The sequence below is a fragment of the Saccostrea cucullata genome, unplaced genomic scaffold (genome assembly GCF_032062105.1).
Source record: "Saccostrea cucullata isolate Sc308-1 unplaced genomic scaffold, CSIRO_AGI_Scuc_v1 ctg553, whole genome shotgun sequence".
In the NCBI taxonomy this organism is placed as follows: Eukaryota; Metazoa; Mollusca; class Bivalvia; order Ostreida; family Ostreidae; genus Saccostrea; species Saccostrea cuccullata.
In genome coordinates, this window is record NW_026927384.1 from 79,486 (window position 1) to 223,664 (window position 144,179).

General features: G+C 34.7%; 12 protein-coding genes across 19 annotated transcripts in view; 7 read left to right on the top strand and 5 right to left on the bottom strand.

Moving 5' to 3' along the window:
- Window positions 1-15,538: 15,538 nt before the first annotated feature.
- LOC134274302 (uncharacterized) lies at window positions 15,539-17,484 on the bottom strand. Its single transcript, XM_062756567.1, has 2 exons — window positions 17,430-17,484; window positions 15,539-17,273 (listed from the first exon to the last, which is right to left on the bottom strand). Exon 2 carries the CDS (start codon window positions 17,264-17,266, stop codon window positions 15,587-15,589), a length of 1,680 nt encoding a protein of 559 aa, XP_062612551.1. The 5' UTR covers window positions 17,267-17,273; window positions 17,430-17,484; the 3' UTR covers window positions 15,539-15,586.
- LOC134274300 (uncharacterized) lies at window positions 15,587-19,576 on the bottom strand. Its single transcript, XM_062756565.1, has 3 exons — window positions 19,402-19,576; window positions 17,726-17,777; window positions 15,587-17,273 (listed from the first exon to the last, which is right to left on the bottom strand). The coding sequence occupies exons 1-3, from the start codon at window positions 19,574-19,576 to the stop codon at window positions 15,587-15,589; spliced, it is 1,914 nt and encodes a 637-aa protein (XP_062612549.1).
- A 5,969-nt stretch (window positions 19,577-25,545) lies between these two features.
- Window positions 25,546-45,993, top strand: LOC134274303 (regulating synaptic membrane exocytosis protein 2-like). The gene is made up of 21 exons (XM_062756569.1): window positions 25,546-25,614; window positions 26,240-26,400; window positions 28,028-28,244; window positions 30,883-31,044; window positions 33,700-34,546; window positions 37,650-37,718; window positions 39,255-39,371; window positions 39,836-39,956; window positions 40,030-40,082; window positions 40,260-40,360; window positions 40,822-40,991; window positions 41,292-41,385; window positions 41,716-42,037; window positions 42,535-42,633; window positions 42,862-42,963; window positions 43,170-43,298; window positions 43,721-43,823; window positions 44,060-44,151; window positions 44,277-44,390; window positions 44,528-44,670; window positions 44,773-45,993. Exons 1-21 carry the CDS (start codon window positions 25,594-25,596, stop codon window positions 44,938-44,940), a joined length of 3,405 nt encoding a protein of 1,134 aa, XP_062612553.1. The 5' UTR covers window positions 25,546-25,593; the 3' UTR covers window positions 44,941-45,993.
- On the top strand, window positions 39,269-44,940 carry LOC134274301 (regulating synaptic membrane exocytosis protein 1-like). Its single transcript, XM_062756566.1, has 14 exons — window positions 39,269-39,371; window positions 39,836-39,956; window positions 40,260-40,380; window positions 40,822-40,991; window positions 41,292-41,385; window positions 41,716-42,037; window positions 42,535-42,633; window positions 42,862-42,963; window positions 43,170-43,298; window positions 43,721-43,823; window positions 44,060-44,151; window positions 44,277-44,390; window positions 44,528-44,670; window positions 44,773-44,940. Exons 1-14 carry the CDS (start codon window positions 39,269-39,271, stop codon window positions 44,938-44,940), a joined length of 1,881 nt encoding a protein of 626 aa, XP_062612550.1.
- A 1,512-nt stretch (window positions 45,994-47,505) lies between the features above and the next one.
- LOC134274297 (serine/threonine-protein kinase mos-like) lies at window positions 47,506-48,941 on the bottom strand. The gene has a single exon (XM_062756561.1). It carries the CDS (start codon window positions 48,862-48,864, stop codon window positions 47,857-47,859), a length of 1,008 nt encoding a protein of 335 aa, XP_062612545.1. The 5' UTR covers window positions 48,865-48,941; the 3' UTR covers window positions 47,506-47,856.
- Window positions 48,942-51,173: 2,232 nt separating this feature from the next.
- On the bottom strand, window positions 51,174-55,339 carry LOC134274304 (uncharacterized). The gene is made up of 2 exons (XM_062756570.1): window positions 55,206-55,339; window positions 51,174-53,505 (listed from the first exon to the last, which is right to left on the bottom strand). Exon 2 carries the CDS (start codon window positions 53,486-53,488, stop codon window positions 52,655-52,657), a length of 834 nt encoding a protein of 277 aa, XP_062612554.1. The 5' UTR covers window positions 53,489-53,505; window positions 55,206-55,339; the 3' UTR covers window positions 51,174-52,654.
- A 3,971-nt stretch (window positions 55,340-59,310) lies between these two features.
- Window positions 59,311-61,428, top strand: LOC134274298 (GTP-binding protein Di-Ras2-like). 2 transcript variants are annotated; one of them, XM_062756562.1, is made up of 2 exons: window positions 59,311-59,765; window positions 60,340-61,428. In XM_062756562.1, the coding sequence occupies exons 1-2, from the start codon at window positions 59,670-59,672 to the stop codon at window positions 60,970-60,972; spliced, it is 729 nt and encodes a 242-aa protein (XP_062612546.1). In that variant the 5' UTR covers window positions 59,311-59,669; the 3' UTR covers window positions 60,973-61,428. The 2 variants fall into 2 exon arrangements, with proteins under 2 accessions (XP_062612546.1, XP_062612547.1); XM_062756563.1 differs by having other exon boundaries at window positions 59,742-59,815.
- Window positions 61,429-68,678: 7,250 nt separating this feature from the next.
- On the bottom strand, window positions 68,679-72,441 carry LOC134274306 (ATP-dependent Clp protease proteolytic subunit, mitochondrial-like). Of its 2 annotated transcripts, none has more exons than XM_062756572.1 (5): window positions 72,345-72,441; window positions 71,809-71,952; window positions 70,965-71,249; window positions 69,674-69,779; window positions 68,679-68,869 (listed from the first exon to the last, which is right to left on the bottom strand). In XM_062756572.1, the coding sequence occupies exons 1-5, from the start codon at window positions 72,372-72,374 to the stop codon at window positions 68,760-68,762; spliced, it is 675 nt and encodes a 224-aa protein (XP_062612556.1). In that variant the 5' UTR covers window positions 72,375-72,441; the 3' UTR covers window positions 68,679-68,759. The 2 variants fall into 2 exon arrangements, with proteins under 2 accessions (XP_062612556.1, XP_062612557.1); XM_062756573.1 differs by having other exon boundaries at window positions 71,809-71,937; window positions 72,345-72,427.
- A 5-nt stretch (window positions 72,442-72,446) lies between these two features.
- LOC134274305 (amyloid protein-binding protein 2-like) lies at window positions 72,447-79,322 on the top strand. The gene is made up of 9 exons (XM_062756571.1): window positions 72,447-72,547; window positions 72,915-73,563; window positions 73,761-74,453; window positions 75,014-75,138; window positions 75,282-75,387; window positions 77,133-77,340; window positions 77,669-77,849; window positions 78,446-78,618; window positions 78,990-79,322. Coding segments are annotated over exons 1-9 (2,403 nt in total). The 5' UTR covers window positions 72,447-72,545; the 3' UTR covers window positions 79,256-79,322.
- Window positions 79,323-84,220: 4,898 nt separating this feature from the next.
- On the top strand, window positions 84,221-86,252 carry LOC134274307 (tripartite motif-containing protein 3-like). The gene is made up of 2 exons (XM_062756574.1): window positions 84,221-84,251; window positions 84,405-86,252. Exon 2 carries the CDS (start codon window positions 84,412-84,414, stop codon window positions 86,068-86,070), a length of 1,659 nt encoding a protein of 552 aa, XP_062612558.1. The 5' UTR covers window positions 84,221-84,251; window positions 84,405-84,411; the 3' UTR covers window positions 86,071-86,252.
- Window positions 86,253-97,260: 11,008 nt separating this feature from the next.
- On the top strand, window positions 97,261-100,376 carry LOC134274310 (RWD domain-containing protein 3-like). The gene is made up of 5 exons (XM_062756583.1): window positions 97,261-97,377; window positions 97,511-97,771; window positions 99,489-99,751; window positions 99,949-100,058; window positions 100,160-100,376. The coding sequence occupies exons 1-5, from the start codon at window positions 97,302-97,304 to the stop codon at window positions 100,296-100,298; spliced, it is 849 nt and encodes a 282-aa protein (XP_062612567.1). The 5' UTR covers window positions 97,261-97,301; the 3' UTR covers window positions 100,299-100,376.
- Window positions 100,377-101,193: 817 nt separating this feature from the next.
- The window catches only part of LOC134274308 (cAMP-specific 3',5'-cyclic phosphodiesterase 4C-like), a 78,952-nt gene continuing 35,966 nt past the window's right edge, over window positions 101,194-144,179 (top strand). The window contains exons 1-3 of one of the 6 annotated variants that reach the window (XM_062756578.1): window positions 101,194-101,267; window positions 109,586-110,696; window positions 143,741-143,917. In XM_062756578.1, the coding sequence (XP_062612562.1) occupies window positions 110,623-110,696; window positions 143,741-143,917 (251 nt within the window). In that variant the 5' untranslated portion in view covers window positions 101,194-101,267; window positions 109,586-110,622. Of the gene's footprint in view, window positions 101,268-109,585; window positions 110,697-122,187; window positions 123,710-125,354; window positions 125,411-136,238; window positions 136,549-139,179; window positions 139,585-143,740; window positions 143,918-144,179 lie in introns of those variants that run through there. The other 5 variants (XM_062756579.1, XM_062756580.1, XM_062756577.1 and 2 more) reach the window with 5 other exon arrangements.

Sequence of the window (144,179 nt, forward strand, 5' to 3'; positions counted from 1 at the left end):
ATACATGGTATAACGAAAGGGATATCAACAAGTGTATCTAACCTCAATCAGCATTTTTTTCGGGGGGGGGGGTTCCTCTATTAAATCATAGCGTTCTTTTGTCCTCTAACCTGTCCCTTTAAAATACCCCCGGAAGTTAAACTTTTGGTCTAGCATTGGACATATTATTGGCGGTTGATTAAAATATTCAGAGTTGAACACGAGAAAATTTTAAGCGCCAGTTTGAATGTTTAGACTACAATAGCTAAGATAGATATACCGGTACTATATTTTACAGATGACTTGAAAAAATGTTTATTAATTTTTCAATATTTTACTATGCCTACCGACCAATAATCGAATCAAGATACATGTGGGGTTTTTTTTTTTGATATACACGAACTTGAACAGTTTACAGATTTTAAGGATACCTGCTCTTTATTCATCAAAGATAACTCTGAAAGCTATATGGCGTACACATGAGCTTAAAGTTGAAAAGATAAACATGTTATTTAAAGCCAAATAATTATTTTTAGTAATTTTAAACTTGAATAATCCCACATTTTCAAATTAAATACTTTGACGTTTAATTTGTCTTTTATTTTAGTTATCTGATATTATCAAAAACACACCATATATTTGGCTTTGACATTTCTATTTAACTAGAAATGTCACAAAATGAAACTTGAAAATAAAAATTTTTCATGGAATTATTTAAATAATTATATATTAAGATGTGTCAAGGATTTTTAGTCATAGAAAGGATCTAATAGACAGTTTGTTTTGTACCTTTAATAAAAAAAAATACTAAGAAATAAAAATACACAGAAATAGGATTTTGTATAATAAAGCCTTAGATGCCAATGTTGATTAGAGTGTTATGAAATATTGTGGTGTCTTATAATGATAGCACAATATATTTTCACTATTCATTATAATTACATAATAATTGAATAATAGAAAATCTTCTATACAAGATAATATAAACATGCAAATTTCTCTAAATTAATGTTTGGATACCTCTTGATTTTTAAAAAAAAAGATTTGTTGATTAACTTTCAATTTTGAAATGCAAAGGTGATGCTTGCCTTTCGTGGATATACAATGGCGATTTGAAATGTTCATGCACTTAGCAACAGGAGGGTCGGGGGGACTGCCCCTCTTTTTTCCACACTATTGAAAATGTCCATTGAAAGGTTGGTCCCCCCCCCCTCTTACCCACAGTATAGTGATATCAATTAAATGTAGTATTTTACGCAAAAGATTGGAAGTGAAAGGACCTTGGGCTTGAAAAACGTGGACCACTACCACCCACCACCCACCCCCACCGCCCATCCCTTCCCCCACGAAATAAGATTTTCAAGTTTGGGCATTTTCCCTTTTTTTTTTTTTGCTTGTCAACTTTTACAAGTCAGGAAAAAAATTCTCTGGTTGCCCCCCCCCCCCACTTTCAAAAACGATGCTACTTGCCTGATGTCTACCTGTATATGTGAAAATTGATTAACTACAATATACAAATACGGACTTAAAAGAGTATATAATTCTTTTATACCAGTAATATAGTCTTTGTTCTATTGTCGATACAATGACCTTGTCAGCAAATACAATTTATCATTGAGTCAAATGGTGACTGACGTTTTCATACTAATTGTAAGTCCATTATTTATACAATAAATTGACGACGGTTTTCCCCTTATTTCCTGATCATGATAATAAGCACACGGCGGGTGTAACCGGTCAACCGAAGAAGCTCACTTCTCCATGGCACCTTATCCCACCTCTGATGTTTCGGGGGTCGGTGTTTGCTCTGCTCTTATTTGTATTGTTTAATATGGACTTTGAGGTTGAATACTGTTCGTTATCTCTATGTATCCTTCTTATATTGAATATGCAATGAATATAGGTGCTGATAATGAAAAGTTCTACTAGTATCTAATATGAGCTTGAATAAAATAAAAACATAAAACTATAGCAAATCACTAATCAAAATGATTCGGCATAAAAAAAAGGTAAGTAAAGTGCCTTCTAACGGAAGTCTCAACATAAAATTATATTGCTATTTTTCATGACGAATTTAATTCGTCAAAACAAATTAATGAATTTGTTATAATGAATTCAACAAATTTATTATAACAGATTAAAATCGTTATAACAAATTCAAAGAAAGTGTTATAACGAATTATATTCATTTATATTTTCCTTCTTTTTATTATTTATGAGCTTAATTTACGTTTAACCTAACTTATGGATATCTTAGTTGGTGCAAACCTCTTAATTTGAATTTCCTACATATTTAAAATAGTCTTTTCCATAATACAGTCTCAAGTAGCTGCAAATCTGTAGCTCGTTGTTCTGTCAAAATGGGTTGTTATCAAATGGGTAAAGCGTATAAATTATTGAACACAATCATTTCCCTGCTTACACAATACAATATAAACCAAAACAGTTGATATTAGCAATGTATGGCCTGAAAATAAAACCGTCAAAAGTTATCTGCAATTTTGAATAGGAGATCCGCCCATTGCACTTTGTTCACATGTTAAATAAATGTTCGACAATAGCAGATAAGGGACTACAAATTCTCTTAAATCAAATTTTAAGCGAGCTCAATAGACTAACGAGGAAGAACAGAGGAAATTCGAAATGAAATCTGTACATACGTTAGGTCTATAGTTTCAATCAGACGCTCGGCTGTTATGTAAGCTCCGACAAGATCTGTGACGTCGTGTGACGTCACAGCTAGTCAAGATGTATCATGTGCATTGATATTTGAAGTGGCTGATCAACTTTTAAAGTGTTTTTGATGATACAAATATGCTCGAGTTAAACTTATTGTGTTGTTTGGGTACAAATTTGGAGAAAGAAAGCATTCATAACAAGCATCATTTTGTGGGGAATCATTGTTTTGTGGAAGAAACTTGCACTGTCTGTCTTTCCAGTTTATATTATAATACCTCTGTAACTGTTGCATTCTATGTGGTATACACTTCAAGATAGATGAATTGGGGGGGGGGTCGCATTTACTCTACCTAATGTCAAAAAAGAAGTTAATTTGACGGGGGAAAACCAAACAACTAATCCCATTGCCTAACTTTGGAATAAAATAATACCTCCAACCCTGTCTTGTAAATGTCTTCCCTTTAGACGTTTAAAAATGATACCTTTTCCCCACTATTCAGACAATTCCTCCTCTATGCCTTGATCTTGTCCAAGAGAAGTGAAGAACACTTACACTTATGTCCTCACTCCTTAAGGTAAGTCACAGTATATAAGAATACAATTTAAAACAATCTCACAAATATTAAATATCTATTTGTCTATAAAATAACATCCATAAGCAAAAGAGGTCAAAAATGACTTTTTAATTCAGTAACCATTTCATTTTTAAATGAATGGTCTTTTAATGTATATATTCAAAATCTGCATAAAAAAATATACATCTTGTGGTAAACAAGGACCCACTTTACGTAAATATACACATTTATAAACCAACTGTTATGATTAACTTTTCGAGAATTTTTGAAGTTCAGTAACCCAAGCATCATAGCACATAAAACTATTTGTTACATATGCATGTTGTTTGGGGTCTTGGTTAATGTGTAAGCCTCTAAGAATTTCATGGCTTTTGCTCATTTGTTAAGAAATCTGCAAGGTTTGTAAACTTCGCTCTAAATACACAGTTCGGTAATTAAATTCAGTTCTTATAAATTTAAACATGTAGACAGTTCGCCCGTCATACCTTTTTGAAAGGGTTCACTGGTATAAGCACTTATCGCAGTGGATAATTTATTTTCTCCAGGTACTGGATCACTTTTATATCACCTGAATAACTACACCCTACCCGTAACCTCCCCTCCCTGTCCATACTCAGTCCAACAGGTCTCAGAAGTCCACAATTATCAACACATCTTAGGAACTGTCCATTCTGATCTAAGATATGAAGACAGTCATTATTAAAATCAGTTATAATAATCAAGCTTAGAGTGTCTGTAACTACGTTCACAGGTAGGAATGGTTTATTTCTCTTGGCTGGTGCACCACCAGAACGGAATCGGACTCTTCCTATGTTGTTCATCAGTATCACTATATTGGCATCTAAATCAGCAGCGCAAATGTCCCCATTGCTATTCTCATCCACATTTACTCCATATCTCCCACCTTTAAATATATATTGTCCATGGTCATCCCTCTCTATTTCTTGTGGTGCTTTTTGTTAATGATAGCGGACTATTTTCCGATGACTTCCATCAAGGGTACACATACTAACTAGTAAGTATCCTGATCTGGTACAAAACAATCCTACTGGATACCATCCCTGAGGTAGAGTGATCAGTTTCTCTATCCTCCCCTGTCTGATGATGTTCACTGTTCTGCTGTAAAATTCACTGTATATCAGTTCTCCCTTTCAGGTCACTGAAATGTCATTTGGATAAAGTTCACACTTGGTGTTGATCTTTTCCTTTATAAATCCATGTATATCAATACGTTTTATGAAGTTTGCTTTACTACGAGCCCAAGCTTCACTGTTTCCGGTACAGATTATATGGCCTAACGCCTTCATTCCAGTAGGAATGCTAGCAATGATGTTAGCTTTGTCCAATAATTTTCCCACAGATAAAACGGACATTTCATCTGTTAGACTGGATAATGATGTCTGTGTCAGTGTAGCCTTGAATTCTCCTAATTCTATGCTGAGTTATCTCCCCTGGACAGTGTTGCTATTTAAGGAAGGAATCTTTACATCAACATCTGTAGGAATGTCTCTGAATTCCTTTAGTTCTGATTTGTGGCTTGTAACATCAGAGACTTTGTTGGACTTCAGGATTTTCTTGTTTTCTTTTGTTATACTTTCTAATTTTAACCCTGAGTCTTGAAGCCTGGACTGATGTGATTTAAGAGCTCTGAGTCTTCTATCCTTTATTTTCCTAATGGTTGATTGCAGTGTGTCAAAAATACCGTCTACTTCTTCGTGCCAGGTTTTTCTCAGATTTTCTCCCTCTCTCTCCATTGTGTTAAATTTTTCAATCATGTAAAATGTCTTCTGATCGATGTTTTCTCCATTTTGGGCGATTCTTAAAATCAACGACTCAATTTCTTCAGTTTCTTTCTTGATGTCTTCTTTCATTTGTTGTACCACCTCTGACATATCTTTGACACATCTGAAGCAGACGGGAACATCACACTGTTGGCAATGTCCCTCACATTTCTGATTTGGATGAGAAGCGCAAGGGGAGAATACGAGCCGTCTTAAAAAGAACAATGTCATGTGTTTCAGACTTCAGACTTTCTACATGTTTATTTGTACAGCCCCCACACAAACTGACCTGGCAGCTGTTACAGAATTGCTGGGTAGGTTGTCACAAAGATCACAAGTGATTACGTCCTGTGCCCAAGTGGAGGAAGTTGCCATCTTTTGCCTGTAAAATAAAGTTTAACTTTAAAAATGTAATGAAATTATGCTCATCTCTTTCAAAGATCAAATTATTCAATTTTAATATCATCTCTACGACAGATATTATACCGGCGTATATTATCAATATAGTCTATGTAATTAAACCCAATAAGCAATTTTTCTGGATTATTTCCCACAAGCACATGTTTGGGAAATGCATTTTCACCCATAGTATAATAATAACATTGTTATACTAAGTACTTTGGGTGCAATTTATTTCCGAAACAAGTGCCTTTGTTATTGTGTTCTTTCCGCTTAAAGTAACTGCGTTCTTCTCTCCTTTAATTTTCCCCTTTGAAATACACTAGGAAGTTTAAATTTCGGTCTGATATTGAACATGGTAAGAGAAGTGGATTTAAGATTTTAATAGGGGAATTCATAGTTGAACGCAAAGGCATTCTAAGCTCCAGTGTTAGCAGTTTTGTCGACAATTGCTAAGATGAATAGACCAATACAATATTTTACTGATGTCAGCTGGAAAAAATGTTTGTTACCAATTTTTTCCTACGCTTACCGAATAATAATGAATCAATATACATGTTTTAGATATATAATTACAAACTTGTACTTACAATGTTCGTCTTACATTTACGATAACTCTCAGAGCTATATGAGCTTAAAATAATAAAACTATATAGATTGAGTGTAGATGATATATAATATTAACAATGAAATAATTATTTTCAGTAATTTTGAACTTGACTGACCTCACATTTTTAAAGTTAAATAGACTAAATACTTGTCTATTGTTTTGTTTATCTAAAATTATATATAAAAAAAACAACAACAAATCACACACCATTAACATTCACATTACTATCCTATCTAACTATAAATGTGACAACATGAAAACTTTGAATGCAATAATTTTAATTCATTATATACAGCTTAAAATGTGTCAAGTTTTTTGAAGTCATAGAAATGTTTTTATTTGTTTCTATTATTCAACAAATTCTTTTAGTAAAAAAAATGAAAGAAAACATATACTAGTACACAGAAATGGGATGTACTATAATCTTAAATGCCAATGCTTATCAGCGTGATATGAAATTAAGTGATCTATGATGATATCAAACTTTTTTCAGTTTGTATTATATAATAAAACACGTGAATTCATACCTGAATACCTATAATTTTTCAAAACAATAACATATATATTTTTATTAATTCTTAATTAGAAAATGCAAAAATGATGTTTTATTTGCCTTTCGTTGATATATAATGGGAATTTCAAATTTTTACCTATACGAGAAGATGAGAATATACGTGTAGTATAATTTTCTATAATATACAATTATGGATTCAAAAGAGTCGTAAATTTTTATTATATGGTCTGTATTTTAATAAATCAGACATTGAAGACTGCTGAATATGTACTGAATAAATAAACTTGTTGATAACGATCAGTTCTATGTAATATGAACTTGAATAAAAAAACATTAAAAAAAACTGTAGCAAACCACAAATCAAAATTTGGTTAGCTCATGTAACACACGTCAAATAAAATGCAAGTAAAATTCCCTCTCAAGGAAGTATAAACATAAAATCGCTTTGCTATTTTTAATTTTGTTAATTTTATTTAAATTTTATTTTTTCTAATATTTAAAAATATATTTCTTCTTAAATAATTTGAATTAATAAATTATATTAATAAATTATATATTATTATATATAAAGGGTTTTTGTTTTCGTGTGCCTTCACATTTGATATCTCTTTGTGTATGTGTAAATGCTTTGAGAGGTTACTTTAACATCAAGAAGATGCTTGATTTTCTGATTGACAATATCGATGTGGTTTTTAAAGACCAGTTATTTCAACAATCGATTAGAATTTCCATGGGTACAAATTGCAATCCGTTATTAGCAGACTTATTTTCATATTCATATGAAGCAGAATTTATGAAAAATGTGAAAAGAAGAAAACACTTGCTGTGGCATTCAACTCGACAATTAGATATTTCGACGACGTATTGTCAATTAATAATGGTAATTTCCATTCCTACGTCGATACGATATATCCTGGTGAGCTTGAGATAAAAGATGCCACAGAGTCCGACACTTCTGTCTCATTATTGGATATTTTACTTGAAAAAGACACTAATGGTAATCTAATAACCAAGCTATATGATAACCGCGATGACTTTAACTTTTCTATCGTCAACTTCCCTTACTTACATGTATGCAGCAATATACCTTCATCACCTGCAGAGTATATATATATATATATATATATCTCAGTTGATTCGATACGCAAGAGCATGCTCTATGTATGAACAATTTCTAAAACGAGGTAAATTATTGACAAGCAAATTGATGAAACAAGAATATCAGCAGTCTCGTTTAAAGTCATCATTTCGTAAGTTCTATGGTCGATACAGTGACCTTGTCAGCAAATACAATTTATCTTTGAGTCAAATGCTGACTGACGTTTTTCATACAAATTATTAGTCCATTATTTATACACTAAATTGACGACAGACTTTTTACCGTTATTTCCTGATCATGACAAGGAGCACACGGCAGATGTGACCGGTCGGCAGGGGATGCTCACTCCTCCATGGCACCTGATCCCACCTCTGATGTTTCGGGGTCCGTGTTGCTCTGCTCTTATTTTGTTTGTTTTATGGACTTTTAGATTGAATACTGTTCGTTATCTCCATAGCCTTCATATAATGACAAGTCTTAACTCAATGCATTCCGGATCACTGCGAGAAAGTCTGCCAATAGCTATTATAGTAGGTACCACAGTACATATGTCAGTAGATAGCAGTTCCTTTGATCGTGGGTCAACATTTGTAATTAGTACATTATTTAATTTTAAAAATATAAAAACTTAAAACACTCACTACGCGGGGGGGGGGGGATATCAAAAATTTCACGGACTGAGGCTATAAACTTGGAACTATGTAGCCTGTGCTTTTAAATTTTATAGGAACATAAAACAACTAAAAATAAAGAAATGTTGAAAATTTTACCTTGATACGTACATTAATTTCCAAATTATTATAAAATTAAAACGACACTATATGATCATCCAGCGCTGTTGTTTTACAATGTCATGAACAGCGGCTATCATTGAATATAATATTCCAAATAGATATAAACATTGGAAGAGATTCTCGCTTGATTGTGCATATTTTGCTTTTGGGAGTTCAATATCAACCACTCATGATTAACGTCATTTTTTGACGTGATTGACTTTTTCATACCTTGACTACGAGGGGTGTCAAAAAGTTCGCAAACTAATTTCATAACTTCCATACAAGATTCAATATTTGATTTTAATGTTGATTATATTTTAAATTAATCCTCCCCGATTTTAATGCACACCAACAACCGTTCTGCGCATGCGCGAATCATGTGATATTGGCGGTCACGTGACCCCCTCCGTAGCGTTCTGTCACAAAAGTTAAAAGATTTTTCCGAGTTTTATATTTCTTTTCATGTGAGTTAATTTTTATGACAAGAACAGTTAATTTGTCAGAAATGGTCATATCTCGGCAACAGAATGGGTGGATAATAACATCCTTTCCAAAAATAAGCATGGCGACCATTAAAACACAAATCTTCTGTCTCAGGAGAGACCTTTATTCAAAGTGGATAGAGAATGGGTGCATCCATATTATCATATCTAATATGTTTAAAATCTAAAGTAAACGATATCTTAGGTATTTAATACTTATATCATTGTTCAAATATTCAACTATTTTTCAAAGTGCTTATTGGGGGTCTTTGATAGAAAATTGCTTAATAAAATTACATATCTTTTCAAACTTGCTTTCACTGGGCAAGATGACAAGTGTCATTTTTAACAATCAGCCTTCCTTCACTAAAACGATTAATCCAATCATTAATTGAATTTATAGGAACTCATTTATCTCTATAAACTGTGTACAAAATATTATATGATACTGTAGAAGGATTTCTAATATATTACAATAAATTGTACAGACGTTTGTTGAACGAGTTCGACTGAGACAACCATTTTTCGTCACAAGTGACCTAAATAGTGACGTCATTTTCACATTGTGACGTCACAAACAAGGAGAGAAACTTTATTCAGCACATGCTATTTATTGATCTTGTGTATGGCTTTGTGTGTACCGAATTTCATTCTAATCTGAATTTTGGTTTTGTAAATATAGAGATAGTTTGCAAACTTTTTGATCACCCCTTGTACAAATCGACATTATCTGTACATCCCTTTTCATTCCGAATCTATTTTGACGTTAAAACACAAGTGCTCTGAATGCTGAAATTTATTTCTTTGTAGCCAGTTTGAACATTTCTTAGGTCTATACCAGTTTTTCAAGGGCAAATTCTTATAGAATGTTGGAAAAGGAAACCCCTCCCCCTCTTAAAGTCATTTTCAAGGCCTTATTTGTTTGGGCATTTCATGTAAAAGGACTTTATTCGGTGATAACCAATCCCCCCAAGCAAACTTTGACGGAGAAATGTTGAGTTATCTTCCAAACCAGGGGGATATATGCTGACTTCAAAGCACTGAATATTTTCATCAGCAATGACGTCATATGCTTGAAATGACGTCACGAAAATAACGTAAGTTTAAAATTGTCATGATTTCTACAGAAAAAATGTATATATTACTCAATATTTTGAGAAAAAATCACAGAGCGCAGGTCTGATCTGGCTCAATACTTTGATATAATGTGTAGTATGATAACATCAGTGACATATGTTATAATATCGTTCCTGAGCAAACTTGCGCTCTATAAATTCTATAGCTAAAATTGTCCATTTTTGCCCTTTCTCTAAAAAATTGATATAAAATCGGACGAGTTTGTGATCACATAAAAACATAAATAATCAATAAACTACTTTGGAACTATAATATGTTCTGTTATTTCATATTTTTTATACAATTTCTGGAATTCAGCTCATTTCAAGAATTTTTCAAAATTTGACTTTTGTGGGGGCAAATATATGCAATATACCGCATATAGTTCTTCACGATAAATTTCATAGAACTTCAAGAATAAAGTAAAAATGTCATATCTTATGGAACAAGTGTGTCCCAAAACACACCTGAATTAATAGGATTTTTGGATGTCAAATAATCATATCAAAAATGTTTTTTTTTCAGTCGCAAAAACGTCGTGTTGGAGGTTTCGCCCGACCGGAAAGCCATAACTTACAAAATAATAACTAATTTATTGAAAATTAAATTTTTTTATTCATGGTTTATTCTTTAGATGAATAGATATTTTAAAATTCACCGATGTAACTAAAGCGGTTTTAATTTTATGGCGCTAGTCCACGAACTTTTTGATAACCACTCGTGCGTGTATGAGCAAGAAAGAATTGCCCCCTTTATGGAATTTCATTTACCTGCACCTCACGTAAGAAGATAAACACAGTGGTCAGTGTACATATATTTTTTATTTTTATTCACACATTTGATTTCTTTTACACAACCCTACCCATAACCTCTCCACCCTGTCGAAATCCGAAATATCTCAGCTTTTCACACACTTTATTTTAATATGTACCAGTCTAACGGGTGGAAGGCATCTTCTGCAATTGTCCTTAACTTTGCTTTATCGACTATAGACCTTAATTTTATATTACATTGAAATGATTGCATTTAAACTTTAATAACAGAATATTTAACATTTACTCGAACACATAATCGCATGTCAGAATGCTTTACGCTTTTACTATTAACAGTGTGCAAATACTTGTACAACTTAAGATGGATGTGGTCCTCTGCGGTCTAAAATATACTTGACATGCATTTCGCTGTGAAATGGTTTTGACATGCTAAAGTACTCAGGCTAGTTTTAATGAAAGCAAATTATTCAGTAATGGGTTTATCCTAAATTTGTAAACAATCTTAAACTAAGACATTATTAAATTAACTTTAGACAGTTCAAACACATATATAGATAGAATTTTGCAAAGTTTTGCAAAACTTATACTCAGTTATTTACGAATCATTTAAAGAGGATTTTTCTAAAAAATAAAAAAAAACCAAAATACGTATTTAAAATCAAATACGTCTACCAAGCTCTTTCTTTTAGACATTTGGCCCCGGAAGGAATTCGTGCGGGTTGCGTACTACTGTATTGCATTTAAACGCACCCCCCCCCCCTAAGAAAAAATCCTTTTTATTTATTACAAATTTTTTGGAATAACTTTTTCCTATCCCATGAGGTGAAAATGCATAGTTATACATGCACATAAATTATATGATAGTACTTAACAAAGGAGACGGTATACAGTAAAATCACGGCCAGGTCACTAATTATCTGTTGGTGATTAGAGCTACAAATTCATGAAGTATTTTGATAGCAAATTTAAACTCCCAAATGCTGTAAAAAGTCCTTTTGAACAACACAAATAATAGTCTGGTAAAGATCACCCCATCCATAATTATTTTAACTGATTGATAGTATGTTGATTAACGTCACATTCGAGAATTTTCACTCACATGGAAATGTCTTCATATATTTCCATTTCTAATCTTTTTCTCTGTGATAACTCTTTGAAAGTTGTCGGAGTTTATTTCTTGATAATTCTGCCGGAATGTAAATTAGGCAGGTCGATAGGTCAGGTGCCAAGGAAGCCTGATACGCATGCAAATCTCGTGCGCATCTGTCTCTGTGTCTGTCTGTCTGAAGCTAAGGAGCCCAAATATACATGTAAATCTCGTGCGGCTGCTTTTGTGTTTGACGTCAGTGGGCCAGGACTATTGAAATTGTCATGGAAGTCCTCGTGTGATTTAAGTCTATGTCTACATTTTTAAAGTCTAAATCTACAATTTTATTTCATAATGAAATGGAAATATAAGGAATCACTGTCTAGTTTTGAGAGTATGCCAGGGACATCAACAATAGTGGGAAACATGGGATAATTTTAGCATAACGGGCTTCGCCCGTTATGCAAATTATCCCATGTTTCCCACTATTGTTGATGCCCTGGCATACTCTCAAAACTAGACAGTGATCCCTTAAATATACCGGTGAATTGCTTCAATTATTAACTATGCTTGGCATTGAGGATTATCGAGCTGTGAAGATCTTGATTGTGCCAACGCCTGTCGTGACAGAGGGCCGTTTTTAAGGTCTCATCCGAAGGACACACACCTTCTATTTCAAAGTGCCGAGCGCACGGAGAAGGGAGTCGATACCTATATTTTTTTTATCGACTTTGGTCAGGCGCAGCCGAGATACGAACACAGAGCGAGCGCTCTACCGACAGAGTTATCGTGACAGTTTTTTTCTTAGTTTTTTTTCCTTTGAGACTTATTTCCTTTTCATAAAATACCCCCCCCCCCATTGATTATATCATTCCTGGCCTGAAATTGAGTCCAGCGAAAATTATTCAGCCACTTTGGGTGAAGGCGAGTCGAACGCATTTCCTGCAAATACCAACAATATGTACGAGAGCAATTGACAGAAGTCTATTTTTTAAAACTTTTGAGCTGTTTGGGTAAAAATTAGGAGAAATAATGAATCCAACATTTTTTAATGATGTCACTGTATATAGTTCCAGTACTTTATGGAGCTTTTACTGACGTCATATAGTTATGAAATTTCACAGAAATATGTATCTGAAAGATTCCAATAAATTTTGGACAAAATTTCTGTATTTAAAAAAAAATCTCCTATAATTACCGCTCTGTAGATATCGCTAACGGAGAGGTACGGAGCACGACAAAAAATTGAAACGAAAGCATGCGGTATCCAAACTTTAATTAATTTGCTATTTTTCGCGATATTTCTCGGCAATTTCCTCAAATATATTTTTATATTGTTCTATTACTATGTATTGAGATTTATAACGTGATATTTGAAGTACTTGAATTCCACCCTCACAATTCAAATGGTTCAAAGTAAAAGAAATACATTTTTTTCATTTAATATACTTTAAATTTTCCAATTATTACAAAAAAATGTATCAGTCAGCATATCAATAAAGATGGTAGACATAAAAAAGCAGCTGTATCTGCCAACAACAAAAATCGCACATTTTTGAAAACAGTAGAATGAGAAATGTAAAAACTGGTTAAATGCATGATGCTGATTATTTCTTTATATTTCCTACTTATAAGATACTTTTGAATTGTGAATATCAAGGAAACTATTTTATAATAGAATTGCAAATGCCTGAATGAAGTGACCTGAAAAGGCATTATTGCCTTGTCAACATTTTATAAAGAGTGAATTATTGAATAAATAAAGAAAATGCATTTTTTAATACTTTAGTAGTAACAGTATTTATCATTACCCCACCTCTGTAGATTTTTCCGTGAAATCTTGATTTTTTTCAATGTTTAATATAATGAAGAAATTACCTAAATGTTTAAATAGTTGCCTTTCCCAAACAAACAGGAATAAGTTATTTTCAACTGATTCTTTTTCTCGACCTTTTTGCACTTACCCAGGATTCAATTATGAAATGACAGTTTGGGTTCGCATTCAGATTTACAATGTGAATATTTATCAAAAATTTTATATTTCTGTTTAAAAGGATCATATTTGATTGAAAATTTGTAACCAAACACCAACCATTAAAAATATACATAAATAATTATCAAATAATTCAATTGAAACGGAATGTACATAATTTCATGAAAGATATGACAAAAGTAACACATAATCTTCAGCACATCTTTGACTCAGACACATTTATCAAGATATTATACTATTATGTTAGCAACTGAAAATTTCTTAGAACTTTTGCATTCTTCAAAATGGTTCACATTATTTCAAAAAGTTGTGTAATTTCATTACATGAGATAGTCATGGATTTGTCCACTTAAGGTCAAGATCTAGTAAATGAAAGGTAATTACATGTACAAGTTTCTCTAATTTAAGAAATGTAATAAGTCATAAAACGTAATACATCTATCCAAAAATATATTAATTGAATGTAAATTGAATTCCATTAATTTCAAAATGTTTAATTTTCTACAATTGTTATCAAAAGTGTAAAGTACAAGAAAAATTAATATTAAATTAATTATGACGCCATAACGGATCTAGCACATGTTTGACACGTTCACTAGATATGATTTCATAAGACGTAGATTCTACATTAAGTTCATACAATGTCTTGCCGATTATGATTGGCATCTTTACATAATTATAGATAAAGCTATTCTTCTTTATCTCCTTAAGCACGTAAAGGCACATATATCTGATTTTATTGGAAGAAATGACTGATTTCGGAATCACACACACAAAAAATGTTTATCAACATTGCATTGTCAAATTCATGTTGTAAGAGCACCAGATCCCAATAAATTGAAATCTTTTAAACGATTTACAATTTGAATTCAATTTAAGTTTGTTTCATATAATTGTGGAGCAACATCTAAAAAGATATTGATTAATATCACGAGATCCGAGCGCAACATTTTGTGTGCAATCAATGTAAGTTTTTCTATGCATGACACTGTAGCTCTATTTATCATTCTAGATAATAGTACGATACCTTCTCTAGATATTGCATTGTGTGGGGTGTACATTTCAGGATTGAGGACATTCTCCAAAGGGGGGGGGGCGCTTTAACAATGGCTAATATAAGTAAAGAAATTAATTCGTTGAGAAAAAAACATTTTGCCCAAATAGACATTTACTCCCCTATGCCTAGATTTTTTAAAAAGAGGTGTGAAAAACTAACACTTATATCCCCTCTTTCTCATGGTAAGTCTGAGGAGTTACAGATACAATTTAAAAGAATCTCACTTATATTGAATTTTGTTGTCTATGAAATAGTATGCAAACACAAAAGTGGGCAAATACTCATTAATAAATTTGTTTTTAAATGAATAGTTATTTCAATGAATATATTAAAATTCTGCATAAAATTTGCATTTTTCAGTAAGCAAGGACTACATTTCGGAATGATACCCATTTGTGAACCAACTTTCCTAGCTTTTCGAAGAATGTTCGAAGTCCAGGTATTCAAGAGTCACAGCATATAACAATTGCTGTTACATATTGTTTGGTGCAGTGGTTAATCTGTCAGCCTCTAAAGAAACTTTGACTTTAAGAATGTCATATATGAAGAGGAAAGTATCCTTCTCAAGTGCGTATTAAAGTTCATTTTTTTAAATAGAATTAAGAACTTTACTGTAATCTGCATGCCCAGCTTCGTAACAAAGTAGCACTAGTATCTTTCCATGCATCACAGTGGATGTTTCTTTACCTCCAGGTACTGGATCACTTTTATCTCACCCGATTCTTGACTCCCAACCCATAACCTCCCCTTCCTGTCCACACTCAGTCGAACAGGTCTCAGAAGTCCACAATTGTCAACACATCTGATAAACTGTCCATTCTGATATAAAATATGAAGACAGTCATTATTAACATCAGTTATAATAATCAGACTATGAGAGTCTGTACCAATGTACATAGGTTGGAATGGTTTATTTCTCCTGGCTTCTGTACCATCATATTTGAATCTGACTCTTCCTGTCTTGTCCATCACTATCACTGTCTTGGCATCATAATCAGAGGCACAAATATCCCCATTGTAATTTTCCTCAACACAAAGTCCCATTTCTCCACATTTAAATATATTGTGTCCGAGGCCATCTTTATCAATTTCTGTACTTGCTGTTTGTCCCTGAAACCGGACTATTTTTTTATGAAATTCATCAGGAGTATACATACTTATTAGTATGTCGCCTGATCTAGTACAGCAGAATCCCAGTGGATGCCATCTCTGAGGTAGAGTGATCAATGTCTCTATCCTCCCCTGTCTGACGATGTTCACTGTTCTGTTTCCGTAATCACTGTATATCAGTTCTCCCTGTCTGGTCACTGAAATATCATTTGGACAAGGTTTACATTCGGTGTTAATCATGTCTTTCATAAATCCACGTATGTTAATACGTCTTATAAATTTGTCTTCACCACACGCCCAAACTTCATTCGATCCAATGCAGATAATGGTACCTAAAGGGATAATACCAGAAGGAATGTTAGCAATAACTTGAGCTTTGTCCAATAATTTTCTCACATATAAAACGGAGATATCTTCTGTCCCACTGGATATGGATGTCTGTGTCAGTGTAGCCTTGTATTCTCCTAATTCTATGCTGAGTTCTCCCCCCTGAACTGTGTTGATTTTTAAGGAAGGAATCTTCATATCAACATCTATAGGAATGTCCCTGAAATCCTTAAGATCTGATTTGTAGTTTTGAACATCAGATACTTTATTGGACTTTAGGATTTTCTTGTTCTCTTTTGTTTTCAGACCTAAGTTTGACGCTGAATTCTGCAGCATGGACTGGTATGTTTTGAAAGCTGAGAGTCTTCTATTCTTCATTTTCCTAATGGTTAATTGTAGTGTGTCGAAAATGTTGTCTACTTCTTTGTGCCAGGTTTTTCTAAGATTTTCTCCCTCTCTCTCCATTGTTTTGAATTTTTCAGTCATGTTAGATATCTTCTGATCAATGCTTGCTCCACTTATCGTTAATCTTGAAATAAGAAACTCAATTTCCTCAGTTTCTGTTTTGATTTCTTCTTTCATCTGTTGTACCACCTCTGACATATCTTTGACAGTATGGCCGCTGTGGGGACCTGTGAGACATCTGAAGCAGACGGGGACACCACATTGTTGGCAATGTCCCTCACATTTCTGGTTTGGATGAGAAGCACATGATGTGAATACGAGACGTTCACTTCTGTCTTTAAAGGGAACAATGTCATGTGTTTCAGACTTCAGACTTTCTACATGTTTATTTATACAGTCCCCACACAAACTGACCTGGCAGCTGTTACAGAATTGCTGGGTGGGGTTGTCACAGTTAAGGTCACACGTGAACACGTCCTGTGCCCAAGTGGGCGAAGACCACATCTTTTTCCTGTAAAATAATGTATACCTGTTATATTGTAATCATGCTTATCTTTGAATCATTTTCTCTTTCAAAGTATTTATTGATGGTGCCCTAGCAATCCCCCTACTGAGCAAATATAATAACAGCGCATATTACTAGTATTAGGCTTTCTACATAACTAACCTCAATAAGCAATTTTTTCCTGCATTATTTCCTGTATAGATTATTGCGTTCCATTTTGAAATACCCCGGAAGTTTAACTTTCGATTTAGAATTGGTCATATATTAGGGATGATTTTTTTAGCAACATATTTAACAGTTGTTAACATAAATATATCATCTTTAACATATGACAAATAGAAAAACCAATGTTTGTTACCAAAATTTGTCCATGCTTACTGACGAATGACAAGTATTTTAGTCAAATGAATGTATCATGCTTTACAGAAAGAGTTTTCGTCTAACTACAGAAAATTTACCTTTTCGAAGTGGAAAATAGCAGAGTACAGACAGGAGTGAGCATTGGGGAGCCTCCGAGAAAAATTTCAATTTATCAGAAAAAAAACATTAAAAGCAGAAATGCGGAGGGGGGAGAAGGGGGGGCAGTGGCGGATCCAGAAATCTTAAAAAAGGGGACCGCACTGATTAAGGTCAGGATAGGGTCCACAGACACACAGAAAACACTGATTTATCAAATTTTGTGATTTTTTAAACACAAAAGCCCCACTCTAAATCTGCCAGTAGGGATTGGGGAATTGCCTGGAATCGAAATTCCTACTTTGAGGGTGAGGGGTTGGGTATCAACTTTTTTCAGTGCCAATTTTCATTCATACAGATTACATTTCCCTTTTTTGACTATACTACAATATAAAAGAGTGTGGAGGGAGGGGGCAGCTTTTCAATGATTATTTTCTAACTTCCCTGTTACGACATGCCTGACAGCTATATAAATCCCCTATTCCTATAGTAAGTACAAGTTCTTCAAAGTTTGATGGAATTCACATTAATTTTGTAATGTATACATCATATACCCATTCTCAACGAATCTTCATAAGGTTAAAAGCAAAAGCATCTTACGTTTGAATAACTCTGTATAAGAAAAAGTTTTATCTCACGTTACAGAACAAGAGGCCCACGGGCTACAATCTTTAATACATGAGGATGAGTACATGTCAATATGACTTAACATAGCTTTTCTGGTATTGAGATTTTTCCCTTTATTTTCCTATACAAAAATTTGATCCACCATTGAGACCCTTCCCTACCCTTGGAGGTTATGATCTGAACAAATTTAATTCTACACTACCTTACGATGCTTCCTTATAGATATCACTAATCATGGCTTTGCTATTCTGTAGAAAAAATGTATACCTATGTAAAACTTTGATTGACCATTGTGGCCCCACCCTACCCCCGGGGATCATGATTTCGACAAACTTAAATTTACACTACCTGAGGATGATTCAACATGAGTTTCAGCTCTCCTGTCCCTATGGATCTTAAAAAGAAGATTTTTCCTATATATTCCGATGTAAAACTTTGATCGCCCATTGTGGCCCCACCCTTCCCCGGAGGTCATGATTTAGACAAACTTGAATGTACACTACCTGAGGATGATTCAACATGAGTTTCATCTTTCCTGTCCCTATGGATCTTGAAAAGAAGATTCTGAAAGATTTTACTATATATTCCTATGTAAAACTTTGATCGGCCATTGTGGCACCACCCTTGCCCCGGGAACATGATTTGAACCTGAATCTACATTACCTGAGGATGATTCAACATGAGTTTCATCTTTCCTGCCCCCGTGGATCTTCTTCAGATTTTTTTTTAAATGCCATTTATTTTTCACTAATTCATAATTATCTCCCCTTGGAAGAGGGCTAGGCCCTTCATTTGAACAAACTTGAATCACATTAACCCAAGGATACTTTACAGTATCAAGTTTGGTTGAAATTGGCCCAGTGGTTCTTGAGAAGAAGATGAAAATGTGAAAAGTTTACAACAACGCCAACAACACCAACGACGCCAAAGACAACGACGCTAACGACAGACAACGGACAAATTTTGATCAGAAAAGCTCACTTGAGCCTTCGGCTCAGGTGAGCTAAAAATCTTAGAAAAGATATGAAGACAGTCATTGTTTATACATCACTTGTAATGATCTGGCTCAGTGGGCCAGTGGCAATGTCTATAGGTTTGAATGGTTTATTTCTACTGGCTGGTGTACCATCATAACGGAATCGGACTCTTCCTGTCTTGTTCATCACTGTCACTGTATCGACATTCATATCACAGGCACAAACGTCTCCATTGTTATTCTCTCTCATATTAATTCCATATCCCCACCTTTAGATATATTTTGTATACACGGCCATCTTTATCTATTATACAGAATTGCTGGGTGGGGTTGTAACAGAGATCATACGTGATCACGTCCTGTGTCCAAGTAGACGAAGTCGCCATCTTCCTCCTGGAAGATAAAGTTTTCCTGTTGAGTATATGTAACATAATTATGCTTGTAACTTTTATTTGATTTCTCTCTCAAAGAATTTATATATGCCCAGATCCCGTCCGTAATCCCCTCTATAGTGAATATTTTTACAGCAGCTAGACATAACTCAGCCCAATCAGCAATTTCTTTCTTGATTATTTTCTGTTTGAATTATTGCGTTCTTTTCTCCTCTAACCCGCTCCTTTGAAATACCCCCCCCCGGAAGTTTCACTTTCGATTTAGTATTATACTGGCTTGCCTGTCTGCTGTCTGTGATATACGTTTCGTACGAATGAGACAGAAAATGCCAGTCTAGTACAAAGTAAGAGGTGTGAACTTAAGTATTTAGGAGGGGATTTAGGGTTGTACTAAATATTTAGTCAATTTCTTTTTCAAAGAATGTATTAATACACCCATCACGAACCCCAATCAGCATTTTCTCTTGTTTTCCTGTTTTCTCTTTTTACTCGCCCCTTTGAAATATCTCCGGAACTTTAAGTTTCGGTCTAGTAAAAGAAGTGGGTTTAAGAATTTTGGAGGGGGATTCAGATTTGAACGCAAATATTATTCTTTTGTACTACTTTTAGTACTTTGACGTTAGTTTACAATAGCAAAGATAAATTATATAGGGTTATTGAACTTATATTGGTGAATATTGGCAGAAATTCGCTGTTCAAATGCTCGAGCTTGCGAGAGCATTTGAACAGCCAACGAGTGCCAATACTCACCAATATAAGTTCAATAACTCCGTTATAGCTAAAACATCTCCATATAATTTATAAGAATTAATCCAACTAAAAAAAGGCAAATTAATGATTTTTTAATATCGGTATCCAAATTAACGTCTGTCCTGTAAGCGTTCAATATCGCATCATTCCGATGACCCTACCGAGCGTTATGATTTGCTTATTTAGATTTTAATGGGTCTAATACGTACTAATTTTTTAATAAATAATTTAATTTTGTGTGAAAAATAAACACATCTTACCTAGATGTCACTTCATTTCGTTAATTTAGCTCTGAGAATTTGATCAGACGACTTTTTTGTTTACAACGGGGCGTACGATATTGAAAGGTCGTATTCGGAATTTTTTGGGCATACTCGTTTACGTAATACAAAGACAGCGTTCAATAAAACGTCAAGATATTGAACGCTTAAATTCTCTAGATTTTGGTAGTATTTTATTAGAGGCTATTTATTAGCTATATAATAAGTTACATTATTAGGATGAATGATTTAGAAAAATGATTGCTATCAATATTTATTTACCACACTTTCTGAAGATTTTTTTAATGCGTGTAATGACAATTCTGAAGGATATACACAACGTACAATATACGTACACAAACTGTACAATATATCTTCCCCAGGGCCACTGACTATTTTCTAAGATATTCTCGATTTTAAACAATAGCTAGTATCATGAGATTTTCGTAGACAGAAAATTATCATTATTATAATATATATTATTATATTATATATAATGTATTATTATACATTACCAAGAGTTTTGACCAGAAATAAGATAATGAAAATCCCAGTATATTTCTTTAAGAAAAATTAACATGAATATAGTTTTTATGAGTTTTAGCTTGTATTGCCAAAAAAATTGATTTAGAGGAGGTGTACATTATCACCATGCAGGCATCATTAAATCGTAAATAATAATTCAATGATTTGAACTTTAATTAGAAATTAAAGTTTAAACAGGTAAAGATACTACGTAGTGTACATCGTATTACGCTTTAGAGAAAGAGAGAGACTTTCCATGGCTTTTATTAAACCCCTGTACCCAAAGATTCTGGGATATCTGTTTCTGTCTTGTCCGTCTGTGTGTATCTCTGTTTGACTGCAAAAACTATAACTTTGGCGATAACTTTTGAGTGGGTGGGGCTATGACTACTGAGCTAAACCCATACGTTCTGCCTTTGTAGTGTTTCTTTATGTTACAGTATAGAATTGTGTTTACTGCAGCACAGTTTTAAAACGAAAGTAACAGGCATGTAGCAACAGGGGAGGGGGGTTGTCTTTTTTTTAATTAAAAATCTTTAACGAAAGGTCTTTGACTTCTTTATTTCATCACAGTGAAATAAAGATGATGTAGTAGTGTATGAATGAAATTATTTTGGTACCGAAAGAGTTGGAATTAACCCCAACACAACAAAATAGGATAAATATCGAGACGGAAATTTTTGCCAGCTGTCCTTTTTTTTCTGCTTGTTGTGAGTTTCTTATTTTCAGGTAAGTTGGTTTACCTGGAGTGAAGCGGACCAAAAACCCTTCAACATACGAAATGGATACTGAAGCTGAGACAAACACCATAATAGCCTTGTTGTGACAGTATCTTATTATCTCCTGTTGAGAATAAAGACGATTATATTATTATCAAAATTACCTATTCTATTTTCTGTTTTTCTGATAATTCTATATTCAACACAGTATATTTAATATCATGTTTGTTTTTCGTGAGTAGAAATTTCAGCTTCTTGGTCCGTGTTTGACCTCTTTTGTAACAGCCAATCAAATGTTACAGGTATAGCCACCTATCACCATAAAGAAACATGGAATATATATCTATATGACAAAGCTTCCATATGTGTGAAAAACTAGCTGTTATGTTAGCGTTTGCGGCAGTGCGCGCGTGGGCACCTGGCTTGCCTCGCGACGACTGCAAGTGACACACGCGGCTTCACAAGCGGGGATACCAGCAGAGGGAACTCGAGGAAGGCTGACCCCTCGGGAATTAGTGGGTTACAAAGGTAAGTAAAAGGGGGTGGGGGTAGGGAAGGGCAAGGTGTGAGGTACACCTTAGTGACGTAATCAGTACTATTTCACATTAAATCAGACTCATGTCGTTTGTCGCGGTGTCGTATTAGAGAGAGATATTGATCGAAATTACATATATGCTTTGTTTTACTTCTGCAAGTAGAAATGTTGATTTTCTTGAAAAAATAGTAGAAACAATATATACATGCCTCTAAATTCTTTAAAATAAGACTTGACATTTTTTTATTTATATTGAGCGGTATTTAATTAATGCTAAATATCACACTTCATGTAATATAACATGGAGATATTTTTATTATGTTTAAGTAGTTTTTGCCTTTGTGTCTCAGGAAGTGGGAAGCTTGGAGTATTTTTAATGTCATAAATTAGCTTTATTTAAATAAAAAATTAAAGGAGGCAAATTGTTGCAGTGTACATATATTTTGTGCGATTGAGCCGAGAGTGAGTACATTTTTACTTACAATATTCACATGCCTGTTCAGAGGGTCAGCCATGTTCCTTCATCGTTATAGAATCCAAATTCAGGTTTCAGCATTTTTTCAGTCCTGCAATCCTTTATTTTCGGAGTGGGAGGCTACTATTCACCTGTATCGTTTGTGGAATTTACTTTATTCATTTAGCTCTAATTATTATATTTTCACTTAAAACGATACGGGTACAAATGATTGTTCTTAATTGTTTGTAAAACACAATACTATATAAAAATTAGGTGGGGGGTAGACTTCTTTGTCATGTACGTTTTTGTAAATTGATAAATAAATCTTAAACATTTTCTAGTATTTGCAAAGACTCAGCCACAGATTTTTGTAAAATCCTATCAGGATTATTAGGAAGATTGGATTTGACAAGGTCAAGTTTGACAAGATCAAAAGCAGGAATTGAGTCTTACATAACAATACTATCGAACACTCTCCAATAACGATATGAAAATGTCGACAATTCCAATCGCAAAGTATAAAATAGCTACGAGAAGAAGATAAGGATATTTATGATTAATGTTACACTGACATAAATGTCACTGACGAGAGAAAAAAACAATATCTGATTCCCCCAAGCTTTTGAAACGCCATGTATAGGGCGACATTAGACTTCGCGTAGTTAGATCCACGCCACTAAATAACGCATTAAAACAGCATCAAATTCCGAGACTCAAATTAGTCTCCTTCCCTTGGCTACAGAGAACGTGATAGCGCGGGGGAGGTCACTATCATCTTTAGGAATAAAAAGGTTACCAACGACATTAAGATCCAATCTTTTGCCTTAAGGCTTTGTGTGAGTAGAATTTTTCCGTACTTGATCTTGTTGTTTTAAATCCACCTCGCAAAATAGATTTTTTATTTGATTGCTTACTTTAAAGGTCGCCTTGCAGTCGGTTGTAGAGCAATTTTACACCTGTTTTAATTCCTACGTTTAAGCTCGTTTCGCTGAATATGTTTTACTTGACTGTTTAATGATAGGTCACCTATCTGGTAGTTTCGTAAAAGTTTGTAATTTTTTAGGTCGCCTATACATGCTATATAAATAGTTGCGTACTTGATTGAGCTTTATGTACATGTAAGGGGGACGGGTGATCGTTTATCAGTAATAAACCGACAGCCAGCATCATATAGATAATTTAAATTAAAAGCGCCAAATTAAAGGTTTTAACGACTCAAAGGATATTGTCATCCAGTCAATAACCTTCATATTTTGCGTGCTAGAATTTACATTGTCAAATTAGAGATAAAACACGAACAGTGATGAATTCAACGTTTTCTTGAAAAACAAATAAAGTATATGAAATCATGGAACAAAAAGCAGGGAACTGATATATATGACATTTTTTGGAAATTATATGAAAAAGTTTCAATATTTCCAAGTATGTATATCTTTGGGCATGAATATAAACTCCAAAAACTTTTTTATTTTCGATTCGAAACAAATACATGTAGCCTGATAATGAGTTCTGAGCACAAGAAAACCTCTAACTGCATTCAAGAAGCCTCCACGTAAAGGTCCAGTGAAAGCTACAATTTAGACAAAATGAACATCATTAGAACAACATTATACCGTGAACTTAGGAGTATTTTACCCTATCTTTGGACTTTCAGTAGGCGTGACTTTCTCGGCGCTACGTAATGGAGAATACTAGTAGATTCTCATTGGTTACGAAATTAATAACATAGGAACTTAAAATTGTTGTTGATAACGATCAAGCGACTTATGCCCCACCTCTTTGCCGTGAGAGAAATTACTACACCAGTTGACATTCGGCCGCATTTCTACCATATGTATATTTCAACAGTGAAGGGAAGCTGTGTAAATTTCAGGAGCTAATTGCCACCCTTTACTGAAAGTCCAAACTAAGCGTGTAATTCTTCTATTTGTGAAATATCTAATATTGTAACTTTTGGAGATATTGGATTTATACTGTAGGGGGATTCGATTTATTTAACTATTGGTCACATGACTGTATATTGTTACACATTGCTTCTGACTAATAAATCAAAACTTCTCTCTTTAACCTGGGGACATAAGTTCATTGCATTATACACATTGTTTCATTTAAAGAATTCGTGACAGATTGATTTACATGCAACTTATGTGTTGCCTTAAATAGCAAACTGATATAAACACATATATTTCTGTCATCTGCCAGGTGTGTAACAGTGTATTACAGGTATCTATCAAACACAATCTGTACCGTGTATAATCAATAAATCAAGCAGACGCCAATTGGGTTAATTAAAATCGTCTTATCAAACATTTTCTCTTTTTTGTCGGCTTCTGAACAGTATTTAAAAAGTGATTGTGTGAATTCTGAACAAAAATATTACCCGATTTTTTAGGGTCCTTAAAATTCCAGCCGCTAGGTACTTTTTCATGCGATGCTTTCTGTAAGTTATATGAAAAACCTCCGATTGATGTGAGGTAATCCTTAATTCTTTAGACTTTTAATATGCTTTTTATATTCAGATATGAAATGTCTTTTGTTTTAGACCATCAGATCATGATGTGTTGCTACCTAGTACTGATGTGAAATAATTCTTTTTTTTCAGGGCATCAGATGTTCTTTGTGATGTGTTATGGCGCACGTGTTCAGAAAGGTAAACGAGTAAATCTCTTATAATATTACAATTTTCCTTGAATGTTTCATTTTTTAAATTCTTTGCTTGATCATATGTTGCTATAGCATTTTATACTAAAATATAACTAAAAAAAACTTCTAATATCTGATAGACACATCCTTGCACTTTCACAAATTTTAATTTACATATTCTTAATATTTAAGAAAAATGGCCATCTTTTATTGTATTAATGAAAAATATTCAAACTATAATCCAGAAAATTCAGAGAAGAAATACGAAAAATTTAAACTCATTCACAATATTAAGTCAGTTCGTGCTCAGCGGTTTGTACAGAGTTTAGCAAATGAACACACCCGGTGAATCGTAAACATTAAGAATAATAAAGCCGTGCCTGGTTTACAAAAACAGTTTACGTTTCGAACATTTCAACTCTGAATTTTCTGGATGTTATATTTTTCATTAATACACAAAAATATCTCTTCTTTTCTTTAAAAAAATATCATAGATAAAGTTAAAATTTGTGATAGTGCAAGAATGTGTTAATCAAACGCGTCCCAGAATTCGTAGTTTCAATAATTTCCAAATAAATAAGTTTATTATTTTATTTTCATGTGAAATGCTTTTGAATCTTCTCTCTCTCCAGACGAAGTTGGCTCGTCCAGGGGACAAACATGCAAGGTGTGAGAGTCCGGAAGAACCTCCGACCCCTGATATTTCTCACTTGACCCCGGAAGAGATTGATATTCTTCAGAAAGTCATTCAACGACAGGAAGAGTTCGAGAATGAAGAGGCGTCATGTATCTGGTAAGTTTCTGGTAAATTATACGTTATGTATCATGTACGTTCAACATGGATCTGGAAAGCAAAGCTTGTATCAGGTAAATATGTCATGTATCTAGTAAGTACGTTATGTACAGTTTATCCTCTGATAAGTATGTTGCGTATATGGTAAACAGGTAAATGTATCTCGAAAGTACGTAATATATCCGGTAAGTACGTTAATTATCTGATGGATTTTAAGTAAACTTTAACGTCATGTGTCTGGTAAACTTGAAAGTCGTGTGTCTTGTAAACTTGAATGCCATGTATCTGGTAAACCTAAACGTCATGTGTCTGGTAAACTTAAATGTCATGTGTCTGCTAAACTTGAACATCGTGTGTCTGGTCATGTGTCTGGTAAACTTGAACGTCATGAATCTGGTAAACTTGAACATCATGTGTCTGGCAAACTTGAACATCATGTATCTGGTCAACCTAAACGTCATTTATCTGGTAAACTTGAACGTCATGTATATTGTAAACTTGAACTTCATGTGTCTTGTAAACTTGAACGTCATGTGTCTGGTAAACGTGAACGTCATGTGTCTTGTTAACTTGAACATCATGACTATCTGGTAAACTTGAACGTCATGTGTCTGGTAAACTTGAACGTCATGTATATTGTAAACTTGAATGTCATGTGTCTGGTCAACTTGAACATCATGACTATCTGGTAAACTTGAACGTCATGTGTCTGGTCATCTTGAACTTCAGGTGTATTGTAAACTTGAATGTAATGTGTCTTGTAAATTTGAACGTTATATATATGGTAAACTAGAACGTCATGTGTCTTGTAAACTTGAACGTCATGACTATCTGGTAAACTTAAACGTCATGTATCTGGTCAACTTGAACGGCATGTGTCTGGTAAATTTGAACTTCATGTGTCTTGTAAACTTGAACGTCATGTATCTGGTAAACTTGAACGTCATGTATCTGGTAAACTTGAACGTCGTGTGTCTTGTAAACTTGAACATCATGACTATCTGGTAAGCTTGAACGTTATGTATCTGGTAAACTTGAACGTCATGTGTCTTGTAAACTTGAACATCATGTGTCTGGTAAACCTAAACGTCATGTATCTGGTAAACTTGAACGTCATGTATCTGGTAAACTTGAACGTCATGTGTCTTTTAAACTTGAACATCATGACTATCTGGTAAACTTGAACGTCATGTATCTGGTAAACTTGAACGTCATGTGTCTTGTAAACTTGAACATCATGACTATCTGGTAAACTTGAACGTCATGTATCTGGTAAACTTGAACATCATGTGTCTGGTAAACCTAAACGTCATTTGTCTGGTAAACTTGAACGTCATGTGTCTGGTAAACGTGAACGTCATGTGTCTGGTCAACTTGAACGTCATGTGTCTTGTAAACTTGAACATCATGACTATCTGGTAAACTTGAACGTCATGTATCTGGTAAACTTGAACGTCATGTGTCTGGTAAACTTGAACGTCATGTGTCTGGTCAACTTGAACGTCATATGTCTGGTAAACGTGAACGTCATGTGTCTAATAAACTTGAACATCATGTGTATTGTTAACTTGAACGTCAGGTATCTGGTAAACTTGAACGTCACGTGTCTTGTATACTTGAATTTTAGGGCCATCCGGCAGCAGTTGGAACAGTATGAAGATGCTGTACGGGCTCAAGGCAGCGGTAAAGGTCGCCTCAAGCACATCGATCTACGTCTCTGTCGATTATGCTTCAAAACAAAATTCGCGGATGGCATCGGACGCTTGTGTCATGACTGCCGGAAGAGAGTTTGTCAGCGCTGCGGGGGTTTTACTAAAGGCCGCTGGGATCCCAAGAAAAAGAAGGTAAAGTTCGCTTCTACATGATTAATTATTGGAACTTATTCATTGATATTTAAAACTGTATCTTGATTTAGTATTTTTTTCCATTAATTTTGGCAATATACAGCAATTAATAATACATGTAGTGTTAAAATGAAAACAAATGTGATAAACATTTTGATGTTCGATGATAAGTATATTATATATCTTAAAGTTTTCAAAGATTACTGTTAAAGCACATAAGAGCCGTTAAAATCAAATCAGTGGTTCGAAGGGGAACTACTTTTTCTGAGAATAGTCTATTTCCACTCGGATCTCCTCGGGTGGCTCATACCTCGAACACTAACCTCGGACGTCAAAGGTGTTCTACCATCTTGCTTTTTCAGTCATGTGATCTTGTTTGAATTTCATTCAAATGTTATACTTTTATAATCCGAGTTACTTTGTGGTACAACCAACGCTATGTTCTTGCCTTCAAAGACAACTAGCACATGACTGTAGTTAACAGCAATATACAGTGAAGAATTAGATAAATTAACAAACCCTTTCGACGAACGTTATGCAGAGCGAAATTTGAAATGAGTGACAAGGCAGTTTCCGGCGGAGAAATGCATCGATCTTGCTCCACTTATCACATCCGATTTTTTAATGGAGCGTAGCGGAATCAGCCGAGGATTGCCGATTGGTCTATTGATGTCGATTTTATTTGTGCATTTTAATTTGGATACTGTCCCTTTTTGTTGCTGAGCTATCACACATAAGCAAATTCCACCATTCGGAAAGAAAAATGTAGCAAAAATTAAAACGAAGGGTACTCAGCTCCCTAAATGCCATGATTGGATTTTACATTTTAAAAATACCTACAAAACTTTGCGTTCTTATCATGTAAACTTGAAGTGAATGGGGTTAAAGTGCATTAATATACGGTAAGCAACTTTATGAACGAATGTGCTATGAGATTTGAAAGTGGGAAGGTATTAGCAAAAAAGTTTTGTGTTCAAAACATGAATTGGTAGGGGTTAAAGCTATAACAAACATACAAATTGTTAACTAATAAACAGACATTGAATAAGTCACGGGTATCTGAAAGAGTTAAAAGTATTGAACATAACAGTGTATATACACTATGCAGCAAGACAACACAGAGAAAATGGGTTTGTTGGTTTGATTGTTTTTCTTTGTTGGTTTGTTGGTTGGTTGGTTTGTTTGTTTGTTGGTTGGTTGGTTTAACCTCCCTTCAAAATTTTCCCATCATATTCAGACCTAACCACGTGCATGTGCCAGCAGATAAAAAAGAGGAAACAACCTAAACAGAAATTCATGTGGACTAATCATCGCAAAATAAGATGAGAGAAATATGATAAATGTAAAATAATTTTTCAAAAATTTGTATCTACATTAAATACACTCTAAAAATTGCTTTAATAAAGATTCTGACATGATCAGGCGAGAAAAATAATGTTTTAAAAAAAGTACTACACCTATATACATAAACAGCAAGAAAATCTAAGGCATTAATTTATTTTGTGTGATGATTTTGTAAATGTTGATGTGGTTGTCATTTGGACCCGCGTTTAATCAACAGAAAACGGTTACAATTTCTTCGACTTGGAGCTCATTTTGAATCGACCTCAAAAGAACGGAAGTTGACAAGGTTGCATGGTAACGACGCAAGGGCAATAATCGTGGTATAGCCTTTAGCGTGCTTTTAGAGCAAGTGTCCTGTAAATTATGTAACAAATCACTTATATATTAAATGATTCTTGACAATTTAGCCTGTGGAACCAAACTTTAGTCGGTATTTACCAGTTTTTACTGTCCTTTTCTTGTCGGTTAACATTTTTTCCGCGAAGCTGGGAGTCCTTTGGTGTTACCATTTGCTTTCGATTACCCTCTGAGTTTTCCGTATACAAAAGTCAACTTCCGTTCTTTTGAGGCTGATTCAGCGAGATGAGCTCCAAGTCGAAGAAATTGTAACCGTTTTCTGTTGATTAAACGCGTGTCCACGAATGACAACCGCATCAACATTTAGGAAAATCATCACTGTAGGGAAGAGAACTGTGGCAACTAAATAAATTAAACAGAAATAGGTGCTGAAGTGGGAATTTTTTCCAAGATGTCAGCTTGCGTCCCTTTGAGAGTTTATGTATATAGGTGTAGTACTTTTTTTAAAACATTATTTTTCTGCCTGATCATGTCAGAATCTTTATTAAAGCAATTTTTAGAGTGTATTTAATGTAGATACAAATTTTTGAAAAATTATTTTACATTTATCAATCCGGAAGACAAGCCCCTATGATACAAATCAATGATTGGGGGTAAACAGTGATCGTGATTCTGACAGAACATTGGGTCATTGACCATGTACGGTAATTACAATCTGACGCCTTCAAACTTAACAAAGTTATAAGGGATTAATATCTCTATCGATGTTCTCTTTATCCATAAGCACTTCTCCATGCCATTGATTTTCCTGGCGTCGCTTCCTTCACCTCTGAGACCGAAACCGAGACAGTCCGCATACAGAAAAGCACCAATTCTCTCTCAGCTGGTCGTTGTGAAATACATGTTTGATATTCAAGGAACATAAGATGATTTTTTTAAAGAAATCCAGAGAGATGGATGCTATAATGCATATATATAAAAAAAATCCTTGTTGTAGATGGTGCGAGGTAGATGGCGCTGCAATATGTGTGACATGAAGCGGAGGTTCTTTTGTAAAACGGGTGTTTGGTATCACGGACAACGAGCCCGACCTACGCTCAATCGAGCACTCTTCAGTCAAAAAACGAGAAGTCTAGAGGCTGATCTTACTGAGGATGAGGTGAGAAGTTTATTTTTTTTAATTAAATTTAACTGGGATTCTGTGGCTTGCAAAACAGAGAATGGATCTCCGCGATCACTTTTGGACATTTCATACAAGAACTTTGGTATTTTACTTTATGGTTAACGTTTAAATAATTGAATGACTATCAGTTATAATTCGCATTTTGAAAAAGTAAAGCGTATATTAACATATGCTGATAGATGCAATGTTAAGCATGTGTATTTGCCTGACTGTCCGAGGATCCGTGTCTAATGCACTGCTCATGTAGAAGCTTGTTCGTTATCTTTGTATTTTTCATTGTTTTAAGATTTTTTCTGACCCACTAGTCCGACTTCCTTGACCTTTGAACTTAAAAGGAAATTTCCAAATATCATTTGATTCGTTGGAGGTTAGATTTTGATGCTTTAATTAACAGAGTGGATCATTTATAAAAGAATATTCTGAGTACAACAGTTAAGTAATGACGTCATACATTCCTTGTTAACGGTGTTTGATGCTAAATAAACAAGACTATTGTTTGTTTTAAATTTTTATATAGACGTCTAACACAATTAATTTAATGTCTGTTAATTTTAACTCGTTGGCCTATTTTTAAGTGGAAATCAACGTCATCTTTAGATGTATTTTGAACAGCCAGCTGTCGGGATTCGTTATTTAGCATGTTGTTTGCAAGAGGTTGTTTTTGAAAACAATGTTTTTGATATGGTATCATTGACTTTTGATTTCATAATACACTGAATTATTTTGTTTTGCTATTCATTGTAGTTGATGTATTAACAGCCAGCTTTACCTATGGTTAGAACTACTCTGTTTATATTTCACCTGTTGATTTTATTTCACGTTTTCTTTATTCTTGGAATTATATTGAATCTGTTTTATTCTTATATTAAATCATATAATAACGGCACCAAAACGAAGAAACAAGATGCATCAGTGGTCCTTTAAAAGAAGATTCTATCCTTTTAAAACAAGGGGGGGGGGGACGACTAAAAAACCCTGATCTAGATGTTTTAAAAAGACTGATTTATAATGTTATCTTGTACAGTCACCCAGGTATGGATACCCTGAGTCTTCGTTGTCTTCTTTTATACAATTTCTGAGTAGGCTTAATAAAAAATGTTGACTATACAGTGTTTGCTATTTGATTGTCTGAGTTATATGCATTTGGTCATTATTCAAAGTCCGCACGAGTGATTTTTTTTTTTGAAACTAAAAAAACTTAGATGTACACTTCCTTTTTTAAAGATGTAGTCTATTAAACCACACATTACTCTGCTATTGATTTTCAGGGGGTTTTTTTAACCCCAGGACTGCTTAAAATTCAGTGTCGTGTAGTGAAGAACAAACTATAATACTAGTCCAGCAGGCTTGTATAATGAGAACAAATTTTAATTATACGATACCGTGTTTACACAGCATTTATAATATCTTCTTCTCAAGAATTATTGCATGTATAGAAATAATATCTGGATAGTGTCGACTCAAATCTAAATCATGATCCTCTAGGGTATGGCTGGGTAAACAGTTCAAATTTTTACGAAGGCATATAAAAGAAATATCCTAAAAACGTTTTTCTCAAGAACAGCAAAACCATTATACATGTAAGTTAAAATGTGTTAAGTTTTGATTAAACCATGACCCATTGAGTTGGGGATGGGGGGGGGGGGTCAAAGAGGATCAAGTTATTACAAAGTTATTTGTTGGAAATTTCTTGAAAAAGTTTAATGGTTTGCTTGTATTTCCTCGCGTCCTTGATTTCAAATATAAAGTTACGGCAAAAAGTTTTCCTTACTTTAATCACGACTTCAAAGATTTAATTCCAAGTTTTATAACATGCCTTGCAAAGTACAAATTATTATAAATCCAAATTTTTTATCATTGTTTTATTATCGGGATGATCAGAACTTTGTACCTCGGTAAATATCATCTATTTGACTGAATGATTACCTGGGGCAATCTAACAGCCACATTACGATCAATCGCCGTTAATTCCATAACTTCTTATCAAAGCGGAAAGCAGAAAATATCACAAAATGCGTAGAACGGGTATAATGGACCCAACATCAGTTAATAATTACATTGCGTTTATTTAACATTTAATTCCATTATACTTGGTTTCCCGACGACGGAAGCTAACACAATAAATCAGTTCGATATCACGGTAAAATCCCGGATTGATATGTCCAGACTGACTCTTTGGTATTTAAACATAGATAAAATAGATATATACCCGCCTTGTATAGAATTGATTCTACAAAACCGACTTTTGCATACAGACAATAATGTAGTCGTTGCTATTTCAGGAAATTTTCTGAAATAGCGTGGTTTTGTTCACTAATTAAAAAGAACCGTATAGTAATGTCCAGCAAAGACATGCAAACACCTAGATCAGGTAAATCTAGTATCGATCCCGCAATCTGAACTAATCACCGAACGATGACAAAAGAGCATCGCTTCACCATGGTGACTTACTAATGGCCAGTCATCATTAAGCTTTAGCAACTTCCTGTCTCAGACCTTAGATTGAAATGAAGCGCATCTGTTGACTCGCTCTGTCATCGATTTTAATTTTGTCTCGTCTCAGCGGGTCCTTTTTATAACGAGGACGAATATTGTGCAGCCTTGAGCAATCTGTGCTTTTTCTTTTTGTAGAGTCGATGGCGCACTCTGTCCCCCGCCTCGTCTGACGCTATTGTCACTGATACCGACCTTCCACGGGGCCATGTCTCTTCCTTCCAGGCGATGATGCAGACGAAGGGGCGCCGGAAAAGCATGCCGATCTTCCGGACGGAAAGTGTGGATATTTCGGACAATGATAGTGATGAGGATCCTTATAATCGGAGTTCTCGGCGCAGGCGCTCAAGGCGCCAGAGCAGGCGGCATTGTCGTAAAAGTCGACACGCATCCCCAGCTCGGGGAGTTCGGACGTCTCCCGGACATTACGACGGGAATGATACGTATGAGAATAGTTATCCCAATGCGGGTGAAATAGAATTTATATCATGTGATCTTCCCAATCAGGGGGAACTGTTCTACTACATGTCGGGGGATTCTGACAACGACAGCATAGGGGAAAATTCAGAACATTTAAGTAACCGGAAACCGGACGGCCAGAGTCATGATTCTTCGGAACACCTTGTGAATGTACTTTCTCCCGATCACATGGGTAGCGTTTCGTACGGTGGGCGACATGACCCTCAGTTTTTATACCCGGCAAACAAAAATCCTGAGAGAATTGTGATGGAAAGTGCATGCCGGGACATTGAACGGAGATTTTCTAACGATCCAGAACAGCGATATGATCTCGGGAACCACTACAACACGCCGCGTACGGAAAGACGCCGAAAGAATCCGATAGTTGACCCTAAATATCTGACCCCGGAAAATCCGGAGCGAAACAGGAGTTATTCCTCAGATTCTAATTCGTCTATGAGATCCTTTGTGTCATCTATCGCTGATCATGATCACGCTGAAATCCATCAAATTCCATTCACTCAAGGTCAGTATAGGTCAACAATGTCCTTGACCCCAGCATGTCTCAGCCATCCTTTACATAACAATATCTGCAAAAATGACACTAGATGCAGAAAAACTTATTTAAAATGTGCTAGTTGCTTTAGCAAGTAGATATTGCTCTTACTTTTGATATCCATTGATAATATGTTGACTTTAGAAATTCAGTTGAAAAATCTACATGTATATCTTTTTAAAATTGTATCATTTGGGTGAAAAAAAAGCAATAGCAGTATAACTCTTAGATTGTGTTTATAAACTGTAGAAGGGCCTGCCTCAACGGTGAATATAGCAATTAATATCTTCAATCTGACATGTGTTGTTTTGTACACGTATCACTTTACAACGCTCAGTTAACCAGCCATTTGTTAGATCGATTGATATCACAGATTTTAAAAGAAGAAAACATTTTTCTTAATTACGGCTTTTATTACTCAAAATTCTACTTCTAATTCACTCCAAAGTACTTTTTCGATAATGAACGAAATCCCTTGTGACATTTAATTTGAATTTAACTTCATCTGAAATCGGCAGCTGTCAAGGCGATCATTTCACATGAGATTCAACAAATTTTGCTGTTCTTGCGAACAGACTTTTCTAGTCTTTGATTAGTTCGTCTGAATAAGGTTCTTCTGTGATAACAGCTTAACTCGCCTGAACAAGGTCTTTTGATGATACATAAGCTCGCCTGAACAAGGTCTTTTAATGAGACATAAGCTCGCCTGAACAAGGTCTTCTGACGGCAGATCTTAGCTCACATGAACAAGGGCTTCTGATAGCAAAGCTTAGCTCACATGAACAAGGGCTTCTGATAGCAAAGCTTAGCTCACATGAACAAGGTCTTCTGAGAGCAAAGCTTAGCTCACATGAACAAGGTCTTCTGAGAGCAAAGCTTAGCTCACATGAACAAGGTCTTCTGATGGCAAAGCTTAGCTCTAGTGAACAAGATCTTATGGCAAAGCTTAGCTTACGTGAACAAGGTCTTCTGATGGCAGAGTTTAGTCTTCTGATGGCAAAGCTTAGCTCACGTGAACAAGGTCTTCTGATGGCAAAGCTTAGCTCACATGAACAAGGGCTTCTGATAGCAAAGCTTAGCTCATTTAAACAAGGGCTTCTGAGACAAAAGCTTAGCTCACGTGAACAAGGGCTTCTGATAGCAAAGCTTAGCTCACTTGAACAAGTGCTTCTGAGAGCAAAGCTTAGCTCACGTGAACAAGGACTTCTGATAGCAAAGCTTAGCTCACGTGAACAAGATCTTCTGAGAGCAAAGCTTAGCTCACGTGAACAAGGGCTTCTGATGGCAGAGTGACTTACGTCTGTTTATCCATATCTGTGTCTGGTACATGCATCTGTCTCTTTTCATCTTCTTCACAAGAAGCTTTCCATTAATATTACAAAGTTAATCGTTACATGTATATCTCGTTATGCCATGAATTTCATCGCCTTATTACTGTAAACCAACTTTTATTCGCGACGACTTTATTTCGCGATTTACCAGGGATAAACTAGTTCACGACGATTAATTTTTGCGATCAAGCCTTTTTGCATCTGTTTTTAAAAAACAAGTTACGAGAAATATTGCCACAATATATGAAAATTTCTCGAACGCGAATAAAAGTTGGTTTACAGTATATGACTCAGATAAATTCAAATATACTAAATGTGTGTGATGTAAGGGAAAATAAAATAAACAAACAAATTCACAGAATTGTGGTCCCCCGCTTTCGGTGTCTTTGTGGGTGAGATGTCAAATATGAACGCCATATTATATGTCATTTAGAAATTATCACCAAAGTTGATTTTTTTTTTAAAAAAGGTCAATCATGAAAGCCAAGACATATGAAAGCCCTATCTCTTCTCAACCAAAAGTTAAAAGGAACAAAATTCGTTTGTGAAACACTGATGACCCCGTATGGCAACAAAGCGAAGATTAAACTTTTCGTAAATGCAAATTAAATATATTGGTACACAAATTTAAAAAAGTAGGTCAAACTCCAAGGTCAAGGTAAAAGGATCAAAGTTCTTGGTATCCAATAAAAGGTTTTCTCACAAGGATTACTTATGTAAAGTATGAAAGCCCTAGCCGTTACCTAGTTATGGCCTAGGTTAAAGTTTTTAAAAAGTAGGTCAAACTCCAAGGTCAAGGTCAAAGGTTGTAAGTGCTTGATATCCAATGAAAGGACTTGTCACAAGGATTTTATATTTGAAGTATAAAAGTCCTAGCCCTAACCCTTCAAAAGTTATAGCCTAGGTTAAAGTTTTTAAAAAATGGGTCAAACTCCAAGGTCAAAGTCAAAAGGTCAAAGTTCTTGTTATCCAATGAAAGGACTTTTCACAAGGATTACATAACCGAAGTATGAAAGCTCTAGCCCTTATCGTTTTAAAGTTATGGCCAAGGTTAAAGTTCTATCATAAGTACGGAAATCGTCAAGGTCAAAAGGTCAAAGTTGTTGATATCCTATGAAAGGTCTTGCCACAAAGAATATATATGTGAAGTATAAAAGCCCTAATCACTACCGTTCAAAAGTTATGACCAAAGTAAAAATTTAAGATTTTTGTGTAAAAGTGGGTCAAACTCCAAGGTCAAAAGGTCAAATATGGTGGTACCCAAAGAAAGGTCTTTTCACAAGGAATACACATGTGAAATATGAAAGTCATAGCTCCACTAAATCAAAAGTAATGGGCAGGGTTAAAGTTTTTGTAACGGACGGACAGACAGACAGCTAGACAGACTGACAGACAGACGAATGAGATTTAATATCCCTTCGCTTTCGCGAAAGCAGGGGACAATAATAACAAAATAGAGTGGTTCAAACACTGTTGAAATCGTTTTGAAAGAAATATTACAAGAATTTTTCATCATTTATTTATAATCATGCAATATGGATTTGTGTGTGTGTGCACAGAAGAGTGCTACATGTATATTATAACTCTTTATAATACAAAAGCGTCGAGTCTCTGATTTTGAGTTCCGGGGTGCACACAGACCGACATCTATCCATCATGGACTTGTAGACCAAATTCAGTACTCATTCGGAGCAGAACAGAATTGTCAGATTAATTTTTTCCTCCTCTTTCTCTTCCGACAGATTATCTCACGTCGTTGGAGCCACGAGAAATTCTTCTGTATCGTGACGTCAAAGATCAAAGCATCAGGTGTAAGTCACGTCATCTTACTTGGAGGTACTCCGTATTTAAGCGGAAATTAATTTCTTTAAAAGATATATTAGCTATTTTAATGCAGGAAAAAGACGGAGATTGGTATCACCTTATTATTACATAGGCTATTTTGATCTATAAATAATGAGAAAATAATACTCAATTCTTGTGAAAAAAAATTCTATACACCAGCAGGTGAAAAATGAAACATTTTCTAATAATCCTGTAGCATCCTTAACAAAAAAACAATACTTAGTATCTAAATTCACACGGCGCTTACTATTTATATAATGTCAAACTTGGTTTTCTCTTAAATACCTTTAAAAAGCAAGAGCTCGGCTATTACAATAATTAATGTTTATACATGTATGTTGTTTAAAGTCCCTCTCGAGAATTTTTCACTCATATGCAGTTACCATCAGTTGCCGATGAGAGCTGCAATTTTGTTTCATATACTCAGCAGTCGGGGCCATTGAGCAGGAAGGTACTTTTTTCGTGCCCGAACCTACAACACGGGACTTCAGTTAAGGTCATACGCAACGTACCTCATCTACTGATAATTTTTCAAGATATTCTAAATTTAAACTTACAATACCATTACATGTTCTTAGACAAAAAATCAGCATGCGTTACCAGGGGTTTTGAAAAGATATCAAATTGTGCAATTTTTGCATTTTTCAAAGAAAAATGTACAAAAATTACAAAACATAAATTTAAGATTTTATTTCATCAAAAATTGTTTTACAAGAGTAGTACAAATCCATATATAAACATTAAAAGTATTGCGCACGGGTCCTTCTTTTAGTGGAACTCTTCAACTCCAGGGAAGAACCCAATAAATTTCAAACTACATTGCGTATGACCTTAATACGGTCTCATCCGTAGGACCGGTCTCCACATCCCACTGTGGGATTCGAACCCGCGACGTAAGGATACTTAGAGAAGACGCTCTAACCACTGCGCCACGATATATTATAATAGTTAATGAGAGATCCTGTAATTACGGACAAGACGAGGAGAAGATGATTGTTTTGTAACATCTGCCAGTGAACGTGGTGGCTATTTCTGCTCGATTTCATGCTTTTATAAAACTTACGTAATCTCTGAGGAGAGCTGGCGAAGAAATCACGATGTTCTATTGATCACTGAGCAGCAGGATAAAATTCGAGAACAGCTTACAATTCTCCATCTATCTTGTATATAGCTTTTGTTGATATTAATTAAGACAATACACAAATTTTTTTTATCCGTAATTGATCAATTCCTATAATAAACTATATCTGATATATCAAATTCCAAACTACAAAATTTATTTTAATTTTAACTACAATTGTATGTTTCTGTATCAAGCTTCGTCCTATGCACTCTTGTTTAAGTTTTTTATAAGTCCAGATCTTATTGATGTTGAGGATAACTGTATACACACGCGTATGGATTTTCTCTTTAGATTGAAGGATTTGAAAGGAGCGCCTTTTTTAAGCTCTGTTTTTCTCAGATAGATCTTTAATCTACTTTTTTCGATTATTTTACTACAGCTTCCGGTTTAGGCATGCGTGTTATGTTTGGTAAAAAAGGCTACGGCAGGAAACTGGGGGCGTTTGTTTCAAAGGTGGAGAAAAACGGACCGGCCGACTCCTACGGTATCCGTAAAGGTGAAATCAGTACTAGTGTATATATTATTAATTAACAAATTTATATAGTACAAATAGAAAGATTTTTTGTGGTCAATATCAGTAGGGAAATAGTTAAATTCTTTAAGACTATTGGGATTCGCTTTAGTTTTTGATGTAGATCAAGAGCTCCCTAAAGCTGAACTCAGCTACTACAAAATAGCACTTATCGATACTGAATGAAATGTCTCTGTATCTTCGAATAAAATTGCAGTCTTTTCAGGTTTACGATACAGAAACAAAAAATAAACTCTTACATTAAGAGTATCAATGATGTCCTTTTTGCAAAAGTACTAATACATTTGTAAACTTTTACATCCTGAATATGAAGAATTTCAACTTAATTCGGTGAAATGCAGAATATTAGCTGTACTGTTTCATTACATGATAGATAAATTTACCCCTTGCCATCAGTTGATTTACAGTAATTGATTGATCTTATTTAGGAGATCAAATTCTTCTCTGGAACGGTAAATCTTTAATGGGAACAACTCTCGAGGAATCCATGGATGTCATAGGTCAAAGTTCAGATGTGGTTCAGTTGCTAGTGGTACATCACACGACGAGGTAATAATAAAAATCACGTGATACTTCTGTGTAGATTGTATTGGCCAATCAAATAACTCGTAAACGGTTTCAGTTTCAGTGACAACGAAGACACAAGTACGAACACGTGTGAAAATCCATTACCATGTGAGTACAGAGTACATGTATAGATGATTTATAGCAAGATACGGTTACATCGACATTGTAGAGTAAAATATTAGTATATTTTGATATCTATATTTACTGAAATGTTCTGTATATATCTTTTTAAAAATTTTATATATTAGATGTGTGTATTAACAGACCTTTACTTGATTTTTTTAGACAGCACAACGACTCGAGGGTCGGACGATCGCTCAAACTGCGCCACGCCCCCTACGACATTGAATCTCACCCGAAAGAGGAGAATGCTTCCAAAAACACCGGTAAAATAAAAAAAACACCGGTAAAATAAAAAAAAAACACCGGTAAAAAAAAACGGTTAATTAAAAATCACCGGTAAAATAAAAAAAAACGATCATTGAAAAAAAAAAGGTTAATAAAAAAACACCAGTAACATTTTAAAAAAAAACACCGTAAATCTTAAAAAAAAAAAGATTATTTTAAAGTTGTTAGAATTTATTTAAAATACACACAAAGACATGTACACCGGTAAATGAAAATTAACGTCTGCAGAGAAATAAAATAGAACGTCTTTTTTAATCGCTAACATCTAAAACACCACCAGTGAGTAATTGCTAACATCAGTTAAGCAAAGTTCAAATTTCTTTTATGATTCAATGCAGCATTTGTATTCAGTAAACCAATGAGATACTATGATCGACTGTTTGGGGTAGGCTTTGATGACTAGCTGAACTGTATTTACTGAATGTTTCGTTTATTTAAGGTTGAAATCAAGAAGGAGGATCGTAACGTGAGTGGCTGCGTGCGCATGTTAGTGTCGCACGAGGATTCCTGTTTGTCGGTCACTCTGGTCAGCGCGGAGAATCTGGTGTCTGTTGATCCTCTGACGTCACTAAACCCTGTCGTCATGGTGCACATTCTGCCCAATCGTGGGTAAGATTAACTTGAATGAATTTCAGCTCCTATTATTTCTTAAGTAAAGGTTACTTATGCACAGTGATACTCGGGCGATTGTGCAATATCATTTGACCCGGTGCAGTAACAAATTGCTCTATACATACATATACGTTATACTTTTTGGAACGCTTTCCTCACTTTTTTCTCGTGATAAGGAAGGGGGTGTATTTCCTGTTCATGTTACAAGTGACAAAAATAAAGATGTACGGAGAATACAGTAATGTACCAATATAATGAAGTAAAGCTTGATATTTGATTTTTATACTTTCTATACAGTGGTTTCCCCATGCATCAAACCCAGCTCCAGTACAACACGGCGAATCCCATCTTTAACGAGTCATTTAACTTTCACGACATCTACCAGCAAGAGGTGCCATAACTGTTTTCTATGAATTGATATTTTTTTAAGAAATTTGCAAAAATACACAAAAATCATCATGGTTCTTTGAGCACTTCTGAATCTTTATTATATTTCATTGACACTGGCAATTTTGCAAAGAGAATATTTTTCGAAAACCTTCTTTTAAGTACAAAGTCATAACATTTACATATTTTCTCTGCTTTATCGCAGAACTTGTATACCTCTAGTTATTTTCCTTTGATGTAATGTTTATGCTGTGTCGGTTTATCAGAGTTTTACTGTATTTTGTTGTAATATTTGGCTGTGCCGGTTTATCCGAGTTTTACTGTATTTTGTCAGCTTGTGAAGCTCTCCCTAGAGGTCACCCTTTGGACGGTAGTGGATGACAACTTCTTGTTCCTGGGGGAGGTTCTTCTCGACTTTTGTGACCTTCAAATGGACAATCAGGTCCATAGTTACGACCTTCAGGACCATGACGAAAATAGTTCCCCGCTTCCGGTGCGCAAGCGTAAAGAGTCTTCTGACGTGACCACTGCTAGTCCCCTCACGTCAATCAATGATGGATCAAGTTGGTCGACCAGCCCCGGTGTTCAGTCTTCTCCCAGGCGGGAACCCCTCCATTGTGACGACAGATATCACGTGACCAGTGGATTAGCTAATGGTAGATAAGTTATTGAATAAATGCTGCCTTGATTTATGAATATCCTTAGCGAGGGAATGCTCCGCTTTGCGGGCCCGTTTTATTAAGCTTTCATTCAGGGGTATGAAATTTCTCCTCAAATGTAACCGTTTGCGCACACACTCTGGTTAATTGTCAAATTTCTCTTCTTTTTTATTTTATGTGATTTGAATGTTGATATGAAGGTGTATTCGAAATTATTTCTTAAGATACAGTATTTACTTTGTCTTGTGTTGCATGATGTACACTACCAAGCTACATTTCTCTTTGTTCAAGAATGTACTGAGTATTTCATTTCTAAAGTGAAAGTAAAAAACTTCTTAAATATAATTTGAAAAAAGTATGTGCGTTTTGTGTTTCGGAAGTGCACTTTAATGGAATCGCAACAGTTAATTCTTTCCCAAAAAAAAAAACGGCCAAGACGATATACTAGTAATGCGGGTGGACACCTGCGATCATGTTTTTTCTATGTGTTCTAGGTCGAGACAGGAGGTTCAAACTGAGTGTCACACAGTCGGTCCCTAACTCCCCCCAGTTATCTCCCATCAGTGCGTCAGAGGAGTCCATGTATCTCGGGGGTGAGTCCACACTTTATTATTATCGTGTATGTTATCACGCTAAGTATACTAGTTCATTAGCTAGAACAACGCTGGGTGCAATACTGTTAAATAGATATTTTTATATCTAAATGAAATGTTCATTTTTTGTCATAATCTGTCGCTTGATTAGAGATAACACGAGTTCGGTATAAAAGAGTTGTACTGTATGTATGATTCTGTAGCTACTAATGTTTTTGCCTGTTGAAGGAGATGCCCGCGGTAGTATAACGACATTAGTCCGGAAGAGGGTGTCGAACGCCATGTCGAAGGTGTCTGTCCTGTCGGGCGACAGTCGGCGACACAGCATGTGTACGTATCAGTGTCAGCACTTCCAGTATCTCCCAGTATTTCTACTGATTTTATGTTCCTGAGATCTCGCAGATCTTATAAATTTGATTAACTTGCTTATTTCATTTAGAAAGGTACGTTTGAATTCATTTAATATCCGGGTGTAATTGACTTATGAAGCCTATATTGTCTAGAAAAGTTACATAGTCTCATATAATTATATGTAGATGACCGCCGGAAGGACAAACTGACCAATCGGAGCTCCAGTGTCTCTGACGCAACTCTGGAAGCCTCGTGTCGTGCCTACGATAATCCGTCCCCCATCAGCCGACGATCAGCTGTTAGTACTATGTCAGGTAAAGCTAAATCCACATGTGTGTGACCCCCCCCCCCCCAATGTAGCTTGACGTATGGAGGTTCCGAACGTCTTATTATTGTATTCAGTGAGAAATTTCTTTCAATATTATTGAATAAAAGCTTCCATGCTGTACAAACTACACCATGTTTAATGTTTGGGTTATATATATATAATTTTGAATTATTTTTCAATGCCTAACAATGTCAATAGGATGCAACTAAGTAATTGTGCACAGAAGCTCAGGAATTACACGATACATGTATATGTTTATTTATTTATTAATTCTTTTTATGGGGGTGGTAAATGGGAGAAAATATGCAAAAGGAATATGTGTGAAAAGTCAGAATCCAATGCGTAAATAAAAAAAATTCTTTTACAAGTTTTGGTGTTATCCTTATTGAGTTGGGGTGTCGATTTCAGGTACAGAGGAGCTCGGAAAGCCGCCTCAGCCGCTGAACACGGGGGACACCGCAGGTCACTTCCGGGGAGACGAGGAAGATAGCTGCGGCGAAAACGAGGCCAGGTAATAATTTTCATTAATTCGGACAATTTGTTTAAGAGCACATAAGTGTCTGGATTAAAGGAGTCGACTGTACATTAAAGTGGACTATATAATGAATAAGAACACAGGTAAAAATAAATTGTTAAATACCAAATAACCAATATATCGACATGGAATAACGAATGTTTAAACGTTACTTAGGTGTTTGTTTGGTTTATACATATAAATATGAAGTCATTTGCTTTTGTTTTGTGTAGTGGTGTTTGTACTACTGGTAGACTTGATCCAGATGGGAATGATGTGACGTCACTTCTGGGACCAGGACAAGTGCCCCCGAAACCCTCAAGCGGTAAGTGCCGCCATTTTAATTTATAACCAAACATTATCCCAAATTCTCAACTGCTTCAGTTAAAATTAATATGTCTTTTGTGATAATGTGTATATAAAATTATTTTAAAAAATATCTCTTTCCAGAAACGTCTATATGTGGGACTATTAGATTGGCCTTCATGGTGTCCAAAGGTCAGCTAGAACTGGACATTATTAACGTCACTGACCTCAACAGAAATCAACATAGTAGTCCACCAGGTGCTCTCTCTCTCTCAATCTCTCGATCTCTCTCAAAAATAAGGGTTTCTTTTATACATATAATCATTGGTTAATAATTCTCATACTTAATTATGCGAAGTGCACTTTGTAAGAAATGGTTTATTGTATTTTAACAGATACATACGTGAAAGCCTATTTGGTAGGCGGATCAAAGGTTATTCAAAAAAAGAAAACCCACACCGTGAAGGGTTCCTTTAGTCCTTTCTTCCGTCGGACAATCAAGTACTCCGCTTGTAATATACATGGCCGGGCAATAAAGGTATGTAATATACAAAGCCGGGCAAAAAAGAGCCCCCTTCTTTTTATAGAATCTTACAAAAACTTTTGTCTTTTGGTAACATTTTTCGTTTTTTTATTTTAGGTAATTTTATGGGCTCGGCACGGTGCGTTTGATAAAAAACAGTCACTAGGAGAAGCTGTGGTTAAGCTAGATGGCCTTGACCTGATGCATCAGTCCACCAACTGGTACAAACTGTTTCCGCCCGGCGCTACAGACTTTGGCTCAAACGAATCTCTTCACTTCTGGTGAATCGGAGGCTAGCTTCGATCTTCTAAATAAATCGCCGCCTTCCAGAAATATAGTGTGATACTCTGATAGAGTGTTTGAAGGCAAAGGTTTAGGTCTCTTTTAATACAGTTAGGAGAACTTAACTTTGTCACGAGTTTCTACTAAATGGAGGAGAAGTGTGGTTTTCTGAAAACCTAATACAACACTATATCGTCACAAATAAGTTTTATTGAGACTGGCTTTATCGGTCATTACCGCCCTTTTGTGGGACATTCCTGAAAAAAAAGCGACTGCTGGTCCTTATTCCGACTACTGGTGCTTATTTCGTTTCATGAGATATACAAACATGCCTTGAATTACCACGAGATATATATCCGTCAACAAATCACGTGTCGCATTCTCATCGACCTATAGCATGGAATAAATGCCCTCGACCTATAACAGGGAATAAATGCCCTCGACCTATAGCACTCTTTAGAAATATGCCAGTGATAGTGCATAGTGACTTAATTAAAAAGAACACTGCATATGTTGATCAGAGATTTGATTAATCATCGCTATATCTGAACCCTAAAACCTTTTTTTGGGGGGGCACACTATTTTGGTCATCATATTTCAAGACTTTAGACTTTTAACACAGAGTACACGCCTTACACCTATAGCTGGTACCTTTATGCCTCTTTACAGTGCAAAGCCCCGAGCCTGCTGCACAGATCGTTACCAGTAACATACTTGATGATAGCTTCAGAACATGTGCTGTACAGATATTGGTGGAATCAAAATTTAATCTGCGATTCAATGGTGCCTTTTAAATTGTCTGTATGATATCATTGTCTGATATTCTTTTTTCCCATTCATCTGATTGGTGCTTTGGTTTATACTGTGGTTTTTTACTTGACAATACACGTGGCAATTTTAATTTCAATGAAATCAACATGAGGACCTGCATTTGTTAAATACAAGAACATGAAGTACTGATGATATGCATAAAACAGTATTAGTTAACTGACTTGTTCAATTTCTTTTATTTTTAATTGTTGCATTTCTACTGTCATTAAATTGTTGTTTAACGAGCTTTGTGTGTGTGGTGTTTTTTTGTTTGTTTGTTTGTTGGTTTTTTTTTGTGGGGGGGGGGGGGGGGGGGGGTACACGTTGTTCTGCTGAATAATTACTTTTACAAAAAAAAATCGAAGTCTTATCAAATGATATTTTAGGGGTAAGTAATAAAATCCCGCAATAAAGTTTCACCAAAGTAATAACAAGAAGACAACTTTATAAACTTCCCGTAAACTTCAAGGTTTTAATTGTTGTTATTACTTTGGTGAACGGGATTTTATTATTAACCCCTAAAATATCATTTGAGTGATTTTAGCTCACCTGAGATGAAACCTCAGGTGAGCTTTTCTGGTCACATTTTCTCTGTAGTCCGTCCGTCTGTAAACTTTTAACATTTTGGACTTCTTCTCCACCACCACTGGACCAATTTCAACCAAACTTGCCAAAAAAGCATCCTTTGGTAAAGGGAATTCGAGTTTGTTCAAATGAAGGGCCCCGCTCTCTTCCAAGGGGACATGATTAAGAAAATAGTAAAAATTTTGTGAAAAATCTTTTTCTCAAGAACCACTTGGTCGGGAAAAATAAAACTGATGTGGAAGCATCATCGGATAGTGTAGATTCAAGTTTGTCCAAATCATTACCCCCAGGGGTAGGTTGGGGTCACAATGGACGATCAAAGTTTTACAAAGGAATACATGTATATAGGAAAAAGCTTTAAAAATCTTCTGAAGGAAAACAAAGCTATGATTAGTAATATGTATAAGGAATCAGGTAGTGTAGATTCAAGTTTGTTCAAATCATGACCCTGGGGGTAGGGTGGGGCCAAAATGAAAGTACAGACTCATAGGAATAAAGCCACAGTAAGTCAAAGAAATATTTAAGCATTCTTAGTGTAGATTCAAGGTATTTCAAATTTTCACTACTGGATTGACTTTTGTTTTTTTCCTAGCTGCAGTGCTCAGGTGAGCGATGTGGCCCATGGGTCTCTTGTTTTATGTGCAGGTCATTCACAACAATGACAGGAATGGGACCCAAAATTTTGAGCATAAATTGTGATTATTTAATAATCATTAAATCAGACACTCGACGTCTACACAAGTTTATAAAATAAGAACATCTTTTTTAATTTAATCATAAAGATTTGTTATTTTGGAAAATGTTTGATTTTTAACGTTTCGTTTTGTTTGTTTTTCACAACCCTTGCTTAGAGGAAATGGCTGAGGCGTCACACAGCGGGGGATAACTCTGTTGGAAAATTGAGGACAAACTTCCCATTCATCTCTACCGTAAAGTCGTCAAATAAAAATATACTTATAATTTTATCATCTTTTGAATAAATGTTCCTTAACTTATCAATTAAAAAGAACATGCACCTTTTGAACAGTAAACTTTAGGACTTGTATCAATATTTTGGCTTATTGTATAAGCTGTTTTCTCCCACATTTAAAGCAGTGAATACCTCTGTTCTTTTTATGGTCCATCTGACATGATCAATCAATTGTCTTCTATATACAATAGCAGAGTCAAACATCAAGTGTAGAAAGTTTATTAAATGTTATAGCAACATAGCACTTTCAGAAATAAAGTGTATAAATAATGTACAATTCAATATAAATGTGTATACAAGAAGAGATTACCCCCCTTCATGTAAATAGGACATGTTTATAAACAGTGCTTGTTCAGTCCCACACCGCTAGTCGAGGGTGTGATCGGGCACTTAGGGCCACACAATAGTGTAAAAGGGATTAAAAAAATAAATTTATATATATATAGCATAAAACAACAACGTGCAATAGCACAAAAAATATATAAATGTATAGTCACAACGCACAAAAAATACAAAATATCACAGTCTGGCAAAGGAAGACACGGTCACCAAGGTTACATGTATTTCTTCCAGATTTTCAGGGTGTCGTAGAGTTCTAGGGCGGAGGGTCGGTCAAACTGGGACACTGACCAACACTGGCTGTAGAGGTCACGGTAACATTCCTCAAACGGGTCAAGGTCGATGTCGGGGTGGGAGGGGCGGTGTCCGTACGCTACTACACTGAATATCACCACATGTTGGTTCTCATTTCCGTACGGGTTTTCCCGCGCTAGCATCTGCCACAGGGTCACCCCCATAGCATAAATGTCTGCTTTATTAGAGGGAACTTGTCCTTTGAGGAGTTCCGGGGCGCGGTAGGCGAAGGTTCCCGTCAGTAGTGACCTCTGGGTGGGGCTCACCAGTCCCGTGTCGACCTCCACTTTCTGTGAGCAGCCGAAGTCGGCGATCTTGATGTCCCCCCGTGCGGTGACGAGGATGTTGGCGGGCTTTAGGTCCAGATGTAACACGTGATTGTCGTGGATGTAGCGCAGGGCGTCTGACATCTGAAAGGCGAACTTGATTCTCGTCTTGACATCCAGTTCCTCGTGGTTGATCATCGTTTGCAGAGTCTTACTTCCGGCGTATTCCATTATGATCCAGGCTCCCTCTTGGAACGTATCCAATGGAATGGCGGTCAATGTTTTCACAATATTTTGATGCTCAAAGTCCAACACATGAAGTTCAGCCTTGAAACTTTCTGCTTGGGCTGCAGAGTTTTTACACTGTTTGTTCATGATTTTCACTGCGACATCGCGCTCTTTGTAGGCTCCTAGGTACACGGAACCGAACCCGCCTGCTCCCAATAAACGTCCCAGTTTCACATCGTCTTTGTTCACTTGTTTGGCTTTCTTGTTGATCAAGTCAATTTTGGGCATAACCTTGCGAACAATTCCTCGACTTCGCTTGTACTTTGACAACAGGTACTTCAACTTTAGCCAGCTTTTCTTGGTGAAGCTCGTCTTTGACAGTTGCTGTGTATTGAAGTGGTTGGTAGTTTTCATTTTTTCGTGTATACATTCCATCAAAGTTCAATTGATAATGGCTGTCCAAGAGTCCAGGGTCTGTATTAATAATCTCCCAAACTGAGCAGTACTAAGCTCTGGTTGGCTGGCCAAGATACACATTCTAATTATAGAATTCGCCTTGGGGTCGTTACACTGATCCTATAATAAAATTCACACCCCGGCCTAGGACCCGCTAATGGACACACTAATAGACCATCAGTAAGTTGTTTACATTGGATAATTACACCAATTACATAATCATTGCGCATTTAGAATCTTGACTCCTTAATGGACTACTTCGACAACTGGAAAACGTCTTAATATTAGGTTATTATCTTGTTAAAATCAATTGCTACCAATTACAACTCTATCTTCGACTCAGGAAGTGTTAAATTTAAACTGATAAGTGGAAATATGGATATTATGTGTTCAAATTATTTAGAATTAATTTTTATTTGCATTTTGAAAAAAGTAGAAGAGTTTGATGCTAAATAAATTAATAATATAGAAATAAAGAAAAAGAGGAAACAACTGGTCTTATGAATTAAGGAAACTTGTGATATGTTTAAAAAAAACCATCTTACGTATATAAATTCTGCATTTCGATAATTTATTTTTTTTAAGGGTTTAAACGTGTCGAATTTAACGGATTAAAATCTTGTTGCCAGGATTTTCCTGGGATTTTTTTAATTTTTTTTTTTTAAGCCACAATGTAATACAACCTAGACATGGCAAAGTGAATGAGCGGGATCTATAATGCTCTGTATCATCAAGGTGATTTTGAACATATTTTATTGACAATATGTCAAAGTGATAAAATTCTTAGTTTGTCCTCTCCCATACATCAAGGTGATAAAATTCTTAGTTTGTTTATAAACATGCATTTGATTTAAAATAAATCAAAGAGCTTCGTACAACGGAACAAAAGCTTGTGATTATTTCATGAATCGTAAACACTGTCACTATTATAATTATGATTATCAAAGGAAGAGTGAGCCATGTTTGTTATCGAATCATAAAATTTTGTATCTATTACACTTCCTAATCAATTTTGTACATCAAATATTATAAGGTACTTATGGCCCATTTTAGTAAGACCTAGATTTTATTCTGCTTAAAACGTTCTAGTCAATATTATATAGGAAACAAATAATTGTAGTAAAACAGTTAACATGCACTAGCAATTTTGAAACAATAATTAATTTGCAAATTTTTACAATCAACGTAAGTTTTGGGTCTTTGTCGCAAGTTCTTTTTTTTAAAGAGCTAATGGCTTTTACCCAGCAGAAATGTTTAAACTTAAAATTATGTTGAACAGAAATTATTGTTATTTACTAAAAGATGTGCAAAGACAGTGTGAAATCAATATTAGCCTATTATAATGTTTAGCATGCTTGAATTGCTTAAGAACGAATAACATATGCTACATAGATTTTACCGAACTTATACTGTATTAAAATTCCACAAAATGGGGGTTCTTGTGAACAGCTTAAGAAAGGTTTCTTAAGCAGCAATCTGTCTTTTACAAGGAGGAGGAGGGGGGGGGGGTCTCTATGTTGTTGAATTTTATTTACATCTCTTGAATTCATCCAGTATATTAACAAAATGATAGTTCTATTGAATACTTATATTAACGAAATTTTTGGCACAGCATTAATGAGACAGAAGAATTAAGTGTGTGTCTATTCTATAGTTCGGTACATTAATGGAAAATTGTTCATAAAAGTTATCATGTTCAAAATATATCACTCCCACAAAATTTGTTTCTTTGTAACGTAAATTTTTCATGTAAAAATCTGGTTTTTGGTAAATTACTGTTATTCTTTCTAAGCTGACAATGTAAAATATTTTCCCTGGACGTGTTCGACAATAGTTGTTAAATTGTATTCATCATTTGAATGTGTTGTTTTAGAATTTGTTAACAATGCATTTATTAAGGGTACATAAAGTGAAAGCATCAAATGACTAAGTACTTATAAATACTTTTTGTTCAATATTCGCTTGGATTGGATCCTAAATTAAAGCTTTTTTATAACAAGCTGTGTCATTCAGTCTTTTGACGATTAAGTGTTTTTTTTTTCTTGTAAATTTCTCTCTACTTACTGAGTATTAGAAGGAAGCCTTTATCTCCCCCAAAAAGTTTTATTTTTTGAAAGTAGTTGACTCTGAAATCAATTCTTGAAAAGGGCAAATACTAAGTTTTTTTCAAGCGTTTGCATATTTTTGTTGCGTTTTTACGTGTTTTTTTGTTGTTGTTGTTTTGTTGTTTTTTTTTACGACAATCAAAAAGTTAATTTAAGGTATAAAAATAACAGGAACAAAAGAAATCTCTTGATATATTGATTTATTACGAAATAGCAGTAAAAAAAATTGAGCAAAGAAAATATGAAACAAACAAAAGACTCATTAAAACCCTAATTAAAAAGTTATTATAGTGACAGGGAGTATTCTAACTGTTTCATTGGCTCTTGTGACACGAGCATTACAAGCTTTTCATTGGCTACCGTGCATGACGCCGAGTACCGCACTTCAGCTGTTTCATTGGCTCCTGTGGCACGGAGTATTACATGCTGGTATTTCATTGGCTCCTAGTAATTAAGAAGTAGTTTGACCTAATTGTACACCTTAAATAATGAATGACAGTATTGTTCTATTGTATGTATGTTATAAGATAATAAATTTATCATAATTAGTAGTTCTCTACAGATTTTGAATTAGATTTCTCAAATTGTTTGTCGAAGAATTAACTATTTCAAAATCCCTTGGATGTATTTAATTTTTTAAAATATCAGTCTATTTTTATTTGTTCATATATATAAGAATGATTTCTACATCTTTTAGCAATAAAAATTAACTATTTGATTGTACATATTGTGAATATATTCTACACAGCATAATTTAACTTCGTTAGGTGACCTGGTATTTCTCATAGTATGTCTAGAAAATTGTCTCTGACCACAAAATGAACTAGACAATAATTTTTACTAGTTTCGGTAAAAAATTAAAGAAAAATACACGAGTTGTTTTATTTTTTTTCTTTGTTTTGTACACATATATCCAGTGCAGGTCTATGAGTTTGATCTGTTTAATGCTCTGGCACCAAAACTTTGTGTTCTATATATGAGGACTACGACTTCAAAATATATATGATGTAGATGAGGTATGGACGATTTCTATTATTGATACAAAAAAGAATTCTTTCTTAATAATCCGTGTAGAAGGTATTTTTCCCGCAAAAATGATGAACACAACCATACGATAAAATAAAAGCACAACCTACAGTGTCTATACAAAAACATTACATCCAAGTTTCTGTTTAAATGTATATGCTATCAAAAACCTTTTCTCATGATTGATATGTAGATGCGTATAAGCGGGAAAACGATGAACACTAATACAAACGCTAATTGTGACTAGAATATAAAAGACAGCATATCATTTATGTCGAGGTAAGTGGGGTTCTGAAATATGAATACTATTAGGTTAAACGAATCATGACAAAAATATACGTCAAATGTTTACATATATATACTACATGTATGAGATCACAAGTAATACATGGAAGCTCTGGACGATTTCAGATAGAGTAGTGCGTGTACTCGAAGAACACTGAGGTTTTCCGAGATTCCACAACATCATGAAGTGGACAAGAGACGATTGTCCATGAAACAACACTTTCTTTCACTTTTTTCCTTCTAGTTTACGTGTTGGTGCCGATGTTGACACGCAAAGATAAGCTTCTCATTTAAATCAGACAATGTTTTAAATGACATAAAAAGAGGCAAAGAATTTTAAGATATGGCTGACGTCAAAATCCGAATTTTTCGAGTTTCGCCATGGAGAGTTCGTACTGTTTGTCAGCCGACAGGACCTGGCTCCGGACGTGTTCGTCGTTAGCGCTGGTCTGGTTCACGTTATAGTTGTAGATAACAGACGGACGGCTGAACTCCGGGTTCAGGTAATTTGAGGCGTGAACAAGAGGCTGGTAGTTCATCCATGAACGGTCCATGGTCCGATGGCGATCCCCGCCTACCAGCGTCCGATCGGAGAGGGATCCGCCGTAACTGGGCTCGTAATTCGTGCCATGGTTACCATAGTTACCGTTGCTGAAGTCATGAGACACAGTTCCGCCGTATTTTGAGTCATTGCTATAGCGATGTCCGACTTTACTTTTGTCGTTGGAAGGAAACCCCAGAAGAGTTCGCACATTCTCTCGGTTCCTGTCGGTACAACAAGGACAAGTAAGGTTACTAGAGCCTTCATAGAGCGGAATAATATGGCCGTACTGAGCAAAGTGGAGGTAATCTGCTACCAGGCCGTCCACTAAAGTGTTTGTCGTATCCACCGGCGTCAGTGGCGCCACGTACAGATTTTGGCGCGGTGGCGCCTGGCTACGAGGGGACTGGTATCGTGGAGACTTCCGTTCCTTTGGAGACTGGGATCTGTCGGCCGGTAGGGGGCGCGCGTGCACAGTAGGGCGTGGTTTGGGAGGATCGTTGGAGGGTCTCAGGATTTCATATTTAGCGGCCGGTCTGACTGAGATCCGGGCACTTCCGCCTCTACCTGAGAACGTCTCCTCGCGGATTGGAGGGAGTTTCTGGGCCCGGGTCACGGAGATCTGACGAGTTTTGCCGGTAGCCATGATGTAGAGTCAAACAACTGAAAAAGAAGCAAACGGTTTTAAAGTTAATTCCATCATACTATTTTTTTTCAACAACTAAATATTTGATTTATTTTCTAAGGAAAAGCTTTTTTATTTTTATAAGTACTTTTAAAAGCATATTAATAAATAGGCATAATAAAAGGCCAGACGCTACATTCTTCAAATATCTGTTTCATATCTCTTGAAATCATACATTTAAAAAATCAAAATTGTCAATCTCTTGTGATTTTTAAATTGTTTTCAAAGTTTAAAAACGTAAATTAACCCAAAATTTATTCCATTGGCAATTCAAAATATAACCCACATGGATTATATATGAAATATCTCCCTCTGGTACCTTGTCCAAATGCCTGGTAAGGTGACTCAATTTTTGTGAGAAAACTTGCTTGAGTAGCAAAACTTCAATGACACATTCTTAGGAAAAATCATATTTTTGAGGTACGTGTCGTCTCACCTTAATTACAAATACATGTATATATTTTTTAAAAAACTATATTATTATATTATTGCAAATTTGGCATTTGCATCCACCTATAATGAATACTTTTAAAAAGTACAACAAAATATGACAAAGTTTATTTGGTGAAGGCAATATTTTAGTAAATGTGTGCAAGAAATTTAGCTACACTATGTCTTCATAGAAATGAACACGTAAGGCCCAGAAACGGTATAATGCAAAAACATGTATCTATCCCTCCTTAAAGAATCTTTAAATAAATTTTGGTGTTGTATATAATATTAATAGACACATGATATATAATTATCCACACTGACAGGACAAAGATATCAAAAAGTAATCATTATTTCATCTTCTTAACATGGTTTGAATGACAAGGAAGCAATGTCTGTAGATGTTACATTAAAGTGGCTGTTATACCTTCTGTCGGCTCTCTTAGTACGTGTGAAATATTTGTATTTTAATGTATGTAATACAGCTTGTTTTCACACCAACTCTTGAGAAAAAAATATCTTGCCCCCAGGAAAAAGCCCACGGACATTGTGCTGTCCAATATATACTGAACAAATGACTCAAATCCAGAAAGGAAAATAATATTTTAAAGTGGGAATTTGAAGTATATTATACCATTTAATTGGTTGAATGAATCATGATATACACTGCAATGCGTATGACATGTAACAATTCTATAAAGAATCAACTTTTGATTAAATGTGTTCGATAATCGATATGTGTTGTATACTCTTGTGAATTTGTCTAATAAAGACTTTTCTTAAATTTATTAATTTTGAAAATGAGGAATTTAATTATTACTTTTAAAAATTGCTTAAATTTAATTGTGCTGGGTATTTCATATTTTTAGAAAGGGGGAGGCGAGTATATTGAGATATGCGTCTGACACTCGTGCAAATCTTGTTTATTATTTGTGAGTATCATGACTGTATTTTACAATGTCTTAATAGTAAGATCAACTGAAACTGTGCCAAGTAAAAAATTAATCAATTGACCCACATTTTCTAGAAAATGATCAATATACAAAATCGATATAATAATTTTTCTACGTGCCATATATAGGTCTTAAAATATTACTACCACGACCCCTTACTAAGAATGTAAACATAGCTATACATGTATTCATTACGTTGTTCTATTTTTTTTTTATATCTGCTTCTACGGGCACCTGTCTCTGAGACCAACCCTAATTACGTCACAATGACCGGCTTTAATTAATAAGTATACCTGTCATTTTGCCCAGGGGTCGGGCTAACTGACGATAATCCACCCGTCTTTGACCGAGGACTTTCCCTAGGCCGCCATCTTGTTTACTTATTGCTATGACCACGCGTTTTCTCGTCTACAGTTTTACTGAGATCAATTTTTTCATTTAAATCCCTCAGCGCAGAACATTAAAAAGTATAGATTACCTGTATAGGTCACGGTCGAGATAGATTGAATTACTCCCTATCGATCTATTTAAAAGACTTTTCAAAATGTTGAAATTGATTTTTACTTTGTTCTATTTTAAAAGTTTACTTTCAAAAATCGTTATCAATGAATGTTCCTAATTCAAATCAAAGGCGATAATTATTTGTAATCAACAAGATTCTAAGAGAGGACAGAATTAGTTTTGCGCGCCAAACAATGACTGATACTTATGTCGATACTTTTTTCCCATTAACCCCATTATAACGGCGGGGGAGTACCCCGGAGCCATCAATCTGGGAACTTCAGTGGAAGTCGGTCCTGTGGGATTCTATTGGCTAACATCTCTCTCCTCGTCACAAACAACGAACATATACCATATACGGTATCATTTAAACCTTGATTTAATTATGCATTTCCCACGCGGACTTTAAAGCCATATCTGCAATTAATTCCACTTTTCCCCCCACTTCGATAATGAAAACCTAACCCTAATCGTGATCCTCTTTGAAGGGTGGCTTCTACATTTTCTTTCCCAGATCACGTGCTTGATAAGAATTTCACGACCAGATTTTCAGAGGAATGGTGTCGGGAAGAAACAAACTTTATTATTCATGACCGAGCGCCCACTACAACTTCTACTTTTTGAAAAAGAAATATGTATTTAACAAAAGTATTAATGCTATAAGGCTACAAAATAAGTCATCATAAGCATTTATTTCATCATGATAACAAAAATGGAGTATAAACTCCTCTTACCAATGCTTAAGGAGGCGGGGGGGGGGGTTAACAAATTAACCATGCACCAGATTTAACTTATTTGTTTACATATGGTATCTTAAGCTTCAACTATCATTTGGTAAAGAAAAAAATCAAACATTTTAGTTTTAAAATTTTATCATTTTTATCTTTATATGGAGCTCTTCTTTTTAAGGAGATCTAAATAGTCTGAAAATGGCTGCCACCCCCAGCCTCTTTAAAACTGGCTGACTAAACTTACGACATGTATATTTTAACTCCAGTATTTGTGCGCTCTATTTGGAAGACGATAAACAGAGACTCGTACTTGTAGAAGTCGTTAGAATATTTGAAGTTATATAATAGTTCTTTTTACTAATCAATTGGAATATTATTTATTTTATTATTTTAAAACCATTTGGTTTATCAGATAAGAGTCATCCTACAATTACAAAATAAAGCATTTCTAATAAAGAAGAATAATATTGTTCGTATTTTAAAACTCTTCATCTACATTTCTTCAGAGCATATCATAAAGAATATGGTCTGTGTCTGTTACTTGAGAGAATATGAAGACTGTGGTCTCTGTCAGAAAATCATAGAGACTCAATTTTGTGTCATCATCATGCAGTTAATCATAAAAACTCGGTTTGTGTTTGATAGTCGAGGTCAGCAAGACAAAAAGACTCTGTTTTGGTCACCAAGTCGAAAAAAAAAAACATCATAAAGAATATGGCCCTAGTCGAGAACATATAAACAGTCCCTGGTTTGTGTCAGTAAGTACACAGTCCCGTATACTATTGAAATCTTGTAGTACAGGGATCATTTATTATTCATTCCAAAAATTGTATTAGGGATCATTTATTATTTACACGTGGTAAACCAGGCAGTATAGAATGATTAAGCACATAATTACTTGTCTTCAGGTTTTCTCTAGAGTGAAATGCGGGTAAACCAATGTATGGAGTATTATGTCTGGGGTTTTATATAGTACACAACCAATTTCAAGTACAATTTTTTGTTCATGTGAAAGTTTTCTCTCTCTCTCTCTCTCTCTCTCTCTCTCATATCTCCCTAGAGAACAACATTCCTTGATGTCATGCAACAATGTACTATAAACATCAGTTTTAGTAATAAAAAATCAGTAAACTACTATCAGATATCAACAATCAGATATAAATAAAACAACGGAAATGTGATCAATTACCTTAAAAAAGAAATTATAAGGTAAGATAAAATACCTGTATCATCGAGGGACTGCTTCTGTATGTGGCATACAACCTATCTAACCAGGTATATGCTACGTTAAATATATATAACTATGGCTCTCTGGTTGAAAAAAAAAACTCGGACAAACAAACCAAAGATCTACACATCCAATCATTGTAAAAACCTTTGACTGCTCCCCTGTCGCTTCAAGTATTATTTCTTGCACCATTGACCACCAAAGCATGGTCATGGTTGTGACGTATATTTTACTCCCAATCTTGTAACTTTATTTATCTTTCGATTGTTCTTTGTTTGTTATCAACAGTATCTTTAATTAATGTATTAACAAACTGGAAAAGTATAATAGTTCAATTTATCTTTTAAAAAGTAAATGTATAAATACATGTACACCCAACGCCAACGGAGTCGTTCATTGGTCTGTTGTGTTTGGTGTATACAACACTTGAAGCTTTTAAATAAGGCGAAAACAAAGTACTTATTCAAACCTCATAAAAGCTGATTTACTGATTACTTCCCATATATGTTCTTGAACATATTTTAGCCCGATCCGGAAGTCACATGACATACTGAAAATCGTGCTTGATTTTTACATGTAACCATCGTTTACTAAATATGATTTTTTTTGGAATGCGCATCATAATATTCCAATAGTTAATTATCAATATCTCAAAAAATACCAAAAAAGACGAATTCAAGAAGGGAAACAAGTTCCTCTGCTTAATACAAAATACATAATGTATAGTTGTCATGCAAAATCAATTCAAAAACATTTTCATTATGAAAAAACATTTTCATTATGAATATATACAATCTCTATTGGTGCATTATAGACGATAAAGGACACTCGATACCAGACAAATCATGAGTAACTTTTTATACCCCCCGCTTGAAAAGCGGGAGGGTATATAGTAATCGTTAATTCCTTCCCTTTGTACGTCTGTCCGCCCGTCCGTCTGTCCGTCCGTCTGTCTGTCTGTCCGTCTGTTACGCTTTGGGGTACCCATCTCTTATCCGCAACTCCTCTCATACCACTGAATGAAATTTGATGCAACTTTCACAGAATCTTTATTACATATTGCCATTGTGCACCTATTTGACTTTTTGATCCGAGCCATATTTTTGGGTTTCCCGGCCACAGCAAAACATGGACTTCATCCCCAGTTACAACCATATGGGAGGCGGGGGGTATCATTTAGTGAGCTCATCGCTCACAGTACCTCTATAGCTAGTTAGGTTTGTAGTCTATAGTAATCTGTCAACATCAGCGTTGGTTTTCAATGAGTTTAAAATTTTGCCATTCTTTTCAAATATTTCAATAATAATAATATACATATAAACCTTTTCCGCACTTTTAATCTTAAGAGACAACTCGCAATTACGATCATTTAAGCCCTTGACATGATTTGGTTTATTATAAAAAAAATTGTAAAACGAGGCAAGACGAAAAGAGCACACCCCATTTTTAATTTCTGTAAGAGGGAATTTTGACATCTCTTGGGATCGTAAAACAGCAGCCTTGATCAGCGATTGATTGGAAGTCTCGCGTGTAATATATACATGTACCTGTATGGTGTAATATATACCTGTAATTGTAGAATGTTTTATTAATGTGGTAGACATGAACAATTGCAAAGAGATTGGGTCTTGTTCCCCGTTTCAACTGCCTATGATCCTGTTTTGTCTTTCTCCTTTTACAGCGATTATAGGTTTCATTCTCTGTCAAACTTTCAAAAATGAAAATTATTACAGACATCATTGGGGTAGGCTATGTGTCCCATTTCACTATGTCATGGGACTACGTTCTTCACTATCTATTATACAGCGTGCCATCAAACAAGGGCATCGGGTTGACATTTTTCATCTATCAAAATGGAACATCTATCTTTTTCGGATCAATAAGCCACGATTTTTTTCGCACACACGAAAGACTGTCACAATTATTTAATGTGTATGTGAAGGTTCAGGACATGACGAGAACCCATCGAGTCCTCTATAAATGTATTAACCACCCACCGATCTAATTCACTAACACCCACCACCCTTTACGTCTCAACGCAAGTGAGCACAAAGAGCTCCCACAAAGACCCAGAATAGGCCGGGGTTGTGGTCGAGAAACTCGTAGGTAATGGTGCGTAGCTCGTCCGTGGCAGCAGCCGATCGATTTTCTGGCTCTATCGATGTTGTCAGTCTCAATTTAGCAAACAACGCCGACTTATTCGAAGGTCGCGCGCAGTGTATATCGATTTCTCTGTAGAGCGGCGAATAGCGATGAAAAAAATGGCGAAAGAAGACATCAGCTGCGAGCCGCTGTAGATGAATCAAGACGAAACCTCAGCCGGCATGATGAGTGGTATGAACCGAATGTCCATCAGGGGTTCTGCCAGTGTCAACTCACGGACTGCGCTTCAGGTAAGAGAAGATCTTGTAAAGAAGACGAGCAGCGCTGAAACCGATATTCGGTAATGATTCCATTTTTCAATTAGCCAGATCTATTTAGTATCTAGTGATTGTTGCCTATTTCAAGACGTTCAATACACCTCGTAATTTAACGCCCCTTTGAAATGTCTATTACAATCTTTGGACCCAATTGATTGCTTTATGACGTCACAACTGCGTACTAGTTTCCATATTCAGCCTTTCTATTATGATATAGTCCATCCTTAACTTCTCCACTGCTTCTGACAGTTAATTATTCTGTATACTGGCCATTTGGAGAAACGGTTCTCGTACAGAAGTTAATCAATTAAGTTCCAATTATTCTCGCTGGATTTGGAATCCTTACTGATGTATTAAAACCTTTGTTATTTCGTAGGTGTAGACGTCTCGACAAACATGAAGTTTGACATTCAAACACGTGGTCGCCTACATTTAAATTAAAACGAACACTTTATAGCATCTCTGATTACTTGTTCATGTCATTTTAATCTGATATCTGTCTTTGGTAACATTCGTGAACAAATAAGAATCTTTCATATTTTGTCAGATACCACCAAAAGATCGTTCTGTGCGCCTGCGCGTGATGCCCGAACAGAGCAATGACTATAGAGTGGTGGTTTTCGGAGCCGCAGGAGTTGGCAAAAGTTCATTAGTGTTGAGATTTGTGAAAGGAACATTTAAAGAAAGTTACATTCCAACCATTGAGGACACCTACCGACAAGTGATAAGTTGTAACAAGCAGGTGTGTACATTACAAATCACAGACACTACCGGAAGTCACCAGTTTCCCGCCATGCAAAGACTTTCAATCTCCAAAGGGCACGCTTTCATTTTAACGTATTCTATTACAAGCCGACAGTCTTTGGAAGAACTGAAACCCATTTACAATGAGATTGTTCAAATCAAGGGTGACCTCCGAGACATTCCGGTAATGCTTGTAGGGAATAAGTGTGACGAAGAATGCCGAGACGTCCCTCAAAGGGAGGGAGCCGAGTTGGCAAAAAGTTGGAATTGTGCCTTTCTTGAAACCTCGGCAAAAACAAATTACAATGTGAAGGAATTGTTTCAGGAGCTTCTGCAGCTGGAAACACGACGGACGATGAGTCTCCAACTGGAGACGAAGAAAACAAAATCACAAAAAAGAAAGGAAAAGTTAAAGGGGAAATGTGTTGTGATGTAGTTTCCGTCGTTGTGTGTATTTTCTATGCAGATCAGTATGTGTGTGCACTTTGATAAATTCTGTTGCATATACCTTTACTTGATACTCTCAGGATTATGCCAACGTTTCGAGTCATTTTATTTTTGAATCGGCGCATGCGTCTCGGTGAAGTCCGTTATATTCGTGTTTGATTGGACGTTCCTGAGCTGTTATTATACGGAAATTATGATTTGTTGGAAAGATTCTTGGAATTGGATGAATTGTTAACAATTATTTATTCTCTGTTGCGACAGTTTAATTGTTATGTTCAAATTCAGTTTTTACGTACTAGAGTACTTTAGAGAATTCTAACGTAGATCAAAGTGAATGTTTTATATAAATGAAATATTTTTGTCATGTTCGTATATCAACAACTGATGTTTAAATCAGGAAAAGAAATAGTGTTTATTAGAACTTCTACTATAAATTTAATCTTTATGGCGGTGTGTTCTGTTTTTTTTTTTATAGTGTTCATCATACCTATAGGAACGGGGATTTACTTATGTCCAAGTATATAACAAGAAATAACTTGAGTCAAAAAGCTCGAAATTTAAATCTTTTTTACATAATTATTTTTTTTTCTTTAAAAAAGGTCATTTTGAGGTTTTTAAAGCTATTTTTAATTAGACAGAAAAATAAGAAAGTGATTCAATTTGACCCGTGTACTTTCATTTTTAACATAAGTTATAAAAATTAAATCTGGTGCTCCATATAAGAAAATCACTCCGTCCTCTCTTATAGTTAATTCGATACATTGTCTAGGAAGTTTAAAGTAGTTCAACTGATGTTCAACGAATGACATTTAAGACTTTTTGAGTTCCGTCTCAAAAAATGAGATTGATTTCTTGGTTATTAATTACTTTGTATACGATAAATTTCAGAGATGTAAAATAAAATAATCAAAGGAGAAATACTATGGAGCATGAAACTATTGAATAATAAGAAGAAAGAAAAATAAAGGTGGCGAAAATAAATAAATAAGATTAAAAAATGAATGCAAAGCTTGAAGCTTAGCAATACATGTATATCATTTATAAATACAAAAATTGCAGGAAACAAAATATTTCATCTTTTTTTTTAAATAATCCATTTTAGACATAGGCAGTTGTTAATTTTCATGAAAACAAGTCTTGCTTCAAACATCATGCTGCTGAAGTAGACTAGAAAGCTCATGCTATTGACAAACAAATTGATAAAGCAAAAATATGAACAGTCTTGGTTAAAGTCATCATTTCACAAGTTCTATGGTCGATCGATACAATGTTCTTGTCAGCAAATACAATCTACACAACTAAGTCAAATGCTGATGGATGTTTTGTATATACCCTAACAAAAAAAAATACTATAGTTAACTATAGTTAACTATAGTTTACTATAGTTAACTATAGTAAATCAAAGTGTCAAAGTTTTCGTCAAAGTTTTTCAAAGTGTCAAAGTTTTCGTCAAAGTTTTTCAAAGTGTCAAAGTTTTCATCAAAGTTTTTCAAAGTGTCAAAGTTTTCGCCAAAGTTTTTCAAAGTGTCAAAGTTTTCATCAAAGTTTTTCAAAGTGTCAAAGTTTTTGTCAAAGTTTTTCAAAGTGTCAAAGTTTTTGTCAAAGTTTTTTAAAGTGTCAAAGTTTTCGTCAAAGTTTTTCAAAGTGTCAAAGTTTTCGTCAAAGTTTTCAAAGTGTCAAAGTTATCACTATAGTAAATCAAAGTTTTCAAAGTGTCAAAGTTATAACTATAGTTAACTATAGTATTTTTTTGTTAGGGTATACTTATTGTTAGGCTAACATTTACACAATAAATTGTCTACAGATTTTTTTTTTATTTTTTTTTTTAAATCATGTCTAGAAATACACGGTGGGTTTGACCGACCAGCAGGGAATGCTTACTCCTCATGGCATCTGATCCCGTGTTCTGCTACTGATATGTAGTGGTTTGTTTGAATGGACGCTTGAGCCTGGATACCGTTGTTATCTTCATATTCCATTCATACCGATCGAATCTTCATTCTTGATGCATGCATAAACAATTCTAAAACACTTATAGCCAGTTATTTTTACCCATTTTTTGTAAAGTTCGCACTGCGTAGTTCAAAGCAATTCGGAATATTACGTCAAACGAGTTTTCTTATTTCGAAGATTATAAATGCGTATACGTGCGAGGTAAAATAAAGTTGATTAATGGTTCAAGTTCTTTATTTTTGGTGTCTGTCAATTTTATATAGAGTCCTATACTCACTGCGCAATACTGTTTGGAGTTTCCATAAAGACAATCGAAGAAAATGTGTAATCGAAAAAAAATCTAATATTATGTATAGTTGATTTCACTAGTGACTTGGATTTTTGTTTTGTTGGCAGTGGTAGTGTTATTTTTGTCATTTGCACACTTACAAAATCTGTCCTATTATCGTTATAAATAACCTTTATCACTATATCGTAAAAGATTCCTTCAACACTGATATAAAAACTCCGAAAAGATAATGGCTGCTGCTATAAGGAAAAAAAAATGATTGAAGTTATAATGCTATGTTGTTAAAATTATTTATAGCTATTTGATTTTATAAACATCTTCAACTCATTAAATTCAACACTGATGGTTTTTTCTGAGATTCCCTATTGTCCTTTTTTTAAAAAAAAAAAAAATCCTGAACTAGAAGAGGGCAGTCAAACTTTTATTTTCTTTGAAGATGGACTTGCAATCGTACCATAAAGGGACAGAGACTCGTGCGGGTTTTATGCTTCTTGCTCAATGATTTTCTTCTTTTCGTTTTGGGGAATAAACAGTTCATGCATTTATAACCTATACAATATTATTCCAGTGTCGATAAATACCCCATTAACACATCATCCGATAGCTTATTTTTTTTTACAGAATTTTCAGAAAAATACTTTAATTTTTAAAATACGGATTCATGCTTAATGTGCAAATTATACATGTATGTAGTCACAAAATACACGCGTGACTTCAGCTTAACAGGAAGATATCCGAATAGGATATCCCTTGACACCCTCTACCCTGAAGACTTTCTAAAAACCTTCGTAAAAAACATTCTTTTCTCAGAATTTTCGTGTATTGGATATTGAGAAATTACTTCAATAGCTCTGGTTTCATTTACGTATTATTTTGCGAACAATTGATTAATCTATATCCTGCATTGTGACCTCTGTAAATTTGATATTAGTGCTAATGGTCTATTTACATAGTGTTCGATCTGGATTCTTATTAACTGGTCAGGGTGGTATTGGATTCTGATGGCTCCGTACCGAGGTGTCCACTTTATTAACTGGTCAGGGTTGTATTGGATTCTGATGACTCCGTACCGAGGTGTCCACTTTATTAACTGGTCAGGGTTGTATTGGATTCTGATGACTCCGTACCGAGGTGTCCACTTTATTAACTGGTCAGGGTTGTATTGGATTCTGATCGCTCCGTACCGAGGTGTCCAGCTTATTAACTGGTCAGGGTTGTATTGGATTCTGATGACTCCGTACCGAGGTGTCCAGCTTATTAACTGGTCAGGGTTGTATTGGATTCTGGTGTCCAGGTGCTTATTAATTAACTGGTCAGGGTCCAGCTTATTAACTGGTCATATTGGATTCTGATGCCGAGGTGTCCAGCTTATTAACTGGTCAGGGTGGTATTGGACTCTGATGGCTCCGTACCGAGGTGTCCAGCTTATTAACTGGTCAGGGTTGTATTGGATTCTGATGACTCCGTACCGAGGTGTCCACTTTATTAACTGGTCAGGGTGGTATTGGATTCTGATGGCTCCGTACCGAGGTGTCCAGCTTATTAACTGGTCAGGGTTGTATTGGAACCTGATCACTCCATACCGAGGTGTCCAGCTTATTAACTGGTCAGGGTTGTATTGGAACCTGAGGTGTCCAGCTTATTAACTGGTCAGGGTTGTATTGGAACCTGATCACTCCATACCGAGGTGTCCAGCTTATTAACTGGTCAGGTTGTATTGGATTTGTATTACCGAGGTGTCCACTTTATTAACTGGTCAGGGTTGTATTGATGGCTCCGTACCGAGGTGTCCAGCTTATTAACTGGTCAGGGTTGTATTGGATTCTGATGACTCCGTACCGAGGTGTCCAGCTTATTAACTGGTCCTGATCACTCTTATTAACTGGTCAGGGTTGTATTACCGAGGTGTCCAGCTTATTAACTGGTCAGGGTGGTATTGGAACCTGATCGCTCCGTACCGAGGTGTCCACCTCAACGGAGACAATTTCTCCGAAGAAATTGAATACACAATTTCTGAGATTAAAAGAACTTAAATATTGAGTAAGGTTTTTAGACATCAGATATTAAAACAGAAAGGGCACAATTGTTTTTGATCAAGTTTTCCTACGTTGTTTTTGTAAGGCAATATTACTGTTAACGCATGGTAGATTGTGCGTTTTTTCTATTTTTAGTTTTTTCTATTGATTTTATAGAGTAGTAGATCTAGAGGTATTCAAATATTTTGTCGTTTACGAAATAAAATGAGGAGCGCTAGCTTTATTTGAAGCTAGTTGTATCTGATGATAAACACGTCTTTACACTATTAAAAAGAAAATACCACTCACCAATAACAGATACAAATAAATCTGGAGTCTCTATGTATTCAATTTCACATGCAGCGCAGTAATTAATATTTCCTTTTATAGATATAAAAAAATCATCAATGGACTTCTATTCTGAGCATAATTTTCAACTCAAAATATCTTGAAAGAAAGATTAAAGTTTGAAATTATGTGAGATATGCGCAGGATAATTTTTCGAAGTTTTTTAACAAATCGTCGAAGGCTAAAATTGGCCACAAGTAAGTAATAAAATACAGCCAATCCTGTATAGCTGTAGGTCTGACTATATAAGAAACATGTGATAAAGGTTACTCTTAACGATGTCCGATCCCGAGGGAAGGGCGGGGAAAAAGATCAAAATCTATCATTAGAAAAAAGCAGGTGGATCAGATTTATATTATTACCATTACTACTTTTCCACTATTTATAACAGTGGCGGATCCAGAAATTTTGAAAAGGGGGGCCCGTCCAGTTTGAGGTCAGGGACTCAGGGTAGGTGCCAAAAGCCACACAAAAAAATATTGATTTATCAAGTTTTTTTTTTTTTGGGGGGGGGGGGGGGGGGGGGTGGGGGGAGGGGGGGTTGGACACAAAAGGGGTGGGCCTCTTAATCCGCCAGTGTATAATATATTTTTTTTTAAAGTGAGACTGGTATCAAAAGTGGGGTAGTCTCGGTTTTAAGGCTCGGGTGAACCTGTATTTTTAGTGAATTAATTATCAAAAAAGAGGTCTGAATTTCTAGGTATACAGCACTGGCACTTAATTAATTGTTTCGGTTATAATTTTTTAACCCATACTATGGGTTAAAAATTAAGTACCGATACAAGTGTCTGTGGTATAATGCTCAGGCACCTGAATTTTTATCAATAAGTCTCTAAATAAGCCAAATATCGGAAAATCAAAAAATTCTACCATTCTATATATAAATACACAGGGTTAGGTGTATTTACACATAGATCGGGTAGAATTTTTTGATATTTGGCTAATTTAGCGACTTATTGATAAAAATTCAAGTGCCTGTGTATAAAGTCCTCGTCTTACAAGATTAGATGCAGTATTGAGAAATATTTCTTAAATTGTGTATAGGAAAAATAAATACTGTATACCTGTTGTAATGAATTTCAATGATCATTGGACAGCATAGCGTGTTCAATAGCACTCTCTTTCATCGGCTATTACTGAGAGAGAGAGAGAGAGAGAGAGAGAGAGAAAGAGATAGAGAGAAAGAAAGACAAATCTTCAATGGGATTATATATAAAAAAAATGGCTGACATTTAATTTTCGTAAATGCTGTTCGTTATCTCCATATGTTTCATACTATATAATTATGCAATGACAAAAAACACACCAACTCCCAACATTCCAGAGGTGGAATCGGGTGCCAAGCAAGAGTAAACGCCCCCTGTCAACCGGTTAAACACCTGAGTAAACATATCCCCTGTCAACCGGTCACGCCCCTAACTAATTATTCCCTGTCCACCGGTCATCATGGGGCGCCGTTTTGGTATTTACTGCCAAAAAGTGATATGATATCACCTATTTGAATAGGTGATATCACTTTCTGCCAGTAAATACCAAAACGGCGCCCCATAGGTCATGCTCCTGAGCCTTTTTTACTTCATAGGTAGATGCGGGATAAAATGTATCCCATGGTCAATTTCTGTATGGAAATAACTTACAATGAATTGTTATGAAACTTTTCAGTCAAACCATAAAGTAAAAAAAAAAATTGTTTAAATTTAGTATGAAAGCTTTAACTATAGTGAATAAAATTGTTACCATAGTCAGTTAAAGCTTCCTTACATGGATTTTCAGATTCATGTTATATTTTATGCTTTTCATTTCATACCTGCTCGTTTTTGATATCAAAATAGATACTTTTTATAGCAAACCTATATATTCTGGATGCATATGAAGCAGATTTTTTTCTCAAAAAATAAAAAGAAGTATTCTTGGAAAGATGATATGGGCTTCAACTCGACATAAATATTAGATATATCCACAAAGTATTGTCAAAACAATAGTAACATCCACTCGATATATTGATAAAAAAAGATACCAAAGAGTATGATCTATTTTATATTTGGATTCTGTACCAGGAAAAACGTTAATGGTAACCTCTCAACAAAACATATGATAAACCTCTTCTAACAGCACCTTCCTATTCCTGTGTGTACATGTATCTAGCAAAATACCCTTGTCATCTGCGTACAGGGTTTACGTCTCACAGTTGATTCGACATGCAACTCAGCAAGAGCATGCTTTATGTACAGTGAGAACTGTCTAATCCAACGCCCACCTGCCATCTGTCACGCTGTGAATTTGGACGAACAATTTCTTTTCCATTCACTAGTTTTTTTTAGTGTTTAACACTGTGTAATTCGACAGCCTGTGTTTTCCGACACAAAATTCATCTATCAGTACAGGTCGGATTAGACAGGTTTCACTGTACGAACAATTTCTGAAATGACATTTCCTTTCTCCTTGACTACACCTTTAAAAACGTGTTTACCTGTTTCAAAGAATCTATTTTAATTAGACCGTATATACTGATAGCCTGATACATACTGTTGAGATCTATTCATAATTTTTTTTTTTTTTACCTTGATCCTTCCATGGGTTTTGACCTTACTTTTCTTAAATATTATAATGTTTAGCTAAGCTTAAAGGAAACTATTTGAGGTTTTATTAATTTTTTTTTACTTTTTTTTAGACATTGCAGAATCTTACTCAACTGCATCAAAATTTTGATTTTGACCTTTCCTTAAACCTTGATCTTACTTTTCTCTTTGCATGAAGCGGCTGGATTTCCTTTTCTTAAAAAGAAATTGAGAATTTTTCATCAAATCTCAAATGCTAATACATTTTAGTGGTGAGTCCTATTAAATAGCATAAATATTGATGTTGGCTTTCCCTTTGAACTTGACCTAATTTTTTTTCATAAATTTGAATTTATCTTAGTTTTAAAACTATTCTTTATGTAAGCTTACTTGATATCCGTACATAATTTAGTGAGAATTCATCACCACTTTTTCCTACCTTGTCCTGGACATTTTCAATCTATCACAATAAAAACACCAAGTGATGAATACAATACATTCATATGTCTAAAAAAAATAATTCAAATTCAACTCAATTTTCTAGCATTTATTCTGGATATAGAAAAGAAATATATAAACAAAACTGAACACAAAGGAAATAATTTTTTTTTTGCTAAGAGTTATTGGGGCTGGGTATATCTGATATTTCTTGTACATGGTCTATAAGTCCAAATTCTTTGGCCTCCTGTGGGGTTAAGTACTTGTCTCTTTCCATTATTTGTTCTGAAATATACAATCAATCCATGTCCTTTTTAAAAATTCCTACAAATTTAATGGCATTGAATTTATTCACAAGTCCATATTTAGCAATAAAAACATTCTTACCATTGCAATTTTTAGATACTGGTAAATTAAGATACAGATTCTTGTTCCTTCTTTTTATCAGGATCAGATAAACACTTTACAGCAGTAAATATTCAATAACCTCATCAAAATAACCTTGACTGTCCTTGAGTACCATTCTTTAGTATTATTTTCCTTTTTGTAGGATTTATATCGTTGATATTGTCAATACACTGTTTATCCACAAAAATCATTAAAAGGTAATTCATGTGATGCCAGAAATAGATTTAATATCAGGTTAACTTGTAAAATTACTGATTATACTAATTCTCAATTTCACCAAAACATTAAACCCATAATGTTTGGGTGATCCTGATTCAAGGTCATAGCTACGAGGTTGTGAGGCATATGGAACACAAAACAGTACAACTCAGCTCTGTAAGAAACTGGGACTTCAATTTTTAATTCCTTAGAACTAAGACTCTGTCTGCCTAAGGAACATAATGAAAAGCTGCCATGTGGAATCATACAAAATACTTTATAACTACATTTCCTTTTAACTGAGTTCATTATAATCAAGTCTTACTGTTTCTGGATTCATTCTTATTAAAGGTTGAAATGTTAAGCTTTTTATATATGATACATGAAAAACTGACAAATATTATATAACCAATTCAATGTATCTCTTTCCACCATCCACATTACACAGAAAATCAGCTAATAAGGAAAGTAGTGGAGCCCTACCTATGGTTTCATATGGCATCTTGGTATGTTGGACATAAATCTCATTCAGTCGTCGTTTGACTTTCTGTAAATGTTCTGCCTGTATCTGTATATCTGTCACCTGGCCCTGAATAAACAAAAAACAGCCGTCAATGAATTGTTTAGTAAAACTCACTTATAACGGAGAGGTATGGATGGACGATTATAATACTGTATGTGTACATAATTTGACAAATTCAAAATTTAGCGCAATCAATGGATATAGAGTTATTGGCGTAATCATGAATTAGCGCTATACACATATTCTATTTATAAATGAATTAGTAGCGATATTCATGAATTAGTGCATCATTGTCTGCGCCAAGGCCAATAAAATATGAAGCCTGCTATTTTAAGTATAGTAACAGTATGCTTACAATGTTACATCCAATGAGTTTACAAATATACTCTGATATCTCCTACAAGGATATCTTGAATACATGGATATGTCGAATGATTCCTGATCAAGTATTTCATTAGTATCTCTACCCTTAATATCTTGAATCCTCTGATATCACGAAGTTTTTTCTTGGTCCTATCAAATTCGAGATATAGAGGTTGGACTGTATTTAAAGCCATGGGGATTGAAAATCACATTGCTATAAGCACCAATAAGTTATAAGTAAATTCACTTTATTAAAGCATGTTTCACTATATCAGTTCTTTTGCAGAAATACAGTTGTACATGTACATCATAAAATATTCAAAAAACAGACAAATAATTTTTAATCTACATTCTCTGCCCTTTGAAAAATCAAAGTACCAAATTCAAATTTACTTACATCATTTTTTCAATGCACAGAAGAGAGATATAAAGAGTTAGACAACTCCAGCTCCTCCTGATGCTTGTAACTTACCAAGCACACGCTAAAAACTGTCTCCTTTCCAAATACATATGATGTATGTAACCTTATATCCAAGCATTTTCTGATGATCATGACCCCTGTTGCCTGTAACCTACCCCAGCACTTCCTCCTGCTGTCACCTACCCTGGCACCTCAAGATCCTACACTGTAATCTATCAAACATTAGCTAATCCGCAACCCTACCCTAGCACCTTCTGATGAGAGTAATCTACCCTGGCACCTGCTGATGCCTGTAAACTTCCCTACTGAAGCAAGCTGTATTAAGCTACCCTGGTTCCCCTCTGACCTGTAGCCTTCTGATGTCTGTATAGTACCCCAACACTTCTAAAGCCTGTAACTTATCCCGGCACCCCCTGAAGCCTGTAACTTACCCCACACCCCCTGAATCCTGTACATATGTAACTTACCCCGGCACCCCCTGAAGGCTGATGCACCATTATTGTGGAGTTAGGTAGAGCTTTCCTCATTCCTGGGGCACCAGCTGCCAAAAGAAAGGCTCCCATACTGCAGGCCTGGCCCAGACACCAGGTAGCCACTGGAGGGGTGATATACTGCATTGTGTCATAAATCCCTAGCCCCTGTGTCACAATCCCTCCAGGGGAGTTAATGTACATGTGGATTGGCTCTTTGGAGTTTTGGAACTGCAGGAAAAGAAGTTGGGCCACAACTGCTGATGCCATTTCCTCTGTCACCTGAACAAAACATAAATGAAAAAAAAAATATTGTGATAACTGACACTGTTCCAAAATTCTTTCATTAACATGTTGACCAAGAGATATTCATAGAAAAACAAGCTAGTTTTTTTTTTAATACAGCTGCATGCACAAGCAATTTCAAAGAATTTTTGCCTTTCACTTTTGGTGTCTACGTGATTTAAATGCAATTAATTACAGTATATTGCAACTGTCTTGTTTGTTTGTCTTGTTGGTCGGTCCTTCATTCAAAAAAAAGATTAAAGTGTTTGCATTAAATAAAGTTATGATCAAGATTAAATTGTCCTACATCAATTCTTAAGATTAAAATCATATAATGATGCATCCCAAAGGTCTCGTCACAAGTAATTAATAAAATTTGAAAGCAATTCTGAATTGCTGAAGTGCCTTAGTGGAGAAAGATTATGAGAACTCTAATACAGAAAAGAATCTTTAGATAATCTTTCCAGATTTGATTCAATGACATGTATTCACTGAAATCAAGTTCTGTCAAATAGATCTGAACAGAAATGAATCCTTTACTGCTGAGAGGACTTACTGGACCAAACACACACACGATCCTACTGATGAGGAGTCTGGAGTAAATGTCGTAAGCCCGCTCTCCTCCGTCTCCCTTCTCTATCACGATAGGAACTCGGTAAAATCGACATCCTACTGGCCGAAGTAACTGATCACAGAGAAACTGAAATATTAAACCCACCATCAGACATGCCAAAGGAAGGATGATTTTATTGAAATGAGTATTCAAAATTGAAATTGCAAAAATATATTGTTATTTGTCATGTTTGTTGCAGATAACAGGGGTAAAAAATACAGGATTTACCTGGATTTTACTTAATTATGAATCCTTAAATACTCAGCTCTATTGTAATCAAAATAAAACAAAAAAATGTAAGCTGCATGCTGGCAAGTTCTGAAGATCATGAACCATGAGACTTGCATAAGCTGATAAGACAGTATAAATGCATTTAAAAAATAAAATTTAAGCTTAATTACACTTTCTAAGCATTATTAAAGAGTTAAACCATATAAACAAATACTAGATCGATGTAATCCTAGCGGGAGATTTCTTACTTTTGATGAATGTCGTATCAAAGACAGCATGTTTCGTCTGTCAATGTTGTGCTTACTTTTACCAAACGCGCGTGTTACGATTTTACTCTTCACTTCCGGTAAGAAACTCGCGTGTAGCAGAACATTAGTTGAGCTCGGCAACCCTGCAAAATGTTTTGACGATTTAGAAAAAAAAATATTGGATAACACTTAGCAGACAAAATGTAAGCATGAAGTACTTATACATCTAGATTTTTTTTAATCAATTGAACTAGATTGTATTTTCTATATTATTTGAAAAAACACCGAAAATGTGTGGTTGCTAGGGCCACTTGCAGGTGCTCGAAACCATTTTACATGTTGTATACCGAGTAGCTATACTTTCAATAATGTGGAGAAGAAATGGAAATAATAAATCAAAACTTTTTAATAAGACTTTTATAAAAAAGATTTTTTGGGGTAATACTAGTATTTGTTTACAGATTCTATAAAACAGGGTATGTCACTATGTGTAGACCACTAAAAACAAATGTTTATGTTATTCTAAAAAATGTATGAGCTTACAATTTTGTTTTAAAAAAATTGTTTTAGGATGACAGAGTCATTACACAGTGAGTCGGGTGTTGACAGACAAAATATAATGCGTCTGAGAATCAACAGAATTGCTCTGGTGCAGGAACTGCGAACTGAACATATCATTAACCATTTACTGCAGACGGGAGTATTATCCGAGTTTGACCGTGAACGCATAGACCGAGGAACAACACCAGCAGATAAAGCCAGGAGACTTGTAGACATTGTAACAACTAAAACACATGTACCAGACTGGTATAATATATTTAGACAATCCATCTTATCCCCAGAGGGAGCTAACGCTGAGACAAAGAAGCGGTATCGCTCGCTCGTAGAGTTCCTTGATAACACTGTCATACACCGCCCAGTGTCTCAATCCTCAAAATTCAGCGGTAGCTCCACTGCCTCCATGAAACTGCCACATTATGAACCACTGCCAGAAATCTCAGACCAACAGAAGGGAAGGACTAGGGCCGAGGGCCATAATTACACCAAGAAACGAATGGAGGAGGAACTGATGATGGAGAAGGGGGCCAGAGATAATGCCCCGGAGAGAGACGATAAGGGAGTGGTCAGCCGTGACAAACCACCCACCACCATGACACTGGTCAAAGGGTTCTTCCAGCAGTGGGTCGCCACTCCTGACAACTTCAGATCCCTTCTGCAGGTCTGAGAAATAAAGATTCATTTCCACTACTTAGTGTAGTGGATGTATTTAAATTTTCAACAATGTACATATCATTATCTTGCTTCCAAAAACTAGATAATTACAAAGTACAAAAAATTAGATCCATTATTACTCAAAAGTCATTTCTTTATTTTCTATTGTGATTTTGAATTATTTTGATTTTTTGTGGGTAACAGATCCCTGAAGATCAGTTCAGAGCGCTTGAAACTTCACAAGACAAATTTGACAAAGCTCAGCTAGAACAAGAGAGACTTGTGTTTGAAAAGATCAGAAAACTGGAGATGGTAGCGGTACTAGCCAGGAGAAAGCAGCTGCCTGAGGGGTTTGAGCTCTGCATGTGTGAAGCGGTTCACGATGTTTTATTTGACACAAAAAACCACCACATGTATTTTAAGTATTTGAGGATGTTGGAGAGATCAGACGTAGATCTTCTCCTTGACATTGTGCAATCCTTCGGCTCCGTGTTGGAGGGGATGGACGTGACCCGTGTGGGATCGGACACCACGCAGTCAGCCATTAAGCTGGGCTTTGCGTTGATGGATTTCCTTGGTAAGTATGGCTATTTCCAGCAGGCGGAGGGAATAATGACCATCCTCCTGGCTGTCCTCAACCTCTCACACAATGTTGATTCCTGGATCACCAAGTACAAGGGGTTCGTCAAGCTGATGCATTTCAGGAACATGAACTACGACTTCAGGAAGGTTCAGAACGCGTACGGATTGGTGACGGAGATGGAATGGCAGATTTCTATGATGTCGTTTGGACAGGACATTCTGGACAAGACGCCATTTTACGTGGAGATGTCCACCCTGATGCTGGAGTATGGATCTGCCACGTCAGCCTTTGGTTGGGCACAAAAAGCCATTAAGGTGAGCTGCAATATGGTTCGATTGATCTGTTAATTTTTATTTTAAAAATATTTTATATGAATGTTAATAAGAAAATGATATGTAGTTATACACTCTGGTGGGCAATACACAGCCTGTACAAATCAAAATTAAGATTGCCTCTTTTCTAGATGTCTTAATGGTGAAGCAATTCCTATTATTTAAACTGTACTTAAAGAAGGATAAGCAGAGGAAAAGATTAATTCTTATATAGTAGTTTGATTTTAAAATGCAGAGCTTTAAATTGACCAGCCATTCACCCATAGAATTTACCTTTTAAATATTGATTTTATTTATAGTTTTTCATAATCCTACTTTAGCTCAGAGTGAGGGGCTTAACTTTTAAATATTTGTCAATTAAACTAAAATAAAAGTTTTTTTTTTGTTTTGCTTGTTTGTTTTTAACATATATAGCATAAGTGGACTTCAATTATATATCATCATAAGCCAATTCAATTTATTCTTTAAATATTCATTATATCCCTTATAGAGAACATGATGAAAAAATACTGTAAAAACTTTTTCCTGTATTTTTTATTCAGAGCATGAATCAGGAATCGCCCGCTGATGTGGTTAATGCTCTGTGTGCAGGAGTGATGGCATACTGCGCGAGATGGAATATAAAGAGAGCAGAAACTTTAGCCATTCAAGCTGTCCAGCAGGCTAGGTACCTGACTTTATTCTCTCCAAAACAATGAATAATAACTTATTAAGTATATATGTAAAATGAAGATAAGAATCTGATAAAACATGTTGCTAGAGGTGTCCCAGTGAAATTAATATTTCATTTCTCTTTACAATTTTCTGTAGGCATCACTTTGGGACCAGCCATCCCTTGTATGTCAAAGCCCTGCTTCACTTCTCTCATTTCTCCAGCAAGTTCAAACAAGACAGGCAGGCACTCGAGATTGCCAAGGTAACATGTCTACACAGATAATCTGAAGTTCTATTGCTTCCTTGTGATACACATGTATATGTCATTTCTTTTATGGACCCATACAGCTCTGTTAATGTCCATTTCAAGCATGTCTCTTGGATTTACAGTCAACTTGTACACAAACCGACTCGTACACAAAGCGACTCGTACACAAAAAGTCAACTCGTACACAAATCAGAAGTCAACTCGTACACAAACTAATGTCATTCATAAGTAGGTTTTCCTATGTGATTAAGGTATAGTTTTCCTCAGTGTACAAATATTGAGGAGTCAACTCGTACACAAAGGTTTTTCTTGTACATTTCAATCTATTTTATGCCTCTGAATTTACCTTATATACCATATGTGCAGATAGATTTTTTTCCCACAAGATTTTGAATTTCTTAGAAATTAGATCGTCGGTGTCAATTTGTATATATTTTTGTTATATAAATATATATTTGATACATAAATGAGATGTCCATTTTTTTGATTCTGTGGATTTAATTTTATATCTTACAATTTTATATCTTAAACGACATAATAAATTTGATTAAATTGGATTCCTAATTGTTAAATATCACCACAACAAATTTTAATACGTTAACTTTACATTTTAAAAATAGTCTTCTTTCTTGCAAGTAATATGGATATAAATATATATATTACATTTAGAAAGTAAGAAATTTAATGGCACCATAATGTTTAGTTATTCAAATTAGTAATATATTGTGTAGATAGTAAATTTGATCAAAATACATCGAAACATTGTAATGGTATATCGTATCATTACATACAATTTCCATAAACATTTATCAAATTTATCAAATTTAAAAAAGGAATACTTAACTTAAACAGGGTATGATAGAGTAAAATAACTTCTAAAATGTAAAGAACACATACACATTTTATTTAAAATATATGTTAAATTTATTATGTTTCAAACCAATGTAGAAAAACCTACACAGAGCAGTTAAATTATAAAAATTAGTGTACTCTAAAGTACTCTGTATAGTAGGACTGTTAAAAAATTTTAAAAACTTAGTTTTTACAGCAGGACGTTTCTAGCACCATCAGGTGAAGTTTAAAGAAGGGAGAAATTTGGACCAAATTAGGAGCACATTGTAATTAGTGTTTGTCGCCGATCCATTTTAGAAACCGCTGCGCTTGTGTTAGTTTAACAATTAATATAATTGGTTGAATTCCTTAGACCTAACAAGAGACATTATTAAAATGATAAACCATTATTTAAAGTATAAATTTAAATTTCTTTTCGTCCTTATTTTATTTTTTCTAGATTATACATTATCCATATAAAAATACTTCTTAACAATTGTAAATAAAACGTTGTGTACGAGTTGACTTCTGATTTGTGTATGAGTTGACTTTTTGTGTACGAGTCGCTTTGTGTACGACTCTGTCTGTGTACGAGTTGACTGGACACCATCTCTTGTAACATGTTAGTAAACATATGTACACAGATTTTAAGGTTATATTGCTTCGTTGTAATATGTTTCTTTCTGTAACTCTGGTTTGGTTATTGTAAACCATCTATTATTTGCGTCATCTTATGCAAATTGTCACGTTTCCATCTATCATTGATGCCCTGGCATACTCTTCTAACTAGACAATGATTCCCTTAAATAGCACGAATGAAAAATACCCATTTGATGTGAGTGAATAGGCCATTTAAAATACCTTTATATCAAGATGTCTCTCCTGCAAGTTATCTTTCTTTTTTACAGTATACCCTTAGGACTGCCCAGAAAACGTATGGCTGTGAGATGATAGATGTTGCCCTGGCCCATCGGGCAGTGTGTGCGGCCCTGATGGTCATTCAGGACTTTGAGGACCTGGCGTATTATCACCACGCTACGGAGGCCCTGCGTATTGCCCGGGCTCAGCTCCCAGATCAGTACCACGGAATGATGGCCATGTTCCTACATACCTCAGGTCAGTGTTATCTAAGTCTTCTATTGATGGAGGTGGACCGAGTATTTTATCTAAATAAGGTAATAAAATGTGGTTCATTAGAATAAAAAAAAGATTACCATTTTGCCTTTAGTTTTATGTTTATCAAAACATAACTACTGTCAAATCTTGTTATCCTCAACTGGAAGGGCCTTCAAAATATCCAGGTTAAAAAAAAAAATGGAAATTATGGGGTGAAGACTTCAAATTCAATTTGACATGCCTATGGTGTTTGAGAAATCAATGTTCAAGATGCTGAAATTCAACTGTATTTCTAGTTTATGTTAAGTTTATTTTTGTACCTTTTTAGCCTCAGCTCTGCAGTGGAAGGCACGTCACTCATCTAAGGAAGCCCAGGAGCTGACCCTCAAACAAGCTGAAATCGAGGCCAAACAGGCACTGCTGATCGCCTCTTCCACATACGGAGAAATCAGTCTCCGAACAGCCCAGATGTGTCAACTACTGGGCGAGATCTACCCCAAAATGGACCAGTAAGTTCTCAGATATCAGTGAATAAGATGTGTCAACTACTGGGCGAGATCTAGCCCATAATGGACCAGCAAGTTCTCAGGTATCAGTAAATAAGATGTGTCAACTACTGGGCGAGATCTAGCCCATAATGGACCAGCAAGTTCTCAGCTATCAGTAAATAAGATGTGTCAACTACTGGGCGAGATCTAGCCCATAATGGACCAGTAAGTTCTCAGCTATCAGTAAATAAGATGTGTCAACTACTGGGCGAGATCTAGCCCATAATGGACCAGTAAGTTCTCAAATATCAGTAAATAAAATGGAACATAGGATCTCAGATATCAGTGAATGAGATGGAGCCTAAGGTGTCAGATACCAGTTAACTTATTTTATTATACTCTACTGATTTTATTTTCTTTCTTGTGGAGGAAAGTACCGGTAGAATCTACAAATTTACACAAAGATTGCTTATGACCTAAGGTTTTGTTATGACCTTGACCTAAGGTCATTTGGCAAGTTCAAAGTCACTAAAAGAAAAAAATTCATAATTTGGGTCCAGTTCAGTATGAAAATCAGTTATTATTAATCTGTTAATTAAGTTTTCTTTGTTTTATAGATTCCAGCAGGCTGAAGAGATGTTAAAGAGAAGTGTTCTATACATGAAGCTGTGTCAACCAGAGAACAGCTTCTTCTTAATGTTAGCTAATGCCACACTGGGGACCTTCTATAAGGTTATGGATAAACCAAGGGAGGCCGTCCATTTCCTGCAGCAAGTAGTGAACGCACCAGGTAAGTCTCTCCTAAAACATACCCCTACTAAACAGTCACTGTATTATTTCTTACTTTAAAAAGTCCAATAGTTCAACAGACTTTTTACAGTTTTCCCCGGCTGTCGGTCTAGGAACTGTTAAAAAAGACTTTTAAAGAAGACTGTTGCCCGCTGACTTCATATGGCGCTAAACCGAATTAACTTCACATTCAGTAAAGGAGTATAACAAAACAGTTATTGTTAGGAGTCTCGAGAAACAATTGACCAGAATGCAAACTGTTGACAGCCGCGGGCATTCCAGTCTAACAAATCAACTGTTTCCCTCTACCCCAGTCAACAACTGTTTGCTGATTAAACTTTATAATAAATACAGTTTTTGTAAATGTTTCAGATTGTGGGGTCTATCTGAAGTGGGTCCACGTCTGCTTTGACACGCTGATCGCCACCTTACAATCACTGAATCGTAACAAAGAAAGTGACCAGTGTCAGATTCATTTGTCTAAGTGGCTCCGTGACAATCCCAAATACGACACCACCGTCACGCTCCAACAGCTACAGGAGGAGCCACCTACCATAGAGAAGTTCAAGGACGAGTTTAATGTTTGGGAGAAGAAGGGGAAAGCCATTATGAGCATGCTGAAGAAAGCCAAAGATTAAAGTGTTAAAACTGACAAGGGGAGATAATTCAGCTGTAAATAAACAAATATTACTGTACAGAAGTATAAATGAACTTAATGAAGTCTTTTTTTTTGAGGGGGGGGGGTCTTTTGTGAATAATTTGTTCATATTTCAAATATGAAATCAATTTATGATCTTAATTAGTTAATGATTATTAGGTACACAAAGCGATTACTGGAATGTTAAGAATCTAGTTTCCTTCCCTTTGATAAGATTATGTCCAGTTATTGTACATGTACCGGTTAATCGGATTTATGAGAACATTGGCCATAGCAATGTTATACATTTATTGACTGGGTTCAAGGGCTAGGCCGAAGGCAAACAAACTGGTTCAAGGGCAAAACACAATTTGCTCAAGAACACAATAATTTTTTGTGATAGTTTTTTAAAATATTAATTTTATTTTGACATGCATGTATCCTGTGCTGGCTTCCCTTGTGTATATTTTATTTACCAGCTCTGAGGTTAAGCTCGGTCTATTCCATCACGGTCGAATACCAAGGAATGCAAATGAGATTTACCTTATCTCATCCATTGTATCCAGCAGTTTAATATCTCATTGATAGGTCCAACATCTTGCTCAAGGGTCAAACATCAATTTTTTCATGACGCTCAGTAAAACTCTTAAAAATATTGAACTTTTTTAGTGCAGATTTTTATAGGATCAAATTCTTAAAGGTATTACAAAATATCTTTGTATATGCACAGAAAGATGTTGATTACATGGGGCCAATAAATTTTTGTTGTCCTTGGTTTTTTACTTTTCATTATGATTTTTTTACCTATGAAATTTAATTTCAATATTTTAAAGACCTAGTTATTAATGAAAAATAAATATTATTCTGAAGAGCTATATGTGATACCATTTCACCAATTCATTATTTGTTATGTACAGTGTATACAAATTTGTATCATATTGTAACACACTTTGTACTATGCTCAACTTTTTTTAATGGAATAAACTTTAAAAACATTATATAAATTGTGTAGATAGGTGGAGCGCGTAGTAAAGATAAGAAAGTGTTTTGAAGAATTGAAAAATTTAAACTTGCAGAAAAGAAAAGATTTCCAGGTTTGCATATTACTAGTATCTCCAAGTTTATAATTAAGGAAGGACACCCCCCTCCCCATGAAGCTGTAGAGATCAATGCTAAAATGTATTCTAACAAGCAGGGGAAAAAGGCATCAGTTGTTTTTTAAGGGGGGCACTTGTAACATTGATCTATCAGTAGCCGCCAAATCTCAGATAAAGGCAAGTCAGTACAATGTAGGAAGCAATTTCAATAATGTCCTAAATTATTGCATTAATAATTGATATTCTCGACCGCTATAATGCTAAATCGCTACTTAATGAAAGAAATATATCATTAAGCGGTTGAGAATGTAGTAATGCAAACATTTATTGCATTGAGTGTTGCATTACAACGCAGTTTTATTTCTGACAATATGCGACATTTTATCTCGAGTGGTTGTTACAAAACGGATCAGAGATTCCTCGACAAGCAACATGTGCAAAATTATCAGAGCATGACAACATTATAAAAGGGGCATAACTGTATATTATAGCACCGATTTTCTATCATATATTGTAAATTAGCATGTGTTTTCTACTAGTATTTTAGGTCTGTACATGTATTTGCAAAATTAAATGAAAAAATAAAAGAATTTGTAAATTGATAGCTAGCTTCAAAATTTGAATAAGGCCTTCGCTTTCCTATTACATTTGTTGTCCCCCGCTTTCGCGAAAGCGAGGGGACATTAAATCTCATTCGTCTGTCCGTCCGTCCGTCTAGCTGTCTAGCTGTCCGTCAGTCTGTCCGTCCGTCACAAAAACTTTAACCTTGCCCATAACTTTTGATTTTGTGGAGCTATGATTTTCATATTTCATATGTGTATTCTTTGTGATAAGACCTTTCTTTGGGTACTACCAAATTTGACCTTTTGACCTTGACCTTGGAGTTTGATTAACTTTTACTCGAAAATTCCAAACTTTTACTTTGGCCATAAATTACTTTTGAATGGTAGGTACTAGGACTTTAATATTTCACATATTTATTCTTTGGGACAAGACCTTTTATTGGATACCAACAATTTTAACTTTTTGACCTTGACCTTGGAAATTATCGTACTTATGAAAAAACTATAACCTTGACCATAATTTTTGAACGGTAAGGGCTATGGCTTTCATACTTCACATATTTTATTCCTGTAAGAAGACCTTTCATTGGATACCAAGAACTTTGACCTTTTGACCTTGACCTTGGAGTTTTAACTACTTTTTAAAAATTATAACCTTGGTCACAACTTTTGAACGGTAGACACAAGGACTTTTATATTTCACATATGAATTCTTTGTGGCAAGACCTTTCAATGGATACCAACAACTTTGACTTTGACTTTGGAGATTTATGAACTTCTGAAAAAACTTTAAACTTGACCATAACTTTTAAACGCTAAGGCCAAAGTTATTTTATCTTTAGGTTTACGGATTTTTTCAACCAAAATATCCATTGGGTGGCGACAAAATAAAAATAAAAATAATTTGAAACTTTTTTCAAACGGAACATCACTGATTTAAAAAAAAAATCAAAAAACACCACCACCCTTCTTTTGAATTGGTAAAAAAAAAAGAAACATTTCCTAAAATTTGGAAAAATTATTTGTAGTAAATGAGAATCAAATAAAAGGAACTACAAACGATTTTACTGAAGGTTTACTTCAGATCTTATATGAAATCAATAAAAAATCTTTAGAAAAAATCTCTTTTGAAATATTAAAGATATATTGGAATATTAGGAGCATGACTTATATTCATTTATTTTCTTTCTTACTTTGATTAAGATTCATAATCTTGTATATTATATTAGTTATGAAGAAGAAGTCACAGATTATCTTTACTTCCAAGTTCTTTTAGTGAAACCCTACAATGTTGCCTATTTCCTTTTATTAGCATGACCTTATATCTATCTTCTGCTTCTGCTTCTGCTTCTGCCATGTACTGCCCACAATCAACTAGTTGATTATTATGGCATATGGCATCAATGGCGGTCAAAGTAAAATGTCAACAACAAGGCATGTATCTGGGACCTATAGCCATGATAACGATCTATTTTTCTGGTTATATCGATATTTTTATTGTTTCATACACTTATCACAAAACATTTAGCATGTGTCTGGGTTTGGGGAATAAAATTCAAGTTTGAAAAAACTTACAGTCTTTGTTTGCAATTTCGATAATTTTTGTCCATTTTCAACATATTAATTCCTAACTTTTGAATTGGAAGAAAAATATTACCAATGAGAAAAAATAGCGAAGTTATGTCATTGAAACAGCTGATATATTTGGTGGTTATTTTTATTTCCAAAAAATCACAGAAGATTACGTTTTAACAGGACTCTTAGGGGAAAAGAAATATTGCATCTCCCATAGTTTGCTCTTCTTTCGTTTTCTGTCAACAGTTTCTGGACATCGTGCTATTTCCAAGATATTTTAACTGCACTTCAAAATAAAGACATGCGTGCCGCCATATTTACACGCTTCTGTTTATAGTCACTGAAACGTTTTGAAAGAATGAGACGTTTTATTACATGTTTGGGACTCAGACGCATTATAAATTTTAAAACCTTGATGATCAGACATGAATTTTCCGGAAAATTACCAAAAGAGGTCATAAAATCCATTATTTTTATTTTCTAGAACCTGAAAAAATCGGGTCGGCGGATCCGTAAACCGAAAGATATAAAAACTGTGGCCTAAGGCTAGGGCTTTCGTACTTCACTTATGTAATTATTTTGAGAAGACCTTTCATTGCATACCAAGAACTTTGATCCTTTGACCTTGACCTTGGAGTTTTAACTACTTTTTAAAAACTTTAACCTTGGTCACAACTTTTGAACGGTAGATACTAGGACTTTCATATTTCAAATATGTTTTCTTTGTGGCAAGACCTTTCATGGGATACCAATAACTTTGACCTTTTGACCTTGACCCTTAAAAATAATATTTCACCCACAAAGACACCGAAAGCGGGGGACCACAATTCTTTGAATTTGCTTGTTGATTCATTTGTCCAAATGTTTAGATTTCAACAACTTCCACTAAAGCTACATGTATATATCGTCACATACCACACTGCCACGGCCCTCCTGTTTCAGTGCCATTCTAAGGAGACAGATGCCTGCAGACTCCGGACAGTGGCTTAAGATGTTTAAGATAAAAAAAAACATAGCTTATTCTTAAATATTAGGAAAATGAAATAAATAAATTCATTTCAAGATAGAAGTCAAATGAATCTATTTTTAAGGTGGTGATGGTTAAGGGGGGGGGTATGAAAAAATGTAAAAGAAACAAACCCTCCCCATCCCCGTTTTGAATCTATTTTTTTTTTTAAATATATATTTATTTGATGCTTCTATCAGATTGAGGAAAACTCATAACAATAATTAAATATCTTAACAAAGAGCTCGAATAGGAAGATATGGCTTTTCGTATAATAATATACGAAATAATATACGACTGCATAATAAAGTCGCTTAGTCTGCAATCAGTTGTACTTCTAGATTTCATAATATCGTGATAAATTTATCAGTCTTTGTTTTCATTTATTAAGTTCATGTTTGTCAATAAATACACATTAAATTAAAAAGAGAAATAATAAGAAGAATTTTAATAATAATATTGAAGAGAATGTTAAATAATATATTTGTCACTTTTCCAAGGCTCTGAAAATTTGGAAAGATGAGAAGAGAAAATGTTTACATATGTAGTGTATTTTATGTAAATAAACTAAACAAGAAATGAAACAACTTTGATAAAACTAATTCAATAAATGAAAACTTTAAAAATGATGGAGCTAAGAAGACGTCACCTCGATTTAGTACTTTCAGCACTTTGATTTTTTTACGCCCCAAAACTTGTAAAACCGAAAGTTAAATTTCCGGGAACTGCTTGGACGAGAAGTACAAAAAGCTGCAGGTAATTATCATCAATAAAATGTTGATAGTGTATGCATTTAGACTACGGGGTATGTGCCACATTTGGCAAAGCTTTCTTGGGGTGAAGATTTTCAATGTTACAAGTAGGCCTACAGGAATATTTTTAATTAAGTCTTCAGATTATATCTTTCAGGGGGAAAATGGCGTCTTCTTCTACTTGGGCACAGGACGTGATCACGTGTGATCTTTGTGACAACCCCACCCAGCAATTCTGTAACAGCTGCCAGGTCAGTTTGTGTGGAGGCTGTATAAATAAACATGTAGAAAGTCTGAAGTCTGAAACACATGACATTGTTCCTTTTAAAGACAGAAGAGAACGGCTCGTATTCTCCTCATGTGCTTCTCATCCAAACCAGAAATATGAAGGACATTGCCAACAGTGTGGTGTCCCCGTCTGCTTCAGATGTCTAACAGGTCCCCACAGGGGTCATGCTGTCATAGATATGTCAGAGGTGGTACAACAGATGAAAGAAGAAATCAAAAAAGAAACAGAAGAAATAGAGAATTTTATTTCAAGATTCACTCTAAGTGGAGCAGACATTGATCAGAAGATATCTAATATGATTGAAAAATTTAAAACAATGGAGAGAGAGGGAGAAAATCTGAGAAAAACCTGGCATAAAGAAGTAGACAACATATTTGACACACTACAATCAACCATTAGTAAAATGAAGGAGAGAAGACTCACAGCTCTCAGATCCCATCAGTCCAGGCTTCAGGATTCAGGGTCAAAATTAGAATTCATAATAAACGAAAACAATAAAATCCTGAAGTCCAATAAAGTGTCTGATGTTACAAGCCACAAATCAGAATTAAAGGATTTCAGAGACATTCCAACAGATGTTGATGTGAAGATTCCTTCCCTAAATAGCAACACAGTCCAGGGGAGAGAACTCAGCATAGAATTAGGAGAATACAAGGCTACTATTACACAGACATCACTATCCAGTCTGACAGATGAAGTCTCCATTTTATCTGTGAGAAAATTATTGGAGAATGCTAAAGTTATTGCTACCATTCGTACTGGATTAAAGCCTTTAGGTCCCATTATCTGTATTGAAGGCGATGAAGCTTGGGCTTGTGGTCAAGACAAGTTCATAAGACGTATTGACATACGTGGATCTATGAAGGAGAAGATCATCACCAAATGTGAACCTTATCCAGGTGATATTTCAGTGACCAGTCAGGGAGAACTGATAAACAGTTTTATGAAAAGTAAAACAGTGAACATCATCAGACAGGGGAGGATAGAGACACTGATTACTCTACCTCTGGGATGGCATCCAATGGGACTGTGTTGTACTAGATCAGGAGACGTACTAGTTTCTTTGCGTACTGCTGATGGAAGTCGTTATAAAATAGTCCGCTATCAGGGACAAACAGCAACACAAGAAATAGATAAAGATGACCGTGGACAAAATATATTTAAAGGTGGGAATGGTGGAGTTCTTATGAAGGAGAGTAATAATGGGGACATTTGTGCTGCTGATTTGAATGCCAATATAGTGATAGTGATGGACAAGACAGGAAGAGTCCGATTCCGTTATGATGGTACACCAGCCAGGAGGAATAATCCATTCCGACCTGTGTACATTAGTACAGACTCACTTAATCAGATCATAATAACTGATCTTAATAATGACTGTCTTCATATCTTAGATCAGAATGGACAGTTTCTAAAATGTATAGACAATTGTGGACTTCAGAGTCCTGCTGGACTGAGTGTGGACAGTAAGGGGAGGTTGTGGGTAGGGTGTTTTCATTCAGGTGATGTAAAAGTGATCCAGTACATGGAGTAAAATAAATATCTAATATATACATAAAAGTCAACTATGAATTTTTTTCATTAAAATGAGAAATGGGTATTTTAGTAGAATATGATACGAAGTGTGTGACAATATATATACAATTTTGAATGTACAAACTGTTTATAACAAAATATGAATGTGTAAAATGGTTTTATTTAAAAACTTTTGAAAATAGGGACCTTAAATTTATTATATGTTTTATCTTTTATTAATAATCAGATCATTTACTGATCATTAAATTTAATAAAGCAATCGTTTTCTTTCAGTGTAGAAAATGTAGCAGCTTTATGTAATCAACAATTACCTCATCATCGCAAACCATGGCAAAAATGTACGCTCCTCTCCCATCTGGAGAGAGCTATATATGCAGACTCCTGGCTTGAGACGATGCAATTACCTGTGTGGATACAATTTTATTAGTCTTATGAATGCTGAATCAATCTAATACTGACCATTCTTATCAAAGGGTAAAAAATAGACTCTAAATATTCTAGTAATCTCTATATGCCTGAATAATCAACAACTAATTTTAATATCTCTAATCCTATATGGGGTAACATCCTCAAGTAGTTTAGATTAAAGTCTGTTCAAATCATGACCCCCGGGGGTAGGGCAGGGCCAAAATGACCGACCAAAGTTTTACATAGAAATATATAGGAAAATTCTTTAAAAATCTTCTACTCAAGAATAGCAAAGGCATAATTCATCATATTTATATGGAAGCATCCTCAAGTAGTGAATTTAAAGATTCAAATTTGTTCAAATCATGACCCCTGGGGGTAGGGCAGGGCCAAAATGGCCGACCAAGGTTTTACATAGAAATATATAGGAAAATTCTTCAAAAATCTTCTCCTCAAGAATGACAAAGCCGTAATTCATCATATTTATATGGAAGCATCCTCAGGTAGTGTAGATTCAAGATTGTTCAAATTATGACCCCTGGGGAGTAGGGCGGGGCCAAAAGTCTGACCAAGGTTTTACATAGAAATATATGGGAAAATTCTTTAAAAATCTTCTTCTCAAGAATGACAAAGCCTTAATTCATCATATTTAAATGAAAGCATCCTCAGGGAGTGTAGATTCAAATTTGTTCAAATCATGACCCCTGGGGGTATAAGGTGAAGCCAAAATGGCAGTCCAAAGTTTTACATAGAAATATATGGGAAAATTCTTTTAAAATTTTCTTCTCAAGAATAGCAAAGCCATAATTCATCATATTTAAATGGAAGCATCTTCAGGTAGTGTAGATTCAAATTTGTTTAAATCATTACCCCCGGCGGTAGGGCGGGACCACAATGGCCGACCAAGGTTTTGCATAGAAATATATAGGAAAATTCTTTAAAGAATAGCAAATCCATGATTGGTCATGGGATTACTTTTGGATTTAAACTTTTCAATAATAAACCAATTTCTACTTTTTCCTTGCTACAGTACTCAGGTGAGCGATGTGGCCCATGGGCCTCTTTTTTATGGAATGTGAACCCTCTCTTCCCGGCCATGAAAAAAAAAATTAAATTGGTGCATGTTACAATGTAATGCAATGCTTTGACATAGAACACGCTTCAATAATGTAAAATAACCTAAGAACTAAGTTAATTCATTATTGAAAAATAGTGCTAATATTATATACATGTAAAAGATTTTCAAACCTTAAATGAAACAAGTAATAGCTTTTCAAAAAAGCTTGCCTGACTAATGTAATCAATATCTATAGAACCTATAATCATGATTAGTTATTTATATAAACGTTTATATTGGGGTTAGGGGTAATTATTTCATTAGAGTAAATTATGAAGACGTCGAACAAAACATCATGCATTAATTTTAAGTTGTTTGCTACTTATGAAAGCAATAGACAGCCTCGTTTTTGAAAATGGGGGGGGGGGGGGGGCCGCTAGAGAATTCTTTTCAATCACCTGCAAAAAAGGATATGCCCAAAGTTGAAAATCCTATTTCGGGGAGGGGGGGGGGGTGTTAGTGACCAACTTTTTTTCAGTTTCAAGTTCTTTCTGTACCAATTTTTAGCATTAAATACTGCATTTCCCTTTAATAAATTTCCTGTTATATACAGAGGGGGGATCCAACCTTAGTAGTATAAGCGGTCTAGATAGGTACGGATTCTGATTGGCTGAGAGAAATCACGTGATCAGTTTTGATTGGTTAAGGGGATAGGTGGGTCAACTGAGTGCAGTCCTAACCCTAACCCCTCTAACCCTAACCCCCTAGCCCTAACTAACCCTAACTAACCCTAGCCCTAACTAACCCTATCCCCCTTAGCCCTAACTAACCCTAACCCTAACCCCTTATCCCCTAACCCTCAGGGATCACTTTGGGCTGCGCCTTTGCGCCATTGGCGCTCAATATTTGTAAATGGCGCACTAAAAAATTAGAAAGGGGTCAGTCTGGCGCATATCTTACAGATATGGCGCTATAAGATGCAAAATTGTGGGTCGAAACTCTTATATTGGTGCATTTTAGGACCGTTTTCAAGACGTATCTGAGCATACTGTTACTCGTTCAATCAGACTCTTTGTAGCCGCGTATGTTCTTTACACCAGCAGAGCGTCTGATTGATCAAGACTAAAATCGGAATTGTACATGGAATATTTCCTTCGTTTAGATTACGCTACTAGATTTTTTTTTTACCGAATACTGAGTCAATTATATTTATTAAAATTATATGTAATGATTTAATTAATAAACACTTGAAAGTAATACTCCACTATGTAATATGTTCTAATATTTCTTAAAACTTTGATTATTTATTTCGAAACAAAACAAGTACAAGTTACTCATTGTGTATCCAGACACTTGCCCGAAATGCCTCCAAGGCGAAGATTGGTATTGGGCCAACTGACCCAAAACAACGAAAGCTTTCGTTTGTTTTACAAATAAAACGACGGAAACTTTTTCATTCCCAGACTCGGCAGAGGTCTCTGATTAAGAAGAACAGTCCAAGACGTTGACTCCTGATGTCAACGGCAACGAAGTTCGTCATTTCCAGTCCAAGTGGCTAACTTTGCACCCGTGGTTGGAATTTGATCAGATGGGACTAAAATGTTTTCCAAACGAATAAAAAGTTTCTCATTTAAGTTTTTTGCTCCGAGTTCTTTGCATACAAAACGAGTCCCTACCATTTGAACCAAATTTAATCTGCAACTGCTCCAGGTCTATTCAGTAGAGAAATGTGCATGTAAGTTTGCATCCTTTATAGTTTAGCTCTTCAACAACTTTCGAGAACTAAATCAATAAAATCAAAGGGGCGAGGAATTAACTTAGGTATTCTGTTTATCAATTTTTTTAATACTCTATTGTATGAACTCAAGTCTAAAACAATTCTCCAATATGACATTTTTCAGTACTGAGATGAAATTTAAAGAAAAAAACTTTCTTTTATATTTATAATATTATTCATTTTATTTAAAAAAACTGAAATTGGTTGTGTCAGAAATGGCATTTAAAAACCCTCAAAGACCCATCAAATTTACTTGAAATTCATCACAAAATAGCATGAAATATCAATTTTTCCCGGGGCTTCGCCCCCCTGCCAGGGCATTGCCCCTGGACCCCAAATGGGCCTAACGCGGCCCCCATACCCCTGGCGGATGGCCCATGGATTTTAATGTTGATGGGCCATTGGCCCATCAACATGAAAATCCAGAGTGATCCCTGAACCCTAACTAACCCTAACCCCCTAGCCCTAACTAACCCTAACTAACTCTTACCCTAACTAACCCTAGCCCTAACTAACCCTATCCCACATTAGGATCACCCTTTTCTGGACATAATTGGTTATATTCTTCTTGAGAAATGATCTCAATAGTACCATCTTTTTTTATTTTAACTGGTATACCTCTGTCTACATCTTTCTCTGAAAGAATTCTCTCTCCAAACTGAATTTTACTCATTCCCTTACTCTTTTCTTTACTGGAGGTGTTACCCATGGTTAATATGAAAAGTCAAAATCTGATGTAACACCTTGTATTTATACCCTTTTTGTCTATATTTAGAATTCCATCAAGCTTATATTACATTGAAAAAAAAAATTAACTAAGACATTTTTTTTATTTTCCAGGATTCTCTAGTGAGGGCTTATGGAAATGATCTATGTATACTCTTAGAATGGTGAAAGAATATCAGATTATGCAAAGACTAACAGAATATCCTCTCTTGGAACACTGAAACAAGAAAATCAAACAGGAGATGGATGGAGGATTTAAGAAGCACATAGATAAATATGATTTCCAACGAATTTAACCAGTATTATCATAGACTGTGGTTTACAGGATGACAAAGAAAGGAACCAGGATTGTATCTTTTTACTGTCAGACACTGACTATGGATGAGATGTACCCATTTATTAAACTGAGATCTAGTCAAATCAAGTATTGAAAATATGATTTTCTGATAGCAGGAACTCTTTAAAATTAATTCTCACAGACCTCAAAGTATCTGAATGTGACTTTTATTTTGACCAATTTCTATTGAAGACTTGTTATGTATGAGAAGTATACTTTTAAACCTTTTATTTTTCATCTTATTTCTATAACCCCCTAGAAATTACACAGATATTCAGATGCTGGATTTAATGTTATTATATAACTTTCCTGGAATGGTAAATATAATTTGTTTGTGTGTGTATCATGTTTAATTTTGAATTTAAAATTGGTCTCAATAAGACCCCCAATAAAGATGCAAGTGTCCCATAATCTGTGGTTTAATAATATCTTGAATATCTTTATCATACCATATTCATCATACTAATTACATATAGAATGTTTGTAGGAATACACTTTGTTGTTTAGGACACTTTGTCAAGGTCAAAGCATAAGATTATTGAGATAACTACCTTTGACAATAATTTGTAACCTACAAACTTCACATCATAAGTACACAGATGAAGAATCAATAAGATATTTCTATAGATTTTTTGGATCATTTACTCCTGGGTAAAAGTTAGTTACTAACTGAGATTACTGATTTGAATCCTGTAATGCAATAACTTAAACATTGTGTGATAACTTATAGACTTTATAAAAATTAGGTGCAAATTCTTAGGAAAGGATTGAAATGTAAATCATATGCACTATGTTCAAGGATGTTTAAAGACTATTACTATGTAATACCTTAGAATTCTGTAAAAAAAAAAAAAATTTTATCACTGCGTAGATAAAGACTGGTTGGAATAATTTATGTTTTGAAATAAGGTTTAGGGAAAAAAGTCAAGAATGTGGATATGACTTTTATTCAAATGGTGCATTACAGCAACTCTGGTGATTTACATACCTTCAATCATAAATACATGTAGATAGGTATTTTGAAGACTCCTTTAGATTTTGAAATTTTTAATTCAAAAGTATAGAATTTAAGTTTGAAAGATTTAAAATGGCAGCATATCATTTGCTTGTGAATTAAAAAATAAATCCAAACATATACATCTTTGGATGATAATTGTAGCATTTTATCAATTCCTGGACTTCGGTCTTGATATCATCCTTTAATGTCCTTAAAATTTCAATGACTGTCTTTTAGTTTTAGTTGAATTAGTTTCTTTTCTACATGTGAAAATGACATCATCCAAAGAAGCTCTTTATCTGCATGTTATATGAAGAAGACAATTTTCATCACAGTGAAAGAGATTGTTTTGTTAAACATATTGCATTGATGCACAAATATACTTTTAGATTTTTAATAGCTAGGGTTCATATTTCTTAATATGGAATGCTAAGTACTGTTGATTTCATTTTTTTTTTTGTGAACAAAGACATACCACTAGAAAAAAAAAAATGTACATGATGTGTTAGAAAAGCATGTGTAAACCTGATGACTTTATATTTGCTGATTAATTCAATTATGAGTTTCATCTTTGTTTCAATGTAAACATTTCTAAGTAGGGCACACATCAGAAACTCTTAAAATTCTGACTATCAGGGTTTAACACAACAATTCCAAATGATTTTTGGACGCTTTTTATGTATCAAAAAAAAAAAGACAAAACAGAATGTTTCTTAACAGATGTTCCAATGGAAAACAACCACAAAGAAATGATTTGATATGTTCTTTATGTGATTCATATAAAATGTATTTTAAAATTGTACCCTAACATTTATCTTTTGCATAAATACATTTTTTTGTGGAGAATTTCTCATAACTTTGAAAAAGTAGTCTCATTGTTTAATAGGGTTAACTTTAAATTTTGTAGACTTAAAAGTTGTACATGATGTGTTATACATCTTACATATGTAACCATTTCATTTAAGGGCATTCAGCATATATTGCGGTTTTGTCTTAAATTTGTTTTTTCATGTAATCAATAATTTGAGAATACTCAACTCAAATTAGGTAATGCATGAGAGAATAGGCAAGAAAATCAGGTTTAAGAAATGATTTTTACTATTTATAAGGGGTTAATCTATATATTGAATCTATAAGTACATTTAGTCTATACACTTAAGGTATTTGTTTATGAAATAAACTTGCATTTGAGCATTTTAAGACAATTGTAAACATTACTTTAACCAGTTTAAAAAATGATTAGATTCACTGTTACCATGTAATTCCTTGTAAAATAAATGAGAAAACAAACAATTTTATTTGAGTCAGTTTTTTTTTAATGTAAATAAGAAGCATTGGAAGTTGGGAATATTTCACAAAGTTGATTGAGCATAATTCTCACTAGGACAGTAGGAGTATAATGATTTAAGCATTAAAGAAACCATTTCATATTTCAATATACAAACCATGTTTAGTCATGCAGTATATAGTTTACACTTGCCAAAAAATAAATGGTATCTCTATTCAGGGTCAATGAAGAGAAATATTTATTTCATTTCTTTTTTACCTTTTATATTTAGATTCAACTGCATAGACTACCAGGAAGACAGCTGAGAATATGATAACTACAAGAAATAAATGAATCGTTATGATTAACATGCAGAATATGTTTAAGTACTAGATTGTTGGGTATGTCAGAGCATCAGTTACGATTGTTGGAAGCAGTCCGTTATGCATATGATTGTGACACCCCTTACCTAGAAGACAAATGGACTCATCCAATAGTATAGAAACGCAGAAAAAAGGTCAAACGGACATGTTCGTATATGAAATCGCATGAAATAAACAGCTGCATGCAAAAAAACTAAAGGAAATATACACATCAATATATTGTATCAGTAAGACGGTAATTTTTTTCTGCTAAATGTTTTGTTGAAACGGAGGTAACAAATTCCAGTGATAATCAGCATGCACAAAATTTTGCTGGCTAACTGTGACCTCTTCTCTTCGCACCTTGGAAATATCAATCCTTATACAGCCTGACGTCAGGCAAAAAAAAACGAAGATTTTATGCTCCTTTGTAGGAAATCCCATTTGCAATATGCAGTCATGGGAATTCTGGGTATTTAACTGTTGATTTAGAAAAAATGTGGCCTGTTGCATTATAGAGAGATAGGCCTAATATGCTTATACATACGCATATAAATATATCTATATCTCCTTCGTTACCTTCAGAATTATTATCAAAATATTAAGTTATATACTTGTAATTAAGAAAAATAATGTTACGTTTTTTGATTAGGTAAATTCACAGATAAGTGTAATCAAAGAAGGGTAAGTAAAATCGTTTGGAAAAAAATCTTGGCAATGAAAGATGTTCATCCCCCCCCCCCCCCCCACCGCCACCACCGCCAGCACCGCGAAAAAGGATTGTTTCGGAAATAAATTTGAACCCACAGTCCCATAGTATACACTGTAATAGTAACACAGTTGAAGGTGTGCATTATCATTATTATTATACCATGTATACTGATGGGTTCAAAATTATTTCTGAACCAAGTGTCTGTGCTCCTATTCCCAATATCGAATAAAAAAAAAACAAACAATGTAATCGAATTCTCTTTAAAAATGTCTTTCAGTATTTGAAATACACATGTATTGAATATATTCGTGAAATGCGAGAACATTGAATGCTGATTAATTAAGCAAGCCAGTCGCAGTCCTTCCATCGTCTCATCGTCACAAAATCATACAAAAACCAAATAGCCAAAGGTGACAAGAATATTGAGATGCTTAAGATCTTTTTTCAGTTTAAGGCATTATTTGATCATGTTTGATATCGGCATTTGATATTTTATTTATTTGATGTGTATGAGAAGACATATAACAGGTATGGGTTCAGGTGCGTGTACCTACATTTTTTCGGAAATAAATATCTCCAGCTATTAATTTTTCGCTTTTATCACAGTAATTGAATTTCCAGTTGCAACATCACATGTGTTGGGCAAAACTTCTCTCTTCAGTTTGAGGACTTCGACTGGTTCGTTAAATCATTCACATTGTTTACAATTTTAATTACAAGATTAATTTATTTTCATGCATCTTTAAAGACATGAGAATGTCTTGACAATATCTTACAAGAGTCAAATAGAAGTAAGCACCGTTTAGCCAAAGACTGAAAGAGAGAAGTGAGGGAAATCAGTATGTCCATTTCTTTGGTCTATATGGTTTGCGGGTCAGTTTCAGGACGTTATTTGCATGGTAATTCACAGACTTTCCATTATTACAGAACCAGATTACTGTTTTAATAACTTGCATGACATGGTTAGGGTTAGGGTTAGGGTATTGTTACAAGTTGATTTAGATTCTTAACAAAGATACCAAAAATTTAAACTGAAGATTTTTTTCCATAAAGTCTTCCTTCTTCATCTACAGCTTTACCATAATATGTTTTATGGTGTGACTGTTGGGCCAATGGGGCAAGCGCAGTTATGTACATGTACTATCTAGCTGCAGATATGTATAGCTCTCCAAAAAATATATATTGATAGACTGGAGAGCTACAGTGCCACCCATTGAAAAAACTGTATATTTATTGCGCACAAAAAAGTGCGCTCGATTCTTGATTAATTTTTCCAAATTCTTACCTTAAAGGCAGAGATTTTTTACCGGGTGGTAAATTCCAGGTGAGGGAGGGGCTTATTCTGTACAGGTGTGAATGCCTTGAGGGCTAGCAGTCTACCTGTGGCCGTCTGTCTCCTAGTCCCTATACACAGGAAGTGATTTAATACACAGTGAAATACCCAGATGTCAAACTATACCTGTGTTGGGGATTTTGAGACAATTTTAGAAGTAGTAGTAACAAGTTTTTTTCAATTATATATTTGATTTATTTTTGACTGTTTGGAAACACCCCTACCCATTTAAAAAATTATAATGATATCATACAATAAATTCAAATATTAAAACAAAGATTGTTTTAGATGTTTGTGTATGTGTTAATTAGAAAAAAACTCCTGTAACATCTATAAATTAAACTTAGTTCATTCATTCCCATGATCCCATTTATGAATTAAATGAAAAGAGAGTCGTGTTCAATACATTCTTTAAAAAAATATCTATATGGTTTACTCTGACCCTAATAAGACTTTGTCACCATGGAACATGCTACAACATTGCTTGCAAATTCTTACCTGAATAAAAAAAGGAAAATATAAGTGACCCATGATTAGAAACTTTATTTTTAAATTAAATTACTTCACACAGTGCTGCTCTGAACTTTATCAATAACATTTCTACTTTAGGTTTACCATTTAGCATATTAAAATTAATATCGAAAATTCATTTGAAAACAAAGTTTTGTGTACTAAAGGTTAATTTTAAAAAAGAAAATGAATATTATATTATAATCCTTTCAAATACTTAAGGTATATTTATTTAATTCATACATTATCAATCTAAAATTTTTCAAAGAAATACATGTAGTTTGTGTGTATACCATGCTCAGTAAACATCAAAGGAGCAAAAGTTAATTAGAAGTCACCACGAGTCCCAAACAAGGTTTACAGGGTATACACAGGGACCAGTAAGTAAATGTCAATCAAGTCCCAGCATCCAATGACGGACCTTCATATACTTGATTGACAAGGCTACCCAGACCAGGTAGTTTTGAAGGCGGCCGGTGCTTAAAATCTCTGCCTTTAAGTGCAAAAAATCAAAGATTTCAAAAAATTACTCTCTCCTCTATCACGTTCTCTCGTAGTTGACATCTGAACGAAGCATATTGGACCGAATTATCTTTGAAACCAAAATGGCAGTATAAATATTTAAAGCGAAATGTCTGATGATTGCAATATCAGGGCCAGGAGGACTATTAACAACAATTATGAGGAAAGTTTTATTGTGGAAAGAGTCAAAGAATATGTTAGGAACACACGGTTAGTAATATTTTGAGATTACAGCTTTAAAAACATGGAGAAATAAATCGAGAACCAAGTGCATTTTTTTGTGCGCAATAAATATACAGTTTTTTCAATGGGTGGCTCTGTAGCTCTCCAGTCTATCAATATATTTTTTTGGAGAGCTGCAGCTATGTACTATCATGAACTTTCACGTGTAATGACTATCATTCAAGAAAAAAAATCACTTCCTAAGCATCAGGATCCAGATTCCGAACTTCTCGGAAGTTTCGGAAAAATACAGAAATACCCAAACCTTGAAGACAAGTGACGAAAGTATGACGTCAGATAAAAAGTCCTGCTAACTAAAGGATGCAAATGATAGTTTTATGGCATGGAGATTGCATTAAATTGTTTTTTGTATTTTTTTAATGTAAGTTGTTGCTATGTTTTAGCCACCATGTTGCTATGCACCTCAAAGGATTATTGCGAATGAAGAATTTTTTCATGTGGTACGATAAAATTTTTTTTGAACAATGTGCAGATTTCAACCCGAATTCCTTCTTTCGAACATGTTAGTGTATTGAGCTCGTTATGCTTCGCGCCGCCTTGCTGCACTTGCTATTCTCTTCACAGATAATAACAGAAAGATATACATGTAATTATGTGATTTTTGAACATTACTACATTGTATTTACAATATTGCACACCACCATGGTAAAATTGATTGAATATTTTTATTATGTACACTTTCTCTATTTTATGTGATATTATGCTTGTATCTGTGTTATGCCCCCAGTGGGTCCATGATTGGAAATAAATTCTATTCTATTCTATTCTATAGAAATAATTCTTAAAAGAAAATGAAGACAATTAAGAATGAAAATTTTAAAAGAGCAAAACATTTTAAAATGCCTCCTGTAGTAACTGTATTTCAAATTGGAACAAATGGAAAGTCAATTGTTAATTGGTGCAGACAGTTCTGTTGGGAATAAACTTTGAATCTTTGTTCCTAATTCTGTAGAAACATAAGATCAGAGTAGACTTGGTATGTCAGAAGATTTATGGGAAGAACTGGAAGTTGTCCAGTCCATTTACTGTCGGCAGGGAGAGTGTGTCATCAATGGTCAGTGTTTAAATTATTTCATAGATTTCAAAGAGGCAGATCATTTGTAAATATTTTTGAAATGATTATTGCAGTATACATATGTTGTTTCTGGACTGCATAACTTAGAAAACAAAACTGTATTCTCTGATAGACACAGCAGGCAGTCCAGAGCTGGTGGTGAGGCTTCAAGGAGAAGGGGTAGTAACTCCTACAGTCACAGTCAGAATGCAGTTTCCTTCCTTGTATCCAGGGCAACCACCAACAATATCCTGTCAGTGTGAAGACAGGTCGTTGTCACGGGAACTGATGACCTGCCTCACTGACTTGAGCGCACGTTTAGAGGGTAGCCCCATGATAACTGACTTACTGAATCAAGCTCAGGAAATGATAAATCACAGAGTCTCAGTGGAAGGTATGGTTTGTGTATAAAGAGGAACCCAACAGAATTTATGTACAAATCTCAACACTCTTACAATTCAGTATCACATATCAGATGAGATTCATGTAATATCAGTGCTTTTTTAACATGCGTTACATACATGTATCAGTGTTTTGGTTACTAAAGGCTTTTATGTCCTCAACCTCCAACTTTTTAGCTCACCTGAGCCGAAGGCTCAAGTGAGCTTTTCTGATCACATTTTGTCCGTCGTCCGTCCGTCTGTCCATCTGTCTGTCCGTCTGTAAACTTTTCACATTTTCTACTTCTTCTCAAGAACCACTGGGCCAATTTTGACCAAACTTGGTACAAAGCATCCTTGGGTAAAGGGGAATTAAAATTGTTAAAATGAAGGGACATATCCCCTCGCAAGGGGAGATAATCAAGAAAAGACAAAAATAGGGTGGGGTCATTAAAAAATCTTCTTCTCAAGAACCACTGGGCCAGTAAAGCTGAAACTTATGTGGAAGCATCCTGGTATAATGTAGATTCTAAATTGTTCAAATCATGACCCCCGGGGGAAGGGCGGGGCCACAATGGGGAATCAAAGTTTTATATAGAAATATATAGGAAAAATTTTTGAAAATCTTCTTCTCAAGAACCACTGGGCCAGAAAAGCTGAAACTAATATGGAAGCATCCTGGTATAGTGTAGATTTTAAATTGTTCAAATCATCACCACAGGGGGAAGGGCGGGGCCACAATGGAGAATCCAAGTTTTACATTGAAATATATAGGAAAAATCGTGAAAAATCTGAAAAACCACTGCATGGGCCAGAAAAGCTAAAACTTAAGGAAGCATCCTGGTATAATGTAGATTCTAAATTGTTCAAATCATGACCCCCGGGGGATGGGTGGGGCCACAACGGGGAATCAAATTTTTATATAGAAATATATAGGAAACATTTTTGAAAATCTTCTTCTCAAGAACCACTGGGCCAGAAAATCTGAAACTTATGTGGAAGCATCCTGGTATAATGTAGATTTTAAATTGTCCAAATCATGATCCCCAGGGGAAGGGCGGGGCCACAATGGGGTATCAAAGTTTTACATAGAAATATATAGGACAAATCTTTGAAAATCTTCTTCTCAAGAACCACTGGGCCAGAAAAGCTGAAACTTATTTGGAAGCATCCTGGTATAATGTTGATTCTAGATTGTTAAAATAATGACCCCCAGGGGAAGGGCGGGGCCACAATGGGGAATCAAAGTTTTATATAGAAATATATAGGAAAAATCTTTGAAAATTTTCTTCTCAAGAACCACTGGGCCAGAAAAAGTGAAGCTTATGTAGAAGCATTCTGGGGTAGTGTAAATTCTAAATTGTAGGAATCATGACCCCCGGGGGAAGGGCGGGGCCATTATAGGGAATCAAAGTTTTACATAGAGATATATAGGAAAAATCTTTGAAAATCTTCTCAGGAACCACTGGGCCAAAAAAGCTGAAACACATGTGCCCATGGAAGGATCATGGGGTAGTGTAGATTTCAAAATGTCTAAATAATGATCAGTGGGGTAGGGTGGGGATGCATTATGTATAACAAGGGTGAAGAACAGAATGGACAAAGCTTCTCAGGTGAGCGATGTGGCCCTTGGGCCTCTTGTTTTAGACTTTAAATAATTCTTTAAAGACATATTTTTTTCCAACAAAATCCTGATCTATTTTAATAAATTATTGATACATGTATTTTCAGCTCAAACCACAGACCACAGTCTTGATGAGATTGGTAGTCAGAAAACACCTGCACCCTCAGAGGCCGTGGGAGGGGGGTCAGGGATAAATGACCAGGGGGAGGGGACGGTTACAGCAGTACTGATGCTGGATCACATGAGATCTAAGACTCGCTACATACAGACCATCCAGAAGTGGGTCTCCAGCCTCTCTATACAGGGATGTCTGGTCTTTGTGGGGAAACTCATCTTCTTAGTTCTTCAGGGACGTTCAGCTGATATCAAGGTTAATGTACATTTTTGATAAGTTACACCATTTCTGAAGTAGTTATGCAAAACATTTTAGTAATTTTAGGTTTCTCTAAATTTCAACACGTACTATTTATAATTCTTGAAGTCTTGGATATATGTTCAGATACTTGAACTAGGAAATAATGCCACTGTTATTGGCTGTTGACACACGGATATGAAATGTTTTATTAGGAGTACATAAAGTTACAGAGGAGTAGTAATGTAGACGTGGATAGTCCAGGGAGGAAGTGTAAGGAGAGAATGATGTCTGTTCTCTCTCAGGGAGTCATAGAGGGAAAAGGGTAAGTTAGGATAATTATAGGCAGAGTTAAAGTCACCTTAAATCTGTAAATACACACCGTGAACGTAACTTTCTTTTGAGTACATATTCTTACTTTTACAGATTCCAGGACTTTAAGGTGACAGAGTGTCACAGTCAGACGGAAGTAGAGGAGATCTTCCAGCAGACAGAGTTAATGCCCTTGTATCGAGACCACATTCTACCACTGCTAAAGTCCTCGAATATTCCACTGACCAAATGAGTGACCGATCCAGAATTATAACCACTGTGTCAGGGTTACATCTAACAAGTTTTTTCTTCGAAACTTTTAATTCTGACCAGAAAAAACTGTTTTTGGTTTTAAGTGACATTCAACCTCACCTGAAATCCTCCACCGTCCATCAAAATCACTGTTCATGGGATACTTATTGAGGGGAATGCGTGAAATTGAACAAAAAGTTAGGCGTAACAGCTGTCAACAGATGGGGGAAGGGATTAGCACACTTAATTTGTGTCTTCAAGAATTACTTGCATTTTAATACACTGTACATGTACTTTGAATGTGCTTTAGTCTCATCATGCATTATCTATACCAGAAAAGTGAACTGGTTTTAATGGGTGAGAGATTACACCCAAGTCGTCATTTGGCCAATGCTTTGGAAAAGTGACCATCTCCAAGTATTGATGACAGAATTACCCATACTTATGTCCGAGTGATAATGTTACCATTATTAAGTCAGACTTTGTATAAGGAGAGTGATTCAGCGTATCTTGTCATGTGTTCTGTACTTTAGAAGTAATCGTGAAGTGTTGACTGTTCCTCTCCATCAGTTTTGTCTTACCTTGTCCAGTCGGGCGGCAGGACTATATAAAGACCCTGTGTATGTGAGAGATCTACTTTGACTGTTCAGCAGAACAGTTTAACACCCTCTGGACTGTGGACAGCTGACCTACTTTGTAAATTGGCTGCTTTTTCCTCTCAGGTAACAGGTAAATCATAATTTGTGTATGTATGACAGGTGTTATAATTAATATATAGGTATTAATTAATGTATCCGTGTAAATTCATCATGCAGTGTAGCCTTTGGATTCATGAAAGATAACTCATGTATATTTAAATAATTTCAGATAATTATAAAATAACTTGTACATTTCAGAAACTGGAAGGAGAACAGACTAAGCACTAAAAATTTTCTGAGGAATAAAGACAAAAAGATTTCTAAATCTAAAGGTAACTGGGCCAAAATAAAATTATAGTTTGTTTGGAATTGCCTCCCGCCTCATTGAAATTGCCCCCTCCTGAAAAAATTTTATTGACCAAAAGTAGGAAGATTTTTTTTTTTTTTTGGATCAATTTTTTTGCCCATTACATGTATCACATGCACCATACAAAACACTGAAATATAGTGCCATATCTATGTAAAATTATGTTTTTTTTGTTGATGGTAGATACTTTTTTTAAAAGTCAGAAAATGTATTTACTATTTACTGAGACTTTTATCAAAAATTGAAAAAATTTTCTTCAATTTAAAAAAATAAAATAATTTCCCTCCCTCCCTCCTGTGTCTGAAACCTTTCAGGCGGCAATTCCAAACAAACATTTTTTTAAGGATGGCCCTATGACAATATGTAAATATGGAAATTAATATTTGTAAAAAAAAAAATTGGAAAAATTATACAGGCATTATCTCCATTTTCAGTGAGAAACTTGATTTTAGACATGGGAAATATGGCTTCGAAAGCGTATGTTTTATTTCATAATACATTTAGATCTTGTCAGGGGAGCCCTTGAATTTGCTCACAAGTCAGAATTAAGTTTTAGACACATTATGTACAAAGGTATGATTTGTTTCTGAGGAGATGCATGAATTTCTTGTTTCATAAGTGTTTACTAGTCTCATTTTCATAAAATTTACTTAGATTTAAATTAAAATTTACAATCCTCCGTTAAATGTATATTAATTATTGAAATACTGTCTAAAGAACTATATGCGGTATACATGTATTGCATATATTTGCCCCCACAAAAGTCAAATTTTGAAAAATTCCTGAAATGTGCTGAATTCAATAAATTGTATGAGAAATATAAATTAACAGAATATATTATAGTGTCAAAACAGTGTATTCACAATTTTTGTTGTTATGACGTCACAAACTAGTCCAATTTTATATCCTTTTTCAGAAAGAGGACAAAATGGACAAAATTTCAACAATTTTAGCTTTAAAATTTATAGAGCGCAAGTTTGTTCAAGAACAATATTGACATATTTCATTGATATTATCATTCTACACATTATATCAAAAGATTGATCCTGAACACACATGCGCTCGGTGACTTTTACTCAAAACATCGACGAAATATGTACATTTTTCTGTAAAATTCATAAAAAACTGAAATTTACGTCATGTTTGTGACGTCATTACGTACATATGGCGTCATTACTTATGAAAATATTCAGTACTTTGAAGTCAGCATATACTCCCCTGTTTAAGAACTTAATTAAATATATCTCCATCGAAGTTTGATTTGGGGGGCATATATTGGTTATTACCGAATAAAGTTCTTTGCAGATTAAAACACTTTTGAGAAACATTGAAAAACATATTACTTTTGGTCTGCTTGACTTCTACACCATTTTAGTATAACATAAAGATTTCGACATTTCATGATCCCAGGGTCTGGTCATTGTTATACCACTTATGCACTTTTCCAACAACATGCAGAGAAATTCTCAGCACATGATGGTGCAGTGATATGCCCATGCATTGATTGGGGAAAAATTAAATTCAAAATGACTTTTAATGGGAGATTGTTTGGTCTTGATTTCCATGTTTAGGATGATAGAAGTTTGTTTATATTCTCTTCACTGAATAAAATTGGTGATTTTTTTTTAAATTAAATATGACTGGTCAGCAGCAAGACATGTCCTGTCATATTTGATTTAAAAAACTCACCAATTATTGCAAAAAAATATTTTGAAGCCTTGAAAAATGTATCAGATTTAGGTAGTGATTTCATTTGTCTACAAATCTGAAAACATTGTATCATTTTATAACTTTTTTAACTAATTAGCCTTTCCACTTCATGTACATGATTGTGAATTAAAGTGTTGTTATGTAAAGTTCACAGGGAAAGCCATAATTTTAGAACTTTCAGTTTATTAATTTTGAAGTAGTAAATATTTGTATGGAATCAACAAACTATTTCATCTAATGACTTAAGTAACCATGAAATCTTAATCAATCTGTATAAATGACCATGCCATTTTCAGAACACTTTTTCTTCTTTATTAACAAACTTGTCTTCAATGCCATTGATTCTCTTTATGGGAAAAAAATCAAAAATCTTTGTGCCTTTATGGAGTATGATTTGTCTTTGTCAGTTGATCCCCTGAAGTGGTCCGAGTTTGGGGGGGATGAGGGATGGGGAAGTGAAGGGTGATTGATGAAGAAACCGGGATAAAAACTTAAATCAATAACGTGGAACTCAATCAATTCCTCCACATCAGGGAAGATCAACCAGGCAGAACAATTAACCAAGCCATAGGTAATCTCCCATAATTCCCCTCATCTGTACAGGAAGTCATATAAAGGATGCCTGATTGGTCAATATTTTTTGATGAGGTGATGAGGTTTCTTTTTCAATAGGAGATCATGTAATTAAAGGTTACCAAGAGATATAATCAAATGATCTAAAATGACCTTGAGCAGAGAAGGACATTATATTGATTAAGTATCGGACGTCTTTATTCACAGAACGGTATGATACAACTCTCTTCACCTATAGATTAATGGGTAGGGTTGTAATGAAATTGAATTTTTCCCCAGGAAGTATAAGTATACAGGATACTGTGGAAAAAAGTTAATAAAAAGATTCCTCTGTCTGACTTGACTCGATAGATTCTGAATGTTAAACACGCAAAGTAAGATGAAAATTTTATGCTCGTTTGGATTGGATTTCTTTTTTTTATAGATATTAGTTTGATCAATTTAAAAAAGGAGCTACTTTTTAGCTCACCTGAGCCGAAGGCTCAAGTGAGCTTTTCTGATCACATTTTGTCCGGCGTCCATCTGTCCGTCTGTCTGTCTGTCCGTAAACTTTTCACATTTTCGACTTCTTCTCAAGAACCGCTGGGCCAATTTCGACCAAACTTGCCACAAAGCATCCTTGGGTGAAGGGGATTCAAGTTTGTTCAAATAAAGGGCCATGCCCTTATTCAAGGGGAGATAATTGAGAATTAGTGAAAATTTGGTGGTATGTTTTAAAAATCTTCTTCTTAAGAACCACTGTGCCAGGAAAGTTGAAACTTATAGGGAAACATCCTCAGGTAGTGTAGATTCAAGTTTGTTCAAATCATGTCCCCCGGGGGTAGGGCGGGGCCACAATGGCCGACCAAAGTTTTATATAGAAATATATAGGAAAATTCTTTAAAAATCTTCTTCTCAAGAACAGCAGAGCCATAATTGCTCATATTTATATGGAAGCATCCCCAGGTAGTGTAGATTCAAGTTTGTTCAAATCATGACCCCCGGGGGTAGGGCGGGGCCACAATGGCCGACCAAAGTTTTACATAGAAATATATAGGAAAATTCTTTAAAAATCTTCTTCTCAAGAACAGCAAAGCCATAATTGCTCATATTTATATGGAAGCATCCTCAGGTTGTGTAAATTCAAATTTGTTCAAATCGTGACCCCCGGGGGTAGGGCGGAGCCACAATGGCTGACCAAAGTTTTACATAGAAATATATAGGAAAATTCTTTAAAAATCTTCTTCTTAAGAACAGCAAAGCCAGAATTGCTCATATTTATATGGAAGCATCCCCAGGTAGTGTAGATTCAAGTTTGTTCAAATCGTGACCCCCGGGGGTAGGGCGGGGCCACAATGGCCGACCAAAGTTTTATATAGAAATATATAGGAAAATTCTTTAAAAATCTTCTTCTTAAGAACAGCAAAGCCAGAATTGCTCATATTTATATGGAAGCATCCACAGGTAGTGTAGATTCAAGTTTGTTCAAATCATGACCCCCGAGGGTAGGGCGGGACCACAATTGCCGACCAAAGTTTTACATAGAAATATATAGGAAAATTCTTTAAAAATCTTCTTCTCAAGAACAGCAAAGCCATAATTGCTCATATTTATATGTAAGCATCCCCAGGTAGTGTAGATTCAAATTTGTTAAAATCATGACCCCCGGGGGTAGGGCAGGGCCACAATTGCCGACCAAAGTTTTACATAGAAATATAAAGGAAAATTCTTTAAAAAATCTTCTTCTCAAGAATAGCAAAGCCATAATTGCTCATATTTATATGGAAGCATCCTCAGGTAGTGTAGATTCAAGTTTGTTCAAATCATGACCCCCGGGGGTAGGGCGGGGCCAAACTTTTGGATTCAAACTTTTCAATAGTAAACCAATTACTACTTTTTCCTAGCCACAAATGCTCGGGTGAGCGATGTGGCCCATGGGCCTCTTGTTTTATTTGATTTTATACCCTTTCATATTTACATTTTTTTCTTTGAGATATCTTAAGACTTATTTTGATTTGTGAGAGAATAATGTTATACTGTAGTCTGTTTACAGTACCATGTACAAAGCTTAGAGATGTTTGAATATTAAATTCCAGTCATTCACCCCTGATTAATTCCTCCCAAAACCACTGTATGTGTAAATTAACTCAGAATGTAAAATAAATAACTCCTTTGTGATTTACTAGAAAATCAATCAGTTTGACTTGATGTTATTCATATGAAAACGTGTACCTAGGAATGTTTTCAATTTATCAATCTATTTGGTATGCAAGAACTTCCAAAATAAAGGCAGAAAAAAAGGGAACAGGCTGATTTTCTTTTGACGTGAACCTGTACGAGATTTCCTACATGAACTGTATGAAGTGTATTCCTAATGCAGTAGCTGTTTTGGAAGTCTTATTAAAATATCAACTCATAACTTCTTTGATTACGATTTCCTTTCTTCTGGCTTTCAGTAGATATATTATGCTTTGATATTTGTGTGTTTTTTGGCATTTCTTTTATATCAGTGCTTGGCTAACCAGTATGAAAGGCTTATGAAAGGTTTCTTTATATATAAAACATTTTGATCAAACAAGCAAATTAAAAAAGTACCGTATATTGTATTCCCCACGTTTAGCGTCTTAGTATTATAAATATATTATTTATGATATATCATTACAGTAAAACTCGTTTAGTACGAACATGGATGTAGTGAATTCACAGATATAGTGAAGCTTTTCGTGGTCCACGGCCAAATTCTTAATAATTCTTTGTAAAATTTTACGGTTATAACGAACTCTGATATAACGAATTTACGGATATAGCAAACTGAATTTGAGACCCGTATAAGTTAAAGATAATGCAGTTTACTTCTTTTTAACAAATTTTCAAGAATCTCAAAATTTGATTTACTGAACTGACTTTTTAGCTCACCTGAGCTGAAGGCTCAAGTGAGCTTTTCTGATCAAAATTTGTCCGTTGTCTGTCGTTGTCGTTGTTGGCGTTGTTGTCGTTGTTGGCGTTGTTGTCGTCGTCGTCGTAAACTTTTCACATTTTCATCTTCTTCTCAAGAACCACTGGGCCAATTTCAACCAAACTTAGCACGAAGTATCCTTGGGTGAAGGGGATTCAAGTTTGTTCAAATGAAGGGCCACGCCTTTTTCCAAGGGGAGATAATCATGAATTTATTAAAAATTAATGGCATTTTTAAAAAATCTTCTTCTCCAGAACCGCTGGGCCAGGAAAGATCAAACTCATGTGAAAGCATCCTCAGGTAGGGTAGATTCAAATTTGTTCATATCATGACCCCAGGGGCAAGGGTGGGGCCAAAATGGCGGACCCAAGTTTTACATAGGAATATGTAGGAAAAATCTTTAAAAATCTTCTTCTCAAGAACCAATGGGCCAGGAAAAATGAAACTCACGTGGAATCATCCTCAGGTAGTGTAGATTCAAGTTTGTTCAAATCATGACCCCCGGGGCAAGGGTGGGGCCAAAATGGCCGACCCTAGTTTTACATAGGAATATATAGGGAAAATCTTTTAAAAATCTTCTTCTCCAGAACCACTGAGCCAGGAAAGATGAAACTCATGTGGAATCATCCTCTGATAGTGTAGATTCAAGTTTGTTCAAATCATGACCCCTGGGAGAAGGGTGGGGCCAAAATGGCCGACCCAAGTTTTACATTGGAATATATAGGAAAAATCTTTAAAAATCTTCTTCTCAAGAACCACTGGGCCAGGAAAGATGAAACTCATGTGGAATCATCCCCAGGTAGAGTAGATTCAAGTTTGTTCAAATCATGACCCCTGGGGCAAGGGTGGGGCCAAAATGGCCGACCCGAGTTTTACGTAGGAATATATAGGAAATATTTTTAAAAATCCTTCTCCAGAACCACTGAGCCAGGAAAGATGAAACTCATGTGGAATCATCCTCAGATAGTGTAGATTCAAGTTTGTTCAAATCATGACCCCTGGGAGAAGGGTGGGGCCAAAATGGCCGACCCAAGTTTTACATGGGGATATATAGAGAAACCTTTTAAAATCTTCTTTTCAAGTACTTCAAAGCTATGATTAGTGATATTTATATGGAATCATCCTCAGGTAATGTAGATTCTAGTTTGTTCAAATGATGAACGCCTGGAGGGGGGGGGGGGTAAATTCAAGCCCGATGTGCTCAGGTGAGCGCTGTGGCCCCTGGGCCTCTTGTTTCAATAAGTTTTGTTATTTAAAATTCAAATCTTTAAAAAAAATCCTTAGTTATCCAAAGTATGTTATGTAATAATTGTTTCCCTAACATATTTGGAAGTAAAACTTCAATGAAAATGTGCATATTGCAAATTTGCTATATATAGTTATACGATTTGTTATACAGATATAACCAATTTCGGATATAGCGAATTAAATTCACAGGTCCCAAGGACTTCGCAATAACCGAGTTTTACTGTACTGTATCTAGCCTCACAGGCATACAAAAAAGACACCATATACAAATTATGTAAATATTAAAAAAATTAAATTTTGAATTATCCAAGTTATAGCCAAGATGGAAGTTTATATAAAAACTACTTCAAGGTCAAGGTCATATGAGATCAAATATCAAGGAAAGGCCTTATTTTTATTTCTCATTCTAAAGAAATGTTTAACTACTTTCAGAGCAAGAATCTGATTCAAGGATTTATTACTCCTTTCATTACCATCATTGTTATATGTAGTTTTATTCCGCGTTATTGTAAATGTTTTTTTTTACACTTCTCAAATGTTTTGTCTGAATGGTTGTATGCATGTACAAAGATGCACAAAATCTGTAACAGATGTTCTACTGATGATATAAAATATGTTTGCCGATTCTTTTACATCCAGTATAAAATGGCTACCTTTTCATCTGATCTTTATTATTTAACCAATACTGCTTGCTCATTTCACAAACTGTCACTGTTATTTGTTTTCAAATGCCAAAGAAATTCAATAAATTTGCTTAGTTTCCTCTCCAGGAATCAAATTCCAACATGGCCATTGTAGCATATTGATTTGTAAAAAGTGAATTCAGATTCCTCTTTGAATATTTTTATGCATAAAACTTCCTCAAATTTCATAGAACATGTGACAAATATACAAGACAACAGATTCTGTTCTAGATAAGCCCGATATTGACTTGGAAATTCAAACTTTAGGGGAAGAACAAGCTACTAAAACCTCAGCTGACGATCTGTACAGTAGATAACAGGTACTTGGTCTGAAAAAGTCAGGTTAGACAACTTTAGAGCTACAGTGCCATCCACTGAAAAAAGTGTATATTTATTGTGCTAAAAAAATTGAACTGCATTTCTATATATTTCTCAGTATAGTTTAGACATTAACTTTTTTCTGCATGAAATTGATTAACAACCTTGGCGGTCATAGACTTTCTGCAGAATTTCATCACAATAATTTTGGACTTTGGGTATCAAGACAGTTCAGTCCAATTTGCTTTGTACTGATTCAATTTTGAGAACAGTTAATAAAAGTCCAAGATTTTTTTGGAAATTAAGCCTTTTCACTGTTGAGGTAAAAATTTGACAGAATCAAATTTGTGAAATAAATATTTTTTCCCTATTGGTGGCACTGAAGTATCAATATTTTAGGAGGACTACAGTTCTGCAGCTATTAATAAACTCAAGGTGAAGACAAGGTAGTTGCATATCACATTCAGAGTTTAATATTATTTTTCTTTTTATTCCTTTTTATCCTTTTGTAACTGTTCATTTAACTGCATGTAATATGAATCCATGAGAACCTGCTATGTTCTTTTTAATTTAACAAATTAGTCAGGTGAGCTTACAGGCACACAGGCCTCTTGTCAGCATACACAGATCTGTTAGAGATACTCCCGATGTTTAATCATTAAGAATTTGATTACTTGGCACTGTAATTTGCCAGAACACTTATTACGTCCGTGTTTAATCAATTGTAACAATGTTAAGGTCCTAAGACAGAGAGAGAAATTCATTAATAGCAAATGCAAGAAAATTCTATGGTAACAAATAACTTTTTTCTTCAAGGTTCCAATAATTGGCTGAAAAATTTTATGTTGGATCCTCCCCTGAGAATTGATCCACTCCCAGATTAGTGCTTTGGATCCACTCCCTGTTTAGTGATTTGGATCCTCACCTAATACCACCTATTAGATAGCGGCTGCATTATAGAGGGAGACAGACACTGTTTTATGTGCTCTCGAGAGAGGAACAGTTCAAGTGTTGACGACCCTCCCTCACTGTCTCCTGACTAAGTCCACTAACTACAGAAGTCGCAGATTAATGGATTAGTAACTTAACAAAGATTTCAGGCATTGTTCATAGGGAAGCCTTTAAACAGAGGTTAACATTCCATTTTATTACATTCAAGAAGAAAAGGAATTAAAAACAAGTTATTTATAATTGGAGCTCGCATTTTAAAAACATGTTTTTATAAATTATAGATTTCCATATGTCAGAAAGTTGATGGATTCTCGTTTGTCACTAAGTCATCAGAGAGAGAGAGAGTGACACAGATTTTGGTGTGTAATTAAGATGGAGGTAGGACTCTGACAGGCTAGATCTGCTGGGATTTCTGTCAATCAGGGGTCAGCAGGGGTCAGCAGATGACCAGCTAGAGAGGCCCACAGCTTTGTTATTGTGTGATGGTCTACCTAGGCTGTTATTAAAGCGTGGATAATTCAAAGTTTTCTGCTCCAGGCCAAGGTAATCAACTTATAGGGAATTAAATTTACATCACCTTGGTATTTGGACCGGAACATTACAGCTGAGGAGATGACCAGATTCCAGTAGGGACTGCAGCAGAGTGAAGAGAAACACAAAAGGGGGAGGGGAAATCTATGGAGATTGTGACCCAGTGAGAAACTAACCCTAACTTTAGGAGATATTAGCCATTTGTTTTTAATTGATTTCAGCTGGCTGCAGGGGGAGAGGGAAGAAAAGTCCAGTGTCTTATTACAGAAGTCAGGAAGACATCTGTTTATTCCTAGGAGTGAATTCTTTTACATGAGTGAAGGGATATAAGTCAGGATATATTTAGGAGTTACAGACAGACAGTCGGGAGAATGCAGGTGGAGAGCGGGGAAATCGGGAAACTGAGGATCAATCGGAGCCGACGGCACACGCTGGCTAATGTTCGGTAAGTTACTGACCTCTTTTATTGGGGGTGGGGGGGGGGGGTCGGGTGGAGAATTCAAGCACAGTGCTGAATGATAGGAACTAAAGAAATGTTAGAACAGATATCAGATCTAAATAATAGTACATATAAAACACTCACCGCTACTGAAACGGAATGCCATTAAGTTTGTTTTAGTCACATTTAGTAGCTGTGTGTTTGAAACCTCGATGACATGATTGAAATATTTGAATTATGCTCTGGATTAAAAATTTTGAACTGACTGACCTTGTATATAAAACATTAATAGGGTAAATGTAAATAGGTGAAGTTTAAATGTTTTTGTATTAGAGAATTGAGAATTGACAGAATAATATTGTCTGTATTTTATTATACCGGGTAATTATTGACCAGCATATTGACCTATAATAGCAGTGCATCATTTGTTATCCATTATAACTCAGCCTTTACCAGGCTCAGTAGCAGTTAAAGTTTGTCTGTAATACTGTAATCCAATTAAACCTGGTTACCTGAAACTCAGCGACTCCAAAAAAAAAAAAAAAAATCGGAGAAATGTGCATGCAGGGCTTTACAAAAGTTTGAGCCACAGAACAAATGCCTGGTTCTACGTTGGTTTTTTTTGTACCTTTTCTGATCTGCCTTTTGATATTAATTTCATATTTTAAGCTTGGTCAGTTATTTTAATAATAGCCTGTTCTTTACTCGAAGATTGTTTTAATTCTAAAATCTATCGATGTCATAAAAGATTCTTGAAGAGGCTATGTGGAATTGAGTGACAAAAAATAATTCTAACAAGTCTTCTTGTGTTTTGAATTTATTTTAATTTAATATTAAATGATTTTTTAATAAATAGCATAAAAATTGATTGAAAAACAAAATCACAATTTTATTTTGACATAGAAAGCTCAAGTAAGCATTGAAAAGAATATATATATTGAGGAGAAAAAAATCTTATTTTTATCCTGGAAATGTTGAATTCTTTCATCAGGAACTTTCAACTTTCTGATAATATTTATTTGAGTATAGGAAAGTGTTCGATTTAGGGAACAAAGAAAAGATCAGTTCAGTGCCCTAGTTCTGCAACAGAACATACAGATGATGCAGGTGTGAAGTCATCATTGTCACAACACAGATCAAAGCAGGACTGTTATGTAATAAACGTCACTAAGTACCACTCAAATGGTGTGTAATGACGTTAGACATTCCAGGAATCTACAGGAAAATGGCACACTAAGTGGCCCGCAAAAAGTGGGTGGGAATGATGGGGTGATGTAGGGGCTCCATCTTTATGTCCTATTGGAGTTGGGAGGGGGGTGATGACACATTTGTGATGCAAATGTTCTGGTGATGTAGAAATATATATATTTAAAATCAGATACATGTACTACTTGATTAAACATGACATTGTAGCAATAAGTTTGTTAAGGAAAGCATGCTGTATGGAGAATACTAGAAAGTTGTCTCTTCAGGTTAAAGTACTAATGACATAAAAATTGTGATGTAAGAAAAAAAAACATAATCTAAATCTACAGAATTAAAATGTGACAGAAGAGATTATGTTGTGTAATACAGAGATTCATGTGGAACAAATACGGGAGTTGACACAGGAATTAAGATTCCTAATTAATAGCTAGAGTTGCTGTTGTGTAACAAACTGTTTAAATGAATTGCTGGTGACAAAGCATTTTGTCGTTAATTACTACATGTAAAAGCAATTTGTATGAGAAATAATGGAAGAGGTTGATATCCTCTTTATTGTTACAAGATTTAAAGATCATGCATGATGCATATATGAAGATTATAACTCATTCATGTAGTGTAAGTTCCCTCCTCTTTCAGTTCCATTTTATTTTTTACCTGAACATACAACAATTAACCTTATTTAACATAGTAAAATGTTTTATATGAAAAAAGTGGGGGTGCCCCCCCCCCCCCCCCCCCCCCCCCACACACACACACACAATGCTATGTGCCTGTCTAAGTAGATTGAAATTCATTTTTATATTTTTCTCAGTAAAGTTTTAATATTAAAGTTTTAATATATTGATTAAACATGCAGCAGATTCGCAACTGTTTCAAATGAAACTTAGAAACTCTTTGGAGGTATCAATGTTTCCTGTCTGAATAAGAATGATTCACAAGTTCGGCAAATTTTCTCGTATGTTGAGTTTTGTAGAAAATCCAAAGGAAAGGAAACCTTTTGACATATTGATCAGAAAATCCTTGCTTTAGAAATCTTGATTCTACTTTGATATTTGTTTTTATCTCCGAAAAATTGAATGCACTGCGGATTCCAGGGCTCCATGATTTCCATGCGTTTCTTTGTGTTATTTGCTCCTTTACATCGAGATGAAATGATACCGTAATGATTTGCATGAAAAAAGTTTCCCAGTAAAGCCTGGAACAAGGTGATTTCCTCGACTCCACATTTGTCAATAATTACAGAAAATTGGTTGTAGCTTAGTTGGGTTAGGTCTATAGATCTTTGATCTTTGGAAGTTCATTTTTTTTGGTGGCATAATAATAATTTTTGATGATTGCTCATTAATGATGTTCTGGCCAACTTAATGAGGAAGGAATTCCTCCCGTAGAAAACATTAAAAAGTCATTTTTTACGGAAATGTCAATAATGTTAAATATCCTCGTCAGTTTTTTTGTCACACGAATCTTTCACTGTCAATAGTTTGTTTGACAGACGTGTGCATATTTGATGGTGGATCCCTCTTAAGCCATCACTTTTTTGACAGTTACATGGGAATTAGTGTTTTGAGAGAAAAATTTTTTACTGATGGTTTCCATGACTCCTTTGTAAAATATTCTTTTAAGAATGAGGAAATAGGCGGTTTTAAAATTTTCATGTCTTTGAAATCACGTTAACAAATTTGTGGAATTTATTCTCAACAAAAAAAAAAAATATTGAATTAAAAAATTAGTCAGGTAATAGCAAGCTGACTGACTATAGGCTGTTATTTTATTGCAACTGTTATTGAGTTCACTTTGTGATTAACGAACCAAGCCAAACCCTGACAAATCTCAAGAGTCTTGTCGTTGATATAAGGATTCAGTGAAACATGACATAATCAAATAAAGAGAGATTAAAGTCCAGATATTGCTAATTGAAATTGACAGAGTGGATAGCCGGTATCAGTGTCGGTAAATCCCCTGGTCTATTGACAAGAACAGATAAGAGTGCTGTGTCAAGGCTGATAACTCCGGCAGCGTAGATTTCTTGCCTGTTTAGATCCCATTGAGTCTGCGACTGCGTTATTCTCCATCTCTTGATTAACTCAAACTTCCTGTTATCTCACTCAGTGGTCTGCTATCTGACACACCTAATTCAATTACAAACCAATATATTACAGGGATAATCAAGTTACTGGGGTTATAAGAAATGAACCTTTACCACTATCAGACATTTTTGTTAACTAAAGTACATGTTAAATTGTGTTACCCAGCAGAGTTGTGGATTGCTAACAGTACCTCCTAATTCATCACTAATTACAATACCTTTTTCTCTAACAGTACCCCCTAATTCATCACTAATTACAATACCTTCCTCTCTAATCATAAAAAAGTTCATGTCTGGATCTGTACAACATTCCAGGGAACTCGGAAAATAAATGGAGTGAGGCCATCACATAAAACAGGGGAGGATCCTATTTTCTAAGATATTTAAGGAATCACTGTCTAGTTTTGAGAGTATGCCAGGGCATCAACAATAGTGAAAAACATAAAGAAGTAAGGCCAAAATAAAAATTTGCATAACGGGCGAAGCCCGTTATGCTAAAATTATCCCATGTTTCCCACTATCGTTGATGTCCCTGGCATACTCTCAAAACTAGAGAGTGATTCCTTACATTTCCATTTCATTGTGAAATAAAATTGTAGACTTAGACCTTAAGAATGTAGACTAATCGATTTAAATTACACGAGGACTTCCATGCCAATTTCGATAGTCCTCGCACACTGACGTCAAACACAAAGGCAGCCGCACGAGATTTACATGCATATTTGGCCTCCTTAACGTCAGACACAGAGACAGATGCGCACGAGATTTGCATGCATATTAGGCCTCCTTAGCTCCTGACCTATCGACCTGCCTAATTTACATTCCGGCAGAATTATCAGGAAATCAACTCCGCTTACTTTCAAAGGGTTATTATAGAGAAAAAATTTAGAAATGGAAATATTATAGAATAAGGTTTATCGATACTCTGATAAGAGAGATAACTCTTAATGACATAAATTTCTATTATTCCTCTATAGATTTGTCAAATTGAAGTGTCTTTTTTGTCCAGCTACGCTAAAATTGTTTGTATTTCATTTAACAAATATGTTTCTTTTGGAAAATCATAAGTCATAGAGTTACAGAAATATTTTATATGAGTGAGCAGAGGATTTATGAACCTTAAGGTTTTAAAATAAAGCAATGATAATTACAAATGTAAAATATTTTGTGAAAAAAATTAAAGAAGTAAGGCCAAAATAAAATTGTTTGTTTGGAATTGCCTCCCACTTCAATAAAATGCCCCCTCCTGAAAAAAAAATTATTGAGCAAAAGTAAGAAGATATTTTTTATTTTTAATCAATTCTTGGCTTGTTATCACATGCACCACATAAAAATACTTATGTGCAAAATCAAAATTCTTTGTTGATGGTAGATACTTTTTTTTCAAAAAGTCACAAAATATGTTTTTTACTGTTTATTGAGATTTTCAACAAAAATTTTAAATTTATCATTAATTTTGAAAAAAAAAAAAATTCCCTCCATCCCTCCTGTGTCTGATTTTCTTAAGGATGGCAAGTAAAAGGTTTTTTTTTTAAATGATGTAAATGTTTGTTCTGATCTAAAGGATTGATCTGTAGTTATATATATGTAAGGCTTTCATGAATTTTCATTAGCTGAGCGACTTTCATTATCTTTTTAAGTAAAGGATGGATTGTGGGAGTTTGAGGAGGACTTTTCAGTCATTTACAATTCTCACTACGCTGACAAGACTCAATCAATTTCCGGGACAAAGGAACAAGCTATTTTCAATCACCAGCATTGATTTGCTACTTACTCCCAGCCCCCAGTTGTTCTTTTTGTCAATGCAGCGTAATATACGCTTCTTCACTGCTCCGAAGATGCTGATAAATTGGCTTCTGAAGGAAACTCAATATCCTGTGATCAGGAAAAAAAAAATCTTTACTTCTTTTGTACAATAGCAAAATTTCAATGAGATAAAAAAAAAATTTAAGACCTAGTGGAATTCATCAACTTTTATAAATATTCAACATCCCTAGTGGTTTTCTTAAATTTATGCCTTGAGCAGTTTAGTTTAAATTAAAATTTGCAAGTGACGCTGAAGGAAGGAATTGATAAATTCTGATATACGTAGTATTATAGCCAGAGCAATTCTCTTAATAAATGATAATCAGTATATATATAAGAATTGTAATTAATTATTTGTTGAGATATTTAAATGTCTTGTCAACCTAATTAGTGTCAGGTTAATAAAATCTTAATGGATTCCAATTCTAGGATTCCAATAAGGGTCATTTAAAGCTTAAAAGGTGAAATTCTTAGAATCCTTCATTAAACCAAAGCTAGGGAGAAGGTGTTACAGTTTAGCATTTAGATCTTGTTCTTTAATGGGGTGGGGACTGGCAGGGGGGGAGGGGGGCCTTTGATCAACAAATCCCTGTTCTTTTTCAAGGTCATGATTTTTCCTTATAGAAGAATGCAGATAGCTGAATTCCTTTACTTACAGATCAAATGTTAACGATTAATAATAAACCTCAGTCCGTGTTATATTGAGCGATTCAGACAGACGTCCAGACCTGTATTCTGTAGGGCTTCCCAATTTCTAACCTTTTTTTAGCTCCCTCGTTAACATTCAGTGGTAGTTCACGGTCCCACTGAGGGGGAAATGAGGCAGAAGATCCCTCGATTGATTTTGATTGAGTTCAGATGGATCGGAATTAAATCAGAGAGTATTTATTCCTGTCAGGGTTCGGCCATAGACAAACATTAAGCTTGATTTGTTTTAGCCTTTTTCTCTTGCTCTTTCATTTATCACTGGAAACAGTCTAACTGCAAAAGGTCTGATGTTAGAAGTCATCTCAGTCAAGCTTTTTCCAGTCAGTGTCTGTTTGTGAAATTATTTTATGGTGTCTCAAATATTTAATAATTTGAAGTCTAGCTAAATTTGATTTCTTGATTAAATTGGTGCTTTGCCACCAGATTTGTTGAGAAGAATATTTAGTTTTTGGCCATACATGTAGTGTCAATATTTTTTAAGCTGTCCACATTAATATTAGATAATGTATATCTTTAAAAATTAGTAAAATAATAGAAGCATTTGTTGTGCTGTTTGATTTAAAGGAACAGTATTTTCTGGCACTTTTAGAAGCCATTGCTCCTTCTTCATCCCATATTTTATGACCCTTGACCCTGTACTAAAAGTACCTAGGAGTTTTTTCAGAATGGAGAATTTTACATTGTGCTTTCTTTTAATTATAATGGTATATATTTTTCCTTTGGTAATTTTTGAAAAAAGTAAATAGGAATTAATAAAAATTAGAAAGAAACAAATCACTTTTAATTGTAATGATTCATCACAACAAAAACAGAGAAGAAAAAAATGTAAGTAAATTGATGAAATGACTTGGATTTCATTTTTTGGAAACAGTAAAATTGAAAAGACCTTTTCATATGTATTAAATAAATATATGCATGGCTGTCAAAAAACAAAACATTTGACATAAAGTGTTGAAAAAAGAGGAGATTTTTGAAAAATGTTGATGACCCTTTACAAATATCACCTACCAATGTTTACCTCATAAATATTGGCTTTAACTGGTATTCATATCTATCCTAAAGAGAATGACAAACGCTGTTCTGAATTGAGTTCACTCACTCTGTTGTACTTGTTGATCACAATCTTTCTTGATTATCAGGATTTTTTTGTTTATGACAAATGTCTTGTAAATTTTTATTGACATGACTGGAAGAAAGACATGATGTCTTTATCAGAAGTTTGTCAAATTCTACCAGAACGTATTTATTCCTCACAAAACCAATAAAGGCTCAGCATTAATTCTCTACGGAAGCCCATTTAGGACCTATCAAAAATATTTTTGAATTCGTTATAACGATTTTTAGAATTCGTTATAACGAACTTTTTTTTTAATTTGTTTAATTGAAGATTTATTGAATTCGTTATAACGAATTTAATTTGTTATTACAGATTCATTGAATTCGTTATATCGAATTTAATCTGTAATTACAGATTTGTTGAATTCTTTATAACGAATTTAATCTATTATTACAGATTTGTTTAATTCGTTATAACGAATTTAATCTGTTATTACAGATTTATTGAATTCGTTATAGCCAAATTCTTGAATTGGTTATAACAAATTCAACAAATCTGTAATAGAGAGAGAGATTAAATTCGTTATAACGAATTCAAGTCGAAAGAATTATCCTATTTTACTTTTATTGAAAAATTTCTCAAAGTAAATCTGTAATAACAAATTAAATTCGTTATATCAAATTCAATGAATCTGTAATAACAAATTAAATTCGTTATAACAAATTCAATGAATCTGTTATAACAAACTAAATTCGTTATAACGAATTTAAAAAATCTGTTATAACAAATTAAATTCGTTATAACGAATTCGTGTGTTTGTGTGTGTTAAAAATCGTTATAACGAATTCAAAAATATTTTTTGATTTGAAGGTCCTCAATTATGGGTTTAGATTTGAGATTTCTAAAATAATCAGTTTGTTGACTTTTTTGGGGGGGGGGGGGGGAGGGGGGGAGTTGGAGTGGGGGTGTAAAGTATTAGATAAGGATAACCCTTGAAATCCACAAACATTACCCTAACCCTCCACAAAAAATACCTCTTTCATCATACTTTCATTGTACTTACATGTACATTGTATTAATTAAGTCTGTTTTGTAATTATACTGATGAAGTGTTCACATTTATTTCCTGATTCTGAGCCTTTTAAGCTGACAGTTCAAGGTGACAATTGAAGGTCAAAGTGGAAAGAATTAGTAATTTACTACAAACTTCAGTTCTAAGAGTGTATAGACTTTATTCAAAACTTGACCATTTCTTTATATATCAATGTTTTTGTAGAAGTTTCATTTTACTTTAAAAAAAAAAAAATTAGTGTTTTCTATAGATAAACTTCTTTCTGAGCATTGGAATTCTTTGATGGAAATTTTTATGAGGTGAGAATGTGAAATCTATTTTCTCTCTTTTCTCTCCCCCTTCCCAAAAATGAAGGAGGGGTGGGGAGCTATTCCTAGTATAACTATTTTTTGTTACCTGGCTGCCTGGTAATTCAGATTGATGAAATTTTATTACGTTGTTAATGACAAAAATGGAATTCATTCTAGTACTTATGATTAATGTATGCAAAAAAGATACATCACCCAGTCAACAGTTATGAATCAGAGAACTTGTAGAGAGACAAGATGGTGAATTAGTGAGCTAGAGTCAGGCATTTTAGTATTCCAATATGAAATTTAAGCGATCTGATATTTCATTACATTTCAATCAGATCATGCAATTGTGAAAAGATTGCAGAAGTATTAAGTCACTTATTTTTTTCAAAATGTCTTTATAACATTGAATTAATGACTAGAATTGATGATTCAAAATGTCTTTATAACATTGAATTAATGCCCCCCATTTGACCATTAACACCAGATTTGACCTTTAACACTACTCAAGGCAATCTGACCCTAGAATGGAGTCATTATTTATTGATAATGGGTTGTCTAAACTGACCTTCTGATTTTCTGGGATAAAGGATATTAGCCTCTGATTTTATTACTGACTCTCCATTAGACATAACATTAATTTTCTGTTGTCAATGAGTCTTGTTTCCTCTTTTTGTAATTAGCTCACCTGAGTCTTCAACTGTAGCTTCTCTGAATTTCACATTTTCCACTTTACTTAGCAGAACCTGTGGATGAATTTCAACCAAAACTTTCCTCAAAGCATCTTAGACTGAAGGAGATTTTTTTTATTGTTCACATAGTGGGAGATATTTAAACAAAAGTGGAAAATTCAAAAAGTCACCACCACTAGGCCAGAAATGATTAAACTTATTTGAAAGCAGCCTCAGTTGCAGTTTCCAGCTTGTGCTTGGCTATGGTCTCAGTAGGGTTAGACTACAGAAGAGGAACGATTTTTTTGACACACATTGCTTGCGTCAATACATTGGTAGTCTTCTATGACCTCAGAACCATAAACTTTGACCTTCAACAATTTTAAACTTGGTCTTAAGCTTACTCAAGTGAGCTGTGTAGCCCACAGGCCTCTTGTCTTTGTTATTTAGGTCACCTGAGTCACTCAGATGTTTTATTGTTGTCTCTTTCCATCATCATTCATAAACTTTAATTGTTCAATTTAGTTTCTTATCTGACCATGGGATAAGGTTGGGCCAGAATATTAAAGGATCAAAGTTTTTACATGGTAATATTTACAAGAGAAAAAAAATTCTTTCTCAGATATATTCATAAGAACCTCTAGGCTTGAAGAAATGAAACTCACACGTTCAAAATATTCTTCTTTTTCCCAACTATGTTTTGTTCTTCTTCAGATGAGGTTTGTGACCCATAGGCCTCTTGTTTTGATTTTTGTGCTAAATGCTTGCTAATATATATCATTCTTCTGATGAAGTTTTGTTATTGAGGATGAAAAAGCTTTTAATGGTTTCCAATGAAAGCTGCCAGAAATAAAACATCTTTCTTAACTGTGTATCATGCCAAATCAAATTTGTTTTATGAAGAAGTCTGTTTATTTCACAATAGATCAATTAAAATATGAATATTCAATATATAAAAATGAATTTCAATTTAATATGTCTAGCAGTGTTTTCCTAATTTAAATTTTATCTTTTAATTTTTTTGAATTTTTAAATTATATTGTATAAAGGATTAGTTTTACTGTACTAAAACAAATTTAGTTTCACAAAATAAATATTTTTGAATTACTTTTTGTTATGACATATTTATTTATTTAAATACAATTTTCCCACAAGCATCTGTAAGTTAAAACTTTGTACATAAAGGTCCTTTTATTATACATAAACACACAATTACTGAGTAGTTAGTCGGCAAACACTACAAATTTCAAGTCCCTTATCAAATCAAATTCGTCAACAATAAATGATTGTTAGACAAACCAGTATATATTGAGTATCCAATACATTCACCCATAATGTGTTAAACGTTTTCAGTAATAAAACTTTTGATTTCCTTTGAATTGATTGTTGATGATGGACGTTTCTGTGTAACGTCCAATTTAAAATTATTGGTGTTAATTGCGTTTCTTGTTCCCAATACAATATTTCTATTTCAATGTTTTCTTCAGCCCTCTAATGGATTTCAGTCGCCTAGATTCAGTGAAGTAATTGTTCCATTGTGAAGGCTCTCCGATTATGGGGTAGGCTTTTTTATCGTTAAATTTGTTGACAAATCCCCGGGGATGTTTTTGTAAGAGGTTACGACCTTTGGAAGGTTTAAGTGGGTCTGGACATTGCACTCCATGTGGTCGAAGGATTCAAACAGTGGACACTGGTCATATCATCCCAACAAACACCCAGGGGCTTACTGTTATTATGTGTGGATGATACAGAACAAAGTTTGTGAACTACCGGGGATCTGAAAAAAAAAATCTATTTATCATTGCATTTTTTCACTGGTGGATTCCTGCATCATTCCTTATTTAAGAACTTTTCATAGTGAATAGGTTGAACAGGTTGTAAAAACCATTAATGACTGTAGTTAAGGACTGTTTTGACAGAAGAGGTGACAGACAGCTTGGTCAGTTTGTGTACACCAATGACCCAAATTTCACACTGCATGTCCTCCTGCAGTGACAACTTTTAAAAACAAACTTGTTCAGATTCTGGGAGCTGCTCATAAGAAAGTTTTTTTTTGGTTAATTATTCCCTGAATTTTTTGCAATGGTTCCTTAACAAGGCAGTCCTTATCTGAAGGTTGGAGCCATGTTAGCATGGCTAAAAGGAAGTTTTCTCTGATAACGGAAGGTCTTGACATAATTCAATGCATTCCAGTCCTATTAATGGGAGAATAATTTTACAGGTCATGATGTTTTGGGGCTAGGATAGTCTTTGACCTAAGTGTTTGGAGTTTTACGTGACATTGAGGTGCCTTAAAAAAGACGCAATTAGCATATTAATTCACTCGGATATCGGACAATGTCCTCGCCCAAAAAAGGAGCATTGTGTTCTGACTTTATTGTGGTACAGCTGTTGTATATAAGATTACGGAGGTCGATCTATGAATTTAATTACCTGTGACGATAAGTACAAGAAGACCAGGAAATGATAAGAAAGTCCAGTAAAAAAGAAATGTGTACCTCATCACTCTCGCAAACAGGACGTAAATATCATAAATAAAAGTGTGAAGTGGGAATTTAGGGTTAATAAATGTGTGTTAATCTGTGACAGTGCAAAAAAAATAATACCTCACCTTGGAACATTATTGCCTGATTAACCTGATTTACATTGGATTATTAGTGCTATTATCAGGGATGGATTATCCACAGGGAAATTAACAAGTTAATTAAGGAATGGATCTGATGAGTTATTGCTTTCTCTGGTTGTCATCTGTAATCAGTTGTCCCCTAGTGAGTAACTTTCTGCTCCTTAGTATGTATAGAACCTCAATAAAACAGGAAAAGAAGCCAGGGTTTTTGCAAGCACTTAGATTATTTATTTTCAAATGTTGGAGTTTCTAGGTGATGGGTGTATTATAAAATTTTATGAAACACAACCAGAATAATTAGTCATAACGAAAAACCGAAAAAGGAATTAGAATTCAATCTCGCAACTGTTGCATGGTTTATTGATGAAGCTCAGGCCAGGGTTTCTTAGACTGCAACCAATATTGTAGGATTATTAAATCTTGAAATTGCGTCAGGTTATATTATATTTTTCCTTTTCCATACCACTGCTACTGTAAACCACAGGGAGATTATGCTAAGTAGCAATATTTGGTCGTAAGGATGAAGCAATAATAGGCTGAGACACAGTGGGGAGGATGAAATATTCTGTTGGAGCTGATTTGTGAAATATGGCACTATTTTTCACAGTTAAAACTTGGCCCTGACATTTCTTAATGGTCATAGCAACAAGATTTATGGGCCCCAATTGATTTTGAGGTATAAAAGGAGAAATACATAGAAGGTATTTTTTATCCTGATGACGTAACACGTCAGTCCTCATACATTGATCTTTCCTATAAGAGGAGCTTGGGAGCAGATTTTCGGTACTTCAACTCCTTTTCCAGATCAAGTTGCTGGAGAATAAAATCTAGTGGTGGATCCAGCTTTGTTGACTTTAACAGAAGGCTGGGCTGCTAAGCTTCATTGATTGATGATTAAGACTTTGCTGTGTTTTGTGAGGACTGTCACTCTAGTAAAACAAACGCGATTCATGCAAGGGGAGGATCCAAAAACTGTCCTCAGTATTAGTACCAAGTATTTTTATGGATATACTTTGTACTAACTATTTTTTGCTCCAATGAGACACTGCCTCGGTGCAACGTTCTGTAAATAGTAACTATTGTAAAATCTGAGAAAGGAAAAATTTCAAGTGGAAAAACCTAGAAATCTGAAAAGTGAGTACTAGGTACAGATCTAAGGTCTGTCTTAGTGTGAGGTGTGGATCCAGAGTTTGACCTTTACAGCTGGCAGTGTTAGTATTGTTTGTCTCACCTGAAACAGTTTACGTCTGATCAGGAGAGAACTGAAGAGGGTAGAGCTGTGTTTGTTCTCTGTCACGGTTCAATGTGTGTCCTCCCCTCACTTAAAGCCAGGCTGACGTAATTCTTATTGTGTCCACAAACTCTCACCGAATTTCTTGCGCTCTGTCCACGAAGCCTCCGTGAGCCGCTCCAGTTTTGGGAATTTCCCCGATCGGACAGGATGTTGTCGGTCCCTGTGGATATTATTCCCCCTCGCAGGCATTCCTGGGTCTGGTGGGTACTTGTTCTTTGTTTTTATTTTCTAAGGTAGCAGATTTCCTTTTTGCTTTTAAATAACATTGATTATTAATTTTAAATCTGTTGATGCAATTCTAGGTTGTTATTGAATATTTCATAAATCTAAAGAAAGTGATGCAGATACATGTACTTGTAAATTAAATTAAATTTTATGTACTTATAAAATAATTATTTAAAAGTAAAATTTCCACTGGCCTTTCCTTCTAAGAAATAATCTTGTACCAGTGCTACATTAATGCACTAACATACTTTGTTATGTAGGTCTAGCTCTAAGGTCTAGGTATATTTATACATTTCTGGTAATATATGAGTATATATAAAAAAAAATTATTGGCCAGACATATTTATTTGCCTGTAATTTTTCTTTGGATAGAATTGATTTTCAATTATGAAGAAGACAAGCTATAAACATGAGACTGCATAATCTTATTTTAGAAAACAAAAGAGTTTTCAGAGATTTTGTCAGCCTCTACTGCTGAAAATGCTTTTTGATGATATTAAAAAAACCAGCGTTCCTTTCCTTCCTTAAAAAATTAAGCTACACAGTACTGTTTGTTGGAGTTTGTGACGTAAATGATATTTTTTTAATGAACACTGACAAATCTTTTGTGTAAATCAAAATAAAAAACTTCCTTCTTCCCCGTATTAAAACAAAAAAGATACAGAAAAGCAAAATGAAATAGTCGTTTCAAAACTCGAGAAGAATTTTTTTTAGAAATATTTAAAAGATACTTTCTCCAGTTCCCATTGGTAGCAAATTTTATTATGATCTGAGTAATTCAGATATAGAATACTCAAGGTCATGTGACCCCTGGGCCTATCAGGCACAGAATTATCATCGTTAACAGTCATTGTTTTTCATCGTTAACAGTCATTGTTTTTTCTCCACATCTGTGATAGTATCTCAGGATTCTCAAAAATGATTGAATTATGATGGAGAGGGGAGAATTCCGTAATCTGTTGGCAAATACGAGATGGCAGGGCTCCAGAGCCCTGTGACAGGAAATCTATTGTGTTATACAGAAGTCATGAATGTCTGAATGTAGCCTGCTACTTAATTGCTGTTTGAATCATATTCAGTAATAATAAAAATGATAAAATAAAACCAAATTAGTTGTAAATATGACTGAAGTTATTTTATAACAAGAAAATGCTTGATTTTATGCTATAAATGAATACTGGGTCACAAATTTTTTTAGATCGTCTTAATAAGAGCTAAATATTACCTATTTCTGTTGGCCGTGATGGATACTGCATGTTTTAATGTTTTTGATGTATGAAAGTAATCCATATAAAACCCAAGAAAAAGTTGTCTCTAGGTGACAATAGAGAAACAAGTGTACTTAGGGCCGTGAACATGATTAGGGAGTTTTTAATTCGGAGATATTGTGCAGTATTTTGGAGTCCATGCTATCTTGGTGCGTCTTGCTGGGCCCAGCTGTCAGGTTATCTTAACGTCTGAAATCCAGAAGACGTGTCTTTCTTAGGACAACTTTTAACAATGGTGTTTTTTGCATGTGTGTGTTTGTGCCCAAAAATGACAAGTAATGCACTGTATAAGACGGAGAGAAATTTATCAACATTCGGTGTCTAGTTAGATTTTCCCTTGCTGTCTGTCCTAAAACAGAGGAGCAAAATGCACCATCGTAAGATATCCTTCTTTCTTCACAGAGAAAAGTAAGTTGTGAGGCTTTTAGAAGAAAACGGGAAGATATTAGGAGGTGTGGAGGGGTGGTGTTTAGCTCAGGGTAAAAAAAAGGAAACTATTGTAACAGGAAATGATGTCACACGACCTTAAGGGAACATTTTTAAGTTTGAAAATGTAAAACGAAGGGTATGTTATTTCATTTCAAAATGTATGCTTTATACACAGTTGCATTGGTAATATAATTATGATATCATGGTGTTTGTATGGCAGTGTTGGAAAATTACAAAACACAGAGAAAAAGTCCCCCTCGTTTGTTGTGTAATGGTTTGGGCCGTGGATATCGGCCTGGATAGCTCAATTGGTAGAGCACCTGACTAGAGATACAGGGGTCCCGGGTTCGATTCCCGGTCCAGCCATGCATTTTCTCCTTTCCTGTTACAGATTTGGTTTGTGTTTTGCCAGGGGCAATAAGAACTTGGGTTGTGTCTTCGAGGGCGAAGACCATGGGCCGTGGATATCGGCCTGGATTCAATTGGTAGAGCACCTGACTAGAGATTTATTTCCAGCCATGCATTTTCTCCTTTCCTGTTACAGTTGTCTGTATTTTACATCTGGTTGTTATCAGAAGTTTATTTCCAGAACTTATGACAGTTATTTCTTATATAATCAATAAATAATCACAAAACAATAAGGGGTCAATTACCTCCAGTTGGACTTGTGAGTAGGTTTCCAGCCTTCTGCCAAACAATAATAATAACCTCACACATTATACTCACACCCTGAACAAGAGACTTCAATAAAAAATTCTGGATTTTCAGTCAGGTATCAAGTGACACAACTTTTACTTTATCCTTAGTGTGAATTGGTGTGTTTTACTTATCCATAGTGTGAATTGATACGATTAATTCAGATACAGATGTGTGATGTTATAGTATTGCTCGTAGATTGATATTCTACACGTCAACAAATTCCATTTTTTTCCTGCAACTGAATTAAGCAGACTCAGAAAATGTGTCTAATGTCAGCTCTATTGAAGAGCTTAATATGATTTTGTTTTGATCACTGGACAAAATGCACAATTCCACCAACAGAATCAAGAGTCAATTAGCACTGTGCTATAGAATGCAAGCCAAGAAAAATAAAATAGCTACTGCTAGAATAGTGTCAACATTTACATTTTAAGTTCTAGCAGTGGTAACCATGGTTACAAAGTTAGTGCTAGAAATGATAGCATCAGTTACAAAAGTATCAGCCATGGTAGCAAAAGTTAGCTTTAAAGCAAGAAAATGTCAGTAGTAATTTGTATCTATTTAGTTACTGTGAAAAAAATATTACAGTGTATCAATTTTTACATAATCAATTGCTAGTTTTCTTGTATAACAGTTAAACTTAGCAATAATGAATTTGAATTTTAAGATGTGCTCAAAATTAAGAAATAATGTAATTATAAAGTCAGACCTCTGATTCATGCTAATTTGATCATGCAGTTCATGAGTTTGATGGGTATTTCTGTCATGAAAAATTTCAAATTAGGTGAAAAGGTTTGATGGTGGATGATGATGGTTTTTTGAATCGACCCAGCATTATAGTTCTTATAGGGGAAAAATATTTGTCTTTGAGCAAAAGGTTCCCACAAAGTTTGTTCTGACATTTACAAAGTTTTGATAAGGATTGATCAGGGTTTTCTTATGGTGTTTACACAGAGTCAATTTGTGACCTCATACAAGTTATTATCGATAGAAAATCAAATATTTAACAAATCATACAGACTTAAGAATCATAATTAGGTTGATTTTAAAGATAAGTTCCTCAATATTTATTTACACCAAATATGGGTTTATATTACCCCTGTCAAAATCCTTCAGGTTTATTGTGGTACTAAAAGTCAAAACATTTCCTGTATTCTTTCACTTCAGAATAATGTTATTTTTGTTCATATTAAAATGAAATATGAGTCTGTCATTATTAAGAGCGATTTGTCATTTTGAAGGATTTTTCTTGTTTGATATTGAATCCCATCTTAGACCACCCTAATTAGATTGACAGTAATATTGGCAGACTGATTTTGTCTGTTTTCTGAAAGGAAACTGCAAGAAACAGAAAAGGCATCATCGGAAGTTATAAAACTCACAAGCTTTCTGACTTTCCCCTTGTTAGGGATTATTACTGAAAAGTTAAGAGAATCTGAAATAAATTTAAACTATAACAAGATGTGTTTGTGAAATACTGATGCCCTCGTATCGATTGCAGCTTATGGTGAAAATCGAAGTTTTTCAAATACAAGTCAAAGTCCAAGGCCAAAAGGTCAAAATTGTTGGTATCTAGAGAAAGGTCGTATCACAAGGAATACACCTGTGAAATATGAAAGGCCTAGTGCTAACTATTCAAAATTGATGGCCAAGGTTAAAGTCTAAGGTCAAGGTCAAGAGGTAAAATTTGGTGGTACCCAAAGAAATGTCTTGTAAAATGGAATTCACAGTCCTGTGAAATTTGAAAGCTCTACCTTCATCTATTCAAAAGTTATGGGGAAGGTTAAAGTTATTTGCAGATGAAAAGACAGACGGATGGACAGGGCAAAAACTATGAGGGGTGATCAAAAAAATCGCGAACTATCTCTATATTTACAAAACAACATTTCAAATCAGAGTGAAATTTGGCACACCTGTAGTCTTACACATGTTCTATTTATATATAAATAACATATAAAAGTAATGATTTTCCCCATTATTATGATGTCACAGTGTGAAAATGACATCAATATGTAGGTGAATTGTGACAAAAAATTGTTGACTCAGTCTTACTCGAGCAACGAACGGCTGTAAAAATTAACGTATAACCTGGGAATTCTTTTGAAGTATCTTATAATGATTTGTACAAAGATTATAAGGACAATAGACTTTCCAGAAGTTTAATCATAAATTGGATTCACTCACTGTTAAATTGAAGGGAAGGAGATTGTTAAAAATGACGTTCGTTTTATAGCCAAGCGAAGGCAAGCTGGGGAAGAGATGTATCTTTTGCTTGGCAATTTGTTATGAAAGTTAGAGCTAGAAAAATAGTTGTATGTATTAACAATGATATTATTATTAAATCTCAGAATCATCATTTACTTTAGACTTTAAACATTATAAATATGATAAAAAAAAAATCCCCCCCATACTATGTATCCATATCGGACAAACAACGTTTCTTAGACAGACGACTCGGGTTGTGATTATCACCATCCTCATTCTGGGAAAGAATACCGTATAATTGGAAATTTTAGCGAGACGCAAATCTAGCGATTTGTCCTTAAAAATGGGTATTAAATTTTTAGCAAGAAGTAATTTTAGCGATATTTAAAAGCTCACTAAAGGGGCCATTACAAATAAAAAGCAATAAATTTTAGCGGTATTCTGGAATTTTAGCAGATATGCATTAAAGTCAGAGAGGGCTCACTTAAAAAAAAATGAACACTGAAACCTAATTTTATTTGTTTTATGGAAGTTATTCAATTTGTTTCGCAGGTATATACCCCAAAAATAATGCCAAAATGTAATATAAATTTTTCTTGCCTTCCAACCATCTTATGAGATAATTTTTTGTTGAAAATTAAAGGAAGAGTAAATTTAGGAATGATTTTATAACTTTAAATAAATATTCTTTTACAGTACATGTCCACAAAACAGCATATAATGCTACAAAATAAATCAAATTTTTAACATTTACATTTCAACATGTGGAATGTTTGTAATTTTTATATCTCAAACAGAACGTTGGCATGTGTGGATGAAAGAAGAAATTCGCAAATTATTATCTTGACAACATGTTACTCCAGGCTGAAGTCTACGAAGTTTTATTTTATATACATAAGGATGAGCCATCTAGCCTTTTGTCTGTTAAGTAACAGAGTCCACAGGAATTCCGCGGATTTAATTCAGCATGAGGTGTGTATTAGTGGTTAATGTGTGGATCGTCATTCAGGCCTGCGTTTCTTCCTGTCTCCGTAATTGTCACGGCCATGATCACAAAGTTGGCTATTATGAGGGATATTGAATATAGCGGCTGATGAGGATTCTATAGCTTTATACGGTATTAATAAGGCTCCGATAAAAACACTTAACAAATCACTCTCACTGAAAGTCTTTGATAATCAAATCCACAAGGAACCGCGGCTATCAATACGTACTTTAATGCTGAGACACACAGAATCTGAAGATGCATACAAGACGAAAAATTTCCAATATTATGGAAATTTCTTTCAGATGTAATAGGAAGATTTACATGTAATTGCTTTTATTAATGATTTCTTTTGCAGTTGGTAAGGAATATCAATTAGAAACTTTCCTTTTTATAGACTCTTTTTGTCGTAAAGAAACAAGATGAGGATGCTGCTATATGAAAAAGATGAATTTCAAAAAAAAAAAAAAATTTCATATTAAGAAAAATATAAACCTAAAAACTGAAGATTTTAAATGTTTGCAAAGTAATTATTAGAATAATGATTTGATATACACTTATGTTTTTATATATCTTATAATAAATCTGATATGAAATTAAGTTATATCTATTAAAATAATATAGATACACCTACAGCTGATACATTTTTTTTATCTATTTAATATAAAATGATTTGGTAACTAGGTTATACTTGTATAGATATGCCTACAGTGACAGAGTTATATGTAATTTATGAAAATTAATGAAGTGATTGCAGGGCAGATGTGTAATCTAGACTTATTCTATGATATATATACATGTATAAATAACTAGGTATTGAATGCCCAATTGATCAATTTATAATCCAAACATTATTCAAAATATTCAGGAATCTTGGGCACTCTCTTAGAAAAGGGACTATCCCTAGCACTCTTTACCAGCAACCTTCATAAAGTGATGTCTCCCTGATATATAAGTCAGCATATAACTCTGTCAGCATCTCTCATATAATGTCTAGCACTACACTGCCAGCATCCTTTAGATAATGACAACTTCCTACAACTACAGTGCCTGCATCCCTTAGATAATGACAACTCACTACAACTACACTGCCAACATCCTTTAGATAATGACAACTCCCTACAACTACACTGCCTGCATCCCTTAGATAATGACAACTCCCTACAATGACATTGCCAAGATCCTTTATATAATGACAAATCCCTACAACTACACTGCCAAGATCCTTTAGATAATGACAACTCCCTACAACTACACTGCCTGCATCCCTTAGATAATGACAACTCCCTACAACGACACTGCCAACATCCTTTATATAATGACAAATCCCTACAACGACACTGCCAACATCCTTTAGATAATGACATCTCCCTAAAACTACACTGCCAACATCCTTTAGATAGTGACAACTCCCTACAACAACATTGCAAGAATCCTTAAGATAATGACAACTACCTAAAACTAATCTGCCAGAATCCTTTAGATATTGACAACTCCCTACGATGACACTGCCAACATCCTTTATATAATGACAAATCCCTACGACTACACTGCCAACATCCTTTAGATAATGACATCTCCCTAAAACTACACTGCCAACATCCTTTAGATAATGACAACTCCCTACAACTACACTGCCAACATCCTTTAGATAATGACAACTCTCTACAACTACACTGCCAGAAACGTAATTTGTGTGACATCTTAACACTACCCTGCCAAATAATTTTTAACAGTCAAATCAATTAGCATTATATATTCTATCCATTTTGCACATAAATTATTTTACTAGATTACCCAGTAAAAGGTAGCATAAAACAACATTGAATCTGTTTTATTCTATAAAAATCCTTCTTATAATGATATCTCCCTAGCAGTATCTATAAGCATACTTCAGATAATGACATCTCCCTAGCAGTATCTATAAGCATACTTCAGATAATGACATCTCCCTAGCAGTATTCTATCAGCATCCTTCATATAATGACATCTCCCTGGCAGTATTTAGTCAGAATCCTTCATATAATGACTACTACCCTAACACTACCCTGCCAGGAAATAATACCTCCTTAGCAGAATTTTGCCAACATCTTTCATATAATGATATCTTCCTGAAGTCTTATGTAGTCAGCATCCTTCACATAATGTCATCTCCCTAGCCCTGTACTTCTTTTCTTCAGATATTGAAAAATCTCTCTCTCAGAAAAAAAACCAACAACATAGAAATCCTCCAGATAATGAACTCTCCCGGCTAGTTATTATTTCAATCACTTTAACATTTCTTAAGGGAAAAAAGGAAAATTCATTTAAAAACCATTACACTCTCTCTCTCCAAGAAAACAGTACAATTTTCCTTCAGATAAAAAAATATACTCCCCATGTAAATATAACATAATTCCTCTACAAAATGAATTCTCCTTAAATAAACACTACAGCATTCCTCCTGAGGAAAATGATGAACTCTCTCTCCCCTAATTAATTAAAACACCAAAATATTCCTCATGGTAAAACTGTCTATACAGCTAAACACTGTGTTTTTTTTTCAAATTAAAGAATATGATAAGAAAATGTTCCCCAGTTAAACACCATAATATTCCTGAAGTTAATGAACTCTTCCCAATTATCAACCTTTCCTGCAGATAAAGGGAGAGAACTAATAACATTCCTCCAGAAAAAACTGCACTCTCCCTAGACATACAGCAGTTACAGTACACATGTCCTAACTGGCATCTGATTTGTTTTGTGTCAGTAAATCATAAGAACTAGCTCTCATGTCATTTTCTGTTTCCTAAATGTTGCCAGTGCACCTGTGGTGGTCCACAAACAGAAAGCTCTCCCTGGTGGATGCTTAAATAAATATATCAACTTTTACTTTATATTTCTCTCCTGATTTCACAAGAAAAGAGGAGAAATTCAGAAAAATTTTCAGTTGTTTGTTATTTTTTTAATTTTCAATGAATTCCCTATATTTATCTTCTTACATCTTTTTCACTCTCTGTAATTTTACTAAAAAGTCCACACACTGAATGTACGGCATTTGGTACTTTTAATTTTTTGAATGTACCTAATTCTTATGACGGAGATTTTTACTATTTACGTGCCAAACTTGGTTTTGTATGAGGTCATTGCTTGATTTGTCTGAGGTAGGCAGGGGATTTATGTTTCTTTAATCTGTTCAAGTCTGGATTAGATCTATAGAACCCGTAATCCAACAATCTGATATAAACATACCAAAAAAAGAATTACAAAATATCTAATGTGAAAGGACTCCCAATGCTTTTTTTATTTGTTCAGGATAAATTCAGTGTTTTAGATTTTTTATGGAATTCATGACAGATAGAAAATTAGTGTTATAAATTGATTAGAAGATTTAATTAATGATGTGGAAGTTTTTCTGACCCTTGTTTTCTTCATATCAAGGATACCTATCTTTATATATTGGATGAGGCTTGGTGATTTCAGTGTGTGTACAGTTAAATTTTATTTGATACAAGATTCACAATGCTTCACGGACCCTGGGCCAAGTACTTAAGGCAGAGGGGAATGTAAGTAACAGAGGAGGTCATTAGTTCTGTAAAAGGGGAAATGTATTTATATAAAGAGGAGGGGAAATGTAATCATTTAGGAGGAAGGAATGAAATGCAATTTAGGGAGGAGGGAAAATGCAATTTTATAAGGAGGAGGGGAAATGTAATTATTTAGGGAATAGGGGAAAGTAATTATATAAAGAGGAGGGAAATATATTATATAGAGAAGAATGTAAAGGAGGAGGGGCATGTTATTTATATATTAAGGAGAGGGATAAAGTCAATATTTCAGGAAGAGTGAAATGTAATCATTAGCGGAATGTAATTATTCAAGTAGAAGAAAAATATTATATAAATGATTGTCTCCCTTTACTAACAGATGCCTCCTCCTTAAACACTTACTGTTAGTAAAGGGAGACAATCATTGAGATTCATTCAATCCTAGGCATAAAAGTTTAACAGAAAAAATATTTCTGAAAGCTCATAACAAAGTTAAGCTTTAGAAAATATAGGTTAGCCTTATTGTTAAGGAATACCAAACAATTAATTTTTTTTCAATTTTAACAATACAATGTATTTCCCATTTTATTACATAATTTTTATTGAACTTTTTTTTTTTATTTTTTAAATATATTAAAATTGTTGTGTTTTTTTTCAAATGAATGGATGTGATCTGGGTGTAAATATGATTAATCTTTTATTTTTATTTTAATAGTCATTTTAGTCTAGATCTTGAAAATTATTCTGTTTAATATTCAAAGCATTGAAAGAGTTTTAATATTGAGAATTCATGATTTTATTAAAATTTAACTTAATAACATCCTTCTCAAAAGTTAATTTAATAGCATCTTAATCAAAAATTAATTCAAAAACAATCTTTATTATGACGTAAATGTACATCAATTTTTACTTGTAAATATACATTAATGTAAATATTTAAGTTTAAATTGGAATTTTTATCTTAATTGATGTGTGTTAATGAAATTTTATTTATCCTAGTCTGTCAGTTTTTTGTTGTTCATTTATTAGAAAAAGAACAGTTTAGTTCATAAGAAAGAACTATATGCGGTATATTGCATATGTTTGCCCCCACAAAAGTCAAATTTTGAAAACTTCCTGAAATGTGCTGAATTCAATAAATTGTACGAGAAATATAAGTTAACAGAAAATATTATAGTTCCAGAGCAGTGTATTCACAATTTCTGTTTTTATGACGTCACAAACGAGTCCGATTTTATATCCTTTTTCAGAAAGAGGACAAAATGGACAAAATTTCAACAATTTAAGCTTTAAAATTTATAGAGCGCATGTGTGTTCAGGAACAATATTGACATATTTCATTGATATTATCATTCTACACATTATATCAAAATATTTATTGAACACACATGCGCTCGGTGACTTTTATTTAAAATATCGACGAAATATGTACATTTTTTGCAAAATTCATAAAAAAATTTACGTCATATTTGTGACGTCATTACGTCATATGACGTCATTAATGAAATTATTCAGTGCTTTGAAGTGTATACTCCTCTGTTTAAGGACTTAATTAAATATTACTCCATCAAAGTTGGGGGGCAAAATATAGTTCTTTGTTTGTGTTCAAAATGTAGAAAAATGGACCCTTTGGTGTAAATCAATAGTTTACTGGGATTTCTGTTTTGAGCTTTGTTAAAATGCTATTCTTCCTAAGATCTATAAAGGTTAAATTAGGCCAGTGCTCTTTTGTTTGGGTACAAGGAAAGAAAACCTACGTATAAATCTGATCCTGACCAATGCAGTGATTGAAAAAGGATAATCTTTCATTAAATCATTACGCAAAAAAAGAAAAGTGGAAAGTTTGAAAAATCAAGAAAAGTTGATCTGTAAAAGGCAGAAAAAATTATTTATTCCTTGATCTAAAAGACAATGCAGAATATACAGTAAACATTTTGGGGGGGTATTAATAAGAATTTTGTAAGATAGAAATATTATCTTAGTGATTAGTGCGAGACTTTAATTTGGTTGTTCTTGTTATAAAGCAGCTTTGTTTCCTTTGACATGTCACACTTCTGTGTTTAAGAATTTTTCTCTCCTGTCTCCGGCGCCGTAAGAATTTCTCGTACTGTACAGTGCCTGGTGAATGTGACAATAAACTCAAGTTATTGTTCCTTGTTCACCAGATTTCCATATTTTCTGTGAGATTTAAAGAGTCTGACTGCTCTTAACTGTCCTTTGCTGACATTTATATATTTTTTTTAAATGACAAAGTCAGAAATATGCCGGCAGTGGAGAATCCCCCCAAGATCTGTATTAAGGTCTTCTGATTGTCATTAAAATTTAAACCACTGAGTGACCGACATATAAAACCTTTTAAGATTAAAGTCTTATTGAGATAAAAGAGATGACATAAATGCTCCAGCGTCAGGCAACATTGTCACGGCAACTCAAGACAAAGGGACGTCACCTGCAGGTCGCCATGTGACACGCGCCGACTACCTTGGCTTAATAACGGTAGATTTTGTCTAACAAGACAGTGATGGGGGAAAACACAAATAGATCAAATGATCTGTTGCTTAGGACATTGTGGGTACAAGTTCTTCCTGAGGCCGCAGGCTCATGGCGCGGTGTCAGAAAATATCTACGTCAGTGCAATTAATATTTAACCTAATGTAAAGATTCTCCAATGCTGTTGAATTTTGTTTGATCAATAAAATGGTTTTATTGGAAGTGATGATGATGATGTAAACTTCTGCTTGGTGCTGGCTGCCATCAAAGATTAATAAAGCAGAAAGTAGATATAATTGCCCCCAATTATTTCCACATAATATGGTGATAATTGAGTTAGGTAGGGTGTAGGATTTACATGCCTCTAACTGTCCACTAAGTTTACAGTATGGGATTCCCACTCCTTCTATTTGCCTCATGATTGCCGTGAAAATCTTATGACTTCTTCATTGAATTTTTTTCAATTATTTCTCTTAACGGACGGAATCCCAATGGTTTATTGGGAGATGACATGAGGGCTGACGTACTGACAGTTTGTGATTTAATTCACTATGTTTTGCTCCAATGCAGGAATTGTCTTTAATTGTCCATTGAAATTTGTACGGCTCCCGGATCCCTAGGTGAATTCTAGCTTGATTGGCGGGAATGGTCTGTTCCCGTGGAAGTTGACTTTCCTGATTGACACAACTCCAAGGAAATTTCGCTCAGCAATTGTCCATGGATTTTTTTTATTGTCACTGGATTGAAACCCAGAAGAATGGCCGAGTACCTGAGTATTGATGTTCCAGGGAAGTGCTCTGAAATTCATTTATAACGTGGAGCCTTGGTAATATTCTCCAGTGAGGCGGGGGTGATTTCAGACCATTGTACCTTTTGTATTGTTAAGGACGAGGGATTTTTCTGCATTGTTGATATGAGAGCTGGCAGTTATGTCTTGTTAATCAGACTTGATGCAATGTAAGGATGGATTATCCCTGTCGACTGTTGACTTGTGTGACGTACCTCCGTGTTTTCTTGAGCTGGGTCAGCCCTGTTACAGCTACACTGGCAGTGTGACAAGAAGAGACTCCCTGATTCCTCCCAGTAATGGCTGCCTCCATGTACAGGAAGTTTAAGGATCACATCATTCCCCACCGACGCAAAAAGGAGTCGTGCCCCAGCTGTCCCAGCGATAAGCACTTTGCCTGCTACTGCCCCATCCATCAGAAGCGGTAAGTTGCCTGCCAGCCCTGATCAATTTATCGCAACATCTGTTGACAGAACTCAGGTGAAAATTTCAACTATCAGTTTGCTTCTATCTGCCCCTTGATGTAGGCCTTATGGATGTCCTATTCATTCTACCAGCTCAACTAGGAGTATATTCAGATGGGTATTATTTTACATAATATTATTAATAGTTGTTTGTAGTAATTACTGCCTTGATGCATTGTAAACAGTGATGTAACGTTTGAGTTCTCTGTACAGTAGCTGTTTACAGTGGCTGTTTACAGAATCCAAGGCAAAGTAGAGCAGATGCCTTCACTTCTGTTTATTTTTGTTGCAGGTTTCTCCTGGCATGTTTTAGTGGTGAGGACAGTGGATGGGTACTGTAGTATTGTAATACAGTGAAACCTCACCATCCTATACTCTGATATATTGAATACCAGGTTATGTCAGAGTGGATAGCCCTGACCTCATTAATAATATGATTTATCAGTGTTGACAGTCCTGACCTCATTATGGATATGATTTCAATCAATATATCTTGAGCCTACAGATATTTTAAAGTTTTCTGGCAGTCCTGTCTTGTCAATTAAAGTATTGAGTTAAGACTTTGTAACCCCCCCCCCCCTCCCTGCACACACACACACCTCACAATCTTATTCATCTCCATCTGAAACTCAGAACACCCATTTTAGATTTCAGGTTGTTAAAAAGACAATGGTTGTACAAGATTTTATAGATCTTTATAACTGGATATGGCACGTAAAAGATGAACTTTTCTATCTCTAAGTTATGATATTTCATTAGGATTTACCTCCCTTGTTGCACTGCTTTGTGTTCAAATTGCTACATATCTCAGGATCATGGGGATGGATTACAATGAATGTCAAGTTCTTTTAATTCTAGGATTCTCTTGAGCTCATATGGAAGATTCTTTGTAAAACACGTCCTTCTGATGTGGTCATTACACACTTAACATCTTAAAGAACAATTTTATTTGTAAAATTTTTTCTCATTGTTTGTCAATACGGAGTAGTTCCTAATTTCAAATAAATGTTGATGATTAAACATTGATGAGGATGAGTCAATTTTACATAGATAAAAAAAAAATTCTAATGGTTAAGACACAGATTTAATGAAAAAATTACTGAATTTTGTAAACAATTTGATGATGAATCTGATTAGCTGTGTTATACTTTTGAGGATAGGTCTTTGATTTGCTGTGTTATACTTTTGAGGGTTGGTCTTTGATTTGCTGTGATATTTTAGATGAAGGGGTTTTGATTTGCTATGGTATTCTTAGAGGTCATTTAAGGCTATCATCGTTTTCTTGATTTTTGTCTATCAATTTAGGAAGGAAATTTCTTGGATTTACAGTGGATTATTATGGTTAAATCAAGACTGCCTTTCATTTGTTCTAGTTCTTAATAATTAGCTTTTCATGCACATGCGGAAATGATGCTGAACTATAAGAAAACTTTACTTTGAAATAAAACAATTATTATTGTAATAGTACTGATTGTATTCTTGCTCAAAATGACACCCCCCCCCCAAAAGTGATAAATTTTAGTGTCGATGCGTGATTTCTCTCATGATTATGTTTTAAAATAGTACATGTATGTACAAAGTGGTTTTTGTACACAAAGCTGAGATAAATCCTATACACAACAGAGAATAAGAAGGGAGGCAACTCTGGCTTGCTTCAAAGACGGGAAAAAAATTACAACATCTAATACTGAACTAGCTTTGCCATAATTTATGAGTAATCAATCATCAGTCTTATGTAAAAACTACCAGTAATGTTTTGTTTTTTGGCTCAGTAACAAGAATAATCCTTGATTTTTATTGAGTTGAAGACAGCAGGGAAGGAATCTGAATTAATTCTTGGATTCCAGCAATTTCTATCTTCATCTCCAACAAATCATGTCAGTCTTATCAGCACTTCTGTATCCTTTAAAAAAAAATCTGATCACTGCAATATATAAAACTCTGTTTTCTTTTTATATTTTTAGGATTTAATGATAATGGTATTTATACTTATGTAGTGTGTGTGCTGACATCTTGACATTGTGAGGATGGTGTGCTGAAGGTTGTTAATTAATCAACATAATCAATCCAATATATACTTTTAACCAATACAGCATTTTACACAGGAATATTATTAAAAGATTAGCATGTATAGTTCATGAAGTATGAAGAAACCAAAGAAGGAAAACCCGGTAATTCCTGGAATCTCTACATGAGGTCACTAATGAGTCCAATAGAACTGCTTCATTTTTTCAATAACACAACTCAATAACTTGTAAATCAAATTTCTTCAGCTTTGTAATATTTTTTTTTAAAAGTCAGGCAGTAAAAAACCTCTAAGACATTTACGTCATCGGAGCAAGAAATCCACAGGGGGGTAATCTTTGAAAAGATTTTTATTTTCTAATCTAACTGCCAATCTACAAACCAGTAAATCAAACAGGAAAAAAAATTAGCCCCTTCCTCACACTTCAGAAATAAGATTGACAGTGAGTGAGAAATTCCTCCTATTTCTTAGTTGCCCCCTTCGGGTCATGTTTATATTGTCTTTGCTACGTTTGCCTGCTGTTAAATCACCACCACATGTTCTCTCTACTTACTCTGTAAACACACCAGGCTCGTTTAATTCAATGTTTCTATAAAAACTGGTGTACTCCTTATCTGAAGAGATACACTGAAGAATGAATGGTAAATTCTAAGGGAGAGATTGAATCTGTGCCTTAATCTGTAGAAGGGGGAGTTATTTTTTGTGTTGGTTCACTTGGAAGGAAGTTAGGGAAGAGATTTGTTGATATTGGAATGTTACAGGAAGGAAGTACTCCGGAAAGTGACGATGTTTTTCTTCGGTCGAGTGTCGCGATGGAGACACCAGACAAGGATCAGGATAGGTCACTACTGGAAGAAATCGTAAAATATAATGTGGAGAAATCAGAGAGGCTAGAAAGGTCATGGGGTCGGAGAGCTCTCTCCTTCAAACTGCCCCGGTCATGGAGGACGACGAGTCATAAATCACCAAGGTAACATGGGGCCTCGCAGACTATGTCAGGAATGGCAGGGTAGAGTAAAAAAATATTTACACCAAATACCAGGACAAATTGAGTTGTTTTTTAAACTGATTTTTTGCTCTTTTCTGTTTTTGAAAATATGATGTAATAATTTAATTCATCCACCATATGATAATGTGATGGACAGAAAGTCTGAGGTATCATTTTATTTCCCTTCCTAAAACTCTCTCTCTCTTTTCTGAGAAAATTTATCATGAGAAATAAGGCTAATTTGTTTTTTATTCAAGTTTTGGGTGTAAGAACAAATTGGGTCAGAGTATCAAGTCATTATAACTTGCTCTCAGTGGTTTTTACCCTTTGGTCAAATGAATAATAATTCACACATCCTTAATGTGTACCGAAAAATATGTTAAGTGTGACAAGCCGTAAAAAAATGTATATTCTAGCTACTACAATCCGTGTACTTTAAATTGTAATTTATAATGATTCAAGACATTTTTAAAGGTAAATATTCATCCCTTTTCAGTGCAGTATAATTAAAATTGCAAAGAAGTGAATTGAAGAGAAAGATCTTTAATTTTTCAATTTTGTACCCCCTCTTTTTTTTTTTTAAATTTGTTTGTTTAGTTGGTGGGTTTTTTTCTTTAATGATTGTCAAAAAGGAAAAAATGTACCAGCTAGTTAAATAAAGAAGTAAATATGAAAGTTTTTTTTAATTGTGGTTTGAAGAGACAAAAACTATCTATTATAAACCTTTGTAAAGTTCACTTGGCCAATTAGTACATTTGGTTTATCAAGTTAATAATCTTCTGTTAATTGTGACCAGGACATTATTAGTTATCCAGGTTCAATCAAGGGTGTACGGAGATTTACCCCGGGTTTTATTCAATACACCCTGAGGCCGAAGGCCGAAGGGTGTATGGAATACAACCCGGGGTAAATCCCCGTACACCCTTGATTGGACCTGGATAACGAATTTATTTCCTTTGTGCCTATAAAAATGCTTTGTAAACTTCCAGAGTTTGTCTCAATCTATCGATTAGAAAACTACATACTACAATGCATCGTGACGTCATGTTATTTGGTTTTTATCAGAGTTATGTCCAAGACACGATGTAGTTACGATATCGACACATTACTTTTTTTTTATATATAGTTTACTATAATAGTTCTATATTCTCAAGTGTTTATTGCAATACTTTTTGTTTTAAGACTATTTCCTTACTGTTAATATCTTCGATATCGTGCTGATATCGAATCAAGGTTGCTCTAGGAATTGTGATTTCCATCCTTAATATGGTGTTTTAACAACTGTTACTTAAAAAATTCTTTATAAATCTTTCCCTGGTGTATCGATATCGTCGATATCGACGATATCGCTTCGATATCGAATCATGTTTGCTCAGCTCTTGGTAAATACCTTCCCTGTTTCTTTGAATGTGTTTATGTTTAAATACTTTACTTTTACGAAGATTTTACCTGCCATCGATATCGTCGATATCGACGATATCGTATCGATATCGAATCATGATTGTTAAGAGCATATTACTTTACCAATCTTCATCCTAATACAAAAACTTTATTTTTACATCACTTCTGTGTTTAAAAAATTTACCTTACTGTCGATATCGTCGATATCGTGTCGATATCGAATCATCATTGTTAAAACACTTTCAAGAATTTTCACACTGATCCAACATCTTACTCTTAATCTAATCTAAAACAATAACAACCCTAAAATTTTCTTTATCTTACTAATTTATTTTTATATTCAATAAGTAATCAATTTGGACTTCACTTGTGACTTTCTAAAATTATGTTATACCTCAATGTGAAAATAAATTGTGCAAATAGGATCGATATCGATACGATATCATCATTATATTGTCGATATCGACGACATCGACATAATATAGAGTCTCAAATACAGCACCAGGTATTTCCAATTAATAGTGCTGATTACGATCGATATCAATACGATATCGACATAATATTGTCGATATCGTCGATATCGACATCGGATTTGTTCTTGGACATGTATGTTTTATCATAGTGAATGTATGCATTGTGACGTCACGTTTTATTTACACCCGGCTCAAGTCGGGTGCACGGATATTTACACCCGACTCTGTAACCAATCAAAGCTCGTGTTACAAGCTAGATAGGAAATAATAAGATGGATTCCAACCTGTTTGACTGGCTGTCTGTCTGTCTGTCTGTTTTTCTGCTTGTCTTGATGACCAAATAACATCAAAATAAGGTCTTATCTGTTAGCTAGGGACATCTCAGTTATTATGCCCCAATCTCTATCAGTTTGTCTGTCTGTCCAGCAAGTTGTGTGTCTTTTATCCCAGAGCCTTGGCGATCAAACCACAAAATCATGGGACATTCTTTATCTCTCTATTAGTCTAGCTGTTTGTCTGTCTGTCCAGAGACATTTCAATTATGCCTATCTTTATCTATCTGTATATCCAGGGACATCTTGATTATTTATCACCAATCTCTTTACCAGTCTGTCTGTCTGTCTGTCTGTCTTAAATAACCTGGGAATTGACCTCATTAGGATATCAGTATAGGAGTATTTTGCAGTTGCACAAATCTGATAACACATGTTCTGAATGTTTCCATTACTTATCTAAGGTTTGTTCTGTGAGGATAAAAGCCAGATTTTTACCTCCGTTGGTACTAATGGAGTTAAAACTCTTCATCATTGATGGGTAAAATATTTGGCAGAGACCATTATATGAGAGAATGGCATGTTACCTATGGTATATTTATAAGCAATGGAGAGGAAAAGTGGTAAACATTGAGACAAACCAGAGCTCTACCTTGATTGTAGTGGGTTTGAAGCTAAAAACTTCTGGCACAGACATTGGTAAAACTCACCAAAATAAATACAAGGAAAATAGATTTTCTGGAGAGCTTGTTGTTTGTAAAACTCTTGACCTGAAGCAATAGTTAATTTGCTTTTTTTGTTTGCTAAGTCTTGTGAATTGGTTAATGTGGAAATCTTCAGTAATTGTTTCCATGAAAAATTGCTCATTTTCATTCCTGCACAAGGAAAGAGTTAGAAAGTTTAATATTCAGATATTGAAATATGAAAGTCAACATGGTGACAATTGGTCAATTCAATGAGTGCTCAATTTTTTAACTTTCTTGTTGATGAGTTATTTTTAACAAAAAGAAAATTTCTGTAATGATAATAATGTCATATTTTTGGTACACCTACGATTTTGCATTTTGTTCTGTTTCCATCCACCTTGCGTAATCATTCTATGGTTTATGGCATGTATCCTGTAGTTTATTACGGTGTCTACAAGAAAAAAAAGAAAAAAAATGCATCACCTGCATAAGCGGGTTATATAATTTTTTCTGCAATAGTTGCAACGTTAGTCGCATTAATTCCCAATCTATCAAAGAAAGACATTTTATTGTTTTATATATTTATAACTGTGCAAATAATCCTCTTTAGAAGTATTATTTAAGTGATTATGCCCCTTTTCAAAGAAGGGAGGACATATTGCTTTGCTGCTGTTGGTCGATCTGTCTGTCGGTCCACCTTCAGTTTCCATTCATTTTCTTTACAGTAATTGGACATATTGAAATGAAATTTAGCATACAGATTTATCATAAAAATATCTAGGTCAAGTTTTATGTATGGTATGATCAAGCCATTTTTAGCAGAGTTATGCCCCTTGGATTGTATTTTTTGACGTTTACATCATTGATTGTACATTTCAATGAAGACCTCCAGTCAAGAAATCTGTAGAGGTTTACTGACTGATAAACAACAATTGTTTTCTTATGAAATAAAGGGGAAAATATTCAGTTAGTATCTCAATAAAGTTTGGTCAGTTTTCAGTGAATCAGGAATAATCATTGTCAAAGATCATATTTTTTTCTTGATTTGTAAAGAATTGAATTTAATCTTATTTCAAAATTTATAAGTTTCTCATATCTTAAACCCATTGACATGTCTATTTCTTTTTTTTTTTTTTGGGGGGGGGTGTTGGGGTGTTGGATGAGGTGTTCATTAGAAAGTACTGTTCATTTAAACAGACACCGTGTAGTTTTTGATGTCAGTGAAACACTTTTTTAGTCCTTTTAGCTTTGATGTCTATCTTTACAGTTATTTTTCCATGCTTACATTCTTTTTTTGTCTTTTCAGTTTTGATGTGGAGAATGGTACGGGTGGTCGTGGGGGACTGGAGGGGACGAGTCCGTCCAGCAGACTGCTGTTACAGAACGCCCCCCAGAGGAGGGACTCCTTCCTGTACCGTCCCGACAGTGACTACGACCTCTCACCAAAGTCAATGTCCAGACACTCGTCAGTCCAGAGCGACGTGTGAGTAAATTTCTTAGTTTTCTTGATCAGGATAGCAATAGGATATAGGAGTTTTCTTTATCAGGATAGCAATAGGATATAGGATGTGTGAGTAGCTTTCTTAGTTTTCTTTATCAGGATAGCAATAGGATAGAGGATATGTGAGAAGCTTTCTTAGTTTTCTTGATCAGGATAGCCATAGGATAGAGGATAGACACTCTGATGTTAAGCTAAGTTTGTTGATAGATAATGTATAGAGTTTAATTAGCTGGTAGAGGATAAA

Bases quoted from the DNA above. Each gene is read 5' to 3' on its own strand.
- LOC134274297 (XM_062756561.1), bottom strand. From the start codon at position 48,864: ATGGAATGTATACACGAAAAAATGAAAACTACCAACCACTTCAATACA.
- LOC134274307 (XM_062756574.1), top strand. From the start codon at position 84,412: ATGGCGTCTTCTTCTACTTGGGCACAGGACGTGATCACGTGTGATCTT.
- LOC134274300 (XM_062756565.1), bottom strand. From the start codon at position 19,576: ATGAGAGAGAATAACAATGGAGACGTTTGTGCCTGTGATATGAATGTC. The intron at 17,778-19,401 runs GTGATGTATAAA...TTTTTCTCGGAG, and splicing joins ACTGAGCCAGATCATTACAA to GCTCCCCAATGCTCACTCCT. The intron at 17,274-17,725 runs GTAAATTTTCTG...ATTATTTTACAG, and splicing joins CTATTTTCCACTTCGAAAAG to GAAAAAGATGTGGTCTTCGC.
- LOC134274298 (XM_062756562.1), top strand. From the start codon at position 59,670: ATGAATCAAGACGAAACCTCAGCCGGCATGATGAGTGGTATGAACCGA. The intron at 59,766-60,339 runs GTAAGAGAAGAT...ATATTTTGTCAG, and splicing joins ACTCACGGACTGCGCTTCAG to ATACCACCAAAAGATCGTTC.
- LOC134274306 (XM_062756572.1), bottom strand. From the start codon at position 72,374: ATGCTGTCTTTGATACGACATTCATCAAAA. The intron at 71,250-71,808 runs GTAAGTCCTCTC...TGTTTTGTTCAG, and splicing joins TCGTGTGTGTGTTTGGTCCA to GTGACAGAGGAAATGGCATC. The intron at 68,870-69,673 runs GTAGGGCTCCAC...TGTATATTTCAG, and splicing joins GATGCCATATGAAACCATAG to AACAAATAATGGAAAGAGAC.
- LOC134274303 (XM_062756569.1), top strand. From the start codon at position 25,594: ATGGCGCACGTGTTCAGAAAG. The intron at 44,391-44,527 runs GTGCTCTCTCTC...GTATTTTAACAG, and splicing joins TCAACATAGTAGTCCACCAG to ATACATACGTGAAAGCCTAT. The intron at 44,671-44,772 runs GTATGTAATATA...TTTTTATTTTAG, and splicing joins TACATGGCCGGGCAATAAAG to GTAATTTTATGGGCTCGGCA.
- LOC134274310 (XM_062756583.1), top strand. From the start codon at position 97,302: ATGTCAGAAGATTTATGGGAAGAACTGGAAGTTGTCCAGTCCATTTAC. The intron at 97,378-97,510 runs GTCAGTGTTTAA...ATTCTCTGATAG, and splicing joins GGGAGAGTGTGTCATCAATG to ACACAGCAGGCAGTCCAGAG. The intron at 97,772-99,488 runs GTATGGTTTGTG...ATGTATTTTCAG, and splicing joins TCACAGAGTCTCAGTGGAAG to CTCAAACCACAGACCACAGT.
- LOC134274302 (XM_062756567.1), bottom strand. From the start codon at position 17,266: ATGTGGTCTTCGCCCACTTGGGCACAGGACGTGTTCACGTGTGACCTT.
- LOC134274304 (XM_062756570.1), bottom strand. From the start codon at position 53,488: ATGGCTACCGGCAAAACTCGTCAGATCTCCGTGACCCGGGCCCAGAAA.
- LOC134274305 (XM_062756571.1), top strand. The intron at 74,454-75,013 runs GTGAGCTGCAAT...TTTTTTATTCAG, and splicing joins GGGCACAAAAAGCCATTAAG to AGCATGAATCAGGAATCGCC. The intron at 77,850-78,445 runs GTAAGTTCTCAG...TTTGTTTTATAG, and splicing joins ATCTACCCCAAAATGGACCA to ATTCCAGCAGGCTGAAGAGA.
- LOC134274301 (XM_062756566.1), top strand. From the start codon at position 39,269: ATGCGTGTTATGTTTGGTAAAAAAGGCTACGGCAGGAAACTGGGGGCG. The intron at 39,957-40,259 runs GTAATAATAAAA...TGATTTTTTTAG, and splicing joins GTGGTACATCACACGACGAG to ACAGCACAACGACTCGAGGG. The intron at 40,381-40,821 runs GTAAAATAAAAA...CGTTTATTTAAG, and splicing joins GTAAAATAAAAAAAACACCG to GTTGAAATCAAGAAGGAGGA.